This window comes from Chanodichthys erythropterus, chromosome 14 (genome assembly GCF_024489055.1).
Source record: "Chanodichthys erythropterus isolate Z2021 chromosome 14, ASM2448905v1, whole genome shotgun sequence".
NCBI lineage: Eukaryota > Metazoa > Chordata > Actinopteri > Cypriniformes > Xenocyprididae > Chanodichthys > Chanodichthys erythropterus.
In genome coordinates, this window is record NC_090234.1 from 43,747,358 (window position 1) to 43,891,536 (window position 144,179).

Sequence of the window (144,179 nt, forward strand, 5' to 3'; positions counted from 1 at the left end):
ATGATATTTTTACTGATATTTGTAAACTGTCTTTCTAAATGTTTCGTTAGCATGTTGCTAATGTACTGTTAAATGTGGTTAAAGTTACCATCGTTTATTATTGTATTCACGGAGACAAGAGCCGTCGCTATTTTCATTTTTAAACACTTGCAGTCTGTATAATTCATAAACACAACTTCATTCTTTATAAATCTCTCCAACAGTGTAGCATTAGCCCGTTAGCCACGGAGCACTATCAAACTCATTCAGAATCAAATGTAAACATCCAAATAAATACTTTACTCACATAATCCAATGTATGCATGCAGCATGCATGACAAACACTTTGTAAAGATCCATTTTGAGGGTTATATTAGCTGTGTGAACTTTATGCAATGATAGAGTCAAGAGCTCGGGAGGGGGCGGAGAGCGTGAGCAATTAAAGGGGCCGCAGCCTGAATTGGCGCATTTAATTATGCCCCAAAATAGGCCGTTCAAAAAATTAATAAAAAAAAATCTATGGGGTATTTTGAGCTGAAACTTCACAGACACATTCAGGGGACACCTTACTTATATTACATCTTGTAAAAAAAAAAAAAAAACATTCGATGGCACCTTTAACATTCTATTAATTCGATACATTTACTTCATAGCCATCAGTCTTTGATATATCCATTCTGCTCTCTGTTTGCTCTGTTGTCTGTGTTTCTTTGTCACAAACACCCCAGATAGCATGTAGTAATCGGCTCAGATTCGGCATCGGCACATGTTAACCAGGCCGATTGTGGCCCGCAGCTTACTCTAGCACATTTATATTTGTTACAGCTGTAAAGCACTGGGCCGATTCAATTTTTAATATTCCTTATTACGTTTAGTGTTAGTTGTTTGCAATTACATGCAATTTACTGTTATTATTACTGTAGTAAAAAATTATATGATCAAGAAGTCATGGCACCATGTTTTTCCTTTACTTTAACTCATCAAAATAGTTTAACCAATATCAAAATACAACTAAATTTTTTAAATCAGCTTAATATAATTTGATATAAGTGAACTTAATAAAAATGAGATGAAATTACTCGCACAACCAATTTGATTATACTTACAAAAAGCTTTTGACCGTGTATATAACTGTAAATACATGCAACGTGTAACAAGGACACATTAAAATAAAGTTCATTAAAAATGCAGATTTTTTCCCCAAGATTATTACTGGATGCTTCTCACATCTGAAGTAATAAGACAATAAAGCATAATATAGTTTGAAACATTTAATATCACTAGCTATTTTTAAAATACAGCAGTATACGGTACAAGCTAATACTGAACAGTTCTAAACATAGCCTCTCTCTCAAAGAAATAAAGTATAAAATGCACCCAAGAAGCAATTTCTTTCCCTGTTGCTTGCCTTTCATTTCTTTTGCAGTAATGTGTTACTGGATTGTGCAGTTTGTGTTGTGGTATCTTGGCCTTGGCATTAATCTCCAGGCCTGACAAACAGCAAATCAGCAGTCCGAAACATGGTGAACAGAACATCCCTCTGTCCAATCCCAATCGCTCCATTCCTGCGTGGATAACTCAGACGTGCAGACCAGACAGGCATCTGTACCGCATGCATCAGCACGAGCACAGCAACAGGAAAATGTTAGCTTACAAACAAACACAAAAATACTCACAATGAGTCATTCCAGATTTGTAAAACTGTTTATTCAGCAAGCTAAAATAACTTAACACCTACATGGTCTGGTCCCTGCGGATTAGGGGAAATTCTTTAGGCTTTTCAGCCACTGGAAATGATACATCCACCAGATTTTTCAGCAGATGTTATACATTACACAAGTCACCTCGATAAATAATAAAGATTACTGTGAGATATTTCAAACAGACAGTCTGAAGATCCTTAAACATGAAGGATCAACCTTTGCCATCTTGCATTAAAGTGGTGGTAAGCAACACTGACAGATAGAACGGAGCACAATATGCTGAGAGTCAGCTGATTTATGGCAGAAAAACATGGAGAAGAACAATGAGTTGTGGAGGCTCATGGGTGAGTTGTCGGCACTGAAGTAGATGTAACTCTCTGTTGGGGTAGCGCGGGCAGCTGGGTCAGCGCCGAGGGCCGGAGTCAAGAAGATCTTTTGCTTCATTGATCTTGGCTGCCAAATATGGGGATCCACCTGCAGGAGAAGCAGCAGTTTTATTTCAGCATGTCCATTTTTTTGTCTCCACTTCCTCCTCTTATTCTTTTAAAATGTAAAATGCCCTTTTCCCCATGTAACCTCTCTTTCCAGTTACTTTCTGGACCATTTCTACACTCAGGAAAAAAGGTACAAAATCTGTCATTGTTGCGGTACCCCTTCAAAAGGTACACATTTGTACCTTATTTACCCCTAAAAGTGTACATATTAGTAAATGGTAGTATTTTTTGAAAGGGTAACAGTAAATACAGTAAAAACATCAATATTTAGCCAACAATAACTGTTTTCTATTTTAATATATTATAAAATGTAATTCCTGTAATGCAAAGCTGAATTTTCAGCATCATTACTCCAGTCTTCAGTCACATGATCCTTCAGAAATCATTCTAATATGCTGATTTGCAGCACAATAAACATTTCTTATTATCATCAATGTTGAAAACAATTGTTCTAACTAATATTTTTCAAGATTAGAAAGTTGAAAAGAACAGCATTTATTCTTCACTTTCACTTTTGATCAATTTAACATGTCCTTGCTGAATAAAAGTATTAATTTCTTAAAAAAAAAAAAAAAAAAAAAAAAAAATATATATATATATATATATATATATATATATATATCATTGACCACATTTTTGAAAAGTAGTATACATAACACCCACTTTTGCAATCCAATCAGTTTGGAATGGATACAATTTGGTACCAGCTTACATTACTTTCCCATTAAATATATCCCGTTTCACTCAGAAACATCATTACAGAAGTCAAATGGGTCGCAAACAGTGTTTTACATTGACTTTAAAATCACTTTGAAACTAAATGGAGCAACATAATTAATTTGCTACCCCGAGTCCACAGGCATAATCTTGATTTCTGCAGCCCGCCTTACAGCTCTACATCCGCAAGCTTTGAAGAAAATAAATCTCTTTGCCTCCAATCACTTTCAGCCCACGTCCATGGCGTCTGATGGGAGCGTGTGGCTGAGGGGGGGGGAAATGTGCTATGGCTGGCAGCATGTGATGAGGCACACCTGGTGCCTGCTGCGCCCCATCATGCTGCTATAAATTTCTACTCCATCTTTCCTTAAGTAAACCTGATTCCATGAGTGCGTGTGTGAGGTGCCCTGCAGGTCCAGAACACAGTCACAAAGTCATGGCAGATTTTACCTGATGACAGCTAAACCCTCGCTTCTGTACCAATCATTTCACCCTCGCTGCGTAATGAGCACATTCACAACCCCTTATGCATGTTAATTTACTTCCTGTGAACTAATGTTTTGTAAAATAAAATTCGCAGCCACTGTTATATATATATGCATACATACTGTATGTACATATGTACATAAATTATTTAAAATTGAAACAATAAACAGCTGCCAAAACATTTAAGGCCTCGATATACTTCAAACGAAATCAAAGAACGAACTGATGTTACATCATTTCGAACAAAATCAGGCCAAAATGAAGTTCGTTTTGGGAGTTTGAAATGGCTTGCCAAAGCGAACTCTTAGGAAAAGTCTGTTCCAGCTGCAAAACACCATCGTACTACCACGATAACATAATAGAAGGTGTGCGCTGAGGCTTCGCCTTCTTTCAAGTGGAAATCTTATCCGATTCATTTGGCCTGTTCACTCCGTGGAGATCAGACGTCCCCGAGTAAATACATGAACACGCTGGAGATCTGCATTATAGTAGAAAATTAAGTTGTTCTTCTGATGAAACGAGACTATGTCATTGTTTTTCACGTTTAATGCTTGATTTTAGTGCTATATAAATAAATGTGACTGGACTCCAAGAGTACCGAAATGCAGAGCTCGTGCAATGTTGTTATGATGATCAGATGCTTTTCTTATGCTTTTCTTATTTTTTTTTATTTTTTATTTTTTAAATGCTTGGTGTTTTCTCAATTTTGTTCTGTGTTTATTTGAGATGAAAGCATGTGGCACATATTTACATATCCATCTGTCACTCTCAACAGTGTGGGCGGCGTCAGATGTTCGATAACAGTATACTGCTGTTCACGTATTTCAAACTTCATCACAAAACGAAGAACAAAAAACTTCTCCGCAAGTATATCGGGGCTTTCAGTACTATCGCTTGTGTATAATCTAAGTGCTACCACATTTTGGATTATTCATTTTGGCTATAAATGATCTACAAATAAAAATAATTGATTAAATAAAAATTGAGATGTTTGATCAACCTTGATGTGGGTTTTTGTTTAAATTTTGTGCTCATTCACCACCTTCACTTTATTTTTTGCGAAACATTATTTTGCTTTGCTTCAGCTATGATAAAGAGATATCCAGAGACATAAAAGATACATGTACTGCATGCTTGTGCATTTTGTGGGCGGAGCAATGAAGGGAGGGGTGTGTTTGATTGGGTGTTTCTCAGATATAACTTACTGCAACTTTAAGTGAATTAATATTCTTCTATACTCCCCTTCTGCCACAGATTATTACAGCATCATGAATTAAATGTTTTATAACAATAATGATTATATTAAAATAAATTCTTGTCATTTGGTGAATTTTGACAACTTAAAAATACTGTATGCATTTTTTCACTGTACTAAAGCACAAAAATACCATAAGTTTGCAGAGATTTAGTTCACATTATTGTAACAAAACAATGTAACAGTCAGTTATTTTACACTGAAATGTGCATTCCGTGTCGGACTGTCTGTTTTTGTTTTGGCGTGCGTGATCCCGCCTACTGCCAATAATACTTCGACACCCCAGGTTGCCAGTTGGCAAAAAACACAGCGTACTGTAGCCATGGAAGCCAGCAAACAATTTAGGTTAGAGATCTCAGATTCTACCCAACCTAAAGCCTCAGCATCCATCTAAAAAGCTCAATGTCCAGAAGCCCGGAAACACACCAAGCCGACGATCGGCCGTTGGGCAGTTTTTGTTCGTCTGCCGGCTAAGTTTTCTCAGTGTGTTCTGAACAGTCAGCTGAAGTTGGTCTTTGTCGGGGTTTTTTTCGTAAGATTCGACATGCTGAATCGCCGTCGGAGCTCATCGGTCCGTCGGGCCATCTGATCATTCTGATTGGCTGTTCAGCTACTGCCATCTGCTGGTACGGAATGGCATTTCATCTCACGCAGGCGCAGAACGGACGTGCTACTTGGCCATAGGGTGTCGAGCGTTGGTTTGGTGTGTCAGGGCAACTTTGAATCCAGACGCTGCGGACGTGAGCCAACCCCCGCAGTTTGCTTTCGTCGCCACTAGTTCATCGGCGTCGGCTTGGTGTGTTCTGGGCTTTACAGTGTAAGGCCTGTTGCCTTCCATTGACAACTGCGCTTGCTCCTGTTGCGTGTCCTCAAACTGGCAACCAGCGTGAGCGTCGAGTCTGAAGAGGAGGGAGCAGGAGAAACAACCCTATCCAATATTTTGAATATGGCCTGCTGTACCCATTTCATACACTAGCTGTGCCTGTCAATATTACATACTGCACCTTTAAATTGCTAATTGACTATTCATGGATCCAAGGTCACTGGAAGGGTCACCTGTGAACTAGAGAATTAATGCTGAATGACTGACTGACAAAATAATAATAATGATCATCTCGTCATGGGGGACAGACACTGGCCTAACATGACAGATTGATGTTTTTAACCCTTTAGGGGTTAAGAAGGCATTTTTAATGATTTCATGTCTAAGTGACATACTTAAAAGTAAGGGCTTATAACTCTACACACACACACAGAAAAAGGTAGCATGAAGTACATAGTCTCATTTAAGACCTTTAAAAATTTGAAGAAAATATGTTTGGAGGCTCTTATGTACCAACACTACTTCAAGAAAAGGTGATGCAATTTATTGATTTATTTTGTTATTATTCATGCTTGACATGATGACTATTAGAAAGCATATGTGACCAGTCATAAAATCAAGTTCGAGCTTGATCACAATCATGTCAACTACATCTAGGCCAAATTTGGTGTTGATATCTCAAAGCAATCAAAAGTTATGGCATTTGGAACCATGGTAGCCTTTGTATCAAAAGTCTAAAAAACCTCTCCAAATAAGTGATAAATGTTTTACTGAACATAAGAGCTACTTACATGTGTAAATCCCACAATAAAAAAATAAAAAGAATAAGCAACAACAACCACTAAGATCCTGGTTGATGATCGATGATTACTGGTAAAGTAATAGCTGTCAATCTGAGCGATCAGTCCAATCCAAGCGCGCTTCAGCTTTAAAACAGTGGGCGATTGAACATATTCAGTAACCAATGAAGCTGAAACGTTAATAAAGCGTTGAAACAGCAAGTGAACAGAAGAGAATATGAAAATAAGGGTCCACATAACAGAACATAAACCTGACAATAAGATCGTAGGGCTATTGTTATATGTATAACAGCTAGTTCTGATCCAATATTTAAAAAATTAAAAGCATGTTTTAAGAGTTGGTTCTATTGATTATATTCACGGTAAAGCCAAGATTCTAAGCTTTAAAATGACACCTATTTTGTGTTGGTCAAGCAAGAGTATATGAAGTAAAGTGATGATAACATGATGATAACTTTGCAGCGCCCCCTGTCAGGCCAGTACTGGCGCTTCGTGTTTAAGGGGTTAAATGAGAAAATATAAACAATACATTGGTTTAAATGTTTGTAAAGCTCACTGGTTAAACTGTGTAAGAAAAAATAGTAAGGAGAGAACAAAATGGGATAAAGAAATGAAATCACATGGACCCCAATGTCCCCAAAGTAAAAAAAAAAAAGAAAAAAGAAAAAAGAAATATATTTCCAAATATAAAGTAAAAAAAAAAAAAAAAAACCTAATAAAATGTACTAAATAATATGAAAACATTTTAGGACCCTGCTGAAAATAGAAATAAAAATACAAAATTAATTAAATACAAAAATAATATTTTTTAGTAGATATATTTTATTTAAGGATGTCTTAAGTCATATGGTTGTTTGTTAAAATATATTGTACAACAGATGTAAAATAATGTAAAAAAATATATATATCTTGATCCTACAAAAGTCTTCTTTTAATCAATGAATTCATTATTTATTTATTTATTTTTCATTGGGGTCCATGTGACCAGATTTCGTGAGATTCAGGGAACAGCAGTGACAACAACAATGACCTTGGTCTGGCTGAAGGACTCACAAGGATTTACATAAAGCCGCCCTTCTCCTAGATCCTGAAAGCATCCATCGTGTGCTCTCCCTCTCTCTCACACACACACACACACACACACACACACACACACACACACACACACACACACACACACACACACACACACACACACACACACACACACACACACACACACAGTGTCTCTGCCTGCCCACTTGCACAAGACTATCATGATAAGCAACAATAACAAATGGGAAAACACACAGGAGAGTGAACAGGTAGCAGGGAGCAGGGCCTGAGGAGGCTGCTAATCTGTCTGTGTGTCAGAGAGGAAGTGGAGCCGAGCGCTCACCAGCCTGCAGTGATGCACTTAATTACACTTTTTATTTTCTGGCAATATCATTTTGCCCAGTACATTTCCTATAGACATTGTCAACAGACATATTTCACAAGAGAAAAACTTTGCAATAGTTTTTAGAGACTTGAATGGACAGTATTCGCTAGAAATGTTTGATCAAATCCAAGTGTCTATTTCAATCAATCAATTAATTAAATCACCAAAACTTTTCACATTAAAATGTTTAATTAAAAATTGGGTTGTCAAACATAACGGTACTAGTCGGTACTTAAATGAATAGTTCAACCAAAAATGAAAATTATCCCACAATTTACTCACCCTCAGGCTATCCTAGGTGTATATGACATTCTTCCTTTTGCTGAACACAATTAGAGTTATATTAAATAATATCTTGCATTTTCCAAGCTTTATAATGGCATTGAATAGTTTTTGAACAGCAAATCCATCCATCATAAATCTCCAGTAGGTTAATAAATGCCTTCTGAAGCAAAGCAATGGGTTTGTGTAAGAAAAAGATTCATATTTAAAATTTTATAAACTATAACCACTGGCTTCCAGCAACGGCTGTATGCCGAGCGTTCACGAGAGAGACGAGATCTTGCAGAGGGGTGACCTCTGACCTGACGTATGTATAGGGAAGAGTAGAGGATAGAGGAAAAAACAAAACGCCGGTCACAAATTAGAAGTCTAAATCGAAAGATTTTAAATGAAAAATGTCAGAGGAGTTAGATAAATGAAAAAGGAGCGGCGTTCAGCATTCTTAACATTGGGTCAGAGGTCACCCTTCTGCCGGAATTCGACTCTCTCTTGGTCGTTTCCGGACGCCAGTGAAACTTTATAGTTTATAAAGCCATAATATGGATATTTTTCTTACAAAACCCCAACGCTTCGTTTCAGAAGGCATGTATTTACCCACTGGAGTCGTATGGATTACTTTTATGATAGATAGTTGCACTTTTTGGAACTTCAAAAACTCAGGCTCTATTCAATGCCATTACAAATCTTGGAAGATCCAGGATATTATTTAATGTAACTCCGATTGATTAGATTTAGAAATAAGCTGAAAGAAGAAAGTCATATACACCTAGGATGGCTTGAGGGTGAGTAAATCATCTGATAATTTTCATTTTTCTTAAAAAAAAGAAAAAGAAAAGTACTGGGTATATTCAGTACCTGCAGATAGACGCTTCTTTCAAACGGCCTCATTCCTGTTCGTTTGAGAGCTCTCTGAGTGTCAAAGGTTTCTATTTACAGTGTGTTTTTACAAGCGTTAAGCATTGTAGCCAATCACAAACACATCTGTTGAGCGTGTGAATGCAATGGCCTATCACAGGTGGCAGTCAGTAAGTTGGTCAGAATCTGCTCAACACTGCTGAAAACAGTTTTTGTTTTGTTCAAAGTGAATCTCACGAATCTTTTAGTTTTTAGTTTAGTTTTTCATGCTGCTAAGTACATTGTAATGTTTTTGGATTGACAACAGTATTTAAATGTACGCTATGATTGACAGTGATAACCAATGGACAAGACAAAATGAGACAACATTTTAAAGCACTTAATTCAACAGATTTTGCTCTGGTACCGAAATTGGTACAGACACCTGCAAAAGTTTACTAGTATTGGTAAAAACTACTGAAATTTTGGTACCGTCACAACCCTATTTACAAATATATGGAAGTAAACATATATTTGTATAAAAGTATGCTGCTTCTTTATACATTTATTGTATTGGTGCATATACATTTTTGTGAACAATTCAACATCAATCTAATTTTTTGTAACCAGATTTTTATTCTCGACATATTTTTAAGGTTGAAATGACGGTTCCTCTTTTTAAGCTCTTTAGAACAGTCAGAACAAAGCACACAAGTCACATGTCAGCATCTTTTCAGGCTGAACATAATAACCTGAAAAACAATTCTTTGATTGCTTTTCCTTTTTTAGTTTGCTTCCGCTTTTATTTCCGTTTCTGTTAGATGAGTTAAGACATGTATGACGGTTTCTCAATGTCCCCATTTGCTCATAGCTAGCAAACTAATGAAAGCCAATTCAACAATCATTCCATGCCATTACCCTGACCGCTCAAAGTTAATCATCTCATTACGACCTAAAGAGCGGATACCGGAGCGAATAACGTCGATCCTAATGTCACTGTGAAACCTTGCCATAGGGGCTTAAACTCACAAAAGGGCTACACGCAAGATGAACACAGAACTATAGAAAAGCGCTCAATCTCAGTTGGGTTACAGACTCTTTTCTGACTTGAATTGTGTGTGATGTCAAGGTGAGATGTGCATGTATAGACCCATATTGATAACTCGCCAGTCAACTGAGTTCCTCAGAAACCAATAATACAAGGACCTTGACTGAAAACGTCTATTGAATTAGAAACAACAGATGAGTGGAAGAAGGGAATAACAAGTTTCAGCAATAACCTGGTGCTGCTGGTCAGAAACTGTCATGTATGGCTCTGCAGATGGACTTTGAAAATCAGAAATTAACAGAACAGAACGCAACGCGACACCACTTGAAATTTCAGCTTGGAAAAACTTGGAGATATTTCGAGAGGTGGATGTACAAGTACGTTGTTAGAATCAAATGCCGGCACCCAGTCAGATGTACAGTAAATAAAATGCTACATTAAATTGCTACATTACATCATAAATGATCCTCAGTTGATAATGGCACTCCTGCAGAACAGATTCTAGTGTCGCACAGCATACTCCACTCTCTCAGAGACGTCTTTGTTGACAATGAAACACCTGCTACACATATTTAATGGTTGCTTTCCTCATAGGAGCATTGAGTAACAGAACACCTTTGTGTTCAGCAAGTCTGAAATATAATCACTGAGAGTAGGACTATCACACATCCAACTTTGAATAGAATGTAGCATAAAGGTGTGATCCCAGTGAAATTTCGCCAAGCAAATAGGTCTACTGTCTATTGTCAATAATGTAGCAATGTACAGGCCTGTTACAATCATGAATTTTGTGCTGACCATTAATTGTCATACAAATAATTGTGATTAATGATTTAATTCTGTTTTTGTTCATGTCACTTACAGTGTAAGCCTAATACTATATTTTTCATTTTTATTTGAAATCATATAATAAAATAGGCTCATATGATTAACTTTATTGTTGTGAAATTTAATTTTATATAATGAATTATAATATAATATAATGAATTATAATATAATATAATGAATTATAATATAATATAATGAATTATAATGAATTATAATATAATATAATGAATTATAATATAATATAATGAATTATAATATAATATAATGAATTATAATATAATATAATGAATTATAATATAATATAATGAATTATAATATAATATAATGAATTATAATATAATATAATATAATATAATATAATATAATACATTCCGGTTAAACCCACAAACCTTAATTTTGTATAAATGAAGACCTTTGACTATATTTGTGTAACTTACAGTGGGTACGGAAAGTATTCATTCTTGAATTTTTCACTCTGTTATATTGCAGCCATTTGCTAAAATCATTTAAGTTCATTTTATTGACTCATTAATGTACACACAGCACCCCATATTGACAGAAAAAAACAGAATTGTTGACATTTTTGCAGATTTATTAAAAAAGAAAAACTGAAATAGCACATGGTCCTAAGTATTCAGACCCTTTGCTGTGACACTCATATATTTAAATCTGGTCCATTTCTTCTGATCATCCTTGAGATGGTTCCACACCTTCATTTGACTCCAGCTGTGTTTGATTATACTGATTGGACTTGATTAGGAAAGCCACACACCTGTCTATATAAGACCTTACAGCTCACAGTGCATGTCAGAGCAAATGAGAAACATGAGGTCAAAGGAACTGCCTGAAGAGCTCAGAGACAGAATTGTGGCAAGGCACAGATCTGGCTAAGGTTACAAAAACATTTCTGCTGCACTTAAGGTTCCTAAGAGCACAGTGGCCTCCATAATCCTTAAATGGAAGACGTTTGGGACGACCAGAACCCTTCCTAGAGCTGGCCGTCCGGCCAAACTGAGCTACCGGGGGAGAAGAGCCTTGGTGAGAGAGGTAAAGAAGAACCCAAAGATCACTGTGGCTGAGCTCCAGAGATGCAGTCGGGAGATGGGAGAAAGTTGTATATAGTCAACCATCACTGCAGCCCTCCACCAGTCGGTGCTTTATGCGACGGAAGCCTCTCCTCAGTGCAAGACACATGAAAGCCCGCATGGAGTTTGCCAAGATGGTGAGAAGTAAGATTCTCTGGACTGATGAGACCAAGATAGAACTTTTTGGCCTTAATTCTAAGCAGTATGTGTGGAGAAAACCAGGCACTGCTCATCACCTGTCCAATACAGTCCCAACAGTGAAGCATGGTGGTGGCAGCATCATGCTGTGGGGGTGTTTTTCAGCTGCAGGGACAGGACGACTGGTTGCAATCGAGGGAAAGATGAATGCGGCCAAGTACAGGGATATCCTGGACGAAAACCATCTCCAGAGTGCTCAGGACCTCAGACTGGGCCAAAGATTTACCTTCAAACAAGACAATGACCCTAAGCACACAGCTAACATTACGAAGGAGTGGCTTCACAACAACTCCGTGACTGTTCTTGAATGGTCCAGCCAGAGCCTTGACTTAAACCCAATTGAGCATCTCTGGAGAGACCTAAAAATGGCTGTCCACCAACGTTTACCATCCAACCTGACAGAACTGGAGAGGATCTGCAAGGAGGAACTGGAGAGGATCCCCAAATCCAGGTGTGAAAAACTTGTTGCATCTTTTCCAAAAATACTCATGGCTGTATTAGATCAAAAGGGTGCTTCTACTAAATACTGAGCAGAAAGGGTCTGAATACTTAGGACCATGTGATATTGCAGTTTTTCTTTTTTAATAAATCTGCAAACATGTCAACAATTCTGTTTTTCTGTCAATATGGGGTGCTGTGTGTACATTAATGAGGAAAAAAATGAACTTAAATGATTTTAGCAAATGGCTGCAATTTAACAAAAAGTGAAAAATTTAAGGGGGTCTGAATACTTTCCGTACCCACTGTATATCAGTGTTTATTCGCAAGTCAAGTCACATTTATACTGTATATAGTGCTCAGTGTAAATGAGTACACCCCCTTTGAAAAGTAACATTTTAAACAATATCTCAAATACAAAAACAATTTCCAAAATGTTGACAAGACTAAGTTTAATATATCTGTTTAACTTATAACATGAAAGTAAGGTTAATAATATAACTTAGATTACACATTTTTCAGTTTTACTCAAATTAGGGTAATGCAAAAATGAGTACACCCCACACCAAAAACTACTACATCTAGTACTTTGTATGCCCTCCATGATTTTTAATTACAGCACCAAGTCTTCTAGGCATGGAATTAACAAGTTGGCTACATTTTGCAACATCTATCTTTTCCATTCTTCAAGAATGACCTCTTTTAGAGACTGGATGCTGGATGGAGAGTGATGCTCAACTTGTCTCTTCAGAATTCCCCATAGGTGTTTGGTTCAGATCAGGAGCCACTGAATCACTTTCACCCTGTTCTTCTTCAGAAATCCAACAGTGGCCTTAGATGTTTGTTCAGGATCATTGTCATGTTGGAAAGGTGCACAACGATCAAGGGCACGGAGTGATGGTAGCATCTTCTATTTCAGTATAGAGCAGTACATCTGTGAATTCATGATGCCATCAATGAAATGCAGCTCCCCGACACCAGCAGCACTCGTGCAGCCCCACATAAGGACACTGCCACCACCATCTTTCACTGTACGCACCATGCATCTTTGTATTCCTCACCTTTGCGACGACATCAGTTCCAAAAACATTTATCTTGGTCTCATCGCTCCAGAGTATAGAGTCCCAGTATCTTCATCTTTGTCAGCATGAACCCTGGCAAACTCTAGGCTGGCTTTTTTTTGTGCCTGGGCTTTAGGAGAGGCTTCTTTTGCATGCCATTCTTTGTGTACGCTGTATAAGACTCATACTTGAAACCGTTGAGAAATTTGTATTGGAAAAATTGTTTGCCCTCATGTGAAATGACCAGATTTTGCCCATGAAAATTTGCCAAATAATGGTAAATGTGACCATACCTTAAAGGGTTAGTTCACCCAAAAATGAAATTTCTATCATTAATTACTCACCCTCTCATGTCTTCCCAAACCTGTAAGACCTTCATTCATCTTCGGAACACAAATTACGATATTTTTGATGAAATCTGAGGGTATCTGAACCACACATAGGCAGCAATATAATTGCCCCTTTTGACGTCAAAAAAAGATACTAAAGACGGCATTCGAACGTAGAACACAAAAGCCTGCACTGCATTCACTACGTCAACTGAGTATGACAACAGTTCAAATTGCCAAATAAAGTCATTATTTTTGTCTTGTAATTGCGGAAAAAAAGTATTCTTGTTGCTTCATAACATTAAAGGGATAGTTCACCCAAAAATGAAAATTTGATGTTTATCTGCTTACCCCCAGCGCATCCAAGATGTAGGCGACTTTGTTTCTTCAGTAGAACACAAATGATGATTTTTAACTCCAACCGCTGCCGTCTGTCAGTCAAATAATGCAAGTGAATGGGAACTTCTACTATAAGAGTAAATAAAACTTGCATAGACAAGTCCAAATGAAACCCTGCGGCTCGTGGCGACACATTGATGTCCGAAACGAAACGATCGGTTTGTGCGAGAAACTGAACAGTAGTTCGCGCATATACTTCAATGAGTGCTAGACATCACTGCCAGTGTCGGAGCGCGATCAGACCTCACTAAACGAGTGCTGAACGCAGGTGGACTTAGTGGTGTATTGGAGGTAAAAAAAAAATCATATAAATACTGTTCGGTTTCTCGCACAAACCGATCGTTTCGTGTCTTAGGATATCAATGTGTCGTCACGAGTCGCAGGGTTTCAATTGGTCTTGTCTATGCAAGTTTTATTTACTCTATTAGTAAATTAGAAGTATATCAGAAGTTCCCATTCACTCGCATTATTTGACTGACAGACGGCAGCGGTTGGAGTTAAAAATCATCATTTGTGTTCTACTGAAGAAACAAAGTCACCTACATCTTGGATGCGCTGGGGGTAAGCAGATAAACATCAAATTTTATTTTCTGTGTGAACTATCCCTTTAAGGTTGAACCACTGCAGTCACATGGACTATTTTAACAATGTCTTTACTGCCTTTCTGGACCTCTGGATTCAGCGTAAGCGTTTTGAAGAATGCGGAAATGAAAAGTACGTTCAAGGCGATATTTTGTTTCGCTAGATAAGACCCTTATTCCTCGTCTGGTATTGTTTAAAGCCCTTTGAAGCTGCACTGAAACTGCAATTTGGACCTTCAACCTGTTGGTAGCCACTGAAGTCCACTATAAGGAGAATAATCCTGGAATGTTTTCATAAAAAACCTTCATTTCTTTTCGACTGACGAAAGAAAGACATGAACATCTTGGATGACATGGGGGTGAGTAAATTTATCAGGAAAAGTGTATTTAACAGTGGACTAATCCTTTAACCTTTTTAAAAAAGGGTGAGTCTGTTAAGGTACATTACACAACAATGATGTAATAAAAACAAAAAGCTGATCCATTGTGTTTTTTGCGTACATACGTCAACATTGTCAAAACAATCCCTGTTCACACAGATCTGCAAAAACGACTAAAAACACTGTATTATGCTGTCAGGCCACTTTGTAAAGAAACACTATACGCGTCTATAGACTGAACACGTAATACGCATGCGCATTACATCACCGTTTTCGCAAATTTGTGTTTTTGTAGTTTACACGGAGACGATAGCAGTATCATTTTCAAAAGTTTGCATTTTCAGGCCCCCAAAAAGCTGTTGTTGTATAAAAGAATAGCCAAAATGCATTAAAAGTTTCTGTTTTTAGAAATAATAGTCTTATTCCAGCTTCCTGTTTCAATAAGAAACACATAAATGCCACAGAAAAGCAAACTGCATTCATCAAGCCATTTCATGGGGTCTTTAATACTTCAGCCCCCTCCACTAGCATAACACACAAAATGGGCACTTGCACACCATTATTATCAGCACTGTAGTAAAGGATTTCTTAGCAACGCTGGAGGATGGGACAAATCTGGCACACTTTCTCTTCTGGATGTCCTCCCTACAGTCAGAGGCCTTATCGCTCCACTACAGATAGCATCACAGAAACCATCGCTTATTTCACTGAGAGTATTAGTGGTCTAGAGGAGCAAACAAGGGCTGACACACAAACACAAACACACACACATACAAACATATATAAACAGCAGCTCTGAGTGCTGTGAGAAATGCAACTGAAAGAGGAAAAAAACAGAGAAAGGCAAGGTGAGGCCATTAACCTTGAACAGAAAAACAGGGCGAGTACAGTGACCAAGGAAAAATAAAGACTCCTGCTCAGTGTTTATTAGGTGAGACCCTGCACTTAAAAAGACCACTGCAAAAAAACAATTCGCTAGACAGAGATTTATAACCTGTTTCGCACAGATCAGAGTGAACAAATCCTTATCAGACCTAAATACATTGGTACCTGTGCATTATCACTACTGTGTGATACAAAAAGTGATATGAAAATTATTTTGCTTGTGATGTACTACACAATATTTTTTACATTTTTTTTATAATTTTATAGTATATTGTGCTCACCATGACAGTATTTATGTAATCAATAATACAGTAAAAACAATAATATTTTGAAATATTACAATTTCAAAATAACTGTTTTCTATTGTAATATATCTCAAAATGCTATTTGCTCCTTTGATGGTACAGCTGAACTTTCAGCATCATTACTCCAGTCTTCAGCGTCACATGATCCTTCAGAAATCTTTCTACTATGCTGATTCACAGCTCAGAAAAACATTACCATGTAACATTATCATGAGTGTTGAAAACAGCTGCTTATTTTTCTGGAAACTATGATACATTTTTTTTTTCAGGATTCTCTAATGAAGTTCAAAAGAAGAGTATTTATTTGAAACAGAATTTTACTGTCACTTCTGATTCATTTATTTGCATCTTTGCTGAATAACAGTATTCAGGGGGAAAAAAACTGGATAAAAACATCTGCTAAATACAAAAAATTACTTTATTATTCAACCATTAAGAATGTGTCATTAGTTTTACATTTACTTGCTCGTCTCAAGCATCAAAATGTATTCATTGTCTCTGATTTAAACTCCAGCTGCAACAATGATATTTTACATTACATTATATAGTTATGAAGACTGATCCATTACCATGAATCAGTAAAAACTAAAAGCTGAATGATTTGAATTGATTAAAAGTTAACGATTAATTTGCAGCATCATTCAACAATGTCTTTGCCTGGCATTTTTTAAAGGTTTTATTAAAAATATGTCACAATGTATTGTGATTTATGGGTGAATATGAATGCAAATGATTCAATATCATTCCTCCTTTAGAGAAGGACAGATTGCAAAAACATGCCTTGATTATTTTCAATATATTTTCACAGTATTTTAATTTTTCCATTAAACATTTTGAATCTACGTTACTTGGCAAATGATCGTTTGAAGTGATGGTTCGCCTGATTTGTGTCCTGCTTTGTGTGGCTCTGTCTTAAATTACAGCAAGTCAGCATTGCAGGGATGTAAGCCCTCTTTAAAAAGTGTGTTATGACAAATGACAAATGCCGTTCAAATCAATAATGTAATCAACACCTGTCTCTGCTCAGACAATACCTGCAGCTACGGCTGCATGTGGAGAGCTGAGTCAGAATTACTGATTAAAACACAACCATCCCAACATGTCAACATGAACTACTGACCTTTATCTGGATGATTTAGGACCATGATCCTTCTGTGTGCTTCCCGTACCTTTGACTTAGCACTGGTTGGACTGTGCAAACAAGAAAACAGAACATTTAGAAAAGGAAGACACCACCATCTAGTGGTCACAGTGTGAACTGCTGTATGAAACTAATTACAGGCCTCCAGTCCAGACTTGATTTTTTGCACTAATCATCAACATGTGTGGTCTGTCTCCATCACTGCACACATCAACTGGAAATACTCAATCTGTACATCCCCTGAAATTCCCCAATTTAGTGGACAAAACAGGCAACAGAACTGAAAACAAATAAGGTATCGAAAAGCATTTGACAAAATGACCCAAAAAAAGCAACTGGCAATTTTTTAATTCAATTTAAAATGTGCGTCTAAAATGATTTAACGTACTATATTTTAACTATATTTTAAAACACGACAATGTATTTTTCAATTTAAAAATTATTATCAAATAATTAATATATTAAAACTACATGATGGTTTTTATCTCCATCTATTGAAATCCTTTGTTTTTCTAGTGGTCCTAGATACTAATGAGACTTACTTAAAATCACAGTTTCTTTACAATTTGTGTGACATATTCAAGCGCATTTATTCAAAAAAAAAAAAATCTGTATTTATTAAATCGATTAAATCTTTTAATCTATGTGAATCATTGAATAATGGTTATTAGTTATTTGGTTTCACACTGTATCCTTAATTTCTTTCCAGCATGCAGTTTTCAGGGTTTTGATCCGAGTCATATTTAAACAGCCAGAAGTGATGATTAAAAGCTACATTAATGCTTACACAACAAGCGTTCAGTCCTACCAACTCTTCTCTCAAGTCTCAAATCATATGCAGGAGTGGGCGTCTGAGAGGGGCCAGAGCAACTAATTAAAACACTGTGCGGAGCGGATGCTTCCAGAATGCGATGACGAATCTGTCAGGCAAAACTGCATTTGTCGGAAGAGTCAGTATCTCCAGCAGATATGTGTGGCAGTCGAGAGACTAAACTGAGCGCTCAAACTCATTTAAAGTCAGAATAGCAATGAATGTAAGGAAGATCAAAGAAAACATGAACATGACTGGGATAAAAAATCAAAAAAAAAAAAAAAAAAAACTGTTCTTTACACGTTACATTTAGTTAGTGTAGAAATAACTGTAAATTATGCACAATTAAATGCAGCTAATCCTAAATCAAACCCTAACCCTATAGTAAGTACATGTTGTAGAAACAAGCTGCATATATTTGATCAAAAATACAGTAAAAACAGTAATATTGTATAAACTATACATAATATTTAGTGAAATATTACATATTTTGTGTTGTAACATATAGTGCTGTCAAATTGAATAATCACAAATTAATCACATCTAACAAGTGGATGGATGGATGGATGGATGGATGGATGGATGGATGGATGGATGGATGGATGGATGGATGGATGGATGGATGGATGGATGGATGGATGGATGGATGGATGGATGGATGGATGGATGGATGGATGGATGGATGGATGGAATACTTCCACTATACAAATACTTGAATTGAATAAATAAATCATAATTTATTCCTGTGATGCAAAGCTGAATTTTCAGCATCATTTACTCCAGTATCACATGATCCTTCAGAAATCATTCTAATACGCTAATTTGCTGCTCAAAAAATGTTTCCTATCATCTTCACTGTTGTGCGGCTTAATATTTTTGTTGCTTACAGAAAGAGCATGAATTTAAAACTTTTGTAACATTAAACGTCTTTACTGTCACATTTATTTAATGCATCCTTACTTAAAAGTATTAATTTCTTTTTAACAAACTGACCTGAAACTTTTGAACAGTAGTATGTGGATGAACAAAAATGTCAAAATGTTCATTTTTTTAGGTGAACTATGCCTTTAAATAGAACAAATGATCTTACAAATTAGCTGAATTCATCATAGGTGTAGAGAGATCAAAGTATATCAGGGCAAACAGTATAACATTACTGGACTCAGTTATTTCAGCTGTGAGTGACAGACACCAAAGTAAAGCTGAAGACGGATGTGAAAAGAATAATAAAAACTATTAACCCGAATCTGTACCGTTTTATGAGCATGAATGCGGTTGACCGAGTTCATATTGGTCACATCCAAGAAATATTGGATAAAGTCTGGTTCAGTTCTATGAAAACATTAGTCCAGTTTGACTGACAACACAAAGAAAAAAAGCCACATGGCAATGACGCAAGCTACGCCACACAGGATGTGATGCTTGCACGGTGTGAGTCACACCTGGTGTGGGACCCTGTGAACTTGTGTTGAAGTAAGGGAAATTTTTAGAGAAATATACCCTCCTAGGATGAGGAGGGTGGTCCACCAAAAAGCAGATCACAAATTAAAAAGAGACACAGCTGAGAATTTTTCCCATTAGATGTTACAGGATCAAAGCTGTGACGACAGGAGATGACGACCGACTTCAAACCAAAAGAATTGCCCCCAGACTTAACCGCAAGCTCTTCTGGGAAGTTTAGTGATGCAGTGTGTGTATATACTGTAAAACACCTTTGTTTTCTTCCATGACAACTCATAATGAGAGAATTCAGCAAGAGGAATTGCAGTGATTTAGGGCTTTGTTTAGCCCACGGCCCACAATTACCTGATCCCGAGAATAAGGCTGGCTTCCCGTCTGGTCATCTTCTGCTCAAATCCACCTTTGTAATATGCAGAAAATGACTAGGAAAGAAAAGAAAATGTTGAAAACAATGGTCCAGATTCAAAGGTAAGCCCTATCAACAGCATATCTGTTGATTACTAGAAAAAAAATACATCTTCCTCAGTTTTTAAACTGTTAGAAGGGAAATACACCAGGTCAGGCAGTTAACATACACAGTTTTTTTAAGTGTCACACAATACTTCAAACATTACTGACATGAAATTAGGATGATAGAATCGCTTGTAAAGTTATAGCCAATGTTTCAATTTGGTTGATACACACAATGAGATAGGATGATGGCATCTGTAAAGCACAGACATTACGTCGATTATCCGTAATCAGAAGTTCATTCACCCAGCAAAGTGGTCCCAGCTGAAAACGATTTCACCAACTATACAGAACAAATTATAAACAGGGTTTAAATGAATAACTCCTCTGAGTGCTTTAAGAAAAATATAAGCTTCACATTTCTGTTTTTTATTTCTGTAGTAATCAACATTATGCCTAAAAGGCTATAAATAGTATTGTACTGAACCCATAATACACAATACAAGATGACATGCATAATCAATATAGATGGCAACTAAGTTGCTTTGGCTCAGCTAAAAGCCCCATGATCAGCACTTTTACCTTATTATGTGAAAGTGGAGAATTTAAGGATTTGAGAAGATTGACCCCATAATTATCCAAATTCCAAAACTAAAGATGTGTTCACGCCAGAATTACCATAATCACTGACTTGAAAAGCGCTCGCGTCCTCGATGAACTCGTAATTCCAATTCGCAAACTCAGATTTTTTCTGAGAGTCTCCACTTGTTCTGCATGATTGCTGCAACATTAGCCGCAAACTCTCAAAATGGCTGCGGCTTAAGGGTTAAAATGTACTACAATGCGGTTATTTCATTATATTTTTGATATATTTTACTTTAATTTTTGTTAATGTCATTATAACGCAATAATCTGAAAGTATACAAAAGATAGTTTACTATAGATAGCACTGAATGTACAACAAAATAAACATTAAAATATATGTATATTAATAAGACATTTGTATTACTTGTTATATTATGGTTCTGTCAATTACTCAAATTACACAGATTCATTTGTATTGCCATAGAATTATATATAACATCCTAGGTTGTCATCTAGTAACAACAGTAACTATGACATAGCGTGAACGCATCAAACAGTCTAAGATCAAGTGTTAAGATCATGAAGGCCAAGTTTTATATGAGCTTCAGGTGTTTGGAAGAAGGTTTTTTGCTGAGATTTTGTTACAGTACAGACCTCATGAGAACCATGTTTATATTTCCATTTTCTTCATAGAATTTCAACTGTGGGACTTTCAAACATTAGGGCAGGGCAGTGCTTCCCACGGGTTTGAAATATACTTGCGGTCCTAGCCGGGCGAAAAATCCTCCTATTACCCACGGCACAAAAATGTTCTACTACATGTGACAAACAAATAATGTGTGATTTTTAACAGTATTTTTATTTATTGAAATTAATTTTAATTACATGGCATAACACATTTAATTAGATACTAATATTATGCATGATTATGCATTGTAAATTATGCAAAATTATAGCGTTTAAATGGTTCACCTTTTCCTATGTTCTCCTTGCTGTCATATAGTATCTCTCAGTGAATGGGACACAGATTTTACTAGTAAAATGTATAAAATGAATAATATATGTCAAATAATGTTCTTAGTCTTTTCTTCCTGTGGGGGAGAATACAATAATTTAATATGAATTAAATGGAAATCAAATTAAATACAATTTATTGTGTAACCAAAATACCAATAATGCCCAAAAGAAAAAGAAAAAAACTTAGCGTGTGACTTTTAATTATAAACAAGCCCGAAATACACCGGGACTCTTATTTTGAAATGTCTGTACTATTGCAGGCTGGTCCTTCAGATTCTTACAATCGTCTAAAACATTTTATATAAAGGCCATGAAGTAGACTTTGTAATAATTCATCAACTTGAGTTCATTAGCAATCGCATGGCATAAATCTGTGCTTTTCATTGATCGAGAATCACTTTGAAGCAGTCTGAAGCGCTGTTGCGCGAGCTTGTAGAACGTGCAACAGTGCCCCCTTGTGACTTTGCAAAATGCAGCGCCCGTTTGAATGTTAGGGGGAGTTAACAGTTCTGACACACACATAACGAGCAGGTATGAAACGACTAGTTAATCGATCGCGGATGGTTTCATTATCTTGCGCGGATATAAAAGTATAAGAGGATAAAAATAATAAAAGCAAAAATGTGTCTTCAAATATACTTGGGCGGCCGTTATTATACGTGGGCGGCCCGCCCAAGTAAAGTCTATGTGTGGGAAGCACTGCAGGGGTTCCCAACTACATTCCTGGAGGCCCCCCAACACTGCATGTTTTCCATGTCTCCTTTATCAAACACACCTGATTCAGATCATCAGCTCATTAGTAAAGACTCCAAGTCAGACAGAGGAGAGATACAAAATATGCAGTGTTTGGGGGCCTTCAGGAACAAGGTTGGGAACCACTGCATTAGGGCTTTTCACACTTGAAATATTTAACCCTGCATCATTCTAAACCCCGGATAAAGGAATTCTGGGTTATCCCACTTCACGTTTCACACGGCTCATAATTGACCCGGGGTTAACAATTAATCTGCGATGAGAATACTTTTTCTGTACATCAGAATAAGAATGGCATCTACGCTAATATCAGTCTCTCTGCTTATCTTGAGGTTTGCCAGGTGCTGGATCCAGGCCATATCCAGATCAGATGGAGAACCTGTGTCTGGACCTGACTACAACGTAGCCCAGGAGACAATAGGCCTACAGATCCAGTTCTGGCTGCATCTATAATTCAGATTTTTAAATCTCCGTATCCGCCTACATACATTTATATATAATCTATTTTTAATCTCTATAATAAAATGTATAATTCAGATTTTGATCTCCATATCCATTTACATATATTATATATATCTTCCAAGGGGTTTTTTCCCTCCTAGGACTTTTTTCCCAGTGTTAGCACGCTGGGTTTTTCTCCTAGGGGGTTTTTTCCACCCCTGGGAGTCAGCCGACATTGGCTTAATGTAGCACCATCTTGTATATGTAACATATTACCACGCTTGCTTGTACAGCTTATTTTTAACCACTTCTCTTTTTTTCTGTGCTTCTAATATGTAAAGCTGCTTTGAAACAATTACCAATTGTAAAAAGTGCTATATGAATAAATTTGACTTGACTTGTGCAAAAACGTTTTTATTGTTGAATAAAGTTGTTATATTGGTTTCATTTTTGGGCACAAAAAGTATTCTTGTCGCTTTGTATTAATTAAGGTTGAATCACTGCAGTCACGTCGACTGTTTTAACAATGTCTTTAGTACCTTTCTGGAACTTGACAGTGGCGGTTAAATTGCTGTCTACTGAGGAGTCAGAGAGCTCTTGGATTTCATCAAAAATATCTTAATTTGTGTTCCAAAGATGAACGAAGGTCTTACAGGTTTGGAACGACATGAAAGTGAGTAATTAATGACAGAATTTTCATTTTTGGGCAAACTAACCCTTTAAGCATTAAAATAGGTTTGTATGAGAAACAGACCAAAAAAGTCAGTGTGTTGTTTTGTAATTTTTGGACCTTAACAGTTCTGATGACATAAACTGTGGTTGAACAGGCTTTGAAGAGCTTTGAAACGATTCTTCAAAAATGTCAAATTTTGTGTTCTATGGCAAAAATAACAGCACACAGGTTTGGAAGTCATGTACTGATTGATGTTGAGTAAACGATAACAGAATTTTCATTGTTTTTTACTGAACTATCTCTTTAATAAAGATGCCGTAACAGAATACATGGCTCCTTCAGATATTGTGCATACTGCAGGATTTCGGGCAGAGTTCACAACTGAGTAAAAACATATGTATGTTTACAGGGCGAGGGAGGCCAGAATGTTCAGTCCAATCTCAGCCCACAACATGTCACTTAATCACACTCATCCGTTATGTGATTCACAGAAAAATTAAATCATTGGATTAATGAATGTAATAATGATCTATTACAAGAGTGCTCAGTTGTGAATCTGCGAAAGCCACTGAGATTATTGAAGTTTCAGAGCGTACACAGGTGTGCAGGTTGAGTCAAAGCACTGGGAACCAGCCCCAACCACACATGCCAAGAGATTAAGAAGAACCTGGACAAATCAGGTTTACAGACCCCATCAAAAACCAAACGCACAGCGTGAACTATGGCCAGGGCCAGAAAGACGCGATGAATCAGTCCTTCGCCCTACAGCGAGAGGTTTAGCTTGCCAACAACAACGCAAGCAAACAAGCACCTCAAGATGTGGAAATGAACATGGAAATATCCAAATTTCATTCCCACAAATCATCACTTTCAGAAGCAGAATCTGTTTAAAAAATGAATATGTTATGCTGGATCTTTTCAAATGGGAATACTGATTCATAGGGTGTTAGAGAGCAATCCCACAACAAAATCATTTGCTTATGTAGGCTAAAAAAAATTGTTGGGTTTTTTTTCTGACACTTACCGTAGTGGGCAACTTCTTGGCAGCTTCCGTGATAACCTGTCCCAGAGGCCTCCATAAATGGAAAGCATATCGACCTAAAAACGAATGTAATAATGGAAAAAAAGGGGTTGATGGGTTTAAAGTATGCCACTTGATAGTGCACAATTTACAGAGTTAATTTCCAGGGTTAACAAAGTTGGTTTAAGGGTGAAACCAAGGACAAAACCACATTTTAATCTTATTCAATATGTGTTAAAGGTGAAGACGCCTTTCAACTTCCCTTGGTATTTACTTGGTCAGGGTGCTGGTGAACTGCCAGCGGTTGTGGTTCAACTGTGAAGCAACACACTGCAAGTGCACAGCACTCAATGAAATTAACATGTAATGCCTCTGAACATCCAGCATTCAATAAAAAGCTGAGAAAGGCCGTTAAGCGGCTCATTTAATGCAACCAAATAGTAGGTGAAGAATTCAGAAAATCATTAAAGTAATACATTATGGGAACATTTTGGGATTTTCATTTCATCAAATTCTGAGGAGTGTACTTTTGAGAGGAAAACGTTATTTTGCTTCTCAGCAAAAAGCGTTTGAGGCTCCCTTCGCTGTAATCCAAAGCCCTGCCTCTGAGCGAATCAGACCACACACCGCCTCAGCTTTTGGCAGAAGCGCTGCCCCCTCGATGTACTGAAATGGGAATTAGCCCCCTTCCTCAAAGCGACCACAAGTGCTATTCCATCCTGACCTCACACAGCCATGGGTGGAAGACTTGGCGACTAACAATGATTAACTACCAAGCAGCAGTAGGGAGAGACACCTGCCAGAAAAGAATCAAACGTAAACAGGCTGATGACAAAGTCGCTTTAATTATTTGGCGTTTTTGAGACCTCTAATGCTAGAGGCCACATTGACCTCATTAACCAGGGTGAGCTTCATCTGGGGGCTTGAACAAACACTCACAGTAAGAGCGGCTTAACCATCTCCCTCATCAACGCCGCCATCATCTCGAGTGCTTCCAATCCTTTAGAATCACATCATAAATATCTGTGGGCAGTTTTAACATACACAAGGAAAGTTTAGCTAAATATTTTAAGAGGACAAAAGAGGAAAAAACTTTTATTACATTATACAATGGCTACTCTATCCCACTGTGAACCACAACATGAGGGATTTTAGCTTGCAAACATCCTGCCTAGAAACATACTCTGCGCCAGAACGCAAACACAAAACCTTCGCCAGCAAGGCGATCCAAGAGTGCTGATATTTAGTCCAACAGCACTGAAACTTTTCGCTGTTTGGTAGCACTCTGTCTGTGTTTGCGCATTCCAGATGGATTGTCAAACTGTGTATTAGTGGTGGAAAGTTTTCACTGATTTATTCAAGCACATTGATTCATTCATGATCGAAACAAGTGACTGTCTTTTTGAGTTAATCATTGAATCATTCGCTCAACTGATTTGCTCAAACACACTGAATAAAATTATAATTTCATATTTACGGACAGGAGAACTTATGAAAAATGTCTGCCTAATTAACACAAATTAACCAGTTGTGTATATGTGTATTTGCATTTTTATACAGAGAAATCTTGCAGCTATGAAACAACTTTTCTTACTTTTTCACTGCCATATTGCGCCAGAACGCCCACCACACACCAGCTTATTGGTGGAGAGGACATGGAGTGATGAAGCTAATCAGTAGTATATATGGGGATAATTAGGAGGCCATGATGATGGACAGAGGCCAATGGGCAAATCTGGCCAGGATGCGGTGTTAAACCACTACTCTTTTTCTGAAGGACATCCTGGGATTTTTTTTTATGACCACAGAGCGTCAGGACCTTGGGTAAACGTCTCATCTGAAGGACTGCTTTTTGACAGTATAATGTCCCAATCACTATACTGGGGGCGTTAGGACCCACATAGACCACAGGATGAGCACCCCCTGTTGGCCTCACTAACACCTCTTCCAGCAGCAACCTAGTTTTCCCAAGAGGTCTCCTATCCACGTACTGACCAGGCTCAACCCTGCTTAGCTTCAGTGGGCAACCAGTCTTGGGCTACTGGATGATATGTCTGCTGGAGTATACTGTTTCAGTTGTTCCTCTTTTTTCTTTTTTTCTTTTTCTTTTTGTAAATTTAAAAATAAATTTTAGTATGAAGGTTATTGGTGAATCCTGATATATGTATATATGTGTTTACATAATTCGCACTCAAATTTCTCAATGTCTTTGTGAGGGAGTCATTGAATCATTCACTCAACTCATTCGTTCAAGCACACCGATTCGTTCAGGATCAAAGCAAGTGACAAAAAGCTAAAAAATGCTGCCTCCATGGGCAGCATACAGATGTAGGAAGGAAACAATGTATGTCTGAATTTAATGATCTTGTCACATCCTTTCTACCGAGACTCTGATCTGATCCGCTAAAATATCCCCGGCTCATATTTGACTATATGTTCTTTTAACTTATCAAGACCTCTAAGCATCTGTAGCCTTTTGGGTGATTTATGCACATTTGTATGAGCAGACTGTTCACATGATGTAGGCAAAAGTTTTGTATTGTTTACACAACGGATGCACATTCTCATCTTTTTTATTTTATTATTATCATGGTGGGCTGCATGTCTGTTTTTCTTAAGTGCATCAACTCAGAATGCCTAATGTTGATTTGATTGCTCGTGTTACGTGAGAAAATAAATATTTTTTTCTACCTGATGTTGATTTAATGCGGGTCACGGTTTCTAACGGGTCAGGTCAGGTACGGAATGAAATTAGTGCTGCTGTCGGATAACGGGTCGGGTGTTCTGTTAAGTACTGCGGGTGCGGGTTTAACAAAAAGGACCTGTGCAGGACTCTGGCAGCCACTATCTTTGAGTAAGTAATTAAATAATTTACTCAACTAATTTTTTAAAGGGCCAGTTCACATGTTTTTCCATTCCACTGCGCAAGTTTTCCATTGTTTTTTCAATGTAAATGCGCTAGATGGACATGCTCACGTGCTCACATCTCGCTATTTTGCAGCGTCTTGTGCATGACGTGGCATTCTAAAAATGCGGCACTTAAGTTAAAATAATGAGACTCCGCGTCTTGCATTTTTAGCCGCAAAACCAGTGAGTGGCCTCTAATTTGTCATGTAGCTAATGCTGTCAACAGCTTGAAAATACTTATTGCAGTCAATCCAGGCAATAAAATACAGCCAATCCAGTCTCCCCTGGAGTAATTTGAGGTTAAGTACTTCCTCAAAAGCACAATGGTAATCAATCATCAGTTTGAACCAGTTAACCTTTGGTTCCCAGCCCAGAGCTTTAACCACTAGGCCATACCACACATATTATATGAATGCATGTAGCTTCTGCATGTGACTATGCAACATGTGGTTTAATGACACAGGATTGGGAATCTCCAAATGGGTGCACACACTGGGATCATAGCGGTTATGCTCACCTGCAAACCCTGCTGCAGCAACCCCCAGTCCCACTGCCATCAGAGTGCCACCCTGAAACACACACAAACAAACATTTTATCACTATATAATTAAGAAACAAAAGGTCAGCATTGGTAGAGAAGCATTTTAAGTGTTGTCATATATTTATGTTGGCTACAGAGATTTTAAATTATGTCCACCAAAATCACCACAGACCATCAACCTGTTCTAAGACAGTAACTGACAAACCAAAATTCCCAAAATCCCATAGACTGAATGTTCAGAGTCTGACTCATGAATCATCATGACATTACATGATGATTCATAAATTCAAGCTGCAAACATTAAACAGCTAAAATGTACAAGCCCTTTAACCTTCATTCTTCTGACAATCTATCTAGCTATCTAACGCAATACATATCTGATGGATACCTATCTATGTATCTGTATATTTATCTATCTGACAGCTTATCTATCTATCTATCTGACAGTTTATCTATTGATCTGTCTTTGTCCATCTATCTGATGGAGATTTAAAGGGTTAGTTCACCCAAAAATGAAAATAATGTCATTTATTACTCACCCTCATGCCATCCCACACTCGTAAGACCTTCGTTGATCCATCAATGTACTAAAAACATGTTTAAATCAGTTCATGTGAGTACAGTGTTTCAATATTAATATTATAAAGTGACGAGAATATTTTTGGTTAGCCAAAAAAAAAACAAAAAAAAAAAACAACTTGTATAGTGATGGCCGATTTCAAAACACCGCTTCAGGAAGCTTCGGAGCACAAATGAATAAGCGTGTCAAATCAGCTGAATCAGTCACGTGATTTCAGCAGTTTGAAGGTTTGACACACGATCCGAACCACTGATTCGATACGCTGATTCATTATGCTCCCGAAGTTTCATGAAGCAGTGTTTTGAAATTGGCCATCACTATATAAATCGTTGTTTTTTTTTTCCCAAAAATATTCTCGTCACTTTATAATAGTAATATTGAACCACTGTACTCACATGAACTGATTTAAATATGTTTTTAGTACATTAATGGATCTTGAGAGAGGAAATTTCATTGCTGGCTATGAAGGCCTCACGGAGCCATCGGATTTCAACAAAAATATCTTAATTTGTGCTTCGAAGATGAACGAAGGTCTTTCGGGTGTGGAATGGCATGAGGGTGAGTAATAAATGACATTATTTTCATTTTTGGGTGAACTACCCCTTTAAACATTTTGAAAAGGTTGGCTTGACAAACTTAATGTTTAGTTAAGGATCTTCTTTTATTACTATATTTATTAAATCAACTTTTAGTGAGCCATAAAGTGTTTGTTAGATACTCACAAGAGCTGATGCATAAAAACTGAGAATGTTATTGAGTAATACGTCCTTCATGCTAATAATTTCCCACGTTACATCAACCGTTATTGAGCGATTTTCATTAATACATCAATTTGCAGTAAGCATTTATCAAATAAAATAACATTATTTGATAAGAAAAAACTAAAAGTCCTATGTAAATGCTTCAGATATGATCAGCAAGGTCAATAATATGATGAGCACAGATGAAACTCTTATGACACAGGTGGTTCAGACATTTCATAGTAAAACAGTGTAAATTCTCCAGACTCTCCAGAGCGACATTTACTCACAAGGCGTTTGTCAATATCTGTCTCACTCTGCACGTTAGATTTTGGTGTATATTCAGCATGTCTCATTATGTCCCCGTCCATTGCTACACCACTGGAGCTCGCCATGCTGGTGACTGACACAACTACGGAAACATCAGAGGGACAATCTTCATGCTGCTAAGCTAAGAGGTCTCGCGATTCCAAAACAGAAGTTTAAAAACAATTATAAAATATATTTATGTCATAAACTTCCAAACCATAATGTAAACCCTAAGCATTTTATTTATTTATCATGGTTTTAAAAAGGTTGCATGCATTATGTCGCATATAGTGGTGCTTAGCGGGGAATCCCACACAGAGACTTGCCAATACTGCCACCAGTCTGCTCTGCCACTGCCAGTGATCAGCTGCTGTAGTTTATGCAATAGTCAACAGGCACGGAACAGAACATAGTAGCATGAATCAATATACATATCAAAATCGTAATAACGCAAGAAGCGGCGGATATAGAGGAAATACAATAAATCAAAGAAGCAATATGACGGACAGCGAGCAAACGAATGAAAATGAATGTGAGAAGAACTCACCTGGTAACGTTACGCAAAACCCTCAGAATCAGCCAACACAGTGAGTACAACTAAAGCGTTTAGGCCTGTTAGACAAGTGAAATGTCTTTAAAGTTTACGTTTGATGCTTTTTTTTTAAATATATATATATATATATATATATATATATATATATATATATATATATATATATATATATATATATATATAGGATATATGAATGTATACAATGATAATAATATATGTAGGCTATAAAAAAATAAACATTTTACTTTTAAAACACATTTACGTTTTAAAATGTATCGTTATTTCGATGTGTTTGAGGGCATTCTGGGGATTAAATTGTATATTTATTTGCATAGCTTCTTCTCTGTTTATGATCAGCAACCACATTGGTTTCAGTTTCGTTTCCGTCTAAACAGTCAGGAGAAACGAAACTTTCAGAATTCCGGTACGAGTATTTACATGGCAGGTGAGACTGAAATAGGCTTATTGTCCACAAAGGGAAGTTTGTCTGATAGCCTACTAGCACACGAACATTTTTCTATGTATTATCGAATACATTCAAATCGTTAGTAGGCTATAAACAGAAATAGTATAGGCCTATAACACTAAAAATACAATAAAATAAATTGTTAATTTTATTATAAAACAATACCTATTAATATAACCTTTAAAAATAGGCTACAGCAACCATCTGGTTGACAGTACATGTCAACAATGTATATATAATAAAACACACGTTTGTAAATAAATCTTTGTCATCATGTCATGTCGGCCATCATTAGAAGTTGAACACCTGTTTATAGCCCGTATAAAACACTACTGCAAATGAAGTACATCTGAAATAGTTTCTTAAGTTCTAGAGAAATGTTCAATCCCTTCATTTACACTGAACACATTAAATGTTATGTTCTTTGTATGTTTTACCTGGTCATTTTGAGTAAAGAAGCAATACTGTAACTGACATGATATCACAAGACAAACATCAAATAAAAACAATGCAACCATAATTACTCATTCCCCAGGGCATTCTGGGAAGAGAGTGAACTACAATAAATAATAATTTATCGTAAAACGTCTAAAAATCTAGGTGACAACTTTCATTAATAAATCATTAACAAACATTATATAATGCTTAACTGAGTATTAGCTTATATATTTACATAAATATGAGATAATATGCTTAATATTTACTTATTAAACATTATCTAATGATTAATAGATAATTATTTAATGTACATTAAAATGCTTTCAAATGTCAGTAAAGTGTAAATTCATGGATTTTAAAAAATCTACAAATGATTTTAACAGAAATTATGCAATGATTAAAAGCTTATTTGTTAATGTACTTTTGAATGCTAACAAATGTCAATAAACTTCAGTTCATATACTATTACCTAATGCCCTTTTTTACATTTACAAATGGCTTAATAAGTAATTTTAAGCACTTCACAAACTATTCATGTTTACATTCATTAACTCATAACAACAGACTGTAAAGGTGACTTTTTTGGTCTTTGTTTTGTAGACTTTTATTTACACATATTAACAAATATTAAAGTGCCCCTATTATGCCTTTTTCAAGGTTCCTAATATTGTTTTGGGAGTCTCCTACAACAGATTTATATGCATGCAAGGTCAAAAAAACACTTTCATTTTCTCATAATATACATTTAATTTCACCTGAGTTTTCAATCTTTTGTAAACGACTAGTTTGAAGCAGTTCAGAGAATCCGTCTCTCTAAACCCCTCCTTTCCGTGAGCCTATGTATATTATGAGAAAACGAAAGTGTTTTTTGACCTTGCATGCATTTAAACCTGTTCTAGGAGACTCCCAAAACAATATTAGGACCCTGAAAAAGGCATAATAGGGGAACTTTAAAACTTTGCAGAATGTTTTCATTCACTTAGAGCTATGCTACACACTACATGAAAGGTAATTTTCAAAAATCCATAATAGTGGCACTTTAACATTTACTAATCATTAGTACCTTTATAAACAGCCATATTGATGTCCCAAATGCCCTGAATTCACCATATTCACACATTTCTACAAATTAATTATTAATTATTTGTTCATGTTTTTGCAGGACCCAATCTAAAGTTGAAAATATTCATCATTTGTAAATATGCAATATCATAAACATTTACTAATCATTTACAACCCGAATTCCGGAAATGTTGGGACATTAAAATTAGAATAAAATGAAAACTAAAAGACTTTCAAATCACATGAGCCAATATTTTATTCACAATAGAACATAAGCCGCGTTTCCACCAAAATTACCTGGAACAATTTGTCCCGGGAACTTTTTTCCCAGGAACTCCTCCCCCCCACTCCACTGTTGATTTGAATAGCAACAACTCTTACACTATGCACCGCAACAGACTTTAAAAAAACGATGGTTGAAATAAAATGCTGCGTGGAGTTAACCAATCAAAATGCTGCGTGAACTCAACCAATCAGCATGTTCAGCATGTCCCACCCCCGAAAGTTCCAGAACTTTGAAAAAGTACTACCTAGCGAGCAGGTACTTTCAGAGAGGGAATTTTTTACCCGGAACTTCATTTAGACCCTGGTTCCTGCGGTTGAAACACACCGAGTAGTTCCTGGGTAAAATTCCTGCGGTGGAAACGTGGCTATAGCAAACATAGCAAACGTTTAAACTGAGAAATTTTACAATTTTATGCACAAAATGAGCTAATTTCAAATTTGATGCATGCTACAGATCTCAAAAAAGTTGGGACGGGGGCATGTTTACCATGGTGTAGCATCTCCTCTTCTTTTCAAAACAGTTTGAAGACGTCTGGTCATCGAGGTTATGAGTTTCTGGAGTTTTGGTGTTGAAATGTGGCCCCATTCTTGCCTGATATAGGTTTCCAGCTGCTGAAGAGTTTGTGGTTGTCTTTGATGCATTTTTCATTTAATGATGCACCAAATGTTCTCTATAGTTGAAAGATCTGGACTGCAGGCAGGCCAATTCAGCACTCAGACTCTTCTACGATGAAGCCATGCTGTTGTAATAGTTGCAGTATGTGATTTTGCATTGTCCTGCTGAAATTCACAAGGCCTTTCCTGAAATAGATGTCATCTGGAGGGGAGCATATGTTGCTCTAAAACCTTTATATACCTTTCAGCATTCATAGTGCCTTCCAAAACATGCCAGCTGCCCATACCGTATGCACTTATGCACCCCCATACCATCAGAGATGCTGAACGCTGATAACACGCTGGAAGGTCTCCCTCCTCTTTAGCCCGGAGGACGCGGCGTCTGTGATTTCCATCAAGATTGTCAAATTTGGACTTGTCTGACCATAGAACACTTTTCCACTTTGAAACTGTCCATTTAAATAAGCCTTGGCCCACAGGACACCACTGCGTTTCTGGACCATGTTCACATACTGTATGGCTTCCTTTTTGCATAGAGCTTTAGTTGGCATCTGCAGATGGCACGGTGAATTGTGGTTACCGACAGTGGTTTCTGGAAGTATTCCTGGGCCCATTTAGTAATGTCATTGACACAATCATGCCGATGAGTGATGCAGTGCTGTCTGAGAGCCCAAAGACCACGTGCATCCAATAAAGTTCTTCAGCCTTGTCCCTTACCCACAGAGATTTCTCTAGTTTCTCTGAATCTTTTGATGATGTTATGGACCGTAGATGATGAGATTTACAAAGCCTTTGCAATTTGACGTTGAGGAACATTGTTTTCCACAATCTTTTCACATGCTCTTTCACAGATTGGAAGATTGGCATCAAATTTGAAATTAGCTTATTTAGTGGATAAAAGTGTAAACTTTCTCAGTTTGTTATGTTATCTATGTTCTATTGTGAATAAAATATTGGCTCATGTGATTTGATAGTCTTTTAGTTTTCATTTTATTTCCAGAATTTGTGTAGTATCTTTATGGCCACTTTTAGCTGCTATAACTATGTTTGTGTAAAGGGTGGTTAATTAAGTTTTGCTAAATACTAGCCAAATGCTTGCTAAAGACGTAACACAATCTGTATTTTGAATCGTACATTAACAGGAGAAAACAAATCAAATTTTCAAGAAAATACCTTATTAAAACAATGTAATATAAACAGATTAAACTGTGTTACCTTATAGTAATCAATTGGACCATTGTACATTTCTGAGTTCTTAACCAACCCTTAACCTACCCATACCACCAATCCTGTCCCTAACCTTACCCGCATCATACCTCAATGGCAGAAAATGTGTTGTGCATTAAGAGCTATTAATCAGTGTATAACATGTTTAAATAATTCGTAATTTTCATGATCAATACTGAACTGTTGCCTGAACTGAAGTACTCTTCTCGCTATTTCTGTTTGTGTTGTGATCATTTACTTGATTATTGATTTATCTAACATCATCATCATAATTCTAACCTTTTCATTTATACCACATGAATCATTTTATATGTCATCATGCAGCACATTTGGGGTCATTTGTGATGTCAGGGGATCAGCTATGATACAGATGTGTTTTTAATTTGATTTTGACAGCTGCATTATTTGGGGTGGGAGTACTGTGTCACATTCAGATATGATGGGGATAGAGGGGGAGTTCCCCAAAGTTGTTTGTGAAAAATTTTGACGTTACGTAAGAAAAGATGACTTGTGCCCCACCTTGGTTTTGAGACATTTCTGGCACATGAGACAGCTGATAAGTTCATACCACAGATGGAGACAGTCAAAAACCAAATGAACCTATGCATGCCATTGCCCACACAGTGCTGATGGATTCACCAGGATACCACCAAATGAATCAAGACGGAGCAAACTGCAGAGGAGTAAGTCATGACATTTTGTATTTTCCATCTTCATGTGATCCAGATGTTTCTCTAATTGTTACCATCAGGTGCAATTTTAGCATGTTTGTTTGTGACTGCAAAGGAAGACAAACGTTGCCTTTGTTAATGAAGTTAAATATTATCTTAAGCCTGGAATACATACTACACAACTAATAAAATTTGAACAGATTTTAAAACACTAGTCATCGTACATTTGGTGACTTTGTAAATGGTTACAGAGAAAACCGGGCATCATATGCTAACCCTGCTCCTGCACTATCCTGCGAAGTTTATAGGTGCGTTTCACACCATGTCGTAATTACTGTAATTACAAGATTTTAACTTGTAAAAAGTGTTCACGTCCTCGTCAAACTCAAAATTACTACCTTTAAACTGGAGTTTTTTTTTCTTTCTTTCTTTTTTTGAGAGCTTTTGTTCCAATTTGTACCTGTCCGCTGCAGATGAATTTGTTGCCATAGAAATGCAAAAATTCCCAACTTTAAATAAATAATCATACAGGATGTTTGCAATGTAAGAATGTACAGGGAGACTTCATATATAAAACACTGACTCGTTAATGTTTTCACATTAAAATCAGATGGTTTCCCATTAAATTAGGATGTGTAACCAATTTTGTTACATTATTTTTCTCTTATCACTGTAAAGCTGCTTTGAAACAATCTACATTGTAAAAAGCCCTATATAAATAAAGGTGACTTGACTTGACTTGTGGGAATACCAATATGGCGGCAGCTTCATTCATGAATCATGAGCAATCCAGTCATATATAAATGGTCCGAGGACGTGAACAGCTCTGAGTAGAACCAAAGTCCCTTTCAAGGAAAGTCTGTTCACTCGGCAGCCATATTTGCAACGCCTCTAGGCAGCTATTTCGGGCATCCAAGACCAAGTCCTATCTATTTGAATGGGGGAATCCTGACATCTTAAAAACTGCTTGGTGAACTCACAATTAAATAACATATTTCAAATCAGCAACAAAATCTGACATAAACTGTGCAATAAATGTTGTATCAAAAATGTTCAAATAGTGTTTAAAAAAAGTTTACTTTTCAGGCTAGACGAGCCAATGCGCATGTGCAGTCCTAAGCGCTAGTATCAGGCTTCTATGGGTATCGGAGCTTCTAACGGCAGCTGCAGTGACACGATGACTTTACCAGTCGATGATTGGCTCTTTTACTTAGATGGCGGGACGTATTCCACCATATTGCGCATTGCAGTTCAGTTCATAAGTAATAGAAGTGAACAATCTTTCTATTTCTCTTTGGTAGAACGTTATATGTTGTCATCTCGAAAATTACAGTAATTATGACATGGTGTGAACATAGCATATTTCCAACCTGCTTCAGCACACCTGCCTGTGGTTTTTCAAGTGATCCTGAAAAATCGTGATTAGCTGGTCCAGGTGTGTTTTATTAGGGTTGGAGCTGAACTCTGCTAGACAGTTGGTCCCCAGGAGCAGGGTTGAAGACCTCTGCACTAATACTGCACTAATGGCTAAGGTTCACACACTACCAGACTTTTTAGGTTGATCTGAAACATGCGCCTCATTGCTAAGAGATGTGTACAAAATCGTCCAACTATGAATTCACAAAATCTGCAGATTGTCTCTGACTTTTGGCGACTGCAAATCGGGGCAAACATATGGACAAAATTTGTGTAGTAGTGTATTTCAGATTTTATTTTTGTTTGTAGAACATAGTCTTTTATTAGAATGCACCATTTACACTTTCAGTTGCCAGCCCTGAGTTTCAGCCAGCTGTCAGACCATCCCATTTGGGTTTAGAAATGAAAAGCTCTTCTCTTTCTCTCGCTGCAGTTGCACAGAAAGAAGAGGAGGATCTGAGGAAATGGAAGGAAGAGAATCGTCCTGGTCCTATTCACCTACCTCCAGCGCAACTTGGTAATGTGAAGATGAAATATATGGAAGTCTTGATCTAAAACACAAAAGACCAAAGGAAAAGAAGTTCTAAAGCTGCAAATATTCTTTTACAGGTGGTGCAGTATCATTGGAAGAAGTTAGACAGAGACAGCAGATGGAAGCACGCCAGTCAAAGCTGAAAAAAAAGGTTTAGAAGTACCTGTTTAAAATATCTGATTTATTTCCTAAACACTTGTGGTGTTTTGCATACTTACACACTACATTTTCATATCTCCACAGCTCATGAAAGAGGAAATGGATAGAAAAAAGAGACAGGCAGATGAGGAGGAGATTGAGAAGATGAAGGCCATACAGCGAGAGAAGGTACTGCCCAACAAATTGTTTACATCTGATTTTTTACAGCATTTCTGTAGGGCATTCTGTTACTCTCATGCATCTGCAAAACTTCATGTGGTCATCTGGCTTATGTTTGGAGTCAGTGCTTTTTTTTATGATGCCTTTGTAATTCAGACTTTATAACTCCAGATGTCACTGCAGGCAACATACAAGTTATCATATTCTCTGCAATTAAAGGAGATATTAGACCTCAGACTTCAGCTGCTGCATGAGCTTTGTGTGATTGACGAGTCTTAATTATTCCAGCAACCACAGACACCAAAGTTCATTCGCTAAAACATGTGCCGGTCCCCGCTTGGCAGTTCTCGTAGTGTAATAATGGTTTACTTTAGGGATCTCGGGATTGTAGATAAGCTTGGAATACTGGAATGCTGGAAATGAAAAACAGTTTAAAAAAAAAACAAAAAAAAACAGTTTTTAATTAGATTAGATTTAACTTTATTGTCATTGTGGAAAATACAAATACAGAGCCAATGAAATGCAGTAAGAATGGTATTGAAGGCTATTGTCCAACTGTGGTATAAATACTGAATGATCATTACACTGCAAAAAAGTCATGGTGTTTAAATGGCTGTAAAAAAAAAAAAAAGAAACAAAAATGTTTTCATGCATTTTTTGGACAGCACAGAAGAATCACAGAATATAGAAACATCAAAATGAAAAAAATATCTGCTGCACTAGCTTCACCAAATAGAATTGCAAAAATACTGATTGTATTCAAACAGGTTTCTCAAACACTCCCTCTGTCTGTAATTTGTTGGTAAGAACTGATAGTTCTGTCCTAAACTCACACCATTGGATAAGCCAACCTTTTTACTGTATGTCCAGCTGGTCAGAATAATCTTCTGGACAATCAACCTATAAATGGCTTGCTTATGGTTCATTTTGCATATTAAGCTGAATAGACACTGTAAGTACTTTTACATCTAAACATCTTTATTGCATTGTAGGCCAATAAGCTAAAGATGAGGACAAAGCAAGAAGAGGAACAGAGACAGGAGCGGTATCAGCACGACAAGCAAAAGTATGTTAACATTATTCCAGATTTCTTATGCCAGATTTAAAGTGTGATTTGTTTAAAGGAGGAAGAAGGATGTTAAGCTGCTCTATTGGCCATTATCCAAAAACAATAAACCTGAATGCACAAGTTTACCCTTGGCCCATGTTCTGTAGAAAATATGCCTTTTGTTTAGAGATCCTGTCAAGAGATGATTGAAAGCAAATGCAAGGAATTCTGCAAGTTAATGAAACAGATATAAGCCACTGTTGGCAGTGAAACTTTTGTCATCAGTTACTCAAATGACAAACCCATATGATTTTACAGTGAAAGCATTTTTTACCAGTCTGGCCTCCATTCCAGAGGCTATTAAGCTCCAAACTGGCCAAAAAAAATCACAATAATGCATCATTTCTGCAGCAGTCCATATGAATTCTGCACTATATTCCAAGTTTTCTCAAAATATACAGTAGCTTTGTTTGAAAACCAACCCAAAATTTAAGTTGTTATTCGTTTCCTCTTGCTTTTTTTTTTGCTTTTAAATCTCATTGATGCAGTTTTAATATGTGTATATTCAAATGTGGCACATTGAAATTGGTTACAAAAAGTATCTTGGTCTTGTTAGACATCAATGCTGCCATTGACACCATATGCCATGGGCTGCACAGCTGGCTTGGTCTTTCCGGGATGGTATTCGATTGCCCAGTGCATTAGTCTGGGAAATCATAAATCTGATACCATGCCAGCTTGACAGGGTGTTCCTCAGGGTTCAGTAGTGGACCCAAATCTATTTAGCATATATGCTTCAATTTGGTCAGATTATTAGGATGTATGGCCTTGAGTATTACTGCTATACTGATGATATTCAAATTTACATCACCACTGGCCCTGATGTCGACAGCATGTTAGCTGTTTTGAGTGAGTGCCAGAAGAAATCAGAATCTGGATGCAGCATAACTTGCTGAAACTGAATGGCTCTAAAACTGAGCTTATGCCGTTTGGTACGATGGCGGCTAAATTAATTATATTTAAATTAACTGAATTATTTTTAACACATTAAACATCAAATATTATTTTGCAGGCCTAGTTTATATGCAAATGTGAATGAGATTTGCGAGCATCCAACGGTCCAAAACAGTCGATAAATAACTTAAATTTCAGTCTTTTCCTCAAATGAATATATAGTTCAGAATTCAGTGCACTTTTTTTTTCATTTTTGGAAGAAAGAAAGTTATATGGGTTTGGAACAACATCAGGATGAGTAAATGACGACAGAATTTTTGGACGAACCATCCCTGTAATCACAATTATGTCTTTTCCTCCTGCAGGAAAACCGAGGAGTTTCTTCAAAGATTTGAGAGGTCCAGCAGTACCGTTTCTATGGCATCAAGCAATACCATACCAGCATCATCCTGGGTAAGACAGAGGCCAAAAATGCACTGTATGCTCCATAGGCCTGTGTTCAAGCCTCTTGTGCATAACTGTGGTGCTGAGGTTAGAGCCTGAGGCACTGGAATAATTCACACCAATTGATTTGTCTTTGATACATGTTTTTTAAGTAAACAGTCCTCACTCGAGAGCTTTCATTGACGTTGGACTGTAGCAAAGAGTAGGCCTGTTGCAAAGGTCCCCCAATTATCTCCTTATTAGCCTCACGCCGGAGAGGGCTATCTGAGTCCACCATAAAGCTTTCTCAGTTCGAAATGCGCAAGTGCTGCTTCTGAATGGTGAGGCAAGCAGAGTTCAGGGGACTTCCCAGAGTTCGCAGCGAGCACGCCACACAAAAGGCAGAGATGGGTCTGTGAGAATTCAACAAAAAGAAAGACTGGTGTGGAATAACCTGTATTGTTTGAGTGAAAGTACCTGGAAAGGAGCCAGAGTCTCAGCCAATGACAAAAGCAATCTAACAGGATGCTTTCGAGGTGTTAATTACTGCTAACCACCATGATTTCACTTGAATTTTAAACAGCTTCGGTATGAATCAGTATCCTCTTGTGTTAACCAAACACTGAGATATAGATCATGCTTTGCTTTTTTAAGCAAACTTTGTTACAAATGTCTGTTTAATGATCGTTGCAGGATCATTAAAGGTGCAACATGTAAGAATTTTGCAGTAAAATATACAAAAACCACTATCCCAGTGTTATATATTTTGTTCACTTGAGTACTTACAATATCCCAGATGTTTCCAACTATTTGTAAATCGTGAGAAAATTGCAATTGTAACCAAGGCTCCGGGACGTGTGAGGAGTCAGCTGTCAATTATGTCATACCCGCGTTACCCTCGGTTTCCGGTTTTATTTTGTAGAAACCATGGAAACACCAAAGAAGACAACTAATCGTTGTTATATAGCTCAACACGTTTAGTCTTATTATTTACATCTAATTTTCTTGATTTGTTTGCGAGTACCCCATGCCTCAGAGAAAAACACTATTTTGTGATGTAGCTAACATAGCATAATCAGATGCAGCTTTATTTTTAGTAACAGTAATACAGCATTTTCTCAGCATCATACAATATGTTTTAAAATTAATTGCATGCCATTCATCAACACAATTTAATATGATATTCTAAAATCTTACTGCAGTGTGCAACAGTGTCTCACAGCAGCCGCCGAGCGAATGCACAGATTATTACGATTATTTCAACACTATCAAATGTATCTAATATGATAAACAGAGCTGTGTTACCTCATACTCATGACCGGAAAAGCGGAAGCGCCGCCGGCGACTGTGGCATAATAAAAGTCCCGCTGCTCGTGAGGCGTGTGTTGTGCAATCGCTCCAGCGGCCTCATTCAGCTCCACAACACTCGGTCCTGCTCTGCTTCATACTACAGTAATAATCGCATTCATGAACACGATTTCTTCCCGAGTCCTATCCCAATTCTATCCCACCACCGTTGAGGTGAAGACCACATGTCCCAAGATTCCGCGCTCAAACTTGGCATCATCAAGCTATGCCTTTGTTTTGAATAGGCCTCTAGCAGACAGAAAATATTACATAGTGCACCTTTAAGAGTACATTTCAAAAACTACAATAACTTTTCTATTTTAATATATTGTAACCTTTTAATTTTTATTCCTGTAATGCAAAGCTGAATTTTCAGCATCATTACTCCAGTCTTCAGTGTCACATGATCCTTCATTAATCATTCTAATATGCTGATTGTTACTCAAGATACATTTCTTATTATTGTCCATGATGAAAACTGTTATGCTGCTTCATATTTTTCAGTACATCTCTCTCAACCAATCAAATATTAGGAGTTATTACATCAAACATTTAAATGTTGCACACATTTTCTGCAGCAAGCTGGTCTATTAGCAGCGCACATTGATGTTAAAATTTAATTTTCACACTTCCTCCCCAGCTCCACCTGTCTAGATCTGCTATAGATACAGCTCTCTGATGTCTTTTGTGGCAAATATTTTTGATATATTTAAATGAAATCTCTATTGGTTTTTTGGGTGTTTACTTCACGTTCATTGTTTTCAGAGCTAATTTTATATATTTATTTATTTTTTTTCACAAAGCATGACAAATACTGCACATTCACAACACTCACCTTTGAGACAGTCATTGTGCTGTATTGACAGTACTGAGATCACTACAAAGGCCTAGAATTTGATGTAATGAAATATATCAAATGTTAGGTAACAGATCAAATGGAGGAGTTTGCTGCAGGAGTATTTCTATCACATTCAGTGGCAATTTGCCGAGCCCTGGTTAATTTCTGACCGTGACTGGTGGGGCTGGGCTGACCATAAGAGGTTTGAGGGCTGCCTCTTATGTTGTAGAAACCACTAAAACTGGCATCTGACAGCACTGTTAAAAAACGACAACGTCTCATGTCAAGCAAAGAATGTTTTGTTGTGCGGCTTTCAAAACCCGTCTGAAATTGTTCCCTGTTTGAGACTTTCGAGGACTTCCCTCTAGATGACTAATGGGGAAAATCCCTCTAATAGACAGATCGTGCATTAGAACAGCAGGGCCGTGGTACACAACACATGCAACAGCATTCTGTGCAGAGCTCTGGCTCTCTCGGCTTACCGGGAGAGGAGGCCGTTCGATTGTGCTTTCTCTTGCTCTATTGACTTAAGTGGCTGGATGGCCTCCAGGCCAAGTAATGAAACGCTCCAACCTAAATGTCGTAGGCCTGCCGATCAAAGTGTTTGTGGAAAGACGGGTTCTTGATGTGGTTTTGTGGCCACCGAGAATTGTTATGCTTTCAGTGATGCTTCCACAAGACAGATTAATCTCCACCATATCCTCTGTTTGTGCAAAAGATCCTTTGTATTGGCTTCCCAGGATGCCAGGCCCAGGTCGTCCCACCTATTCCCCTTACTCTCTAGCCATTCCAAACAGAGCAGCCCCTGCCTGCTGTCCCCAGGCCGTCTGACCAAACACACAATGGATCTCTTCAACTTCCAGGCTCTCTGCTTGCCCCTCCTTACAGCATCTTTCTGAACAGGGCCATGAGAAACTTAAAGTAACATCACAGCTAACACCCATTTCAGAGCCCAGTTTTGTGCTGAAATGTGTGATGGGCTCTCCCTCGGGGGTAGTACTGTATGGACAATGGCTGGGGTCCAGTATGGTTTTGTTCATGGATGGGTCACAATGATTGACTTGCAGAATAAAGTCTGGTCCTCATTGCAGCTTATACTGGCTAAGAACCACCTACTTTGATAGGAAGAGACCACCTGACTGACATCCACAATGACCAACCGCAGTTTTGTTTTTACTTGCTTTTTACGGCCTAGATATCTGAAATAAAGCATACCACAATAATAGGCCACTGTGGGAAAATTAATTGAAACAGTTCTCATGAACAGGTGTACAGAAAATATATATGCAGTACATATATGTATGTATATATGTACACTGCCCTCCAAACACCCTTGGCAAAGTGTGGTTTTGGATGATATCAGCATAAATCCTTATAATTTTTTGGTGCAAATACATTAGAGTAACTTGACATTATCATTGAAGACCAGCAATAATAATTTTCATTTTGATTACATAATAATGGAAATATATACACGTCAAAGTCAGACATGCCCCTTTGCCAGCTGTAATGCTGGTTACTGGTTTAAACTTGGCCCAGGTATGTAAAAGATTTTTGGGTCAGAACACCTTAATAGCTTCAACAGTTGATTGCCAATTAAGTTTAGAATACAATGAACCAATTAGAACTTGTATTTCTATGTATAAACTGTTTATGTAATAAAATATGTTTTCATAGTTTGTGTTATCCCTTATCAGTGCAAAATTATCACAAATTAATAAGGATTCATGCCAATATTGTCCAAAATCCCACTTTTCTAGGGTGTTTCCAAACTTTTGGAGGGCAGTGTATATTTACAGACATACAGTACACATACATATGCAGGAACTGCAGGAAGACCTTGAAGCTTCTTTTTTGTTGACAGCAGATTTCTAAATCATTTCTATTGGCTTTATGCCGAACGTCACAAACAGGAAAACAGGTCCTCTTGTCATCGGCAGTACAAACTGACGATGATATCTATGGACTTTTAAAGGGTTAGTTTGGCCAAAAATGAAAATTCTGTCATTTATCATTCACCCTCATGCCGTTCCACACCCTTAAGACCTTTGTTAACCTTCGGAATGCAAATTAAGATATTTTTGTTGAAATCCGATGGCTCCGTGAGGCCTGCATAGGGAGCAATGGTATTTCCTCTCTCAAGATCCATTAAAGGGATAGTTCACCCAAAAATGAAAATTTGATGTTTATCTGCTTACCCCCAGTGCATCTAAGATGTAGGTGACTTTTTTTCTTCAGTCGAACGCAAATTATGATTTTTAACTGCAACCGCTGCCGTCTGTCAGTCAAATAATAGCAGTAGATGGGAACTTCAACTATAACAGTAAATAAAACTTGCTTAGACAAATCAAAATTAAAACCTGCAGCTCGTGACGACACATTAATATCCTAAGACATGAAACGATCGGTTTGTGCGAGAAACCGAACATTATTTATATGATTTTTACCTCTAATACACCACTATGTCCAACTCCGTTCAGCTTCCTGTTAGTGAGGTCAAAAAACGCGTTCTGGTGACAGAAGTGATGTCTCGCCCATTTACTTCAATGAGCGCGAGACATCACTTCCGTTGTCAGAGCGCGATCAGACCTCACAAGCCGGAAGCTGAACGAAGTTGGACATAGTGGTGTATTAGAGGTAAAAAATTATATAAATACTGTTCGGTTTCTCGCACAAACCGATCGTTTCGTGTCTTAGGACATCAATGTGCCGTCACGAGCCGCAGGGTTTAATTTGGATTTGTCTATGGAAGTTTTTTCGACTCTTATTGTTCAAGTTCCCAATCACTGCTATTATTTGACTGACAGACGGCAGCGGTTGCAGTTAAAAATCATAATTTGCGTTCGACTGAAGAAAAAAAGACATCTACATCTTGGATGCCCTGGGGGTAAGCAGATAAACATCAAATTTTCATTTTTGGGTGAACTATCCCTTTAATGTACTAAAAACATATTTAAATCAGTTCATGTGAGTACAGTGGTTCAATATTAATATTGTAAAGCGACGAGAATATTTTTGGCGTGCCAAAAAAAACAAAATAATGACTTATATAGTGATAGCCGATTTCGATTTCGATTTCTGCTTCAGGAAGCTTCGGAGCATAATGAATCAGTGTATCGAATCAGCGGTTCGGAGCGCCAAAGTCACCTGATTTCAGGAGTTTGACACGTGATCCGAATCATGATTCGACACATAAGAATCATAACACTCCGAAGCTTCCTGAAGCAGTGTTTTGAAATCGGCCATCACTATATAAGTCGTTATGTGCTTTTGAAATAAAATGCCTTGCCTTGCCTTAAATCACATCCCTAATATAAGTGCTTACATATATCACAGAACTTCAGAACTTAAAGGGTTAGTTCACCCAAAAATCAAAATTCTGTCATTAAGTATTTACCCTCATGTCGTTCCACACCCGTAAGACCTTCGTTTATCTTCAGAACACAAATTAAGATATGAAATTTGAGAGGTATATGACTCGTCCATCAACAGCAATTTAACCGACACTTTCAAGGTCTAGAAAGGTACGAAAGACATTGTTAAAACCATCAACGTGACTGCAGTGGTTCAACCTTAATTTTATAAAGTGACGAGAATATTTTTGTGCGCAAAAACAAAACAAACATAACGACTTTATTCAACAGTCTCTTCCATGTCATCCTTACGTAGTTGCCGAAGTAAGCACAGTGAAGGCTTCCGTGTTTATGTCCGAATGCCGGCTGTATGAGAATGACACAGAAGAGAAGATATTGTTGAATAAAATCATTATTTTTGTTTTGTTTTTGTGCACAAAAATTTTTCTCGTCACTTCATAAAATTAAAGTTGTACCACTGCAGTCACGTCAACGGTTTTAACAATGTCTTTAGTACCTTTCTGGATCTTGAAAGTGAAAGTGTTAAATTGCTGTCTCTAGAGAATATACCTCTCGGATTTCATCAAAAATATCTTAATTTATGTTCCAAAGATGAAAGTCTTACGGGTGTGGAAGGATATGAAGGTGAGTAATTAATGAAAGAAATTTCATTTTTGGGTGAACTAACCCTTCAATAATTCAGGAAATACAGTTATGCATGTTGATAACTAGTTTACCTGCCTGCCTCAAACTAAACTTTGATGTCTTTAACCTTGCAAATTTTGTCAAGTCCATTGTCCATTGACGCGTAAAAGCTTGCAATTATTGTGTGTGGTCCACAAACATGGTCCACAAACATGCAAATGGGCATATTTAGCCATTGCATCAAAGTTTTTGAGCACCTGCCATAAGCATTGCATTTTTAAGATAGCGTGGAACAAATAAGTTATTGAACACAAAAACTCATCCTATGTGAACAGCATCTAAGTACCAAATAAGTAAGTTCAACATGAAACAAGCCTAATTATTCAGGGCGTTCAGGAAACTCAGCATAGTCAATTTTTAAAAAAAAAATAAATATTTTTGCACATTCCTAGTTTTCATTGCGTGGCCACTGTTTCTTCACAGGGTAAATTTCATGAGTACAGGGATTCCAGAAGAGAGGAGGAGAACGCAGTCCTGCTTAAGATGAAAGAGGAGCAGAGGAGAAAGGTACAGAATAAAGGAAGTGAAACAGATGGCCTGAACATATGAGCATCACCTCCACTTTTGCTTCATAGGAACACCACAGCTGGGCTTTGCCAAGAAAAAGAACTAACTCTGCCTAGCATATGCTATTGATTACCATGTTCTAGGTTATAGGAGGTATTCATGGATGAAGTAGTGTAGGTGTTTTCCAGCTGGCTGTATAGTGGTATTTCTGTGGCTTTGAATGTCGGTCAAACACAAACTTAACTTAACTGATATGCATCAAGTACAATAGGTCAGTCTGACCTATCATGTTGATATTGTTGTTTATTCATGCAAATGTGTAATTAAATTATTACAGCCACATATCTTGAATCCCTTTACATAAGTAGAGGAGACATTTCTGTTAGAGATGAAATTTTTATTAACTTACTACTGTTTTTTACAGACAGACATTTTGGAGGAAAAACAAAAACAACAGGAGGAGGACAGGAAGAGACGGGCTGAAGCTGACCATCGGCGGTATGGGCGCCTAATCATGACAAACCGCTTAAAAAACCATGACTGTCAGAATTAATAAAGGACTCTGAGACCACTAGTGAAAATGCTTATATTATGCATTTTTATAATTTGATGCCATTTTTTCATTACAAATTATATTGTCAACATTGCGATTTGAATGAATGAAAGTTGAATTGGAAAAATATCATGAATGTTTTAGTATTTTGGTTGCTTTAAGGACTCCACAATGACTGCATGAACTGTATCGTTTGAGTAAAACCTGATGATCAGGTTCTCCAGCATGATTTTAGATGATTCAGAGAGCATCTTTATATAAATAGCTACTTTTGTGTTTCATGGGAGAATTCATACAGGTTTCAAAATACATTTTGAAACCTATATAAAGTATGAAACACAACTTGAATACACAATTGGAGATAAATAAATACATTTTAGCATACTTTAAAAACGTATTATGGAAATAATTATCATGTATAGCTGTAATGTAATGCGCACGACAGGAGAATCCAAGAAACAAAACAACTTGTAACAAAACTCTTTTGTAAAAGATTACAGGAATAAGCTAAATAACACAACCACGTTAAACATTGACGACACGGTACAAAAAAAATAGACAGAACTCAAGGTTTAAATAAACAGGGAGAGTAATCAATGGAAGTATGAACAGGTGAAGGAATTACTTAACAACCAGGGAAACTAACAATGACCGGGAACTCAAGCAAAACAGAACATAGCAATGACTGAAAATGAAATCAAAACAGAAGTGTGAACAGAATTGTGAACTGGATGTAATGTTTTCAAGGACTTAATTGCATGTTAATTGTGTTTTATAGTTTAAATTTATATGAAATGCAATTAGATTAACTACAGTGTCCTTTTGACCCACTTAAGTAGGAGTTATAAGTACATCTTTATTCCCCAGTTTCACAGACAAGGCTTAAAGGGTTAGTTCACCCAAAAATTATAATTCTGTCATTAATTACTCAGCCTCATGTCGTTCCACACCCATAAGACCTTTGTTCATCTTGCCAAAAAAAAAAAATGTACTCAACAATATCTAGTGATGCTTTACGAATCTTTTGTTTCGAATCAGTATTTCGGAGCATGTATCAAACTGCCAAAGTCACGCCCCCCAGTGGTGAACCATTGAAATTTCGAAACAATTATGATGTAACGAAGACTCATTTACTGAAATCATGTGACTTTGGTAGTTTGATACACACTCTGAACCACTGATTCGAAACAAAACATTCGTAACGCTTCGAAGCTTCATGAAGCGGTGTTTTGAAATTGCCCATCACTAGATATTGTTGAATAAAGTCGTTATTTTGTTTTTTTGGCACACAAAAAGTATTATCGTCGCTTCATAACATTAGGGTTGAACCACTGTATTCACATGAACTGTTTTAAATATGTCTTTAGTAGCTTTCTGGGCATCTGAAAGTGTTTATTATATCTTGCTGGCAATGGAGGCCTCACTGAGCCATCGTATTTTATCAAAAATATCTTAATTTGTGTTCCGAAGATGAACGAGGGTCTTACGGGTGGGTAATTAATGACAAATTTTTCATTTTTGGGTGAATTAAGCCTTTAATCTAGTCTCAGACTAAAATCCATGTTTGAGCTGTTTTAACTGAAAGTAACTTGTACCGACATATCTTAAAATATGTCAGTGACATTGTTTTGTCTCAAGATAAAACAATGACACTGACATATTTTAAGACAAGTCAGGGCAAGTTGCTTTTAGTATATCTAATAACACGCTACAGTTAAAATTATAATTAAGCACTTTATGTCTTCTTTAGCATATTAGTCAACACATCAGAATAAGTGTACTTTAAAGCACAACAAAATATTAAAACATGATGTAAAATGTACTTTAAAGTAAAACCTAATTTTAAGAAACATTGTCATGAAAGTTTACACTCTTTAAGGTCACTTAAGTGGCTTTTATTTCCTTAATTTTATATTCTGAATATTTGAAGTACACTACCAGTGCTCATTCAGTAAAATTAAGCACACTTCTTTTTCACAATGGTAGAAACCTAGAAATTCCATAACAGTTCTAATGTAAAATTTTCCAAAATCATAAAATGTTTCTTTTACTTACAGATTCATTTGTGATTTCAACATGGTCTCTGTTAAAGCCCCACTGTTCTAATGAAGTAGGAGTATTCCATTGCTCGGAACAAGTTTTGAAATGTTCCGATGATGTTTTGCTTTCTTCAGGGTGAACTCGGCCTTCCTAGACCGTCTGGAGGCGAGAAATTCAGGTAGAATGTCTGAACCCGTGACCCAAACCCCTGAAAGCAGTAATGTCTGGCTGGATGATGATGACAAACCACAGGATACAGCCTTATCCACAGCACCAAACCCATCACAGGTCCATACAGACATTGCAGAGGAGGATGGTGAGTCTTAAACAAGATTTATATGCATCCGCCATGGCACTGTGTGTGTTTAGGTCTGTTTCATTTCACAGCACTTCTGGAAACGTCTCCATTTCGAACTCCCGAGTCTCAAAGCTTCCACGTGTGTGTGATATTAAACAGATCTCTCACCTCCATTGCTGGACAGCATAGCGTATTGTGTAAATAAAAAAATGTCCCAGCACTCTTGACATGTGATACTTTTAGATGTCCTTGTATATACAGACTTATGAGAGATTAAAGAGATTAAAGGGATAGTTTACCCAAAAATGAAAATTCTGTTCATCATTTTCTCACCCTCAAGTTGTTCCAAACCTGAAAAAAAGTCTCTGTTCTGCTGTACACAAAGGAAGATATTTGGAAAAATGTTTATTACCAAGCAGATCTCACCCTCCATTGACTACCATAGTATTTTTAATTTTTTTTCTACTATGGTAGTCAATGGTGGGCGAGATCTGTTTGGTTATAAACATTCTTCCAAATATCTTACTGTAAAGTAAACTCCTCTGGCCTTGGAGAAGCTTGAATCATTGGCATGCCTGTCTGACAACAGACTAATTTATGCCTGCAACTGCTGTAAAAACCCTGGTTAGCTCTTCGAGATCCAGTCTGGCAGCATTGTCATTACTTGGAAATGTGCCATGCTGTCTTAAGACTTACACTGCTCTAGTGTGGGTTAAAGAAATAGTTCATCTAAAACTGAAAATCAGTCAGTATTTACACACCCTCATGTGTGTTATTTTTCTGCAGAACAGAAAAAAGCGACTCTTCATGCTGCTCTTTTCCATAAAAAGACAGTTCATACAGCATGTCTGTCAAGCTCCAAAAAGGATGCGTCCTTAAAGGATTAGTTCACTTTCAAATAAAATTTTCCTGATAATTTACTCACACCCATGTCATCCAAGATGTTCATGTCTTTCTTTCTTCAGCTTCGAAGAGCTTTAAACGATAACAGATGAGGAACAAGGGTCTTATCTAGCGAAATCTTTTCTTTTTTTTCTAGGCTTGATTGTGTTTTGGGGGCACAGTTTAACATGTCTTAATGCGTCGTTTTTTTTTTTTTTTTTAATGCTGTATTTTTCATATATTTTAGCTTTATTCTACACCTCTGTTTCCACTGTCATATGAACGGCTCGTTTGACTTCCTGCTTCTATGAAGCCACTCCCTCTGAAATACGCAATGTGCTCAGATTGGTTAGCAGGTTGGTAGCTGGCCCTGTGTATCATGATTCGCTGAAGCGTCCGGAAACGCCACGGCCCTTACCATTCGTAGTTAGCGCTTCAGAGGAAATGTAAATAATAGCGCCTATATTGCTGTATCAAATTGAGCCAAATCAGACCCAGATGAAGAGGGTAAAGCAGAACCTCTCCAATCGCGCCTTTTAAAGGACGTTTATGAATGGTATTTCATTTTGTATTTGTCAAAGTGTTTAGATAAGCTGTCACTGCTGTTTGTTAGCTTTCAATATACAGTTTTATCCTGATTAAAGCTTTACTGTAACCGAATACATGACTGAGTAGTCGCATTTTTGTAAAGGTAGCATTTAATTTATAGCAAGAACAAATGTTTGTCTATGAACAAAGATGTTTGTTGGTGTTTGTTGCACTAGAACGTAGCTAACTGGCTAGCAGAAACGAGTTTCTCTTTGTATATGTCCTTGATGCATTAAAAATAGTAACAGAACTATAACATTATGTTTAAAAGACATGTACAAACAATAAAATGTACTTACAGTTTGAAGCCAATAAACAGCAGCTTCTGTTGTTAAAGTGGGAACTGCTTCATCTTTCAGTAATAGCCTTTGTGCAAATCCAGCATTAAACTCGTGTAAATTCTGGAAGCTGTCTTTAGTGCTGCATCCAGTGTAGAAAATATCACAGATTATAATTGGTTTCTATTATCTTTTGACGCGTCGCGTCGCGCAGCTCAGTGTTTATGTTAATAGCAAGGGTTTATGATGTCACCAACCCGGGAAGAAGCTTATTATAGTCCAAACCGGCCATTTTTGTAGGCAATAAACTGCCATAACTTTAAAAGATAATATCTCTGTTTGCATTGAACTTTCAGCAATGTAACTTTGCAGATACTGTTTATGCTCAAGCAGCAACATTACACACTAACTAAAGTTAACAAAGTGAAATCACATTGAACCACCCCTTTAAACTGTAATTAAATTATATATAGAAAGCGATCAAAATATGCTCCCTTTACAATCGCTGGAGCTGTCAATCAAACAGCAAGAGTGTTCTGGGGCCTCATTCATAAAGCATGCGTACGCACAGATTTGATTTATAAAATAGTCTTTGACGTGGAAAACGCGTGGTACGCACTTTTCTTTGTCAGATTACTGCAGGTTTTTGGAAATCTAAGATATTCTTGCAGCTCGCTATTCTAAATTAAAGGATTAAAGAGAGGCGTACGCTCGTTTTCTGTGTGTACATTCATTCTACGAATAACATGTACGCACATCTAAGAAATGATCGTAAGATCAAATTTAGGACGGTTTCTGCGCAACATTTTATAAATGAGGTCCCTGGACTCTCACCAAAACTCCTGCTAGAATCAATGAATCTCTTATTTACATTGTGTTTGCTCTGTTAGATATAGTGAAAACATCCATCACTGTGCAGAAATCGAGTTACAATTGATTTCTGCATTCATGCACTCAACATATCTCTGATCTAAATATAGTGCCACAATCTAAATACAATGTTATAATCAACAATTTTCATGATTAGTAAACCTTGAGAATTGTAATTAGTAAAAACGTGCTAAAAGTTTTCAAGAGAGTTCCACATGTAATACTTAACTATGTTTACACTGAAGTCTCACAGCAGACACGCCCCTTAAAACAGAGTGTTCAAATAGGAAAAATGCCTTTTATTAAATTATAACAATTTTTGATGTAAAAATCATACTTACATTATAAGTGCATCCCAGGAAACATTATACAATTATGCAGTTCATGACCCCTTTAAATAAATGACTATTAATGCATCTGTTCAGACGGCGATAAACATTTGCATGCCGTCATTGTGACAGATTTTTTGGACAGGGGTATAATCACTTTTCCATTGAAACCTGGCCAGCCAACAGGATTTGTGCTTTTGATAACCAAGTTATTCCACTTTTACAAAAGTGCAATTTACTGTCAAAGAATGAATCGCATGCAAAAATCTGACAGAATTTTTGTGCCAAACATTTATGTTGGCGTGAATAGGCCTTTATAGTAACTAAAATTGATGGTGCTTTTATGGTGAATTTTTTTCTTTTTTCTTTTTTTAGTATTGAAAAAGAGCTGTGTGACGATTTTGCTAAATTTCTTCTGTGTTCCATTGAGAAAAATAGCAGTAAATAATGAGAGTTTACATTTCTTCTTAGATGGATTGATCATTTGAAAACCAAAAATTATAAATACAATCTTACACTAAATCTGCTTCAAATCTGAGAATGACAGTGTATGAAAAACTATTGTTTATTCTATTCTGACAAACAGGCATGGAACTTGTATGATTCACACATAATGTTTCAGCCTCCTAAGTGGGTTTTGGAAATGACGTATGGTCCGACTATTGAGCCTGAATCTAGCTCCATATGTGGAGTTCTTCACCTTTTTTTGCCAAGAGGTGTGACTGTAATGGCCAGCTTTCCCATCTGCAGAGCCTATGTGATGGTGTGGGACTAATGTGCCATTCGCATTTAAACCGTCTGTATATATCTTCTCAGATGCCTAATGATACATTATGTTTGTGTGTTCAGCATCACTTACGTCTGAATCACGGCAAGGACCAAAGGTTGTATCCTCAGCTGAGGTTTGGGGTCAGCCAGGTCTTCTGATTCTCAAACTCACACCTCTGTCTCTGATTACCAGAAACATTAGATGTGTTTGTCTCCGAACCAAGAGAGTCTCAGAATGACCTTTCGTCTGGCTGCGGTTCGGCTTACTCACGGTAGAGATAGGACCTGCCCTGGCTAATGATGCTTCCATGAGCACAGTTCTCAGGCTGAAGGATGAGTTGCTAAGCGTTCTCTGTTTAACACTCTGAGGTCTGACGGTATCGCCGGCGATACCACCGTGTTTTTTTTCTTATCAGTGTGAAAGAGACTCAAAATACTCCGTCACTGTTGCACATACAATTAAGAGTTATACACCATTTTAATCTGTGGAATATCTTCTTTTATTTGTGTACACTCAGAGTAAAAACAGAATGTTGTGCTTTTTGTAAAATAAAGAAAACTAACATGATGCGTGATCTCTCATCTCCCTCTGAACGAACTCCAATCTGATAGTTCTCAGAAAATGAACTGTAACTTAGTGAATACTAATGACAAAAAAATAACACTTATGTCTAAAAAAACTTTAAGATGTCAGGTTTTAAATCATGTAAGTCAAATCGAAAACAAACCTTCTGTGTTTATGTAATCTGTATGAAAAATGAGCCATGTCAGAAATCCGTGTTTCAGCTCATTATCCGCTAATGCGGCCACGCCCACGGAGCCAGCGCTATTCAGACGCAAATTCAGTCAATACATGCATTCGTCATCTCAATCGTGTATTTATTGTCTTGAAAAGTGTTTATCTGGATGTAAAAGCCATGGTTAGCGATCTCTAGAAGACATGCAGTTAGTTCCTGTTTACTTTTCTTCTACAGACGAATTTTAGATGAGTTTTTGTTTCTTTAGCGCCCTCCTGCTGCTGTATGAATTGGAAACTCCATTCATGGAATAGCCTCTTCTTCTTTTAGATGAATTTGTGGACTAAAAATGCCCAGAGCGCCCTCCGACTTCAAGGATGAATTGAAAACACCAGCGCTCATAGTAAAGACAATGAATATTAAATAAATATAACTCCTCAGTATAGAAAATTGACATAAGCATATGAGAATCCAATATTTCTCCAAATGTGCATGCTTTTAAACTAAAAGCCTATATTCAGACTCTTTGCATCACAGAAATACATTATATTTTAAAGTATAATATAAAACCATTACTTTATATTGTAATAATATTTTTCTGTATGTTTCATATATCATAATGAGCTTGAGACATCACAGAAGGTTTTTTTCACAGCCTACCTGACTGAAATGCCTCATTAATATGCAAGTCATTTCAGCTCATTACTATCCAATTCTTTTGTCTTCTCAGGTGAGAATGGCCCATTTTCAGTGGTGATTCACGCCTCCTCGCATACTGTATTTCTTGGCAAAAAGTGTCTTACAAAAACTAAATCAATATATTGTTTTATATGAAGGAGTAACCAGCATAATTTTTTCATAATTCTGAAGCAAAAACTCTAGTCTACAACCTCCAATACCCTAAAGTCTTATGAACACAGATTTACTATACTTTTTTTGGCCTTATTTCAGTGACTTAAGTTTTTTGTTTTTTCAATAACCACGCATAAATGTTATTCCTTCAAAAACACAAACATGTACATACATGTTCCTCACATATTATTGTAGCCTAGTTTGTGCTAAATACAGTGTACTGACACTTTTTCTATTAATATGTTTATGAACAACTGAAAAAAGCACAAATGTCAGGGCATGTCAAAACTTCTCCAGGCCCCAAATCAGCCTCAGACTCCAGAGGGTTAACCACACCACTGAATCCAGCTACACCAAGTTCAAGCTGTATATTTACTGCAAAATTTTCTTTCTCGGTATTTGTCTTATTTTCCAGTAGGAAATATCTAAACATTCTTAAATCAAGATACGTTTACATGAGATGCTAAATGACCTAAGATATTAAGTTTTGTTTTATGACAAATGAATCAAAATTCTGTTCACACATAGTTTAGTTATGGGAGTGACAAACTATAACCGAACTCAAATCAATCAGAAAACCTGCGTTGTGTGAACGGAACTGGACAGCTCTGTCACGTCATACAGTGAGAGAGAACTGCTCTGCGCAGCACAAACCTGTGTCTACCGCATGTTGGGGATTTTTGTGTGTGGTTTTACTTTCAGTAATTTACAGCAACGGAGAGATGAGCTGTGTATCATTAAAAGGTTTTAGATCCGGTCACTGCTGTCCACCGGTGCTGCTCCCAGCAGTTTTGAGTTCTACATGCGACTCAAATGCCCCGCTCTCCACCATATATAAAAGCTGCTATCAGTTAATGAAGATTTGATGGATGAGCTTTATGGACGTCGCCATCTTTGATATTCCTTCGGTCACTGTCGCTATGGTTACTGGTAAGCGAATACAGGCTTGATTCCCGTTGCTGTTTGAACGAGACATTTCATGACTCAAACATGTAAGTAAATTCAGTTGTCAATCCCAAAAACTGACAGTGTGAATGTACTGTAGCTTGTGTGTGTGACAAGCTTATTCTGCTGCCGTGTGAACGTAGCCTTTGTCTTACCCCATTGGCAGATATTTCTTATTTTAAGCTTCCTTTTTCTTCAGACAGCATGACTTAATATCTTAGTAATTTTAGCAGTGTACTTAAAGATGAAGTGTATTATTTCTGCACATCCAACATCACTGAATTTAACTGGAAAAATAATGACTTCCATTTTCCGAACAACTCCACCCATAAATCAACCTACGAATAGATTACTTAAAGTTGACTCTTCATATTAAACTCGGATAAAAAATACACACTTTACCTTCAATTAAGTTCCTGTAGCTCAACTGGTAAAGCAAGGCATTAGTTCAAGTAAAAGCCTATAGCGTTAAAATGTATGCATTCATCTGAGCGTCTGCCAACGGCATTGAACGCCACTTATTCTGTCGGTTTCAAATTAGTTTTCTACCATCCTTTCACAGTTTTCCCAATTTAATAGATTTTCTGTTGCATTATGTGGGGCCTTTGTGTCCAATCACGGCCTTCCTATATATCCGGCATTCCTGGGATCTGTGTGTATGGGACATTTGTCTGCCATAGTGCTAGTTTTGTCCATTAGTGTGTGGTTTAGTGTGGGATCAAGATGCTGTTGTTTGCGGAACAGGCTGGCAGAAGCACTGCGGTGGAGACGAGTTCTCCCACCCTGTCTGTCCTGCTCCATGAACCAGATGAACCAGCAGGGAGGTCAATCTTGCACTGCGTAGCTGCATATTATTGGAGAGATGTGTGCCTTCGAGACTCAGGATCTGAAGTCTCCAGGAACAAGTGACCATGTTGCTCATAATTTTTTGGCAGCCTCGCACTTGTTCTTAGCCTGGTGTGCATGGAAATGCCAACCTAGAGTGATTCTGCATTAATGCTAGGAATATTAGCTAAACTACTGTACATTTACAGTTTGTTTGTGTTTTTCTTGTAGATTCTGACCTTATGTGGAACCTGGTGAAACTTCAGAATAGGTTTCCATACTATGAAAGAGATATGCTGGAAGACATCGTGAAAGAGTGTAATGGTGATTACCAGCGAGCATATGACCTGCTAAATGTGTAAATAAACACTTGTGGTGTGTGGTGCTGAATGATAGCTGAAAATTTGGCTGTTATTTACACACCCAAATGTTGTTTTGTGAGTAAATAATGTTTTTTTGTGTGAACTGTCCATTTAATTATTGAAGGCGCTAGGCATAAACAAAACATTCTAGTGTCCTTTGAACTGAAACAAAAACTTCTTTTTTAGTTCGTGCAGTTATTTTTGTTCTGACATAAAATGGATTGACACTAAGCCACAGAGAAAAGAAATCAAAACAATAAATCAAGATTTGAGTCTGCTGTGGGAACGTTTATGGGTCCCATGAGTACAGTTCACAGACTAAATGATGTAAATGATGTGCATTCACAAAATCCAAAGGCTAATTTATAATGAGGTATAGGACTAGAGGAATTCTAAACTCATCCACAATAGGGATGGACAGTGAAAAACCAAACCATCATACAGATCATTAGTTTCCTGATTGCTGTATAGGCTCCTGCTAGATCTCTACATGAATTTAAAAAGGCTGCCTCTGTTTATGTGAAATAGTGCACAACAGTCGCAACATAGAGGAATTGATTTACTTATAAACCATTAAAGACAAACCTACTGTGAGCTACAAGGCTGTTAATCAATGGAATATTCTTTTGTTGAAGCCATCAGCCCACATTATTTCAATGTATTTTTAAAGGTGCCCTAGAATTAAAAGTTGAATTTATCTTGGCATAGTTAAATAACAAGAGTTCAGTACATGGAAATGGCATACAGTGAGTCTCAAACACCTTCTTATATAAATCTCATTTGTTTGAAAGACCTCTGAAGAACAGGCGAATCTCAACATAACACCGACTGTTACGTAACAGTCGGGATCATTAATATGTACGCCCCCAATATTTGCATATGCCAGCTCATGTTCAAGGCATTAGACAAGGGCAGTCAGTATTAACGTCTGGATCTGTGCACAGCTGAATCATCAGACTAGGTAAGCAAGCAAGAACAATAGTGAAAAATGGCAGATGGAGCAATAATAACTGACATGATCCATGATATCATAATATTTGTAGTGATATTTGTAAATTGCCTTTCGTTAGCATGTTGCTAATGTACTGTTAAATGTGGTTAAAGTTACCATTGTTTATTCACGGAGACAAGATTGTCGTTATTTTCATTTTTTAAACACTTGCAGTCTGTATAATTCATAAACACAACTTCATTCTTTATAAATCTCTCCAACAGTGTGTAATGTTAGCTTTAGCCACAGAGCACTATCAAACTCATTCAGAATCAAATGTAAACATCCAAATAAATACCATACTTATGCGATTAGACATGCTGCATGACGAACACTTTGTAAAGATCCATTTTGAGGGTTGTATTAGCTGTGTGAACTTTGTTTATGCTGGTTAAGGCAAGTGCGAGCTCCGGGGGAGGGGAGCACGGGATTTAAAGGGGCCGTGCAGCCTGAATCGGCGCATAATAGGCAAAATAGGCAGTTAAAAAAATTAATTAAAAAATCTATGGTGTATTTTGAGCTGAAACTTCGCAGACACATTCAGTGGACACCTTAGACTTATATTACATCTTTTAAAAAGACGTTCTACGGCACCTTTAAAATAATCATGTTTAACAGTTAAATTCCTGGTGAAAAACTATATTACTTATGATTTTGTAGTTATACAGTCCATGAGAAGGCCACAGAAAAAGTGAACAGGCACTGTTGCACTCTATTCAACAGATTTAATCATGAGGTCATGGAAGGAACATTTTATGAAATGTGTCCTGCTTTAAACATTAAGATTTTAAATGATATATAAGATAAATAATGTGTTTAATTGTTAATAAATTGTGTTTGTGTCATGGGAACCGGCATGGGCTCCAACATGTAACGCAGTTGTGCGTCAGTCGAGTTTGTCAGTTTTCTCCTGTCATTTTCTGTACTCTCCTATCTCAATAAAGACAAAAACTCAAAAAATCTATCTTTAAAAAACTGTTTGTGTCATCTTTATTATTATTATTATTATTATTATCCTCAATTTTAATGTTTTAGAATTAATTGATATATTTCACAATTTGTTTATTTATTAATAAAAGCTGTGATGTAATCAGAAAGGCAACAGGGTTGATGGTAACAGGGTTGACAGTTTTACATTTGAATTTCACAACAACAAAATGCTATCTTCTATGTATGTTGTGCACATATTTGCTTATGTATTGTACAGTAGCAAGGAGAAGTTGAAAACAAGAGTGGAATCAGATTCAAAATGTGTCCAAATGAAGAAAAAGAAAGAAAAAAAAATGTGGTGATGTGTTTAGAAAAGTGCCTAAACTAACACACAGTAAATGTTATTCATTGTTAGAGTCAATTTACATATATGTAGCCTATATGAAGGACACATTACTATTTCGTGGAGTTCAGAGTCAAATGTGGCCAACATTTAGCTGAACATCTGCTTTTACATCCCATGGCACCTTTTTCTTGATCTTCAAAAGGTCTTTACCCTGCTTAAAAACTAAATAATGTGGTAAATTCTGTGTGATTATAGCAATAACATAGCTACCTTGTGTTTTTGTTGAGCCACGATCAGTCGTGGTCCTGCACAGGAACAGATTCTCATGTAAATGTGCTCGTTTCCTGTGACAGCTTCCCTGTCTTTTGATGAGCACTTTTTTTGTGAGTGTGTTTTCCTGTGTGTGGGGTGGAGAGGTAGTTGTGGAAAGAGCGGTTCCCAAGGTAACCCAAACTCAAAGGAAACTGTGTTGTTTCTGACACACGATACAAAGAAACATTTCCGAGAGGTGTTGTTCTGGGTCAATGAAACTAAAACGGATCATGCTACAATGTCATATCGCACAACTCTGTTGACCCACAAATCAGAACTACTGGTAGGTCTGCAAGACCCTGATTACCTCAGCAGCATTCTGGGGGATTTCCTGTGGGTGGTTCCCCATCAGAATTAGGTCACAGCATTACCCATATCACCCAAGAATTCTGGGGGAAAAATAATAAAATCTACAGACAGCAATAAACCACAGCATACACCCAGCAGATCTGGGGTCCATTATCCATTGGTGTCGAAAAGACAAATATATTGATTCTCTATGAAATTACCCCTTTTGTTTTTCTCTTTGACCATTTTCCAAGCATTGTGAGGTTTCAGTTCAAGACTCATGTGAGTTGCCCTTTCACACTTTTATTATTCCAAGGTCTTGTCTGAGAGAATGATTCATGAAATGCAGCCTAGCTGTATAGAAAAATAAAACAGGCGAGATCGCACAGGCCTGAAGCGATTGCGCCTGCAAAAGATTTTATCGCTAGGGACCATGTCAGTTTTCCATTAAGACGGTACATACAGTGTAAAACATTTGCTTGTGTGCTGACTGAAATATTAGCCATCTCGTCTGTTAGAAGGGGAAGAGGAGGATACGTTGGGACAGAAGAGGACCTCAGAGTGAACTAGGAAAACATGCCACTCGCAGGGCTGTAACATGTAGAGATCTCCACAGTCAACCACAACTGAGTCAGTGCTTCCTGGGGAAAATGGGCTCCACGAGACAGGCTATTGAGGCACGCCTTGGCTGCTGGCTGACAGCGCCGACAATCCTCACTCGCTCTCACACGCGCAGACATAAACAAACAAATAAACTAGTTACAGCACAAAAATATTTACATACACTACAGTTCCACAGAGAATTAGGAGCCTTTGAAATAGTTGCTCCAATACGGTATGATTACGCATTGGGAAATCATGCCAAAGAGTGATTAATTTTATATGAGTGATGGTAGATACGTTTGTAATACAAAGCACTATGTAGTTGACAATGAATAGACAGCCTGCTATTTTGCTGAAGTGATTTATTATAGAGATGCAAAATCATATATGGAACTGTTTGTGGTTTAGCTCCATTTTCCCCCAAAAAATAATTCATCTGAAGCAGGAACACTCCCTAAACAAACAGCTTTAACCAGCCTAGAAGGTAGCAGGGTTGACAGTTTTATGGTCTAACTTGACATTATATGCATTGTGCTCAAGGTCATGATACTATAATGAAAGAGAATTATTTTAATCTTGACATTTCTACAAATATCCATTTTTCAATTATTGATGGTTTACTAAATTAATTCATGGTAACAAGGTTGACATTTTATATAGATGGCATGCTGTTGTGCCAAACACTGTGGAAATTTGTCTTGTCTAATAGTTGTTTGTTAAAAAGACACAAATTATATATATAAAACTGCTTGTGGTTAAAGTCCAACAGAGGAGGGTGGGTGGGGGCTTGACTCAGTAGGACACGGAGCTGGAAGAATCGACAACTACAGAGGAGGTAGGAGCCAGGAAGTAACCCCCAGCAGGAGCAACAGGATGCAGGCTCACAACTGAGTCAAAGGAGGGAAGAGCCTTGGTGGAGATGCCAGGTGGAATCAGGGAGATGACTGCCTGAGGCGGAGCTGATAGAGGTGGAGACTGGGCAACACCGAAGGACCAGAAGGCCAAGATGGAGCCGCAGTGACAAGCCTCCGAGGTGGAGCCAGGGTGCCGGAGGACTGAGGCAGAGCTGGTGCGAAGGAGGACTGAGGCGGAGCCAGAGGGAAGAAGGAGCCTGACTGAGCTGGAGGGGTGGAGGGATGAAGCAAAGCTGACGGCACAGAAGTCCGTAGCATATAGGCAGAGTGACGACTGACCAAGGCAGAGTCGGAGGGATGAGGGAACCCAGAGGAGTCATAATGATGATGTAGCTGAGGGAGGGAGGAGCAAACTGGTTAACAGGCCGAAGTGGATTGACGGGCTTGGAGGTTTGAGGTGGAGCTAAGGATGTCGACACACCAGGGTGAAGCAGGCGAACAGGAAGGTGTATCCAAGCTGCTAGGTGGAATTGAAGGGCTGAATAGAGGCAGTGGAGACAGGGCTAAAGAACTATGTAACACAGGCAAAGGGTTATGTGATGGCCTCCTTGGACATGTCAGGACAGGAAGAGAGTTCAAAAACTGCCTCCTTGGCCAAGGCATGACAGGCAGAGAGTTCAGAAATGGTCTCCTTAGCCGGTATGGGACAGGCAGAGGAGGTGGGAGTTGGGACGATGGGTGGGAGCATCATACACACAGATTTGGTACAGAATGATAAAACAGGCTTAGTGCTGGACTTGTAACTGACCTTTTTGCATTCCTCAACTCGCTCATTAGGGTTTGTGGGGAAAGGATAAAGGGTTTGGCTCACATACCTGGTCAGACTTATTGACAGGCTTGGGCTCCAGGACAACTATGGCCTCATGAGTTAGCTCCGTGAAGGAAATGAGGGCTGACTCATGCACCTGTTCAGACTCTGCGGTGGGCTCTGGCAAAAAAAAATCCTTGCTGGGCTTCGGCAGTGTTGTCTTGGCAGGCTCCGGCACTGGTGGCCTTGATATTGTGCTCCGCTGGGCGCATGCCTGCGGGTGCAGCATGCATGCATGGACTGTGGGATCTTGCTCTTAATAATCCTTCTTGCTCTCGCCAGTGGTGAAGGGGGATCCACACTGAAAAGGAGAACCCTGTCCACTTACTCAATGAATGTCACTCGAGCTCCATCTCCGGGCAGGCACACTTTCATCTTCACGTTGAGTCTTGCCAGAAAAACACACTCAGGCTGGAGTCATCAAAATCATGAGAAGTCACAGGTCTAGGAAGTCCTACTTACATTTAAAAGTGTAATCCAGCATTTTCTATTAAAAAAATTGTCAGTGGATCACAGTGAATCCACCACAGTGGATACGCCAGGCTGCAAAGGATTCATCTGCTCTATCCTTCACGGCCCGGGAAACGAAGCAGGTCGCATTCGAAGGACCTTTGGAATTGGGACAGCTTTCGTTGTGCCACTATGAATGCAGCTTTCGAAGGATGCAGCCTTTGAAATGGGACATATCTTATAGACTATATGGATCTGACTATATGAGACTATAGTTTGAATTAATCCTTTTTCTTTGAATGACACATTGGCATTATAGTGCAGAATGGTTCTTTCTGCATTATCCTGAACATTGCATTACAATGTAGTTTCATGTGTTATTGAACACTGTCATTGAATAAATGTCACATCCTTTTCATTTTCACAACAAAAAGTTATTCACATAAAAATCAGTCTACGGGCTTTCATTTTCATGGTTTAGATCGTTTTTTCTCCAAAAGTAATTTATCTAAATATACTTTACTTCCTGCTGGAAATGAGTGTAAACCAGCCTTTGATGGTTGTATGTCTTGACCAGTGCCCAAACACCTTATAAAACCAAGCTGTATAGCTCTCTTACTGTACTGTATTTCAAGTTGTTTTGACTGTGTTTATTAAGACATTTTAGAAAAGACATCTGAGACAAAAGATCATACTTAAATAAGACATGACTTAGAACTGCATTAAGTCTCCTGAACTATGAAAGAACAACCTCTAAGCAATAAAACTGCCAAAGTAGTTGACGATGAAAACTCTAGGAAGCAGCATCAACAGTGATGATATGACAGATTATATTCCAAATGTTTAAGCCGTCATGAGGGTGTGAAGCCAAAATACAGCATACTGGTCGGAAATCTGTCACCATGTTGGCCTAACTGTCATGAAACAGCTTGAGGAAAGACTGAGTAGCGATGAGTCCTCTGTACTCCACTACGATGATGTTCTTCTGTCCTGACAGGACCTTAAGAGAGAGATAGACCAGGGCGCTGACGCCACTCATAGTCCTCACAGCCCATGTGATTTAACACTCTAATTATGGCCAATATTGTTTTGCTGGAGCGTTTTTTATCTTGACCGTTTCCCCGCTGAGGCTTGGCCCTTTTCCAACCTTAAGTCACTCTACATGGAACCTGCACAGCTGCAAGACTAGCAAAATATTTGCTTTCTCTGGTCTGGCACTGGCACAAAACCCAAAACTATAGCAAAAGCAATTGCTCTGCTTGCTTACAAACTCTCTGCTAATACCCACAGATTGGCGTTCTGACAGCCCACTCTGGAAAAAACATCCTCCTCCGACTCTCTCTGGCTTCTCACGGGTAACACAAGATCTGAGCCACACCATGCCCCGATGAACTTCCTCTGCCCCAGGCCTGCATGTCACTCGAACTTGTCTGACCTCCTCTGCCACTAGATTTGAGGCGACATTCACTCCTCCCACCCATGGAGAGGCACCCCATGCTGAAAACCACCAACACGCTGTTCTGTGGCAACTCTTTTGGGGGCAGAACAAACTGCTTGCCACTTAATTAAAGGCCACAACAAAGCTGAAGATGAAGCAACAACAGAAGAGTGGCCGTCTGTGATTTTGGTGGATGATGTGTCGGAGAATATTTGTTTTGTTTGGGAAAATAACATCCAGGTCATGGAAGAATGTCAGGGAAAATTCATTCAAAAGGAATGAGCCATGATTATTCATTTGTTGAGGACATTTCTGCACTCATTTAAGCAATTCGGTTTTAACAAATGCATACCACTTTGTGATTAAAAATGCATGCGTTATATTCATTTTTCAGTCAGTGTAATAATTTAGTGCCAAAACTAGACCAGTTTCTTCTTTTCTGTATTAGAGGTGCTTTCTAAGGTTTTCTATTTGGATACATTTTTAAATGTAGACTAATTTATTCCTGTGATGCAAAGCTGAATTTTTAGCATCATTACTCCAGTCTTCAGTGTCACATGATCCTTTAGAAATCATTCTAATATGCTGATTTGCTGCTCAAGAAACATTATTATGAAAGTTGAAAACAGTCGTGCTGCTTTATATTTTTGTGGAAACCAAGATACATTTTTTTTTAGGATTCGTTGATGAATAGAAAGTAAATCTTGTGTAACATTGTAAACATGCTTTCTATTATTTTTGATTTTATTTGTCCTTGCTGAACAAATTTCTTTAAAAAAATATCCCAAACTTTTGGACAGCAGTGAACTTTTTCTTTCTGGAACACATTGTTCTCTATATGACTTTAGAATATGTGTGTAGATTATCATAAATAAATATTGCTCCAAAACACGTAGGTTGCTACGATTGTTGTAGCTGAGATGAAAATAATACACATACTAACTTGAACCCAAAAACAGAGGTCTCTACGGTTTTCCGAAAACATTCCACCAAATAAACTCAGTGACTTAATTTAGAAGTTGCACAGGACAAAGCCCTGACCATGCTGTGGTCTTCTGTCTCAGTAAAATCCTCAATGATGCATCTAAAATCCCAACAGTATCCCAGTTTATTCATAGTGTAATCAGTTCAGGAGCCAAGGGGAGGCCTTTGACCAGCAGACAGTCAGGCCTCTTTCACAACACTGAGTCTGAGTATTGCTAGCTATTGCGTAAAACCCAATTTCAAGCAATTGTGGTATTCTACCAGAGAAGGTCTCTAAAGACCGAAATGGTCCAACTCTACTGTACAAAGAAAACAATATTTTTCCACTGAACAGCCACCATTAATTTAATATAACCCTAAAGTATAGCACAATAATGGCCATATATATCTTTCAGCAGTGCAACAAAAATTAACTATACTGTCTGCAAATCTTATCTTAAAATACATAAAGTAAAGGTTGAATAAACTTGAAATAAAAAGGTACTTTTGTCCTAGAAGGATCTGAACTCGTTTCAGGGAGATAGTTGCCCAAAATCAGTCAAATCTAAACAAATCGACCTCTTTTATGCGTCATTCGGCACACCCACGCAAGCACTCGCTAGGGGTCAAACTGGCAAGTCTAATGTTTTATTTTCATATGGAGACCGTGTAGATCTGATCTAGTTGAACAGTACACTACACCGGCAAGAATGACATTAATTGGGTGGAGACTTTGGTGGTATATAAACAGATATAGTATCCAATGCAGTGTATTCTGATGTTTAGAAATTAATCATGGTTTTGTTTGTTAGGTTGGTAGAAAATGAAAATCAACTATCAGCTGTTGTCAAGGAGAACTTTTGTGTATTTAAATGTGGAAACAGCATTAAAATAAACAGTTTTTAGGCAGTACCAGGCAAGACCTGATTACACGTATCAGGTTACCTTTAAAGCATACCAGTGGTTTCTGTATAATGTTCAATGACGCAAAGTTTTTTTGCTGTGATCTATTACGTTTTTAAAAACACCTTCAACTAATTAATAAAATACACCTTTTCAAACATGTTTTCAATCCCTAAATTAAAAAATCATTTTTAGATTTTGTGAGGATTAAATTAAAATATCTAAGTGGTGTAACTGAGATGGTAAAGTCTCATTTTAAAGCTGAAGTCTATTTAAATTTAAAATTGTATTTATTCTCAATTTTTTTTATTTATTACTAATCACTTCACTGCCATTCTCTAATTCACTCTCATGGCCTCATGGGATAGTAAAATGTCCTATTTGCCTACTCTTTTATGAGTACTGTGAATTCGGACATGCCCCTGCGGGGCCCATGCTGGTTTTTTGCGGGCACAGTGGGCTAGGGCCAGCCCACGCCAAAACTAAACAGGCCCAATGCGGGCTTGCCCAGGCGAGGCCCACAGCTTTGGGCTCACTGCGGGCTCTCCGTGAGCAGCCCACACAGTGTGGGCCAGCCCGTTCGGGCCCAGAGCACCTGTTGTACCTTTGCAGGTTTCGCAGCCCTCTTTCTTTTCCCATGCTCTGTTTGGCTGTATTTTTATACAGCTTTTTCTGTTTTCTAAAATGACATACAAATGTATTTAAAATGATAAAAATTAATACAATAACAAAACAGTTGGATGATAAAACGGTCTATTGACTTGGCAGTAAAGTAAAATCTCCTTATTTAATAAGCTAAAATCACTGTCATATGACCAGCAGCAGAACATTAAATGCTAACAGATCTGTCTAGATCTCAGCATCTTTACTTATTACAATCCAGTTTGACTATTTCTTTCATAAAAAACTTGTAGATGTTGATTTTTTTATTGAAAATAGTACATTTTAAATTAAAGTCACCATTATGGAGGTGAGTGTTAGCTTTAGTTGGACTCTTGACCCTTGACTTCTTAACTTTAATGTTTCTCTGGCTGCTGTAACTGTGTGTTATAGAAGCACATTTGTTTTATCAATAATTACAAGAGAAATTCTGGTTAGTTGAAATTGATTACTTATTGATGATTCAGTCATCATGTAGTGGTCAGATTCAAAGAGATTTACATTTTACAGAGTATTATTTAGGAATTATTTAATCAGAATCAGAATGAGCTTTATTCTCCAGGTGTGCACAAACACACAAGGAATTTGTTGTGGTTCAGATTCAGCAGGATGAATATATATATATATATATATATATATATATATATATATATATATATATATATATATATATATATATATATATATATATATATATATATATATATTCTGGAGATAGCCTTGGAGAAAAACTGTTCTTATGCCTAGATGTTCTAGTGCACAGAGATCTGTAACGTCTGCCTGAGGGCAGAAGTGCAAACAGCTTGTGTCCAGGGTTAGAGGGGTCTGTGATGATGTTACCTGCCCGTTTCTTCACTCTGGCGTTGTACAAGTCCTGAAGGTCGGGCAGGTGCACACCAATTATCCTTTCAGCTGTCCTAACAATCCGTTGCAGTCTTCTTATATCTGATTTGCTGGCTGACCAAAACCAAACAGTTATAGAAGTGCACAGAACTGACTCAATAACAGCTGAGTAAAACTGTGTCAGCAGCACCAGTGGCAGGTTGATCTTCCTCAGCTGGTGAAGGAAGTACAGTCTCTGCTGAGACTTTTTCGCAGTGGTGTCAATGTACTTGTCCCACTTCAGGTCCTGAGAGATGGTGGTGCCCAGGAACCTGAATGACTCCACTGCCTCCACAGTGCTGTTTTTGATGCTGAGTGGGGGAAGTGCAGGGGGGTTTCTCCTGAAGTCCACGATCATCTCCACTGTCTTAAGCGTGTTGAGCTCCAGGTTGTTAAGACTGCACCAGACAGACAGCTGTTCAACCTCCAGTCTGTAAGCAGACTTGTCTCTGTCCCGGATGAGGTCGATGACTGTGGTTTCGTCTGCGAACTTCAGGAGCTTGACAGAGGGGTCTTTAGAGGTGCAGTCATTGGTGTAGAGGGAGAAGAGCAGTGGGGAGAGCACACAACCCTGAGGAGCTCCAGTGCTGATGGTGAGGTTCCTGGATGTGAGTTTTCCCAGCCTCACTAGCTGCTGCCTGCCTGTCAGGAAGCTGATGGAGGTGGGTACAGAGAGCTGGGTCAGTTTATTCAGGAGGGTATCTGGGATTATGGTGTTGAAAGCCGAACTGAAATCCACAAACAGGATCCTTGCATAAGTTCCTGGTTCGTCCAGATGTTGTAGGATATAATGCAGTCCCATATTGACTGCATCATCCACAGACCTGTTTGCTCAATAAGCAAACTGCAGGGGGTCCAGCAGGGGTCCAGTGATGTCCAGTCTCTCAAATTACTTCATGACCATAGACGTCAAATCAACAGGTCTGTAGTCATTTAGTCCTGTGATTTTTGGTTTCTTGGGTACATGGATGATGGTGGAGCGTTTGAAGCAGGAGGGGACTTCACACAGCTCTGTTGAAGATCAGTGTGAAGATGGATGACAGCTGGACAGCACAGGCTTTGAGACAGGCTAGTGAAACACTGTCTGGACCTTTGGCTTTCCTTATTTTCTGTTTCCTGAAGACTCTGCATACATCCCTCTCACTGATCTGAAGTGCAGGTTGAGAAGCAGGAGGGAGGAGGGTGTTGATGGCTGTGTGGTGAGCCTGTCAGAGTGGGTGTGGGGTGTGAGACCAGGCTTTTCAAACCTGCAGTAAAATGTATTGAGCTCGCTGGCCAAATGTTGGTTCTCCACAGTGCAGGGGGATGGGGTCTTGTAACTGGTGATGGTTTTCAGGCCCTTCCAATGGCAGATGTTCCTGCCAGTCATTAACCATTTATTTCTTTAATGATCATTAACTGTTATTTTCATTAATGATAAGCGTGTGGCACCCTGTGCTGCCAGATTTATTGTTGTAGATTAATAGTGCAGTGCCCGTGCAGGGCCAGTGCTAAGGGGCCAACGTTTTGCCAATGAGAAAATTCTCAGGGGCCCTACGCTGGCAGCCCGCTAAGTGGGCTCGTAAAGGCCCAGTGCAGTGTTGTTTGCAGGGACTACTTTTGTCACATAGGCTACAGTTTTTTGCCTACTATATTGTAGGGAAGTATGCGAGTAGTGTATGTGTACCTGGACAAGAGCTGTTTTAAATGAAAAGGGTGGTCACACAAAATATTGTTTTGATTTAGTTAATATAAGTTAATTGATAAATAAAATCTATTTATAACAGTATTTTTAAAAACATCCTCACTTTACAGCAATTTTTACACAAGTGCCTAAAACTCTTTACAGTACTGTATCTTTGCAGGCAGGTTTCTTCAAGCATCTCGAGACACGGCCACAGTTCTCCTGGATTTACTTTGTCTCAGTTTCATCTGTTTCTTCATGTAATCACAGACAGACTCGATGATGGTGAGATCAGATCACTGTGTGGAGCACCGGCTATTGTCAGACTTCTTGTGTATTCAAAAATCTCACTGGATTATTACAATTAGTGGCAAAATGAATGTTTGGAAATGTGAACGGATATTTCCTATTGACACACTACAGCAAAAGATATAAATAACTGGCTTAAAACCTTTTTTCGGGGGTGAAAATACTGACTTGCCTAAGACTTTTGCACAGTACTGTATATATATATATATATATATATATATATATATATATATATATATATATATATATATATATGGGCAGCAGTAGTACTTTTATGATGCCATAGAAATATACAGAGCTACCACCAAAAGAGTTCAAACACAAAATTCTAAAGATATTTGAGGATGCCTGTTCTATATGATTGAACATCTAAAACAAAAATAATCACTGAACCAATAAAATGAGTTTAGAACATGGCTATCTGTTTGCCCAGCCAATTGACCCTTCGCCAGGAGTTTGATTGACAGGTGATCTAACCAATCATAACACCAAATCCACCATTTTGTCCGACAAAGCTATCAGGGGAGTTAGCAGATTAACGTAGGTGGACTGGAACTTGAAAAATGGTGTGTAGTGACGTCTTTGAAACAACATTCCTTATGATGTTCATTCATGTTTATTTGATGCTATAAATGAACTAGAGGAAGAGATGATCGGTTCACGAGCCGCTTGAACTGAGACACTACAGCGATCTGTCACGACACATTAAAGAGTCAGAAAACGGTATTTATTGTTTACATTTCTTTAAAAATTTTAAATCTGAGACTTTGTTTCATATCAAAAGTAACCTGCTCTGTCTTGCCTGTCGATGTGTTGTCAGTGTCCTCTTTGCTCTGTGATGTATTTTTGATCACGTGAGAACATTATGTGTGGCAAGAGATCGGCATGGCTTTGTCGGACATAGCAACAGTAACTAAAGGGGGCGGGTCTTTGCGAACGGTCAATTGTAGACAGAGCAAGTGTTCAGAATTATTTTTAGGTTTAAACATAAAAGTTACATTTTATCCTTAGAACTTACATTCAGCATGATTATCATAGTCAACCATTTACCAGAAAGACCATGCCAGTCAACCAACTAGACCAGTACCAAACTAGCCTGGACCCTCATGACAATTCATGCCGATTTACAATGGTCTCTCTAGCAGGGAGGTTTGTGTCTTTTCAAATAAATCGAGCCGCCTCCATAGTGTCTGATGCATGGTGCCATATGAAATTAGTGATGTCTGGACAAGAAGACATTGTTGAAATCAATTAGAGAGTTTAGTTAACCATACCCAAACCATCAGAGGAGCCGCCAACTGATCTAATATGAGAGACTCTCTTGGACTTCAGCAGCAGGCACCAAAACCTGACCAGTGTTTAGCCTTGTGCCCTCCACACTGTGATTTGCTGAATCATAAAGGACTGGGAGACGGGACCACCGGTGTGATATAACCCAACTCCTGTTTAAATGCATATACTCCTGTTTACTCTTGCATAGTTAGGACTGAGACTTCTCATATGCCTGAAACTTAAGTGACTTGTTTCTAGAGTGCCCACTGGAAAATTGTTTTGAGAATAGAGAGCTTCATTATGCTTCTGGGGTCTCTGAAAGTCTCCTGTCAGATGTTTTTAATGTGATATGAGGACATAGCAAACCAAACTGGGACATAACAAACCAAGATCAAGCGATGTTGATTCCAAAGTGTCTGCTGCAGTGAGATAGCTTCTGTGGTTACCTCTCTAAATTCGTCTGGAATACTTCTTCCAAACAAGAAAATTTTGTCATCATTTACTAACCCTCATCTTGTAATGGCTCCATATTATCTTCTTTCTTCAGTGAAACACAAAAGATGTTAGGCAGAATGTGAATGCTGTTCTTTTTTGAAGTTTTGTTGCCAATTTTTTTTCCCCCTATGCTTATTAGCTTCAGGTCATCTGTATGCTAGTGTAATTCTACATATTAAAAAGGGATATGCATATTTAAAATCTTTATATTCCAGGAAAACAAACTCAGAAGAAAATATGACTCACAATGCACTGAAGAAATTTGTCCAATTAAATTATATCGAAAAAAGCATGTCCTCTTCTCCCTATATTGTAAATACCACCAGCCTCTAATTAAAGCTGCATCTGAAGTCACTTGTTCACTCACTCATTCACAACCCACAGCAGTGAACAACAGTGTGCTACAGTTTCAGAATAGCACAGAGCAGATTATATGCATGATTCAGCCAGCTTTCCCCCGATATTGTGCTGCTGAATCTAAATCAATAGGCTTAATATTTTTATTGCAACTAAAGCTGTCAAGTCCGGCTTTGCCTATCGGCTATAGACTGTTATAGGGATGACATATTTTTGTTGGCCAAAACCGTTAGCATCACACTTTTTGAAGGTAAAAAGCCAAAGTTTGGCTTCAGTTGAACTACACTACAGTCACATGATTTTAATGTCACCACCGCAAACCTTCTGATAACTCTTTCAATCTTTATTTAAAATGTACAAGTTGGAAAGGTTTTAGTTTAATAGTTTGTAGGTGTTTGCCTACTCTGACGGATGAAGTTTAACCCTCTGCGGTCTGAGGCTGATTTGAAGTCCTGTAGTAGTTTTGACATCCCCTGACATTTGTGCTTTTTTCATTGCTTATAAACATATTAATGACAAAAGTCTCATTACACTGTATTCAGCACAAACTAGGCTACAGTAATATGTGAGCAATGTAAAAAAAAAAAAAAAAAAAAAAAAAGGAAGTCACTGAAATAAGTTTCAACACATACTAAAATCATTGTGTTTCATCGTTTTGAGTTGTATGAACACTTCTTTAAATTTAGACAAACTTAAGTTAAGTGAAACTGGGCTGGGATTTATATTTCCCATCATGCTTTGCCCATGGCACTTGAAAGGGAGAGTAAATGCTAAAATTAAGTGTTATATAATGTTTTTTTTTTCACAAAATTAATGGTAAGGAAGATTTAGCAGTAATTAGTGTTTTGTTATGCTAATTTAGAAGAGTTTCTGTTAATGTGGGATTTTGGTTTCTTGGTAAGTTCATGTGTCCAAAAAGCATCTTCACCTTACTTAAAACATTATGTTGGATCAACTTAAATAGTTGCATTCATGTTGACAATTATTAAGCTCAAGTTACTTAGAAATGCGTTTTATTGTGGCAAAAAAACGTCTACACCTTATTTAAAACATTATGTTGGATCAACTTAAATAGTTGCATTCATGTTGACAATTATTAAGTTCATGTTACTTAGAAATGTGTTTTTATTGTGGCAAAAAAAAAATGTCTTCACCTTACTTAAAACATTATGTTGGATCAACTGAAAATATTGCTTTGAATTAATGTAATTCTCCCAATTTGCTTAAGTTAAACATTCTAGTGGAAAACGTTAACATTTGTATTATTTTTTGTTGTTGTTGTTGTTGTTGTTGTTGAACCAATGTTTTATTTTTTAGTGTACCTGGCATTTGGTCCTAGTTCAATACAAAGTTTAGCCATTTAGCTGCCTGATAGCAAATGTTTTTCAAGACACATTTTACTGAGTTGTTGTTGTTGATTATTTTTTATTGTAGAATAAAACATGATAACCACAGACCTTATTTCTGCCATTTAAAAGATTAGTTCACTTTCAAATGAAAATTACCCCAAGCTTTATTAATCACCCTCATGCCATCCTAGGTGTGTGTGGCTTTCTTCTTTCTGATTAATAAATATCCTGATGTATCCAAGCTTTATAATGGCAGTGAGCAATACCAATGACTATGAGCTGAAGAAAGTGCTTCCATCCACCATAAATGTACTTCACATGGTTCCAGGGGGTTAATAAAGGCCTTCTGAAGAGAAGCGAAGAAAGTGTAAAACTCTCGCAGTTCAAAAAGCTTACGCTATGTCCTACGACTTCCCTATTCAACTTACAGAAAAAGCTTTACTGATGCGATGCCATTTTACACTTTCTTCGTAAGTTGAATATGGAAGGCGGTCTGGCGGAAGCTAGATATTTTACTTCAGAACTTGTTAAATATGGATATTGTTTTACACAAACATATCGCTTCACTTCAGAAGGACTTTATTAACCCCCCGGAGCCGTGTGGAGTACGTTTATGATGGATGGAAGCACTTTCTTCAGCTCATACTTGTTGATCCCACTCACTGCCATTATAAAGCTTGGATGCATCAGGATATTTATTAATATATCTCCTGTTGTGTTCATCAGAAAGAAGAGAGTCATATACACCTAAGATGGCTTGAGGGTGAGTAAAGCTTGGGGTAGTTTTCATTTGAAAGTGAACTAATCGGTCCCACTTTATATTAGGTGGCCTTAACTACTATGTACTTTCATCAAAAATAAGTACAGTGTACTTATTGTGTTCATATTGTATTGCAAAACACTTTTTCTGCTATTGAGGTGGGATACAGGTAAGGTTAGGGGCAGGTTTGGTGGTATGGGTAGGTTTAAGGGTGTATATATATATATATATATATATCAAGCCACTTCAGTGAGAATTTACTTAAAACTCCAAAATAGGTGAACCAATCATTTAATTTATTGACATCATGATGAATTATTTCAGGAATGACCATTGTCACTCAGATTACCATGTTCTTTCAGATATTTTTCCAGATGTTTTTTTTTTCCAGACTGTAACTTTGAATGGTGTAAAAATGTTGTTTATCAACAGAGAAACAATATGTGTAATAATTGTTTGGAACTATGTTTATTAGGTGATGGAAATCCTGTTTTAATATGCATCAGTCTTGTAAAACAACAAGCTATTCCCATGGGAAATTATATAATTATGTCCACACTCAGTGGTCACATAGACTAATTCCTGCCCTGACGTTCCATAACAAACAAGCTGCTGGGAGGAGAGGGACATTCATTACACGCAACAGATGTTTTACTTTAATTCATAAAACATTCATTATTCATTCACATTATTCATCTGTCGTGATGAAGAGCTGTCTGGTATTTAGACGTCTGCTTAATGACAGTGTAACATGTCTGTAAACAGTTCCATAACATCTGAATTACAGCTGTCTATCACTCATTTTGAATTATAGGCAGAAGAGCATCCAGTTAACCTGAGAGTAAAGCAAGCCAATCACTCCCACAGTGGAAAGAATGACGGCTGGGTTGAAAGACACATGGCTAAATGAATGCCTCCTTCAGCACAGTCCTGTTCAAGCGTGAGTGTGTGTGAGCATTAGTGCATGTGGGTGGAGGTTTGATAGGTGGAATTAAGAACATTCCCATGACCTTACCGTTCCGAGCATCCTGTAGTGTTTGCTCTAGGATTTCAAGGGCTGTGCTGTGGTCTGCGTGTGTAAAATCCCTGAGGAAACTTGGCATGCTTTGAAGTGCTTTGGCCATGCTTCCTTTATTTGATGTCAAGTGAGAAAATGCTGATTAGCCGTTTATAAAGTTGTGTTTGCGATAACCGCAGATGCACATGAACAGGTTTCATGCTGCTTACTGAAAATGTTTTTAAGATATGTTTTCTTTCGCTATAAAACAATGTGAAGGGTATGTATCTAGAAGATTCTTACATCTGTTTTCCCTTTTTAAAGGGGAGTGTTTGAAATGTGTTCATGATCATTTTTTGTAATCCCTTTTGGAGCTTTGAGTAGCACAAAAATAACATGTTTTTTTCTGTACTCCGGGAACTTTGATGCAGTCTGTCTACATCTATGTCTGATCTACATCATGCAATATAGCAAACCAAAAGTATATTTTCACACCGGTATGATATCCATGTTTAAACCAATATTACTGCTGGTTGGACACTAGGTTTTGCTATTGGGTAAGTTTTCAAATTGCCTTATAAGATAACTCAATATTTAATCTCAATATTTATTTATTGCCAAATTCTCAGTATTTAATCATAGCCTCATTACCATTTAGGAATTTTTGCAGGTGAAATCCAGTCATTTCAATAGGAATGCAATTGGGAATTTCTTGTTTCCCCACACAAATTTCAAGTTTTCATGCCACACTACTGACAATATGGACATTTTTGCATGCAGAATTTCGCTAATGTGAACGCGCATTCATATTTAGCTTGCATCTTTGAAAATTCACCACATTTGCATCTGATTTTGCTGGCCTTTGTTGACAATCTCCATTAACTGTCGGTGAGTGTAAAATCAGGGCTAAAATAATTTAGTGTAAAAGCGGCATAAAGGTGCAGTCATATTTGCTGTTGCTTGCCAAACACATTAATTTCATTAGAAATCTTCACAGTCTGGAGTTTTGTGTGACAACGTGAAAGTAAAAAAGTTCCCCATGTAGATTTCACTCGCATTCAAGTTGGTCATGCATATTCGCCACCCTTTTTGTTATAGGAACTGTTGTTGTCAAGTTGGCTTCATTCATGATATTCCCCCTTAAAACGGTATAAAATTTTATACCGGTATCTTCCCCTGGCAAACCTACTGTACAAATAACTTACATAAGGTGTCAAATTATACATACGACTCTCTCAAATTGGATTCTGTTTGGACGGTCACAGAATTTTGTGGTCAAATGTTTGTATATAATTACCATTAAATCCAATAATTGACCCATTGTAAGGGAACAGATATCCTACTAGCTACATGTGTCTCATGCACTACATGTTAAATTTGATCAGGAGCTACTACACACACGAGATGGTTTCTCCATTAGATTTTCAACTTAACACTAATATTAGTACGTCAGACCAGTGAAATGAAGACAAAACATGTCTCATTTAAGGGAAACCGATCAGCTATCAGGAAGACCCTCATCCTAACTGAATGAAGTATTATGTCTTGCGGTGTAGTTTGACCGAAAGACTCAAAACAAGTCGTAATTTCTCCAAAACAATAACACTCCCATGACATCATGGCTTCATTACAATCAAACCCAAACCTAATTTCCATTCCTTCCTGCTTGTTTAACTCATAAGTTCCATTTTCATAGACGAGAATATTTAAATTTACACTGGCATTAAGTGTTACAACACTGCAAGTTGTGCAAATTGAGTGAGCTGGACAGTGTTTGCATGTTTGAATCTCGCACGAGTATGGCTCCTGTTATGGAGTTCATTATCCAGCTTTTGTAATGGCAAACAGATGCTTCTGTTCGCCGCCTTGTATAGCATACATCATAATGATACCAAATCGATATTACTCCAGCTAACCACAGAGACATATTCTCAACTTCCTCTCTGAGACTTGCATTCTCCTTTTGCAATGTCTGCAAGCAAATTGGTTCAGTGCAAGATTGTTTTGATGGCACGTTCATTAAAAGATTTTACCAAGGATTTTTCTAACAGATTTTTCCAGAGTTTGCAGAATATATGCTTATCCCTACGTATACACAAACACGTCTGTGTTTTGTAAAAGGGAAATATTTATATGTGGTCCAGCTGAATGCTCATCATTTGCGAGTTAAACCGCTATGATGAGGAAAAATGTTAGGGGAAGTTGTTTTTCCAGTTTTTCCCCTGTTCAAGAAGAGTTTACCAAAATGAATATTTTATTTTACAGCCAAGTTTCTATAAACAAAAGCAAATTTAAACCTTGATTTTGCCATTGCAAATACAATCATAGTTTTTATTGATTTTTTCATAGATCATCCTACTCTATGAAAGTGAAGTGAAAACTTAAACATCAAGATTCTAATTTAAAGGGTGGCTCTAACATATGGTTATGGGTCGCAACTACTGTAAACCCTTAAGGCATTGGGGAAAGAGGATAAGTATTATTTTCTTTCACTAAAGCAAAGAATTATTCCATTGTTTAGGGCATATTGAAATAATCTGCCACTTAGACTGAAAAACATGGTTTTCTGAGACGGATGACAGTTTTACAGTCATCAGGCTGCTCTCTGAGCATATGAATGCTAAGGAGAGCAGCTTTTTCAGCAAAACTCCACATCAATACTCATTATGTCTGTAACGTTCACTGGCAATAATCTTGTTGTTGGAAAGCGTTTCAATTTCAGTCTGCTTCTCTGATGAATACTTGTACATTTGTGAATTTTAAACAGCTTTGGTACACATGCAATGCTAAAAATGTTGTTTTTTTTTTTTGTAAAACAAATGCTGAAAACCACTACAAGTCAGCATCTACTGAGCACAGTATGTATCATATGTTTTTTTCCTGTGTAATAGTTGTGCAATGCATTTTATGTGGTACCTGTATATCAAATGTGTTACTTTACACACAGGTCTGTCACCACCTTACTGCTGCTCAGGAGGAGGCCAAATCTTCCACAACAATAAGGTAATAAGAGCGAAACTTAAAAGTGTGTCTCGCTGTTTATAGAGATGCTGCATCTTATCATACACAGGTTTCCAAATGCTGGTCTGACATTTAAAGAGATAACATCAAACCTGACATGCAAAATGCACTTAGTCACGAAATTCATTCTGCCCTAGTTAAATTAAAGAGGAGAAAAGGTCACAAGTGAGGACATGGTCGTACTTCTATAAAACTGTACGCATTAACATTAGTTAAAATGAACTAACAATCAACACTGTATTTGTCACAGGTGGTTGCAGAAACGAGAGGCAGGATCTAATATAGCGGTCATTTATTTAACTTCACAAATAACATAAAAGAAAAACAGGAACACTGAATAAACACAGGAGAATGAGATAAATGCAACCAACGTATCACTGACTAGGATGAACAGAAAATGAGGGCTATTTAAACACAGAATCAACTAATTAACTGGACCAGAAACAGGTATGTACTAATCAGGAACCATGGAAGCAAACAAGCAAAGGGAACAGAACCAAACCAAAACACAATGAACCAAACATACTTCTGACATAACACCCCCCTCCCCCTACCAGAAGATGCGTCCTTGTGCTAACTAAATAAAGTCCAACAGAGGAGGGGGGGCTCTGGAGGAGGACAAGAAGTTGGAGACAGGCAGAAACTTGGAGGAGCTGGCAGATAGAGGGATCACGACAGTGATGAGATAGGAAGGAGCCAGGGAGGAAGTGATGGTGGGAGCATACAGGTGACCCAAAATGCTGCCAGGACAAGGCCCACGGCAGAACCGATGGTGGGAGGAATCCAGGCACACCTGAGGAGACAGAGAGATGGAGCCGCAGCAACAAGCATCGGAGGTGCAGCCTGCGTGCCAGAGGACTGAGGCAGAGCCTATGGGACTGAAGACCCAGAGGGAAGGCGGAGCCTGACGGAGCCGAAGGGTTGGAGAGACGAAGCACAGCTACAAGCCTGGAAGTCCGTGGTGAAGGCAGAGCAACGACTGACCAATTCGGAGCTGGAGAGATGAGGGAGCCAAGTTGCAGCCGACTGGCCAACAGGCCAAGATGGAGTGAAGGGCTCAGTGGCTGGAAACAGGGCCAGGGGATTCCCTTGCCAAGGTAGAGCTGGAGACCAGAAGACACAAGGCAGATCTGATTTGCAGGGCGAAGCCAATAGAGGAGGAGCCAAGGGACTGAAGGGATCCAGAGGAGGTGGGGCAGAAGGACTGGCTGGGTTATGTAGAGGAGGTAAGAGAGGGAGGCTGGGTGGGACCATCATCAACGAAGGAGACTTGGAGCTGGGCAGGACCAGCGGAGATGCAGAAAAGGCCAGTGAGAATTGGCATGCAGAATTTGCATACTACTCCCCGACATAAAAGAAGGTGGCTTGCTCCACTAATTCAAGTTTGTGCTGAGGAGCTGAGAGCATGTCCCATTCATTCAGAAGGCAGGGGGCACACAATGTCTCGAAAGTTACAACAGTAGCCAAGACATTCCCTATCTGTCAGTCATTTTGACGTTCCGTCAATGGACTGACACTAGGGGTCCCCCTTGGAAAACACCACAACAGTTGAACCATGTTACAAGGTTCTAGCGATGCAGATGTTGGCAAGCCCCCACGTGCCGGTTAACAAGTACACCCACAACATCGTAACCTACCCAATGCCCCACGTAAGCCGTGTAATCCTTAATACTAAACTGGGACAAGTCTTTTGACCTTCAGTGTCAGACCCTACTATTCCACTTCTCCATTCCAATTCGTCTGAATACTGATCCCCTACACCTGTGGCTGATTAACCAGGACCTGTACTTGAGTTAAAGCATTAGTTCACTTTGAAATGAAAATTAGCCCAAGCTTTAGGCTACACCCACATGAAGCCAGAGCTTTCCCTATCCAAACTTTTTTATTTCCTCGTCTCAAGAAATATCTGTGACTCAAAACGATGTATCAGATCAGTATGTGGTGCTGTAATTCTGCCACAGGGATACACTAAAAATGGAGAATAAGACTTGCACATAAAGCTTACGCGCTGTATACAAACTTTAGTAAAGCTTAGAAATAAAGCTTTATTTTAATAAATGTAATAGGCTCAGTAGCTTCTGCAGCACGAACACAAGCACTATTGTTGTTGTTGTTTTGTGCTGTTAGCGGTGTCTGACTAGGGTCGACACGTGGGGTAATGAAATCATCGTTTCACAAAATATACGAATTGGCTGTACACATGAAAACGCAAGGGCGTCATTTTCAGATTTATCCACTCTGGGACCCAGTTTCAAAAAATAGTGGTTTCACCTTCTGAAAATGCCGGATCCGTCTGGACAAAACGCCTATATGATACAATACGAAATTTTTACGTATACAGCCTCACTCACCCTCAACCCATCCATGGTGTATATGACTTTCTTCTTTCTGATGAACATAATCACAGAAATATTAATGAATATCCTGACGCATCTGAGCTTTATAATGACAGTCACTGGGTTCAATGAGTATGAGCTGAAGAAAGTGCTTCCATCCATATCCACCCATCATAAATATGTGCTCCACACAGCTCTGTAGGGTTAATAAAGGCCTTCTGAAGCAAAACTATGCATTTGTGTAAAAAAAATATCCATATATAACAAGTTATGAAGTAAAATATCTCGCTTCTGCACGAGTGTAAACTGGCGTTACATCAGAACTGCAGCGGCTTTCTACTCCAATGCATGTTGTTATTTGAGATGCAACCACAGGGTTTCACCACGGATAGAGCTAAAATTGCATCATCATTTCTCTGCTCTTTGACCGTGCGCTCCAGTGGACCAAAACTATCAGGGAGCAAGCTGGACCAGTCACTCAGACTTTGGATGCACTTCTTACACGCTTCAAAGAGGTATTTGATTAAACTGCCACCTCACTCTCTGTGTATGATCAGTTATTTTGTGTTAAGCAGGGAACATACTCTGTGTCTAAGTATGCTGATAAATTTCGGACCCTCACCACTGCAAGCGGATGGAATAAACCTGCACTTATCATAGCCAACTGACAGGGTTTATCACCATCGCTACATTTGCAACTTGCCATTTATACAACAGCTGTGGCCTGGAAAATATCATCCAACAATCTATTTGTGTGGCCCAGCGCTTAACTGCATGGCATGTGATCTGGAACTACCTGCCCTCCTACCTGCAGTCTCAACACCAGCACAACATCCTCCAGCACCAGTCATCGAACCTATGCAAATAGACTGTTTTCATCTATCTCCTGCAGAGAGAAAATGATGCATCCAACTTCACTTATGTCTCTACTGTGAAGCAGACGGACAACTAATGTTTGAATGCCCCCATTAAACCACCTTGTCCAGCAATGAGTAGTGTGACCATACAACCTAAAGTTACCTCCCTACTGCATATTTCTGTGTCAGTGATGTCTGCTTAACACTTTGTTTTAGCCAAGGTCCTTATCGGGCTCCACAGGAAACTTCATCTCCAGAAACTTCATCAACAGTTTCGGCATCCTGCAAATCCCTTGCCAGAAGATGAATGTTCACCCTATCCTGGGGAAACCACCATCATTACTCACTGCACTCCATATCTTACTCTTCACATTGGTGCCATTATGAAAAGATCTCCTGGTTGGTGCTGGATGGATCAACATCTGACATCATCTTGGGACGCCTCTGGCTAAAACGTCATAACCATCTATCTCCTTGACCTCTGGTGACATTCTCTCCTGGAATGACAACTGATTTGATACCTGCTTACAACTTCCCTCTCGACCCATTTCAACTGTTAAACCATCTCCTCCAAGCAACCACCATCGAGAGACCCAAAGGACAGCACCAAGTTGAAATCCCAGAGGAGTATGGGGCATTCCAAGATGTTTTCAGTAAGCAACTGGCTACCCATTTAACACCTCACATGCCATGGGACCATGCTATTGAGTTGCTGCCTGGCGTCACCCTGCCTAAGTGAAGAGTGCACCCATTATCCATTCCCGAACAAAAGGCCATGGAGGAGTATGTAGAAGAGGCTCTTTGCCAGGATTACATTCGCCCTTCCTTGTGAAGACATCACCTGCTGCTTCCAGCTTTTTCTTTGTGCCCAAGAAGGACGGAGGCTTGCAGCTGCATATCTCGCTCAAGATGCTGAGAGGTGCTTCCATTTTCACCAAGTTGGACCTGCACAGTGTGTATAACCTCATCCGGATATGGAGGGCAGATGAATGGAAGACTGCCTTTATCACACCATCGGGGCACTATGAATATCAGGTCATGCCGCATAGACTAGTCAATTCACCCTCTGTATTCCAGGCCTTCATGGATGAGGTGTTCCAGGAGTACCTGCATCGTTGATCATTTAAATTTGGCGACATCCTGATTTACTCCAGGAATGAGGCAGACCATTGGCTCCACATTGTCACAAACCACCGTAACCTTGAATACCTCAGAGAAGCCAAAAGCTTGAATCCTTGTCAGGCCAGATGGGCTCTATTCTTTATTTTCCAATTTAACTTCACAGTAACTTATTGTCCTAAAACAAAGAATCAAAAGGCTAATGCACTTTCCCAAATCCATGCCCCTGACCAACTGTCTACAACCAACTATCAGAGCCCTTTCTCCCTCCAACTGCCATTGTCAGTCCCATCAAATGGGCCCTAAATTACCAAATCGCAGAAGTTACTCACACCAAACCTGCTCCGCCGGGAGGTCCTGAGAGATGAACCTATGTTCCATTGTCTCTGTGACTGTCCGTCATGGACTCTTCCTTAGAGACTGGACATCCAGGCAGCCAACAAAACCGCTTGCTCCTCCGCAAGCGTTATTGGTGGCCTGGCATGTCCCAGGAAGTAACCCGCTTTGTCCAAGGATGTTCCACCTGCGCCATCTCCAAGGTACCACGCCATCTTCCTCAAGGGAAACTGCATCTGCTGCCCATTAATCACTGACCCTGGTCACACATAGGAGTGAACTTCTTCTCAGATCTGCCCACCTCTGATTCATTCACCTGTATCCTTGTGGTCATAGACCATTTCTCTAAAGCCTGTCACCTTATTCCATTAATTGGACTGCGGAAGCCCTACTAAATCAGGTGTTCTGTAACTATAGTTTACCTGAAGAGATCTTTCAGACCGTGAACCTCAGTTTGTCTTGAGTTTGGAAGGCTTTCTTCTGCTTCCTAGGTGTGTCTGTGAGTTTAATATCTGTCTACTATCCTCAATCGAATGGATAGATGGAGAGGAAGAAGTGGCAGCTGTCAACCACTGGTTCCTGGAAAGCGAGAGGGTCTGGGTCTTAGTACACATCTATCTGCAGAGGGCAGTTAGATGGCACAAGAGCCAGGCTTGTTGCACAGAACAGTAACACCCACCTACCTCCCTGGTCAGAAGGTCTGGCTCTCCACCAGGGACATACACATCCGGCAACCCTGCCACAAGCTGAGTCCCCGATACATTGGGCCATTCACGATTCAAAGGTAGATCAGTCCCATAATCATCAGACAATACTAATCCACCTCTCTGTTCTAATTTCCATGAATATTGATTCCTTACACTTGTGGCTGATTGAACAGGACCTGCATAAAAGCCCATACTCACCTTCAATAAGCTGTCTGGTCTCATCTCTCACACAAGTGCAACACTCAGCTGACTCCCACTAATGGCTCTTTATCATCATCATCGTCTTCGATCTGTCTTCATCTTCATCTTCGTCAGTTCTACTCTATCCTGAATTACAGAAAGACTGTTGTACTCAAGTTAAGTCATTTAAGTGCCTGCTGACACTCTATGCTATTCTCAGTAATAAATCCTTGAGAACAATCTGTTCTTCTGTGTCTTTTGACACTACTACTTATCAACTTTATAAACTTTCTGATAAAGTTAAACAAAACAGCATTAATTCTTAACTCACAGACACTGATTTGATTGGAATACATTGGAATACATAATAGCCAGTCGGAGTGTCACATATAGTGTAGTCCCTCAAGTTCAATATTTTTAACGTATCCAAAAATCAGATCCTAAAATTTTGCATCCACAAACAGTCCCCACACAGTCTGAGCACGGTCCAGAGCCCTTGAGCACGGTCCAGAGTCTTCTCCAGTATCAGCTCCAGTCTATGAGCCCACTTCAGAGTTCTCTTCAGCCCATGAACTCACTTCAGCTGCAGAGCTCAGCCCAGAGCTTGTTCCAGTTCCAGAGCCCAGCCCGATGTCCTCTCCAGCCCAAGAGCCTATAGCTTCTCCCAAGAGTTTTTTTATTATTATTTTTTTTTATTATTATTCAAAATCTTGGCTATACGTCTACAGTCATCATGGCCAGGCCAAAGGTCAAGGCACAGAGGCCAATCCTATATGGTCCCCAGAGCTGCCTACGCCACCATGGTCCTCCTGAGCTGCCTGTGCTGCCCTGTTCCCCTGAGCTGTTGGCTCTGCCCTGGTCCCCTGAGCTCTTTCTGTTCTGTTTATGTCTGAGTTTTCTTTATTAATCTTCTAGGTTGTTAATTAGTTCAGTCATCCTTGTTTTCCACCTGTTTGTCTCCTAGGTTACAGATTTAATCAGAGTCCTTAGTTCAGGTGTGTCTTATTAAATAGTCTTGTTTGCTCTGTTTCCTATGTATATAAGCCCTCAGTTTCTGTCTGTTCTTTCTCTAGCTTTGTTTAATGTCTAGTGTGATGTGGTATGTTTCTCCTTGTTGTTTCACCAGTTTATTGTTTGAATTATTCTATTATCAGTCTCCAGAAGATATCTAAAGTAAAATACACTGAGTGATTAAAACATTTAATACAAAATTACATTAATATAAAGTAAATACATTTAATACAGCTTTGTTACCGTTTCACTATGGTTGATGCGCTGAGCAGCCATATTGGATTCTGAAGTTTAGGTTGCTGCGCTTCCCCCAAGTTTCCCATTCACAACTTGAAAAGTTCCTACTGGGAACTAGGATATTCCCACTTCTGAGGACAAATGGAACACACCATTAAGCTGTGCATGCGAATAATCTATGATGGAAACCAATGTGCACGTGCAGTCCTAAGCACAAGTCTCAGGTTTCTATGGGAACCAGAGCTTCTAACTGCAGCTGCAGTGACAAAATGAGTTTACCAATCAGCAACTGGCTCTTTTATTTAGAAAGTAGGACATACTCTGCCATATTGCATGTTGCAGTTTGTCTTATTCATAAGTAATGGGAGTGCACCATCTTAGTATATTTGAAGTCTTTTTGTGTGACATGACATCATATCACAACCGTTGCAGTGTCCATAGAAATTTTGCATGCTCTAAGTCTAGTGTGACCGTGGCTTCAAATGTAGTAATTATCAGCATTCTCACGAGTAACTCATTAAATTTGCGAATTTAACTTCTGAGCAAAATTGAAACATCGCATAAAACATCTGAAAATAAAACAGTGTTTCCATTCCATGTGTACAAGAGAACAAAATCAAAAACTTCCTGTGTAACTGGCACAAATGTTTTTTATAAAATTGGAAGGGTAACACTTTACAATAAGGTTCATTAGTTAACATTAGTTAACTTGAACTAATAATGGAACAAACGGAATGCAAACAAAGGCTAAACACTAGACAGGGCAGAACACTCAACAAGGCAGAAACAATACTCAGCAGCTTTAATAAAGAGTCACCCTGCGTTCCAATGTCCATACTATCCATCCTAAATAGTATGTGAGATTAAAATAAGTGTGTCCCAAAGCATAGTATGTTGAAAAGAGTATGCCAAAAGACGAGGATTCAGTTCAGAACTACAAACACGAGTAAAAAGTGTTAAAAAACTACAAAACATGGCGGATATACGCGATCGACGCTGAGAGATTTGAGTGACTAATGGTGCGTTCAAGTCATGTCGGAAAGATCGTATTTACGAGCAGAACTGACATGAATGCCACCACAATGTCGTAAATACCAGTGGGAAGCTCGTAATTTTCTTTAAGCTCCGATCTGTACGAGTTGGGGGCGTGTCAGTCAGAAACATGGCGAAATACCACAATATTACAGGTATTTAGCATTGAATTGTCAGGCTTTTCTATTTACAACAAAGTAAGCTGATTCCCAGCAAAAAAATACAATAGCATCACAATATAAAAATGTAATATGCAACAATAAAGTTTACAACAGCTTCATACATGAATTAAAAAACATAAAAAAGCAACATACAACTAATGTACATTATTTGCTCTACATTTTCTAGAAGCAGAAGTGTTGTTATTTTGTGTAATTAATTTAGAGAAGGCACACCGCCATCATACTCCGACGAAAGTGACTTGAACGCACCTACCGTCGTACACACGATTTCCCACCTCGTAAATACGAACTTCCCAGGAAGACTTGAACGCACCATAATAATCAGTTTAACCTGATAGAAAATATATATTTAATGTTACCCGTGTTATTTTTCATCTGCAAATACCAATGTTGACTTTTATAAAGATCCGAATGGCCATTAACTTTTAAATGCATCATTATGCATTAATATGAGGAGAGTTCTCCACATGAAAGACCCGCGACTGCAGATCAACGTTGCTGTATTTCTCTCCGATACGGTAAATTAACTAAATGAAATGTGGAGGATGTAAGATGATTGACAGGCCAGTTTACGGTGACAGGATGCGACAGAGAGAAAAGACGCGATTGTATGACGTGATAGTATGTCCCAAAGCTTGTCTACTCTTTTGCTACACACTCAAAAGTAAGTACTTTTTGTTCACAGAAAGAGTACATACTTTTAGGGCATAGTATAAGTAGGCGAATTGGAACGCAGCATTACTGATGGAAAACAGGTGTGAGTGCATGATTGGTTCCTAGATGGGGAATTGTGGGAAATAGAGTCCATATGATAAAACTGAACACAGACCCAGGGCACATGTGACAAAATGACTGAGCCTTGATAAGTAGAACATGGAAGTAGTTGTTCAAGTAGTCCATTGCTTGTCACTGCATTGCATCTGGTGGGACATGGTGATACTGCACTGACATAATTTAACTGGATTAAATATTTTGACCGTTGCGATCCCAATCAGATTAATTTATTTCAGCTGGACAATGATACCTTTTTATTCTGGAGCTGTTATTAAAATTATTTGCCACTTATCACTGTAAAGCTGCTTTGACACAATCTACATTGTAAAAAGCACTATATAAATAAAGGTGACTTGACTTGACAACTATAGATTTGGATCAGCACAATCTTTTCTGAGTTTTATGTAAATTACACTAATACTGAGGTTTTATAGAGTGGTCTACAAAATAATTACTTCCTTTACCATACTGCCATACAGAAAACAGAACACAGCAGAAATGAATAAATTAAAAACATGGTTTGACTTAAATAAATTATCAATAAATTTAGATAAAACCAAATTTATGCTGTTTGGAAATCGTAAAATTGATACACATTTAAAAATAATTATTAATAATGTTGAAATAGATAGAGTATATGAAAATAAATTTTTGGGTGTGATTCTGGATCACAAAATCTGCTGGAAACCCCACATTAAATATGTCAGAGCAAAAGTACCACGGAGTATTGGAGTAATGGGGAAAGCAAGGCATGTGTTGAATGAGAAAGCACTTTATATTTTGTATTGCTCACTTGTTTTGCCGTACTTGAATTATTGTGTTGAAGTGTGGGGCAACACCTACAAAACCACCTTACAAACATTAAGCACAATAAAAAAAAGAGCAATTAGGATAGTAAACAAAGTAGGATATTATGAACATACTAATTTACTGTTAGTAACAAGTAATCTATAAAGCAAAAAATAAACTGCTGCCTGAAAACTTACAACAACTGTTTATAGAGAGAGAGGGGGGTTATAATTTGAGAGGGGCTTTAAATTTGAAACAGCAGAATGCTCGAACAAAGCTCAAAAGTATGTGCATTTCAATTTATGGGGTGATCTTGTGGAATAGTATGAATAATTATATCAAGGAAAGTGTAAATATCTTGCAATTTAAAAAAAAGGTATAAGACATTTATTTTTGATAAGTACAGTGAGATAACTTAGCTTTTGTCAATGTTGCATGAATTTTGTTTTGGTTTGTTCTTCCTTATATTAATTGTTACATATGGTAGGTTGGTATCTTTGTGTTAGTTAAAATGATATGTTGGATTTATCTGGTTTAATTGGGATTTGGATTTAAAGTACTTGGGTAGGATTTAATAAGCCTATGGCTTCTACCTATCCCTTTTCGAACAGATTGAGTACTATGTTGAAAAAATTGTGTTTATTACGTTATTCATTATTTACTTATTATTTATATATGTTTTTTTTTTCCTCAATATAGATTTTGTTAAAATTGTTTTTTATTATACATATATATATTTTTCTTTCTTTTTCCTTTTATTTAAAAAAAAAAAAAAAAAACTTCGAAATAAAGATTACAAACAAAAAAATTGATTTTGTATCAATGTTTATGCTCTGTTTTTTCTTTCTTTCTTTCTTTCTTTCTTTCTTTCTTTCTTTCTTTCTTTCTTTCTTTCTTTCTTTCTTTCTTTCTTTTTTTCTTTCTTTCTTTCTGTCTTCAGATCATTTCAGCTTCAGCTGGTACTGATTATCCTGTTGTCTCATAAAGCATGATAATAAGTGTGTATTTTTGTCTAATTTTAGCTCTTTGCATCACCAAGCTACACTACACTACTAGCGTATCTACAGAGGCTCCAGCCTGACGTTTAGCGAAAGACCACGTCATTTCAACATGGCGAAATACATATATAATTAAATATATATAATTAATAAGTAATTATTTAAAATATAATTAAAACACTATTTATAAACTGAGAATGCTTATAGAAATTAGTACAGTCTACACAATTCAGATTACTTCACAAAAACACTATTTGTGTAAGACTTTTTAAATTATCACCAAACTACTATTGCACCCTTAATTTATGCAGTTTGATTTAGTCATAATAAATAACATTTTAGAATAAACAAAGTTACCACATGAAACACTTTGTAGGTTACCTGACAAATCATTTACAGTGTGGCTGTCTGTTGAGTGGGTTTATGACCATGACTGTGTGTGTGAGTGTTTGTGTACATCATGTTCCTGGTAATGTTTGCACGTGTTTCGTCAGTGCTGATCCACTCTTACATCTACAATATTTATCTGTAGTTTTGCACATGGTCAGTGGAAGGGGAAGCGTCAGAAAATCTTTAACCAGTGCATAGCCCAAGTTTGTGGTGAGCTCGTACGTAAGCAAGTAACCAAATGGGCATGTTTTATGCAGCTGAGCATCATTCCCTCCTGTCCTCTTCTGATGATAGTGGGGAGAGAAATCAGGACCATATGAATGACATTCCACCTCGTCTTCAGTCTGGGTGTGTTGCCGGTGGTTTGGGAAGTCTGGAGGCTTTACCGATTTAAGTCTATATTTCACATGTCCTGGCTCGACCCTGACTGAGTCATTTCATTTAAAAAGAGACAGGAGTTCATGAATTGGAAAATAAATTACGCAGATCACTCAAGCACAAATAAAGGCATAAACAATGTGATTTCTGTGATTTCTTTTTAATATATTCACATGCTCATAGGTGTGTTTTGTAGAATGAAATTTTGTCACTCTTTTTTTTCATATTACGTGATTTTAAATGGTTGTTTAACTCATTTGTCATGATATGGCTTAAACAGAAACAAAGGACGAGGGACAAACAAATGGTAAGTTTACAGAAAACAAAACAATGCAGGTGAGCGTGTGTGTTGTCATATGTGATGATGGATTAAAAATGCGCTGGCTCCTTTAGGAACAGCAGCGACTCGATGATGAAGTCATTGTTGCAAATCAGTTCAAAGGGGAAATATTAATGATTATTCATAACTTATAATGATTATTAATTATGAATATCAGATTAACTTGATGTAGCTATATTAAAATGACAATAAATCAATCAGTTCATTCTGTGAACACTCAGTATTGATTATTTATTAATTCTAAGAGAAGGGTATTTTTCATGGCCATAGAAAAATAATTCTTTCTTAGCATTTACAGCACTTACAGCTGGAAGCAAGCTATAAATCATTTAAGAGGGCAGAGTGTCAGAACCAAATATGTATTGTGCACAAGTTTTATTAATTAAATCACGAACATATAGCTAAACTAACAAACACATACATACACCCAAGTCACACGTACATGGATAAAATGAGGAATGATAGAGTGAGACTGAAAGTGGGAAACAGGAGGAGCTATGGAGAAGAGTCAAAAACCAGGAAAGAATCATCAGTATTCATTACAAAGCTTACTTACAAGGTTCACAACATTAGGCCAGCAGCACCCCGCAGCTGCAGTGTCATCAGAGTAGGCAAGAGAGAGGGAGGAGCATTGTGTGCTGGCTTTTAAGGTCCAGGAGAAGTCCCACCTCCCAGGGTGGACCTGACCAATGAGGAAAGAGGAATTTCCGAGAGGTAAATTTCTCTATGAAGGGGTTTTACAAGCCTTTGCCTGTCTACCAGGGTATCTGCATATGTAACTAGCTGAGTTGTTAAAGAAGAAACTATTAAAGATTCTTGTAATACTGAAATCAATAGGTATCAATATATCATATACACAATCATTTAAATCGTCAAAATACAAACTCGTAGACACCAAACTCGATATAGGTCACTTTACGTTAGCCATTGGTTAATGTAAAATATATGCATTACAAAAGAATACCATACACAAGACGCTGCACAAAACAGTCATAAACATAAAACCAATGTCCTGGGATGCATGGTCATTTATAGATCAGTTAATCTATAAATTAATGCAGTAAAGTCTGTTTTGAGGGTTTTCTATGGGTCTCTTATTTGTCTCTGCTTTTCAATGTGGCCACATACTTCGGGGCAATAAACTAAGATTATTTGTTAAATATGACAAATAATTGTGTCTGATTTGTCTCTGTCATTACATCATCAGTGTTAGACAGATTCAGTCTGCTGCACTGGAGATAGCTGTCCTTTATTATTATTTATTTATTATGGTTGTATCTTAAACAATCTGCTACATTTCTGGTCTTCTGGGGGTTATTGTTGTATGTAATCAGTCAACATCCTCTAAACACTCAAAGACCTCAAGTGTTAGTCCTGCTGTTGCTTTAGCCTTTGCTAAAGCTGAAGAAGCCAAAGCTAAAGTTAAATACACAGAGAAGGAAATGTACCGAAGGTGGCAGTGAAACCCACCATTCTGTCTTGCACCCCAAAACTGTCGATAGGTCTGCTAAAGGTCACACTACCACTAAAAGAATATGGCGGGGAAAAGACAGATTCTTCTGGGGGCTGTTACAATACAGAAGGGACGGAGACAAGAGTTAACACGCAGGGTTGTTTATTGACACCAGTGGAGATAAACAGCAGTGCAGGTGAGTGAAACTTTGAGCAGTGATGATAAATGGAGTGATAAGTAGCGATACTGTCCTTTGATGGTTGCAGAAGTGGAGAGCTTGGGAGACGCTGGAGGAACTGGATGCTGGAGATGGAGAACACTCACGCACAGACAGGGACTCACATGAGGAGAACAGGAGACGCTGGAGACAGGTGAGTAGATCGCTTGGAGTCCTTAAGGTAAGCATACAGGTAAGTCTAGATGCAAACAAGACCGGACGAAGATTGTGTGTGAGTGCTGATGCTGTGCTGATGAGGTGCAGGTTCAGGTGATCAGTACTCCGGTGACTGGGTGCGCTGTGATTGGTCGGCGGTGGAGCAGACGACGCGGATGGACAGTTGAATGAAGCATTTGAGGCCGATGGAGTCCTAGTATGCAGCGAGATGCAACCGCACCCTGAGCTCCAAACCTTGCCGGTAGGTGGTGATGAGCACCTGCTAGTTCCAGCCACTTGACGCCGCTAGCATTCTAAATTGCAAAGCATATTCGTTGACAGACATAGAACCTTGTTTTAAACAGTAGAGTTTCTCACCAATAGATGAATCTGAGACTGGTTTGCCGAAAACTTCCCGGAAGTGAGTGACGAAGGAGGTATAGGACTGAACCACAGGACTTTTTTGTGACCAGAGGGAGTCTGCCCATTGCAGAGCTTTGCCTTGAAGTTTAGAGATGATGAACGCTATTTTTGAGGTGTCATTGGGATAGAGGTGCGGTTGCATCTCCAGGACCAGCACACATTGCAGGAGGAAGCCGCTGCAATCCTCTGCCGATCCTGAGTAGGGTGCTGGTTTGACCATGGGACTGGCGTGAACAGTGGCAGAAGAAGTGAAAGTGAAGTGCAGGTGCCGGTGAAGGTGGACGAGGAGTGAGTGCTCTTGGAATGGGTCCGAATGGCTCATACTGGTGTCAGGCGGTTTTGGTCCGGTCTTCTGTTACAGTAGAGAAGGGATGGGGACAAGAGTTAACACGCAGGGTTGTTCATTGACACCAGTAGAGATAAACAGCAGTGCAGGTGAGTGAAACTTTGAGCAGTGATGATAAATGGAGTGATAAGTAGTGATATTGTCCTTTGATGGTTGCAGAAGTGGAGAGGCACATGGCATGAGGGCACATGGGTTTCAAATGGCCTTCATTGATGGTCAAGTCATTCATTCTCTACCTACCTTAATAGAGTGTGACAACATTCCAGATGATCGCTCCGAGATACCCACCCCGCAAGTTGCTCTTCACCATCCACATCTGAAGGGTATTGCAGGACAGATCCCAGAAACTGACACGGAAGCTCCAATCATGCTGTTGGGAAAAGACATCATAAAGTAAATAGAGGCAAATACCAATGCTCATCTTGCTGCTTAACTGGTGGGGCTACCACTCTTTAAATGACAGACTATTGAAAGGCCCAGATCTCAACAACAGACTCCTGGGTGTGCTCTTGTGCTTTAGAAAGGAAGCTGTAGCTATCAATGTGGATATATAACAGATGTTTCATTGTTTCTGAGTCAAGCCAGCGGATGAAGGTTTATATCTTCGGTAACAGTCCTTCTCCTGCCGTAGTGCTTTATGGCCTTAGACAAACAGTGAAAGAGGCTGAGGCTGAGGCAGAGTTTGTCATGACCGAGTCACGTGACTGGGATGTGCTTTTGCCTCTTGAGAAGCCAGGACCTTGGCAACAATGGAAAGACTCCCCTCAAGAGCTTCAACATCTCCAGGTCTCTAGGCATTATACTAAAGATTCCCTTTCAGAAGCTTCTCAAAGAGAGCTTTGCATCTTTGTAGATGCCTCTGTTTTAGCTATTGCTGCTGTAGCTTATCTTAGAAGTTTGAGTCCTGATTGGAGCTGCAAGACAAGCTTTTTCTTGGGTAAAGCCAAGCTTGCCCCCCCCCCCCTCTGGAAGCTTACCATCCCACGCCTCGAGCTCTGTAGTGCAGTGTCAGAGCTTATTATCCCTCGCCTCAAGCTCTGTAGTGCAGTGTTGTCCGTGCAGATGGCTGAACTTATAATGTCTGAGATATTGAGTTTAACAGTGTAAACTTCTTTTCAGACAGCAAAGTTGTCCTTGGTTACATCCATAATGAGAAACAAAGATTCCATGTTTTTGTGAACAATCGCGTTCTAAGAATAAGAAGCAGCACACACCCACAACAATTGCATTAAGTGCCAAGTGACCACAATCCAGCAGACCACACCACAAGATCTGTACCTGCAGCCTATCTGAAACATACAACATAGCTTACCGGTTCACCATTGTTGTCCTGTCCGAATCAGATATACCTCACCTCAGGCTCGTTTTACCTTGTTGATCCAACAGCAGATGTAGAAGTCTGTCCTGAGGTAGCAACATTCATTACCAAAACGAAACACAGTCAGCTGAGCTCAGAATGTTTCAAACATTTCTCCAACTGGAAAATACTTCTCCGGGCCATGGCATGTCTAATGCACATCATACAGAATTATAAAAGAGAACCAGCCAATGATGCAGGAAATTGTAAAGGATGGCATCACTGTTCTAAACCATATAGTGTGAGTGAATTGAGTAAAGCTAAAATCATCAGCATCAGTCATGCTGTGCAAAAAGAAGCTTACACAAAGGAGTTCCGATGCATCGATGATATCAAGAATATCTCAAAGAACAGTCCTCTCTTTACACTAAATTCTCTCATAGATGAGAATAGACTTATGAGAGTTCGGGAAGTGTCTCAAACAAATGTTGGATTTAACGAGAGCAATCCCATCATTATTCCACAATGACAACACATTGCAACCTTGATAGTAAGACATTATCATAAGCAATCTCAACATCAAGGGAGACTGGATTGGAATAACTCTGAAGATCTTGGGCTCAATGATGCCGCAGCTGGGACCATCCAGAATCACTCATGAGGTTCTCACACCATTCATGGCAGAGGTGATGGCTGTTATAAATTCCAGACCTTTGGTGCCACAATTATGTATGGCGAGTTTGACTGTGCCGACCTCACCGAAAACAGTGGAAACAGGTCCAAAATAGCATCTACCTTCTGGGACAGGTGGCAGAAGCAATATCTCTCCACACTGCAACCTAGAAAGAAGTGGCAATCAAAAAGGCAAGATGTCACAAAGGGCAGAATAGTTCTCATGAGAGACAGTGTAACGAATGTAGCGGTTATTAATCAATTTATGGATTAAATATGAATATAATAATTCATAAGATTATGAATAAATTATGATTCATATATCGACCCAACAGGGAATTAAACATATATTGTGAATCAATTACAACGAATTATAATCAATTACATATATGATTAGTTCTGGTTTAATAATTATTTAGAGAAACTGTTCGTTTGTCCAGCAAACTAAGTCCCTCACAGAATATTATAAACAGAGTTATTCTCTGGCCATGAACATAACTTGCTGTTATAGCATCAAAGCATAAAGCGATCGAAAAACGTTAAAGTGACTTGGTTTTCAGCTGAAAGAACAAACAGAACAATCGAGCGTGAATAACGTTTTAATATATGCAAACTACGAATACAGAGGTTATACATCTAAATATATATATATACAAGAATATACACACCTATGTACAAGAGTGGAAGTAGAGAAGGAAAGAGAGAAGGCAAGTAGCAAACTCACAACCAGTCCTAAGCCAGCACGGAAATCAGTTTCATCATCTAAGATTGAGAAACGGCAGTATACTTGCATTGGTTGTGTGTGTCGAATTTCAGGTTAGCGCTGGTGCAGTTTGTTGGCTTCCTCCGTTCCGCGGGAAGGTTCGAACTGAGGACTTGAGAGTGAGTTTCGCTGGAAGATGGCGGTCCCGAAGCTGAGCGCGATGGCAGCGCGTGGTCACCGGAGATGTCCGGGAAAAACATGCACGAGATGCTCGTGAGACTTTTGGGAGAGAACACACAAGAAATTGTGCGTCTTTGCTTTTATGACAGATAAGCCGACACACCTCCTTGAGGTGGGGTAGCCAATAACATGGGTGCAAAGTTGGCGGGAAAGCTTTCTCTTTGTTTGGCCTCACGACTTAATCTGCATGATTTATGACTCTCAGATCAGATCTCCAAATGGAGTGCGTTCTTCAAAGTATCATTAAACACATAGAAAAATGCATTTGTCAGCTGTGTGACATATCTCAGTGAATAGCTCGTGTCCAGAGCTTTACGGAGAGATCAAACTTGGTACATCAGAAATGCCTATAAAAGAAGTTATGGTTTACAGACATAAGTCTATCATTAAAATGCACACTAGCACAAATACACTCATTTAAACACTAGGAAACATGCATAGGCTTCAAAATACTGGATGGATATATGTTGGCATAATTGTATCTTACATATACAGTCAAAAATGTATGTTTGTGTGTTTCTGTATGCGTCTGTGTGTGTGTTTTGTGTGTGTGCCCGTGTGGGTGGGTGTTGGAATGTGGATCTGGTCAGTCTCCTTTTGAAGTCACCAAAGTGAGGAAGTTGCAGTTTTCTGTTTGCCCTCACAGGTCCACAAACCTGCCGAAAGTCACAGTCGTCCGGAGCCGAGTTAGTGATTAACAAACAAAGTTCATCAGGTTAAAAGCATTCTGAAAACTCCAGAGTTTATTGACTCTGAACGGATCCATCCAGACGTCACAACAGCCAGTCCAAACATAACCGGTGGCCTCTGGGGTGTATCACTAGAGCAAAGATGAAAGAGTTCAAAAGGTGGAGATCAAGGTTGTGGACAAGGAAGGGTCAAAATTGTTCATCAGACCTTTAGCTGAAATAGTGATGCTCAGTTCCTCAGACTAATTCAGAAACAGACAGAGAATTTCTTCCATTGTTATTAATAGTAGGTTTGGTATCTTGCGATACCAGATGGGGAGTGTGTTGTCATATGTGATGTTGGATTAAAGTTTCACTGGCTCCTTTAAGAGCAGCAGTGACTCGATGATGATGTCTTCAATGTTAGACCCTTTCAGTCAAAGCCACGGAAAGGCAAGCCTGTAACCTTTAGCCAAAAAAGCGTAATGACTAATGCTAACGCTCTGGCTCTGGTGGTACGGGAGGTATGCATAGGCCATATGCAGTTAAGTTTTGAACAGTGGGCACCGATGTCACTGCCATTACACGATAGGCTGAGAGGTGCCACACGTGATTAAGTTAGCCGTTACACTTTCTCCAATGATAAGAGATACAGACCCTTTCATCTCCCTATAATATACAATCTCTGTTTCAGTCTGCTGCATGGGAGTCTTTTATTGTGGTTGTATCTTAAACCATCTGCTACATTTCTGGTCTTCTGGGAGTTATTGTTGGTATTTAAATTTATGTTAAGATGTGATTCAACTATATTTGATTGTATTTTGTGTTTAGTGCAAGATTTAATTCACATCCATATACTGATGTGTATTGTGCATTTACTATGCAATGACTATCACACACGTTTTGTCTATGTTGCAATTACTTATTGTTAACCACTCATGTAGATGTATGTAGTGAACAGCACAATCCAGGGCCCAGTTTATGGCCGGGCCCCTCTCTGTCCGTAACAGCGGACAAAGGTTTGCTACATTTTGATTGGATCTTGGTGGACTAACACAAACAAACTGTCCAACGCCATCAGATAAAGATGTAAGGACGACATCCAGACACCTCTGAGAGGGCAAGAAGAAGACCTCTTGTACCAAGCCTGGGAAGGACAGGACTTCTTATTGGTCCACAAGCAGTTTCAGCCCTTCACCCATCTGGAGACTACTTTCTAAGGTTGGCCACAGACCGACATAAAAATTCCTTGGGACCTTAGCAGCAATGGGTGAAACAAAGAGAGATCACAAAGATCCATCCAAATCCATTCAAAACTATGTTTGAAAACCTTAGAACTGATGCAGACTACATATCCACTTCATACTTATTCACAGAAATAAGTATTCTCAGTGACAGCTATTTGTAGTCCAACATCTGAAACAAATTCAGCTGTTAACGTACAATTGAATGAATGCATGACAGTTCAATCTTTTTAAAGATACTGTAAAGACTTCCAACTTTGTGCTTTATGCAAATGAGTTCCACAGCCATCCTCTGATGCCAGCAGCCAATCACAGCACAGGAATGGAGAAGCACCAAATTGCAATCTCCTCTTCATCGGAAAGGGATAATGGTACCCTTTCAACAGACACTCCTTTTTCTGAGTCCCGGCTTGCGAAGCTGAGACACAACAGATACACCGTTCTGAGTCTCCCATTTGGTGAGACACAACAGATATACTGTTCTGAGTCTGTCCTGTATGGGGATATACATTAACAGATACAACACCATTCTGAGCCTCTGGTCTATTCAGAGAAACAACAACAGATCCCATGATCTGTTGAGTCTACAGCAACAGAGCACGACCACATTCTAAGCCTCCAGCTTTTGAGGAAAGAGAGATTAACAAACACTACATTCAGAGTTTCTGTTCAGTGAGACAGTAACGACATCTGCAACAAGGTTAAGCTCAGGAGAGCAAACCTTCAATCCAAGGTACCTTCGTCTGCATGTTCCAGATTGTTAAGGACCTTCTGCACCTATGCCAGGGCCTCATCTGCGTGTTCCAGATTTTAGGATCCTTTGGTGCTCCAGGAGATCAGAATCCTGCAGAGCTTTGTGTTCAAGACTGTTGAAACAGATTCAGGAGCGGGCTCGTGGGCACGGAGCTTGGTTGGAGCCGACAGGGCACGGAACTTGGGTGGCACCAGGAGGGCAAGGAGCTCGGGTGGCGCCGGCAGGGCAAGAAGCTCGGGTGGCGCCGGCAGGGCAAGGAGCTCGGGTGGCGCCGACAGGTCAAGTAGCTCGGGTGGCGCCGGCAGGGCAAGAAGCTTGGGTGCGGAGTCTGGAGATGACTCGGCGAAGACTGGAACAGGCTCGCCGAAGATTGGAGTGGCCATCTTGTCCGTAGACACAGGAGGAGCGGCCATCTTGTCCGTAGACACTGGCGTAATGACCATCTTATCCGTAGAAACTGGCGGAGCGGCCATCTTGTTTGTAGACACAGGCGGAGCAGCCAGACGTGAAGTGACTCTGGGCGATCAGCTGTGGCTTGACTTGGCTCACGAAGATCATCGGTGGCTTGACTTGGCTCATGAAGATCAACTGTGACTCGACTTTGTGTTGTTGTTGTGGCCGCCATTTTGTGAGCGTTCTCTATAGCGGCAGCCATTACATGAGGAGATGAGGTGTTGCGTTCCTCCGCGACACCCACAGTAAAAACTGAACCAACTGTGAGCAGGTCAAAGTCTAAAAATTCCATGAGCGACCCTCTGGGACAATTAGTGACTAAATAGTCCTTTAGTGGTTAATTTAATCCATAACCAAAGAAAAAATCAATGAGAGCACAGTCAGGCAGGTCAGATAAATAAGCAATATCAAGAAACTTCTGAATATGTGCCTCAAGGGTACAATTACCTTGACGAAGGCGGACGAGACGTATTGTTGGGTCCATGCTGAGGCTGGAAACGCTCGTAGAAGCTGCTGGATCTTGGTATGGCGAAGTCTTCTGTAATGAAACGGGTCTCAGGCAGGGATCCAATTGCAAGCTTTATTATAAAAGAGCGTGGTCATACAGGCAGGGTCAAACAGGGGCAGACAGGAACAGCAAGGGACAGGCAGAATCATGGTCAGGACACAGGCAGTAGATCGGGACAGGCAGATATCGTTCACAGTCCAAGTAACAACAAACAGTCCAAAGTTATGCAGCAGAGAATCGTAAACGGGCAACAGACAGGATCGGTAACAGACAAAGGCAGACAGGATAATAACGCTCGGAATCGCAACACAGGTTAACAAGACTTCGCAATGAGGTGGTGTGTGAGTGAGTCTTAAATAGTCCAGACAATGTGCTTCAGCTGTATGTGGCAATAGATGATTGGTGTGGAATGTGTGCATGTGACTGGCAGGGAGGATTATGGGAAATTAAGTCCAGGAACTGACAGTAATCGTGACAATGACACTGTTAAATCCTTTGGTCAATGAAAATATAAATAACAATAATCTTAAAAGAATGTTCTGGAATTAATGCAAATTAACCTTAGGTGACATCATTTGTGACATGATTTTTGATTATCTCTTTTTGACTCATCTCTTTAAAAAAAAAAAAAAGCAGTAGAAAACAAGGTTATGGTGAGGTACCCATTTTTGGAGGACTTAAAAGCAGAAATGCAAAGCCTGTGATTTCCCATTAACATTATTTTTTCTATTCAAATGTGTATTATTTGGGCTGTTTAAATAGTCATTTTTACATTCATTTTATTGGTTATGGTTAACGACATTATGGATATAACTTTACACTGAAAACCAAGAGTTCTTTTTTTTTTTTTTTTTTTACATTAAAATCACATATTGTTTGTCTTGTAGGTAATACTATTTAAACAGTTTTTTAATGTTTATGAATTGGCCTCATTCACTTCAACCAAGATTTTTGTTTGCTTTTTAAAGAAAAACATAAGGACTAAAAAAAAGTACCCAGGTTACATGCTTCCAGAAATGAATGCTACAGCCAAGCAGCTACCACTGAGATGAATGGGAATGCTAAAGGACAGCTCTCTCCAGGTATTACAGAACTCTATAGTTTAATCAGTGTTCACATCTACTTAAACAAGCTCGTTTGAGATCTACAGAAATGGCTGGTTAGACTGAACATTTTTCAATCCATATATAAACTGATGACCTCAGAAACACAGCGACTTTTTTAAAGGTATGTAATCTCATCACAAAGGGTTAAGATCACTTCATATGAGTCAGCAGGGTATTCCCTATTCTCAACCTCAACCCTTCCTGTTTGGTGCTCAAATTGTGTTTTTTCATCTGATAACAGAGGTCATAACAGCTCCGTCTTTTTAAATATAACATGTGTAGGACATATTTGCCTCTGTTTTTTTTTTTTTTTTTTTTTTTTTTTTAATTCCTTTAAATTTGCCATACTATAATAATTAAAACACTCATAATTTCCTTTCTATATACAATTTTAATATTGCCTGCATTAAAGTCAGCATGAAATGAAAATTCACCCTATCTACTTGCTAAATTCATGTCATTGATATTACTGTGAACAAATTTATGCATGTTTCTTTCTTTGTTTAATGTTTTGACCTTGTAACGTTTAATCATATCATAACTGAAACTTCCAGTGAAATGACAGACTTCTCTTTCTTGATGCATGCAGGACTTCTCCAATCATTGAGTCCACTTAAACCCACCCCTTTATTACAGTCTACAAGCTCACATTTAGGTCTGCCTCCATCCAGTCAGCAACCAATGCATAGAAACATTTTTTCTTTATCAATAATTCGTTATTATTACTACTATTTTTTCATCATGACTTTAAACATTGTGACTAAGTAGTACTTGTATGTTCTGCTTTGATCAAATGTGGTAACTGGCATGAACACATGTGCATGGTCATGTGACTGGGTCATCTGCAGTGGCCACTGTCTCCTCTGATAAATTTGGACATTGATTGGAATTGTGCTGTCCAAGGTCCTGAAATTTGTGGAAACACAAACGGACATCAGCAGGGGGCATTTTTTTGTATTGATGCTTATTTGAGAAATATCTTTTATTCGCTTATATATGTTATTTATTTGTGCAGTAGGTTGTAATGGGTTTAGCCATTTTCATTTTTGCTAATGATGTCAATAGCCAACTATCACATATCTTGTAGTTCTCCAAACATAGTTTAACATCAGCATAGCTGTGTATTGTTACCATGTTAAAGATGTTAATATTCAGTCTGTCTTGTCAAAGGGCTATGTAGACCGTGCCAACCAGTAAAAACAACTGGTGAAGCTTAGTCAGCAAAGGAAGAATGCGTGAGCGTGCAAATTGCTAAGCAACTTTAATGTGCATAACAAAGCTCCCAGCTGCTCCATAAATCTAACCTTGAAGCTATTTCCCTCTCACCACAGAATCCCATTAAATGAGGCACTCGGAGTTATAGCTAATCTAATAATATATCAATGCCTGTGATATATGCTTACAAAAGCACAATTAGGTCACAAAACGTTTCATTCCACATCAAGCCCATTACCTTTCACACCGGGTTGCTAACATCTGACGGCCACAGAAATGTGTTATGGTGAAGTATGTGCCGTATAGACTGAGCTGTAAATGGACCGACATTCACACATATGGCTGCATGAGAAGATAATGGATAGACTATTCAACTGTCTTGAAACAAAAACTTTAAACAATCAGTTCAGCTGCAATGCTACGTTTTTGTCTTTGAAAACCAGTAACCCGAAACCTTTATTTTTACACATGCAAACAATAAAGTCTAAAAAGAAAGAAAAAAAGAAAAGACAAAAACAAAACAAAACCCAATTCCAGTGAAGCAGAGCCCACATGTTATATAGGAGACATAAAGCCAGTATGTGTGCGCATTGCGCAGTACAGTTGGCAAGCATCCTGACATTTTTATGGTACCCCATGTGTGCCAAGAAAGTATTGAGAAATGTAATTGCTCCAAAAAATGAAACTTTTAGAGACAGAGCAAAGTTTGCTGTGCTAGCATTCAAAATGAAACCGGGTCTGTAGTATAATTAGGAGAAAAAAACTCTTGAAAAAATGTTGGTTCAAATATATATAGATTTTTTTATTGTTTTATTAAATGTTAAAATATTAAAATAAAAATACCTATGAATCAAAAAATATTTGAATAAAAAAAATTGAAAAATGTTATTTGTGTACATTTATATTCAAAGTGCAAAGACATTTTTTTTCTATTTTATTGCCATTACATTATTATAACTATTATTTTAGAAAAGAGTATTTTTGGTTTCACTTTATTTTACACTTTGTCATTGTTACACTTACTGTAGTAATAACTACAAATTATGCATAATTACATGCAACTAACCCTAAACCAAATCTAATCCTAACTCTATAATAAGTACATGAAGTTAATTATTATTACTCAATACTTAAATGTATAATTACACTGTAACATGGACACCTTTAAAAAAAAAAAAAAAAAGCATAACAGAATGTTTTTCAAAACATCTTATCCTTTTCTCCTTTTATTTAGACTTCTTTATTTGTAATTTGTTTCTTCTTTTTTTTAAACAATTGCAATATTGTGGTCAAACTTCATATGTGGCCATTTCCATCACACTTGGATTTTCAGAGACCACAGTGCTTTTAATGGCTGGCTGTGTTGAGTGACAAGCACTATAGCGCATTTGTGAGTTCCTCTCAAATGAATCTGCTAACTTGAGAAATACACAATGGGACACTGTTTTGTTTTGGTTCTCCTGCTTTTATTCTCTCAGCAACTAAGTCCAAGCAAAATTATGGTCCAAATATCTGCAGTGAATTAGAGGCTAAAACAACCGCCACTAACGTGTGGATATTATTTTAAGGATGACCATGTTCCCACCCCACAGCCAGTGTAATTCACCCATTTGCTTGACAATACCACAAGAAAAGGAAAGACCAAACATTTACTTTTAGCTGTCACATATAGAGAGGAGCCAGTTAACGCTGGGAACTGCCTGTACTTTTTCTTTGTCAAGGTAATATGAAAATAGACTTGACACATACAGTATGTAAACTATGAATGCTTGGGCGTCAGGAGGTGGAAACATGGAACCGCATGGAAAACATGGTAAATATGGCATATTATCAAATGAAGCATTTTCATTAAAGAATTAGTATTTTATTTAGAAAAGTATCTTTATTAGGCAGAATAGTATAAATAAACATTATAAAACAGAACTTTTGCTAACATATGAAAAAACAAAACAAAAATCTTAGACTTTAACAGTTTTAGGTTTGCTTTGGGTTTGGAACAATATATTCTGCTGTCCATAAACATTTGCACACAGAATTGTCAAATTAATTATACTTAAATACAAAGTTTCCTAGTGAGAAACCAATCCATTTAAGCTTTAAACAGGAGCCCTGTGCCTGGGACAAAAGCGCATGAATAACAGACCTAAAGTCAATGCCCTTCGTCCAAAACCTCTTGAAGAATGGATTAAAGGCAATTATATACACTGTACAAAACTGTACAACAGACAGAACATTTTACAAACATTCCATCATTATTGAAAATAAATAAATACACTTAGTGCATTAAAAACGAAATTAAATTAGAGTGTACCAAACTCAGTTTGGTTCTGCACATCGCTTCTCAAAGACAGTCCAGCTGCCTTGATTTTTGTTGAATGTTTGTATACGTTTTGTTCAAGAAATTTTAACGCTATTTAAAAATATCATCTGAGAGGAAGCACTAAACATCCAACAGTGAAATTCATCAATCAGTAAAGCATCAGTACATATTCTTGATGAGACAGGCAGTACTTGTTCACCAGTTTGGCACAATTCAAATTTCCTTGACATCCTTGACATCGAGTTCAATCAATTATTCTTTCAGTGATCTGAAAGAAACCTTCCCATAGGCTGTAGCTCATTTTAACATTGTGCTAGAAACATTTCATGGTATTTGGACAGTTTTGTTCTTACATTTTGATTCAATCAATGTGATGATGATGAAAAGTTTAATGTAAAATCTCTTAAACTAGCGATGCACTGATATGTCGTCTTTTATTACACTCTTAAGGCTGTTCCCTTTTGGTATACTCACCGTAAAACAAAATGTCACAACGGCTAAAGCCGCAAATGTGATATTGCTTTTATAAAACACTTCAATGAACAAGAAGTTCGTATTGTGTATATTACATTTTGAACTAAATTTGATCACTTAGTTCGTATGTTTGTCCTCTGTTGTGGAGGTCGCAGCAGACTACTGCGATTTGGCGTACTTTACTGGGACTGTCCAGCATCATTCCACCGCTGCGATTCTTTGCATGGTTGTGGGTATTGGAGCATTTTAAGAGCATGAGTACCAACATTGGACTGATACCTATTGCCAGTATCGGTACGACTGAGAAGTGTTAATGTGCCCTTAAAAGTCTTCTATATTGAACAAAAATTCAAAAGTCAGTGATCAAAAACAAGTGCTCAGTGGTTCATAATCACTTTAAAATAGTTCGTAAGGTTGCAAAATGTGCACGTTCAGTAGCAAAAAAGATGCAAGTCAATCGCTTATCTTAAAAGTACCAAAATATGTCCCTTCAGCTGCAGGGTCCAGCAGCCATGCGTTGGATACGTTGACAAAAACACCATCTGCCTTAGTCAACTGGACACCTCTGCCCTGCTCCACGCAGTACATGTTGTAATTCGCAATGTTCCACTGCAGTGTGCCGCCACTTTTTGTAAGGACAACAGGCTTGATTACAGACTGCGTGTGCTTCTCATGGAAAATGTATTGAAACAGCTGTAAATTGCTGACGTCCTCTTTGTCCCTGTCGTGTACCTCAGCATACCGAAAGCAGGTCTTGGCGTATACGTAGTAATAGCCAGGCTCATCCACTAAAATTCGCCCTTCACGGTATTTCATCTTCTTCAAATTCGACCCATGAAAATCTTCCCAGAGGATCATGGTTAAATCATTTCGATCTTCTGCAAAAGCACCAGTAACATGGTATTAATATGGATATCAATTTTTTTAAGTCACAAGTGTCTAAAATTTCAGGAAACATTTCTGACAACCATGTCGTGTGATTCTGAAATAAACAGCTTATGCTTACTGGTAGAAAAGTTTGTGGGCGTCTTGATAGGAAGGTGAGCAGATGGCATGCGTGTATCCTTTTTTTGTCGACATCTTTCCTTCTTCTCCTTAAAACTTTTGATTGGATCGGCTATTAAAGTTTCACTGTGCATTTCCTGAGAAAGAACAACCAAACACATTAATGACTTACTGAAAACATCAATCACAAAGCAGATTCTTATGATCATGCAGACTCCAATAAGAAACCAAATGTACAGAATAAAGGTCCATTCACACCAAGGACGATAATGATAACAATAAAGATATAATTCTGAAAAATGATTCTAAATATTAAAGAATAGCAGAGTCCACACCACAGCTATAATGATAATGGCATGAAACAACTATATAATTGGAATCACTTTCAGTGTAATTTTTTTCCAGCTGATGAACCACAGCCAATCAGAATCCACCCTGCTTTAAATAGCTCAAGCATTTAAAGTGGTAGAAAATAAAATAGCAGAGCACTCAGAATAAACAGAACGTTATCGTGTGTTGATGTGAATGTTAATGTAGTTACCGTTATTGCTTTCTTTATAGTTATCGTTCTTGGTGTGAACATGCCATAAGCATTAGATATTTGATGTTTATTGTAGATAGTTAATGTAGAGTTATGAGGAGTAGGATTTTGGACCAATGATATGTCAGAGAGGCTAGATCTACAGTAGCTTGAGTAGCTTGAAGTGGAATACATTCCTCATATATAGGACACATTAACCCTCTACTATACAGCATTTTTTTAACAGCTCATTTTATTCTTGCTCATTCAAAGAAGAAAAAGGAAACACACTGTTGTGACCACATGTTTCCTTTTTTTCAAGCAGCAGAATTCAGAATATTGGTTACATTTGCTACATTTCTCGAACTGGATCTCATGTCTCTGACAGTATGTGCTTTGTTACCAAAAGTTACCTAAAAACATTTCTGTCACTAGCTCCACTAAATAAAACTGCAAAAGTTATGACAGGTTTCCAGAACCTCCATTTGTTGAACAAACAGATAGTTATGCTCTCAAAGTCATTGTAGCATTGGGCTGGTTGAGATGAATATTGTTTGCATCGGCCTAAAAAGTCCTTAAGGCAGTGCTTCTCAACCCAAAAGTGGATTTCGAGACCGTTTTGAGTGGGTTGTGGAGAGTGTAGCTAAAAATGCAAGACTTATTTTGAAAGACATGTGTGAAAGCTGTTGACTCTTCTGTCAAAAGCAGTTTAAAGGTACGTTCACGCCATATTGTTATTAGTATAGTAAAACCGTTCATGTCCTTGTAGAGTTCATAAATACAGCTTGTAAGATGGGAATTTTTGGAGAGCTACTACTTGTATCACGTGACCGTTGCACCACCTGACCACTGCAGATTCATTTAGTGATAGTGTTGCCATAGAAACCCATAATTCCCAGTCCGAGGACGTGAATAGCTCCAAATATAACATCACGTGTTGTCATCTCGAGACTTCGGTAATTATAACATGGAATCAATATAGCATAAGTAAACAGTACCTTTGAAAAATGAACTTTACTGTCCTGTCAGACGTTAGTATGTGCAAATGCGAGGCGCACACTGTATATCATTTCACTATATGTAAAGAGTCAAAGAAATCATGAGCGTTGCAACATTGTAGTTTTGTTGTCAATTATTAAGTCATGAAAACTACCAAAAAGTACCAATAAACTATGCAACTGGTACATAGTGTGTTAGCTGGGAAGGATTTACATGCAAGTATGATGCTCATTCTATTCATCAGGATCAGTGTCAATATGTTTTATTAACAATTCATGTTAGTATTGTGTATTTATCATGGTGACTGAACCTTAATCCTGAATCCAAAATACCACTATTTTCCACTTTGTGTTATTTTCTATATTTTTGATGACTGTGGTGGCTCACACCAACTTACTAACTTTATTCTATTAAAAAAAACTAGTTTGGGACTGCTATTTAATAACCTCACCTTCAGTGTTAGTGATATTCTTATAATTAATGTGTATGTTTAGTAAAGTGAAATGGTATTTGTGCATGTGAAAACCGTATGTTTGTTCATCTTCGGAAAACTCTTTTTAACAAAACATTAAATGTGAACTCACGTTGGAGATTACGTGATTAACCTCATAAAACTGAGGTTAAATCACTGAAGTCACATGGATTACTTTAATGATGTCTTTACTACCTTTCTGGGGCTTGTAGTTGCCTAGGGTTTCAATGGAGGGACAGAAAGCGCTCATATTTCATTAAAAAGATCTTCATTTGTGTTCTGAAGATGAACAAAAGTCTTACAGGTTTGGAACGACATGAGGGTGAGCTTTGGGTGAACTAACCTTTACCATTTTCATGGGTAAAATACAGTTATTTCAAAAGTAATCCACATGATCAGGGTTTTGCATGAGAGTTCCTCGACGCAAATTTTGCATTAGGTTCAGTAAAGCTCTTTCTGATTCTGATTCTGGTTATGTGAATTCTCCAAGCTGACCTACAGAAAGCTGCTTGGTTAGAAACTAACTTCTTTGTGAGTTGCGTTTCATGCATCACACTGACTACGCTACTGATAATGGACAATGTATGCTCTTGAAATTTCCCTAATGTGACCTTTACTCGGATAGGAAGGATGTGGTAGAAGAAACTGTTTTAAACATACAATATATGTGATCATATATGTGTATATCATATATGTCTTCATATATGTGCACCGTGCATGATAGGTAATGGCAATAAAATAAAATCAAATAAAAAAATATGAATATGCAGAGGAGACCAGGATGCAAGAACACTACCAACATAACAGGTAATAATTCTGTTGTGCGGTTTCCTCTTTGCAGTTTCACTTGCTCAGGTATGAAGGAAATGTTCTCTATGCCTCAAGTGTTTTAAAAAAAAAAAATAAATAAAATAAATTCAAATTGCAAGGTGTCTTTAAAATGAAGCCAACAATCCAGCAAATCCAGCGATTCAGGAAAACACTGAATAGAATACATTTGAATAACTTTAACTGTGTGAAATCTAGTCTGATTTGTGGGTATATGGGAATATGTCATCATTTTAAGTATCATACCACAAAGAGATTTATATAAGTGGTAGTAAATTAAGGCCCAAGTAAAAGCTATATTTATGAAATATGATCTAAATATCTAAATATTAGGCATTTTGTCCAAGACTAGCATCAAATAACAAACAAACACAATAATTAGGCCTTTCAAGTACCGAGTTTTGGTTTTTGTTCCATGCTCTGACCTTCTTAAGAACTTTGGTACACCGCAAACAAAGTAGGCCAGTATAAACACGCTCTCGAACTAAATAGCATTTGAGCAGCATTAAAAAAGCCAAGATAAAACATATATTTAAACACGTAATAAGTTGTCCCAGGCTAATGATAAAAACAGTATACTTCTCATGACCTGGCAAAGCAAGCCAGAAAAATGCTTCATAAAGCGCTGAAGATCTTGAATAGAAATTTTATATAGCATTATAACCATAATACAACAAGCATTCACAAAAGTGTGTAAATACATTTATGTACTAAAGTCAACACAGTTAATTTATCCACTGATCTCTCATCACAGTTTCTGATATTAATTGTGGCAAATCCATAATCCTAAACCGCAACCAAAATGTCTTCAAATTCCACTCTGTGCACAGGCGAACAGGAGAACAGCATCCACTCGGACCATATATAGATGTTTAAGCAGGTCATTTGTAATTATGTTGCCTGTAGCCACGAGACATGGTTAAATATCCAAACTGAGTTCCTGACAAAGAAAATTTCCTGGGATTTTGGCCTGAACTTTTCACGAGCGACTACACCATCACGATTAAGGAAATGTTTTACAGCAACTGTGGTATTTTGTGGTGTGTTTATCCTTGTCTGTAAACAAACTAATTTTTTGCAAAATACCAATGCAGAACTTATGTTTAACAATGAAATTGGCACAATTAATGCAAGAAGCACATTCTATCAGTTCAATAAATACTATTTACTGGTCATAGTTTTGGAATGTCTTTGTGCTGCTAATAGGAGGAAATGCTATGCTATATGAGCATGTGAAATGCCTACAATGCTAAGAATGAATGTCAAATTAGCCCAAAGGACTTTTTAGTAGAATCCGCCTCTTGGAGGGTGCAGGTGATTAGTTGGTTCCCCATCGGGAAATCGTTTTATTCACTTTGTGTAAAAGTGTAGACAACTTAAATGAAGCAATATTCAGAATCGGGTGCATTAAAAAAAAAAAAAAAATAAAAAAAAAATATATGAAATAAATCATTTTATATACAATTTAATAACATAGTTTTATATATGCATGGGGTGTTCAGAGTTTCCAGTGTTGACAGCTCCATAAAATAGCCTAATGGAAGCACTGTAGATTTGCTGTACTATACTAAAAATACACAAATAACTTCAATTTCTGAACAAATAAAGCAGTAATTGATGTTATAAATACAGCAATCCAGCATCCTCAAATGAGGACCCACTGCCCGCACTCCTGTTAATGGCTCGGTTGCAGACTATTTAAAAATGTTAAATAGCTACACAAATAATGTGTTACAACTGCCATCACACCCCATCCCATCACCTCCCGAAATAATTCTGAGTGTCAACTATGTTGAGTATCATTGAACAGCAACTATCAGCTCAAAACAACCTCAAAAAGCATATAAAATGTCTAAACACTAAGAGTCAGGGTTAGGATCAAATGAGATTTAAGGTGTAATCATTGCATTTCATTTCTTTCAAAAGATTCCAAAGCTCAAACTGTGTTGTCTAAAATGAGGAAAAGAATGTTTCTGTAAACTGATGCGGTTTCTGAGTCTGAGCCAAAGCACACAAACATCAGAAAAACTCATCTTTTGAAGTTTATTAGCTCACCTCATTAGGACTCTGCTGGGCTGAAGCAAGGTCAACCTGTAAAAAACAACAAACATAATTCAGTTACACAAATGCATCCAGCTGGACAGGTACCATTGTCCTCTCTACGTGCTTTTAATGAACTAACAGGAAAGCAGCATTATTCTTATAGAGGCATTTAACTGTGCTTGACATGCCCAAAGAACAAAAGTGATGAAAGAATTACTTTATCCAATTAAGTGTGAGCTAATACAAAGTTCTGTCATGAGAATCTAGATGGCGCAGGCTGTTAGGTCCTCAAAGGGTTAGGTTCACCCCAAAATGAAATTTCTGTCATTAAGTACTCACCCTTGTGTCATTCAAAACCCTTAAGACACTTTCCAGGGTCTACGTCAGAACACCAGCTCAGTATTGGCCGACGCCGTTCACGTGACCAGCACGACGTATGCGTGTGATGCTGACGCAGGAGCCGGCCAATAATGAGCCAGCGTTCTGACATATAACCAGGAAGTGTTGCAACGTAAATAGAGTAATAGAATGTCAGGGGAGAAACTAATGTATTGAATAAAGTCATTATTCTTGTTTTGTTTTTGCACACAAAAAGTATTCTCGTCGCTTCCTAACAAGCATAACCACTAACCACTTGACTATTTTATTGATGTTTTTAGTATATTTCTGTACATTGAATGAGGTAATTTCGTTCTCTGGAGGATTTCATAAAAAATATCTTAATTTGTGTTCTAAAGATGAACAAAGCTCTTACGGGTCTGGAACGACATGAGGGTGAGTAATTAATGACAGAATTTTCATTTTTAGGTGAACCAACCCCTTTAACTCAATCTGATTGCAATCACTTCATTCTCTATTGGGCACAGCTGATTGGTTCCTGCAGTATCAGTAGCCAATGAGCTCGCTGCTCAACCTTCATACACTCGGTCAGCATTTGCTGTAGCAGTTGCAGCGCGCTTTCAGAAACCCTCCACCTTCCCCAGCTCTGTAGATCTGCTACGGGTAATTCATGTACACTATATTGTACAGCAGCAGCATGTCTTACTTGCTCACAGCAGCGTGTTGTGTATGTATTGGCAGTAGTAAGTCGTGTACTTGATCTGCAGTAGCAGAAGCAATAACAGCAGCAGCATAGCAGATCTATTCCACCAAGACCAAACATATCAACATTGTTATATTCATTACCCTGCCAAACACTCCGAGAGTTGTCATGACAGAAATGTGTAAAACATCCTGGTTATTCTCTCCAGCTATGTCCTTTGACAGGGGCGGTAAAACAGAATAAGATTATCAAATGGGGTTTAAATGAGCTGCATATATACCTACATTATTATAGCTATAAATGATGGAAAAGCAGCAGGCCCACATATAATCTGCACCTGCAGAACACTGCAGACAATTCCAGACTTCTGCAAAATTGGAATGCTTGCCATTCATAAAATTCCACTAATCTACCAGTACTGGTGCTTTTGTTTATTGCCTGTTTTGACTTTTTTTTTTTTTAAACTACAAAGCCCTATTCGGACGGGATTAGATTTACATTGAGAGGTGGGGTAAAGTAATTATTACCAGAGCTTCTCAGATATTTTAGTCCCATCCGAATATGCCATCTCAATAATCATTATGGACAATGCCGGCAAAGATTACGGCAATTTTTACCTTCTGTAAGATCAGGAAAAATTACCTCAGGTAATGCTAATCCTGTGCGAATAGACCAGCTGTAAATACGTACATAAATATTCCATCATTTCCTGTTTAAAAGTAATTTTCCGTGTTTTTTTTTTTTTTTTTTTAGTATGGAGGCGCTTGAAGAAGCATTCAGTTGTGTTCCTAGTGGCGGGACAAGTCTGTAGCAAACCTAAAGTGTTTTTTTTGTTCATGTTGTGTGTTTGTACACGTGATATCAGGAAGCATCGTAATACACCTGACAACAGGTAGGTGACAGCGGTGTATAAATCAAGTCACCCCTCCAAGTTCTGGTCGTTTTACTGAGCTTTCTTATCCCGTGCGAATTGGCCATTATTTTACAGACGTCCTGTGGTAAAATTACATTACTACATCTAACTAATCCTGTCCAAATAGGGCTCTCAGATCACACATTTTACAATAAGTAAAAATAATTAAATGTAAAAAATAAGTAAAATCTATTGCTAACAATCTTTCAAAATAAGTTCAGAAAATGTGAAACCGTATTTGCATTTGAGTTTAGTGAAGAAGGAAGAACTCTGAAGTATTTTCTCCCTCAATATCCTCAAGCACAAACAAGTTTTTACTGCGATTTCTGCACTGGCCACATTTCTGGAAGTGATTTCACAGATCCTGGGCTATGATTAACAGTTCATAAGGTAAAACTAGAGCGTAGAGAACCCACCTTAAACTAGGAAGGGTGCAGGTTCTCAGTCAGGAAGTAATATGATACACTGCAAAATTCTTGACAAAAAAAAATCGTAAAAGTTCTGTAACTGCAAGTAACAACAGTTTGTGATGCAGTGTGTGATGTTATTCCTCTCCTTTGATAAACTGAACTGCATTTGAAATTCATGGACCATAAAAGTAATGAGAAGCATTTCATTATCATTTATGGTTTGGTTCAGTTGAGGATTGTCCCCGCATCCATTTCTGAGGTAAACATGAACCATACGCCAAACACAACTGAAATTCAAATTTTTCCCTGCCTTGCATCTGTTTCTTTGGCCCTCCACCAGTGCACAAGAAGCCTCCGACATACACCACTGTGTTTGGGCCAAAGCCTCATAAAACAAGATGTCATAATATTCTCCACAGCATTCACACTACAGGAGAGAGATCTGGGCATGACAACATGTGAGAGCTGTTTCTCAGCATCCCATTCGTGTTGCAGCTCTGCCAAACATTTAAGCAGACCACCAGATGAGCAAATCAAGTCAGAGGGAATGTTTTGGAGAACCAGGGTAAAAGTGCAAATCTGACATGACCAGCGAAAAACATTCCAAAAAAAAAAAAAAAAAAAGAAAGAAAAAAAGAAAAGGGAAAAATAAGTCCTTTGTAGACACTATTACCCGTCCAAAGTGCCGACTTTTTGAATTCCAGGAAATTATGTTCAATGCCCTTTAAAAGTATCTCAGGATGCAGTTCATAAAGTTGGTTAAGTAAATGTTTGTCTTGGGTATAAGCAGATCTGAAAACTTGACAAAGAACCTTTGGTTCGTTCAACATGTATCATAGCACTACCTATATTTCCCATTCATCCATTTGCGCTATTGTATAGTAATATTACAAACTTTAATATTTTTCTAAAATATCTGAAAAAAGAATGAGCAGACATGTCCAACTTTTTGACTGGCACTGTATGTCTTTGTATCACTTGTGGGAGACCCTCAACAATATTTGGTCAATGTCTGTTTCTCCAGATTTCAGGAAAATGCGGAAAAAGGGAAACCAGTGCTGGAGCAACAACACATTCATGAAAAACAGCATTGCCAAAAACCAACATTTCCTGCATCAGCAATTGGTTTAGACCGATACAGCTATCCCAGAACAAACCTAGAGTACAAAACTAAACTAAATATTTACTAACCAGCAAATTTAACGACAATGACGTGCATGTGCGCGTCCATTCAGAGTAAATACTGTGAGATCTACAAACAAAACTTTCTCTCATACATTATGATCATTATATTTTTGAGGTGATATTAGTAGCAGTAATGTCTCACTAATTAAGTGAAGTATAAAAAAACCCTTAACACTTCAAAGTGTCGCGTGCAGTGACACAGATTCAAATTCCCAAGAAATATAGGCTTTTTTATTTTATTTTATTTTTAAATAAACCAATTAAACCAACATTAATCACTGAAAACTACAGCTTTTTTTTTTTATCAAATGTCAAAAGCCATCAGTTGGAGCGACTTAAATGATGACAGAGTTCAGAGACCTGTTGAAGGCGACTCAACTAGACGGACCAAATTCATACTTTTTTTATTTTATTTTTTTTAAGTCACACACTTTTACTTCCAACAGTCGTGCAGCGTGTAAAATATAGAAACAATTCTTTTGATAGTTACGTTCAAACCCCACTTGGTACACAAAGCACTGAGTGGGCACAAGACGCTTCTGCGAACGAGCGCGCGCTCCTGATGTTCAAACGCGCTTAAACAGAAGAGGCGCGTTTCACACTCTGAAGCGTCCTGCAACGCTTGACATTCAGAGTTCACAACAGGTTAAACAGAACCTGGCCTCAAAACTGCTGAAACGCATGTAAAACCTCAAGATTCATCCATTAAAACTGTGATAATTGCAGTAAAACTGTTTACTGAAAGAGTTCATGAAGTAGAGGTAATAGTTTTCTTACCTCACGGAGATAACCGGTTAAGTGCAACAAAATCGCCACACTCGACGCGACCTGCAGCAGTCCCATGACAGCGAGGGTGCCGAATATGAGCGCTCTGTGCGTGGAGCCCGTGTGCGGAGCGCGCGCCGGAGCCTCTTCCATATCGATATGATTCCGCAGGTACGCGCGATAATCATTAGCTGCCATGAGCGCTCGATCGCGGCACAAATCCTCTCTCAGTGGGAGGACTCGAGAAATGATCAACGATTCATATAAACATGGGGGTGGGCAATGCAGTTGGCTTCGGAGACAGCCAATCAGATAATAGACAAAGATGATCTCGCTTTTTCAGGCGTCTTTTTTTTCTTTCCTTCACTTCTTTTTGCATGAGTTCAGTCAAGAGCAGGTTGGTGGAGTAATTCTATCTAAACAGATTTACTATAGGAGGACTACACTAACTTTGAGATTCTGGTCATGTGACCTTACTTTCTATTTATAAATGTTTTGAATAAAATCAAGGCATTTGTGGTTATTGATTTTCTTTCTCGGCACAAAATGCAAGGTATGCAAACCGTAATGAGATTAAACTGATAGCTTCCTAAAACCAATAAGATTAACATGACAAGTGAGTAATAATAAACCACTTGTACTTTAAACCCACTGTAATAGCTCTGTGTTTTTATAAGAGCCATTACTTCCTGGAGTGATGTAATATTGTTGGCTTCTGTCTGTTGTAATACTGAGACCACACAAGAGTGTGGCAGTGTCAAAAAAAAACTAGTGCTGCATACCTAGACAGCATTTTTGGATTTCATGGCAAGTGATCTGCCTACCTAGACAGCACTTTTTGGGCATCATGTCAGCTGCCTATCTAGACAACCATTTTAGGCATCATATACAGTGAGTTGCTCACATAAACATCAGTTTTGGACATCATAGTGAGCTGCCTACCTAGACATTGGCATGATGTTTAGGCATCATGCTGAGTAAGCGGTTTACCAGGTCAACAGTTTTGAGCATCATCCCTAGTGAGCTGCCTTCCTACACAGATTTTTTGGGAATAATGTCTATAGTGGGCACTACCTAGAGAGCATTTTGGATGTCATACCTATTGAGCTGCCCAAGTAGACAGACAAAAATAAATAAATAATCCAAAATGGCTGGATAACACTACATAATGTTTGCTTAGATTTTTGCCCTGATTTGCAGTCTGGACGAGTTGAAAATAGTTGCGTGAAATCTGCGCCAGTCTGCAGATTTTGGGCAATCGGACTTGACAGAATTCACAGAAAATAGCGTAGTGTAAGATAGGCACAGTCTCCGATGGTTGTGCGTGATCCTCAGTGGTTTAGTGTATGAAGTCGGGAAGTGTATGATGCCTAGTGTTTAAAAACTGTTCAGATTTTAAAAGTCGTGTAGTGTACTCCAGTCTTAAAATTTAGTTCACCCAAAAATGAAATTTCTGTCATTAATTACTCACCCTCATGTCGTTCATCTTCAGAACCCAAATTAAGATATTTTTGATGAAATCCAAGAGTTTTTTTTAATCTCTCTTAGAAAGCAATGAAATTAACACATTCAAGGTCCAGAAAAGTAGTAAAGACAACTCTAAAATAGTCAATGTGACTACAGTGGTTCAACCTTAATGTTATGAAGCGACGAGGATACTTTTTGTGCGCAAAAAAAACAACAACACGCATGCGTCGTGCTGCTCACGTGAACTGCGTCTGCCTATACTGAGTTGGCGTTTGGATGTAAACATGGAAGTGGTGCACTGCGTCAACTGCGTAGAAGACTGACAGGGTAGAGAAGAAATTGTTGAATGAAGTTGTTATTTTTTTGTTTTGTTTTTGCGCACAAAAACTATTCTTTTCATTTCATAACATTAAGGTCACATGGACTATTTTGTCGAGGTCTTTACTACTTCTCTGGACCTTGAATGTGGTAATTTCGTTGCTTTCTATGGGAGATAAAAAAAAAACTCTTGGATTTCATCAAAAATATCTTAATTTGTGTTGCGAAGATGAACGAAAGTGGGTTTGGAACAACATGAGGGTGAGTAATTAATGACAGAAATGTCATTTTTGAGTGAACTAACCCTGTAAGAAGGCAGCTCTCTAGCTTTTGAGACTCCAGTGAGAAGTACATCAGTGCTGCTAAAACAAACATTTTGGCTCCTACACAATCTATAACAACTCACAATGAATTTAGTATTTACAGTCCAAAAACAGATTTTCCAAATAACGCCCACTTTTCAGATCAGCATCCATGATATTCTTGAAGAAAATCAATGAGTCACTGAGTGTTTATCTGAACTTATAAACACTGAAATTCCTCTTGTTATTGCCAAGCTAAAGCCATGTAAAAAAAAAAAAAAAAAAAGAACAGAGCTTTGTAAACGAGTGTACCTTTTGATGCTCTCAAGCACTTACAAATCCCAGCAGAGAAACCTGTTTTAAAGCAGTTATTTTAGACAGCTGCAGAGAAAAAGCGAGTTTGCAGAAGAGAATTGATGAATGTCAACAGAGTTCATGTGCTTGGCTTTCCCCCATTCACTCAGCTAGCCTCCAGCGCTGAAAGCTTGTAATGCTTCACCATTATATCAGCTTTTTTTCAGAACCACAATTATTACTTTGGTTGCAAATACACCACGCTGGAGTTTGTGTGACTTCTGCGTAACTCGTGTCCGTTCGCAGTGTTTTGGCAATCCGCATTCCTGCGGATGACGATCAGGTCACCTGCATTCCCCTTCCGAAATCAGGGCAAGGCCAGAAAAGCTCGAGCACACTCCATAACCTTATGAACTTGGCTGCCCCCGCAGGGACCGCCATCCCGCAGCACGCCACGTTCGCTCGAGAGTCATTAATATACCGTGAGAACCCTTGTTTTGCCGTGGGTTTCTCGTGCCTTCAGCTATTTTCCACAGAATGCAGGCGCTGCGGCAGGAAGGTTTGGGTGGTATTTATACCCTTTTGTTTTGCCATGTGAGCTGTTCTTGCCCAAGCCAGAAGGTAGTTGAATACGCCGAACCCAGCACTCCATCAGAATATGACAGACAGCCAAAACCAGGCAGTGTTGAGAGCAAAGCAGCCGAAACCACTGGCAGGCACTTTCCTCAGTGCTGAGCAGGCCCCGGGAGCTTATTATTAGCTCTCCTGTAAGCGTGGTACTGTACACACAGGATGAGCAAGAGCACCAAGCCAGAATCCTTCCCATGTTTCGCAGACTGTGGAGTCACCGTGAGGATGTTTTTTTCTGGCTGCAGACTCCATGTGGCTATGTTCAAGTGTCTCAGGCCGACTGCTTTTTTTTTGCATAACCTTCACCATATTTCAGCACTCAAGGAGAGGCAGGAAGTTCGATTTGAAATATTAGCATCACCGCAGAGCCTCGCTCATGGGAGTTTGAAGCCCATGGAAATTTTCATTGTCCTTTTAGCCTGTAAGATTACATATGCATAGCTCTCACGGTGCTTAACAACAGAGAAAACAGCAACGCGGTCATTGCTCATATTAATCTGCGATCAGCGTCAGGCCTGCATACGCACAGAATTAAGAAGCCGCCACGTTCCAGACTGCAGAAATGGGACATGAAAGAGTGCAGTGTTGTCCTTTCCATTCTCCGCCACATCCTGTGTGGTAAGTCATCCCAGAGCACACAAAGAACACCCGCCTCTTCCTTCTCTCTCCTTCCTCACTCTCTTTTATACACCATAACACAAGAGGTCTTGAGAAGGACACTTAAGCTCTACTCTATGTCTCGGTCTTTGCATTGGTATAACGGAGATTATTGCGCAACAACCTACATAGCTACAAATAATTGTGGTACACCCACATGAACCTTCACATGCATGCGGCACACAAACGTGCCATGCTCCATTCTGACTGACTGGCTTTGTGCAGGATTTACCGGTTTTGAACAGTTTTTCAGGGAATTTGAAATCGGATGTCGAAATCGAAGTCTCCATGCGGCTACAATAAGGATTTGCCAACATTTATGGATTTGAGTCTTTAAAAATAGATTCGCTTGGAGATTGGTCCCCTTACATGTCGGTCAGACGGCCACTTCCTGTCTAAGTGGGCTGTTCTTGGCCTACTAAAGTGCAAAGTGGACTAGACATTATGTTGGTAATAAAAAAATGTGGCTACTCGAAGTCAAGGGGGAATGTGGTTTTGACCAAGCACTGATTTCAAAACATCACATGCAAAATAAATGTGCCAAAAATATTCAGGCTTAATGCATATATTCAGTTTAGGTTTAGAAGTAATTGTTGGAATACAATGCAGATTATTAGAGTAAGCATCAATGGTTTGCCAGACAAAGACTGGTGTGATGCCAGAGAAATCACAACTTCTCTAAACTCAATCTTGGGATTATTATGTCTGATTGATTCTATTATTTCTAGGAACTGTTACGAAACTTACGATATGCCAGCCAGCATGCACTGTGATCATCAGGTTTACCATTCTGGAGGGGGGAAATGGCCAGCATATCCTCTTATTTTGATATGCGATCTATTGTTATGGTTTGTAGAAAGCAGCTCCTAAGAAATCTTGGCTTTAAAATAGTGCAAGAGCTTTCAATGATCTGGCATGGTCACAGTCCACATTATATTGTTCAGTGAGCATTGGGACAAAATCCAATAGTTCATAATTTTGGAAAATATATGGACCATATAACAAACCGCTGGAAGGAAACATTGAATAAAATGAAATTTGATCGTATCAGATATCACATACTTGCTCTGTTTCAAATCTTACTGAGTTGCCGACAGAGGCAGCATTTCAAGGCGTCATAGGCATGCTTCGACGCTAAAGCCCAAAGTATACTTTCCCTTGTCGATGTTTTGCTCCGGTTCACAGCCAGTCCGCATGACATCATTTTCTGTCATCACAGTTCGCGGATGTCCGCACACATGGTGCGCATGCAGTCCGTTTCCACATGGACAACAGTACGTGTGAGTGATTGAGTGTTTGAAAAAGAAAAGTCCACTAAATATTTCTATAAATAATGTTTTGTTTTGTATTGCACATGGATCTGTCACTTCTGAGGTTTCACGACTTAGAAGGCAGCTGGCTCTGTAGACAGCAGACAGCGCTAATATAAATTCAGGTGGTGCTTGCTGTATCACCATGGGGCGATGATTTTAAGATGAACAGTGCGGAATAGAGCAGTGGTAGACCATTACAGCTAAACCGTCAGTTAGAGGCTGCCCAGTCTCTCATTATCCCAAGATAAATTGCAACTGGCTCCTCAGTGAGTGCACAGCCGCATCTCGAGACCGAAACATGCAGCATGTCACCAGTTTAGCATTGCCTCCCTGCCTTTTCCTGCACTCCCCACAAACAGCTTCCTGCTTGTTTTTCCGTTAGTTAAGGCCTAATTCAAGTAGCCACAGCGCTGCCCATTTAAGCCGCTGACAGTTTTTCCCAGCCCGTGTCTCTAGAGCTTTCCAGCTGGCAAAGAGTTCCTGCCCTACTGACCAGCGTGAAGATGGTACAACTTGCGGCTGCCGTATAATGTGTCGATGGTTATTTACTCAAATTTTTGAAGACATGATTCATACATGGTGATTAAGAACGACTCCCCATTTATTTGAAATTCCCCCCAAACTAATCCCGTTACCATGTCAATATGGAGGTACTTGTTCTTTGGAATTACGACTGGGACGACTACAGGAAAGTTGATGTCATGGAAGGGGATAGACGATTGTTTTTCATATTATGACATGTATGAGTCAGGAATGACTTCGTCAGGAGACAGGAAGCATCAATATCAAAGGACTGATATTATGATATGTCAGAATGATGTAAGTCCGGTGTCTACGACAAGGTTTGCCTCGTCTCACCCACGTGATTAATGTGTTTTCAGTCACTTGAATAAAAACATGTTCAACCATGGGAAACACTGAGTCCTCTCTACAGCAGCAAGGGGTCACTTTCTCATGTAAAGCCCCAGTAAACACTGATATTTTGAAATGACTCAGCTGCTCCTTGAGTGAATGAGGGGTCTTGAAGACCTCTTGAAGCTGATGCTCTCCCACCGTGGGATGATTCCATGGTAAACAGGGCAAACATTGCTAGCTCAGGGCTGTGGGAGAGCCCTCTACCACCCACCCGAGAGTTCTGTTTCAGCCCACAAACACAACTGAAACCACTGCCATGTGCGTCGTCGTGTTGTCTGAGACGTCCTGGTTACAGCCACTTGATACTCCTTGCTGTGAGGTAAAACAATGGCCTGTGGTCACGAATGGAAATGAACTGCTAATAGATTCAGAGAGATTGGCACCGGGTGTTAGCTTACTGCCGTCCTGCCGAGTCGCTGACTCCCGCCCGCTCCTTTCATGAAAGGTGCTGGGTGACGACCATATCGTGATGGTCAAATGTCATCTGGTTCATGTTCTGAGAGGCTGAATCAAATCGGGTGGTTGTTGGAATCTCTTCAAGACATTGCTATCTATCTTTCCCATCAACCTTTAACTAATATTTTCCAAGTCAGTGCCACTGCACTGACTTGACCTTATTGACCGGATTTCTTGTGGCAGCTATTGTATTGATGTCGAAATGAAATGTAGTGTGCGATGAGAAATAACTTTTATGACTGTTTATACCCTTTATGAGTGGAGGAAATGAATCTGAAAGACTTTCTACACCCAGCTGTCATCAGAATTTCGGCGATAAATCACGGCAGTTTGACCGTCGCATTGGACCACGTGCTAATTATTGCGAGTCAGCGCATAGCCAAATGTGATTTGTCAAAATCCATTAAGAAAACATACATCTGGTGCTGCTGGTGATGCAAACTGAGCACGTTCCAAATGTGTGTGGTTAAGCGAAGTATTATTTTGAACAAAACAATCATTAAGTCTCATTTATTGGGGAGACAAAATAGAAAGCAGTAAGAATGAGGTATAGGTGGAGATTATTTACCATATGTCATAAATGTCAGAGCTGCTTCTCCTCCACAAAGGATTCACCCAGCAACACAGCCATTGTGTTCGGGTTGGGAAGGAAGTGATATCATAGCCTGAATCATGGCAGACCCAAAGGGGGGATTCCAGTCTAAGACTAAGCCTCTGATGTCAGACCACACCAGTTGGGACGTGAGGCCAACCTAATAAAGTCAATGGGTCTCTGCTTGGGTTGGCTGAGCGCTGCTTTGAGCCACCTTGTGTAATGGTGCGAGGGCTGGGTGGGGATGACAGCACAGAGGGCTTTCATCAGTGTGTTAATGGGCGATTCATTGAATCTGCTCTATTGTAAGACTTGCTGCCATTTTGCATTCTTCTGCCAGCATGTCATTACAAAGCCTGAAATTACTGTGAACCTCATTTCTGCCTAACAAACATCAAATCTGTTGTTTCAGCTCCGGAGGATAGCACATTTTTCCAGCTTTAGTTACAGTAAGGAGTGGCGGTACTGGGTGAAAAACAATACTTGACAGCTTTTGCTTAAAGGGATATTATCATATTTCTTTTTTCCCTCTAGAGGTCAGCTTATAATGTTAGAAAAGTGTTTTTCTGTGTTTTTCCAGAAATTTTCCTCCCTCTCACTGACCCTAAGTATTAAATGGTTATTTTGTGCTGCTACTTTGCAAATGTGAGCCTGGACCACAAAACCAGTCATAAGGGTCAATTTTTGAAATTGAGATTTATGCATCATCTGAAAGCTGAATGAATAAGATTTACATATATGTATGGTTTGTTAAGATAGGACGATATAAGATAAGATACAACTATTTGAAAATCTGGAATCTGACTGTGCAAAAAAATAAAATAAATAAAATAAAATAAATAAATAAATATTGAGAAAATCACCTTTAAAGTTGTCCAAATGAAGTCCTTACCAATGCATATCAACTTACAAAAATATATATATTTTTTATATATTTAGGGTAGGCAATTTACAAAATATCTTAATGGAACATGATCTTAACTTAATATCCTAATGATTTTTTGACATTAAAAAAAAATCATGTATCATTGACTATTGCTACAAATATACCTGTGCGACTTATGACTGGTTTTGTGGTCACAAATGTCTTCACATAGGGACTGAAATACAACACTACTTGCAAGCTGTGGCTCACAGGTTTGAAAACTTTTAATCAAATAAAAAAAAAATCTGCACCATAATGAGCTGCTCAATCTCTTAAGATCAAGGTTTGACATAAATGTTCTCTCATTTTACTCTTAATTCTAGATCTTAGAAATATTAACATCTATCCTGTGATAGAGGATAGATGCTAATATTCTATCCTACTTCCTCTGTATTATATCACTGTGACAGAATGAGCTGAGTTTCCGAACACAGAATAGGTGTCATTAAGTGTGTTTTCATGCACTTTTAAAGGGTTAGTTCACCCCAAAATGAAAATTCTGTCATTAATTACTCATCCTTATATCATTCCAAACCCGTAAAAATTTTGTTCATCTTTGGAACACAAATCACATTTTTAATGAAATCTTAGAGCTTTCTGTCCCTCCATTGACAGCCTTCACAACTTCCACTTTCAAGCCCCAGAAAAATAGTAAAGACATCATTAAATTAATCCAGTGGTTTAACCTCTATTTTATAAGGTGCCGAGAGTGCTTTGTTTGCAAAAAAAACAAAAAAAACAAACAAACACTATTAATCTCTATTGTGTTCACGTAACGCCTGCTTTCATGTCAACACATCACTCATCATGGTGCTCTCGTGAACGTCTGTTGGAGATTAATATTTTGTAAATAAAGTGGTAATGTTTTTTTTTTTTTTTTTTTTGCAAACAAAGCACATCACGTCGTGCAGAACCTGATTTTGCTGAGTTCAACAAGTTCCTGGGTCAACATTTTTGTTGATTCTGGAACAACATTCAAATCAATCAAATCAATCAGATTTGAGGGACAAGTTTACAGATTATGTCAAGTTTAGGCTTAAAATCATGAATTGGTGCTTCTACATCAGTGTTATTCATCTATCATTTCCTTCTGATTTTTGGGATAACTTATGGGTACGGTTAGGTTTAGGGATAGGAATAGGGTTAAGACTAAATTTTCAGACTGGAATGCTGTTCCAGGATCAACAAAATATGTTGACCCAGGAACGCATCTAACTCAGCAAAATCAGGACGTGCCGCACGTCGCTTCATGAAATTGAGGTTAAACAACTGGAACCACATGGACTTTAATGTCTTTACTACCTTTCTGGGGCTTGAAAGTGGTAGTTATATAGGCTGTCAATAAACCTCTCAGATTTCATCAAAAAGGTCTTCATTTGTGATCCGAAGATGAACAAAAGTCTTACAGGTTTGGAACGACATGAGGGGTACAGAATGACAGAATTTTCATTTTTGGGTGAACCAACTTCAGTCAGTCTAAAATGAATGCTTATGTCAGACAGAAATAGTCCCAGTCTATTAACATAACTAGCAACTGGCTTCATCCAGCAAGTATACATGTTAATTGCATTTCAATTAAGCATTGTGCCTTTTATACTCGGATGGAGTAGCTCGACTACGCAATAGTCCACTGTAGCTCGATAACTGCAAAAGCAAACACATTTATTGAACTGTTAAGGGCCATTCACACAGAACGTGTTTTTGCATTCCACTGTGCAAGTTTTCCATTGTTCTTTGATGTAAAAATGCACTGGACAGACACGTTTGACTGTTGCATTCATGCCTTGCAATTTTTCTTCAACGTCTTGCACATGACACAGCATTCTAAAAATGAAATGCATCAGCATTCAAATACTCAAGTTGCATCTCACGTTTTTAAATGCAAAATTGTGATTGGACCCTGAGGTCCAAAGAATACTTTTTTTGTCTGTGTTCCGCTCCGATCTTGTGCACAACGTAATTTTCACTCCAGTAATGTCTGTACATGCTAATCAAGAAAAATGGGATTCCTTGTTACACAAGTCCTTTCATGTGAAAAAGAAATAAGCACACATCACGATTCAAATGGAAAAGCTTTATTACCCACAGCTTTTTTACAGTGTACAGGTGTAGTGCATTAAGCTTTAACGTGTAAACTACTCAGCAACTTCACTGGGGGGACAAGTAGTGTATTCACCATCGCAACTTATACTTACATAAATTATTAAATATCTTATTTGGTAAGATTATACAAATGGGCAGGAAGAAAATAGAGAAGTCAGTGTGTATCATATGCCCACTACACTATGAGACAGAATGGAGAAACGCTGCACAAGTAACAAAATATTCATCTGTTTAGTATGGCGTGTACTTTGCATTATACATGTAGCCTTACATAACAAAATAGCAATAGATCATTTGTGAAAGATAGGAATGTACACAAAAATAAGGTGAATAAGAACACAAGAACAGAACATCTACAGCATTAATGTTTACAATTACTGCAAGAACACGGATGCATGTACAATCCCACTAAAAATGAGGCAGCGCTGATGGTCACGGCGTACTTCTGCCAACTTCTTTTCAAATCAAGCTTCAATGTTCATATACAATATTTAAATTCTTTTGCCTCTCCCACATTATGGTTTAAGTGATACTGCTATTATATGAAAATGTCCAACTCGACAGCATATGGCAGGTTTTTTTTAATAACATTTGAAAAGAATGAACAAATACTGTGTAAGTGCAGATCCAAACATATTTGGCAGCGCTGATGTTATAACAGCATGAATACAGAAATGCATTTTTTTTTCTTTCATTGTAATAGGTAGTGAGCATAAATGGTGTCAGCCAGATTTAAACCATGCACAAGATAATGAATCAGCACTGAGGGGTATATCATGCACACGTAAAGAGAAATACATGAAGCATGGGCTGAAAGCGCGTCATGCGTGTTATTATCAAAGACATGAAAGAAACAACCAACAACTGTTACAACTCTGGTTGCCTCCATATTGTTTCGCTTCTCATCAAATCACACTGTAACAGTATCTCAGAAGACAAATCTAAGAAGGATCATGTTAATAAAACTGAAAGGAACAGGTCACCCAAACTTCTGTCATTATTTACTCACGGCAATTGTCGTTCGAAACTACGGAGCCCTGCACATGACGTGGCCACCATTAAATAATTTGCTTTTAGATATATCATGGCCATGAATTAAGAACTCGTTCACATTTATTTATTTATTTTTGTGCTTGCAATGGACAGGGCAGTAGAGATTGACAGGAAAGTACAGGCTGGCGAGAGGCGAATGGGATCGGCAAAGGATTTAGAGTCTGGATTCGAACACGGGTCGCCGGAAGCGCACTAACCACTAGGCCATAGGTGCCAGACCCCACGATTAATTAATTCACTCCCTTGTTTTAGTAAATCGTGGCCACATTGAACTAATTTGTTCCTTTGTTTGGATTTATCTATTAAGGGAACGAATAAGTTAAACGTGCTGACATATTATTAGTAAGTTATGGAAACTAATTGTTGGCCATAATGTACATATTTTTTCCAGCATGTCATGTGCGGGGTTCCATATCAAATCCATATGATGTTTTATTTTTCAGTGGAACGCAAAAGCAGAATTTTTGAGGAATCTCAATATATCTCTATACTATACAACATTACGTCATATTGAACAACAACAACAAAAAAAACGTGTGTGGAATATTCCAAGATTTATGAAGCCATATGATTTTTTTTTTTTTTTTTTTTTTTTTTTTTACCAATATATCACATGTATCATCCACTCTGCTAAAGCTCATCTACATTTCATACATTCAAAAATGGTCTTGTGATTGTGTAATAACTGAACATAATACACAATTATTTAAATTCTTGGATGCAAATGTGGGCTAGATACTATTGTACAAATACTTAACATTAAGAATACTGCTCACAAGTCATTTTTTATTGGCCTTTTTGGAGCTTGGCAGTTTGTATGCAAATAGCTGTGGTAAGATTCTTCCAAAATGTATGTGTTCCAAAAAAAAAAAAAAGAAGCAACATATAGATTTAGACTGACATGACTGAAATGAGTAGAAAATGACGTTTTCCTTCAAGCACAAACCGCAGAGTGAAGATACTTTTTCATACAGGTCCCTTGAGGCATAATAAGTTACACATGCCAAACACCTACTAACAGTTGGCAATCTATCGTTTATGCATTGCTATAATAAAGATTGTTTTTTGAGGTCTAAACAAAGATATAGGGAAAGGCCTGTCTGACCGTTCCTCAGTAAAGTGCAAAATTCTGTGTAGTGCACACTAAAGGGCAGGCAGTGAGTAAGAAGGTCCACGTAGAGGAGGTGACTAGTTCAGATATACTCACTGCAGATGTGATTTAGTAATGCACTACAAGTGCGTCACAGTAACCTCCAATGAGTGGACAACGCCAGGAGGAATTTAGAGAAAAGTCCCCTGTAGAGAACGTTCAATAATTTTAAAAGCTTACCTCGAGTTTCCTCTTTTGGCAAAGGGCGTTAACTTTTTAGCAGCTTTTTAAAGTAGGCTTAAAAGTGTATTTGTGTTTTTCTGTAAGTTGGCAACACAAATCCATCCATTCTTTAGTGATCCAAAACATTTTCGATTCTTTATGGGCATTGGATCACGTGGAGTCTTAATTACAGCCTCTGGTGTAAACAATTCAGTTCAATTTTATCTTCTAGAAAAGCATATTTACAGGTATACACCTATTCATTTTAATCCAATACGAATGTACATAGCTAAAGAATTTTTATCATCCAGAAATGACTGGAAACATGTCACAACAGGGGAATGTAAAAGTTACTACTTATTGACGTATTCATTCAACAGAAACTATCTAGTGTCTAATTACCAACGAAATGATATTTTTAGACTGTTATGACTGCCAAGTGTTGTTGCCAACAAATGTGCTATACAGGGTAAATATAATTAGGTAATTGTTCTAATTACCTTAGACTGTGATTCTCTTATGAGTTATGTATCATGGAACACCTTCCGGTGACCTGAAGCTCTGCTGGATCGCATGGCTGATCCCTTCGACAAGTGCAAACATCACCGTAAAGGAGAGGTATGGAAATGACATAAGCTTTCCTGCAGCCATGGGGATCCCCTAACAAGAAACCAACTCATAAAACCAATCTATTTTTTGTGTTGTGGCAGGGCGTGTATGCTAGACTCAGTCATTGCGCGCCAAACGTGTGATATGCAGTCTAATCTTAAAGAAAACAACGTGACAACAAAAAGAGAGGTGAAAGCAAGCAAAAGGGACTCTCGGTCACGGCATGCAACACACACACACACACACACACTTGAACGAACGGCTCTTAGATTACTTCAGCTGTTTCTATGGCGCCCCCTGGGTGGCCACTGGTGCACAAGCAATACACAACACAAACACATTCCACTGGCTATGCCTCTAAGTTTGGCAGATACATTGCAGATCACTGTAAAGTGACAGGAAACTTCATCTTTAATGGCTGACGGCTGTCAGTGTGTGATAGTAATTTACGCTTGTTCTAGAAGCCACTGGAAGAGGCTCTTGTGGCCGCGCCTTGTGTCGCCAGCCTCGGGCTCTTCCTCGGTGCGACACTCTTCGAAGTATCTCAGCAGAGCCTGCAGGAGGTCGGCGACCCTGAACTCTCTCTCCCTCAGCCTCTGGGCCACAGCCGGCAGCTGGAGTCAGAGAAAAACACACATGAAATGAAGCTTAACTTTTGGATCGGAATCATCCTGATAGATTGTTAGAGTTGGGTGATAAAACATTAAAGTCTAATTAACGTAATGCTTTTTGATGATACTCTGGATATTTATGCATTTGAATATTTTAACTGAATCTATTTACTCAATTTGCATCATCACTCAAAAATGTTCACTGAAGACTTTATTAGAAAGAAACAAAAATATAAAATATCATTTAAAGTTTATATTCTGTGATATTAGCCAATTATATTTTATTATTTTATAAACTAATGCACTACCATTTAAAAGTTTGGGGTCAGTATGATTCTTCTTTGAAAGAAATGAATTCTTTTATTCAGCCAAGACGCATTAAATCGATCTATAAAGTTGCAAAATATTTCCATTTCCATAATGAGAAGAAATGTTTCTTGAGCAGAAAATCAGCACATTAGATGCGACTGAAGACTGGAGTAATGATGCTGGAAATTCAGCTTTGCCATCAAAGGAATACATTACATTTTAAAATATATTCAAATAGAAAACAGCTATTTTAAAGTACAATAGTATTAGTGTTTTTTTACTGTATTTTTTTGCGCATAGAGGCTTCTTTCAAAAACAATAAAAAAAATCTTACCAACCCCAAACTATTATGGTACTGTATACTGTTGCATTATGGTATTAAAATTCTATTAAACCTATATTTAATGTACTCATACTCTTAAGATATGAGACAAAAAGAGCTCAACAATGATATTCACAGCTTTGCTTAATTTTATATTGCCAGAAAATCACTGCAAATACTGAGTATTAAAGGGTTAGTTCACCCAAAAATGATTCAATATTTTTGATTCAATTCGATGGCTCAGTGAGGCCTCCATTGCCAGCAAGATAGATAATTAACACTTTCAGATGCCCAGAAAGCTACTAATGACGTATTTAAAACAGTTTATGTCGCTACAGTGGTTCAACCTTAATGTTATGAAGCGACGAGAATACTTTTTGTGCGCCAAAAAAACAAAATAATGATTTTATTCAACAATATCTAGTGATGGACGATTTCAAAACACTGCTTCATGAATCTTTTGTTTCGAATCAGTGGCTCAGAGTGTGAAAGTCACGTGATTTCAGTAAACAAGGCTTCGTTACGTCATTATGTTTCAAATTTTCAGTGTTTCACCACTGGGGGGAGTGACTTTGGCAGTTTGATAAATGCTCTGAATCACTGATTCGAAACAAAAGATTCGTAAAGCTTCGAAGCTTCATGAAGCAGTGTTTTGAAATCACCCATCACTAGATATTGTTGAATAAAGTCGTTATTTTGTTTTTTTGGCACAAAAAATATTCTCGGCGCTTCATAACATTAAGGTTGAACCACTGTAGTCACAAGAACTGATTTAAATATGTCTTTTCTGGGCATCTGAATGTGTTAATTATCTTGCTAGCAATGGAGGCCACACTGAGCCATCTGATTTCATCAAAAATATCTTAATTTGTGCTCCGAAGATGACTGAAGGTCTAAAGGGTGTGGAACGATATAAGGGTGAGTAATTAATAACAGAATTTTCAGTTTTGGGTGAACTAACCCTTTAAATATCGCTCTCCTAGGCCTCAATGAAATTAAAGAAACCTAAGGAAACTTTATTGAATTGACCTAAACGGTTAACTAGTAACTGATAACTTACAATATATAGTTCATAACTATGGTCATGCTTAGGCTACTTTCAGAGTGCAGGCAAAAAAAGTGTCCCAAATCGGATTTTTTTTTGCTCATATATGACTCAGATTTGTTTTGATTTGTCATAGTGTGAACCACATGGAATCTGATATTTTTTATTCTGATTTGGGCCACTAGCCACAAGTCGGATGTTTTGCAATGCGACCTCAGTCTGAACAGTCACATCGGAATTCATGTGACTTTAACGTCACTCTAGATTCATCACAGTTCACGCTGATAGGAGTCACTCCAAACATTTTATATACCAGTAGTTCTTTGGTCACTCAGTGAATATGGAAGACGGCAGCGAAGTTAGTCAGTGTAGGATTGGTGAGCTGTTATACTGATAAGTATTATGGTGACATTTCTATACAAGCAAAACTTAAGGAAAAACTGTACGAAAAAAACTTTGCCCTTTCTCCTTATCCTCTATATCACCTGCACTCAAATTCACTGGCTTCCGTGGCTCATACTTATCTCCTTATAAACTAATGCATAAATGCTCACTTTTGTAACCTCCGTGTTTACTTTCGTATAACAGCATGTCTTAATTATTGTTCTGTTGCACAAACGGTTAGTTCAGGATTGTGACCTGTTCACACTCAAACCTGATATTGGCCACATTTAAAAAAATAATGTGAACAGCCAAAAAAAAAAAAAAAAAACGATCTGAGCAATAAATCACAATTGAGGTTTGCAGTGTGAACGTAGTCTAAAACCTTATTCAGACTGTCAGTCCAAATCTGATTGTTGTGCATATCCGATGGGAATCCGATCATATTGATAAATGTGAACGGCAAAAAAGAAAGAAAAATCACATGAATTGAATTTTTTACAAATCTGTTTTGAGCTCCATTCATATGTGGTTTAAAATTCTATTCAAATTGCATTTCTGGAAATCTGTTTCATTCTGAACGCTCTAATCCGATTTTGCATGGTTTATGTCACTTTCTCATGCCACGTAAAATGTAAACATGTCCGACATTCTTATAGGAAACATGCTGAACGTCACTGCAAAAACAAGGTTGTGTTGTTGAGCTGGTCGAGCAGAAAGTTACAATACAATGGAGACATATTTTGAGACGACAGCACGGATTACAGCTACGCATACCAGCCTTCTGCCGCTGCCTCGGAAGATGTAGTAGTCTAGCTCAGTGGCTACATATTGTCAAGTTGTAAATAAGAAAACATCCATATTGCAAACTCAACGTTTTTTGTTGTTGTTGTTTTTACAGTATGTCCAAACGTTCGCCTATCCTCCATCGACCTCAAATGTGGCTTATCATTTGAAACATGTAATTAGTGGCAACTTTACACGACAGCTCGCTCTAACGTTAAACTAGATAAATGTGCGCTATTATTAGACGCACATCCAAGTGTTCATGTGAAGTGTGGAAGTTAAAGCATGTTTACTGCAAGGCATGGAGGCGCCGGTGCAATCACTTGCATCTTTCCTGATAACAGCAGAAACAACTAAAAATACTCTGTCATTTTCAGTCATACAGATAAGAGTGAAACACCATTCAAAACTGTAAAGGGTCCTTTATTTACTTTTATCTGTGTAAACTCACAATAACAAGAAAACGTTGTGCCTTTGTAAAATAAAGAAAACAGGATGCGCTTTCTGCCGTCTCTGTGAACTTGAGCGCGTCAAAAAAATAAACCAAAACTCAATGTATAACATTATTCACAAATATTCACAGATTATGTAATCCGTATGAAACGTGCATATAAGCACGTCCAGTACTGCAGAGATGACGAGTCAGCACTGTTGACAAATGATTAGTCACCTTTCAAATAAAAATTTCCTGATAATTTACTCACCCCCATGACATCCAAGATGTTCATGTCCTTCTTTCTTCAGTTGAAAAGAAATTAAGGATTTGACTTGAAAAACATTACAGGATTATTCTCCTTAAAGTGGACTTCAATGGACCCCAAATGGTTGAAGGTCAAAATGACAGTTTCAGTGCAGCTTCAAAGGGCTTTAAGTGATCCCAGACGAGAAATAAGGGTCTTATCTAGAGATACCATCGCTCATTTTCTAAAAAAAAATAATTACAAATGTATATACATTTTAACAATAAATGCTCATCTTGAACTAGAATTCTGGCAGTGTAGACACTGCTAAGTGTATTACTGCCCTCCACAGGTCAAAGTTTGAACTAATTGTAATATACTTGCACTAGCATATTGTATATGACAATTTAGTTCAAACTTTGACCTGAGGAGAGCAGTGATACACTTAGCAGTGTCTACACTGCCGGAATTCAAATAGAGAAGAAGTTCAAGATGAGCATTTATTGTTAAAACGTATAAAATTAAAAAATTTTTTAGAAAATGAGAGATGGTTTCTCTAGATAAGACCCTTATTTCTCGTCTGGGATCACGTAGAATGCTTTGAAACTGCACTGAAACTAATTTTGACCTTCAACCATTTGGTGTCCATTGAAGTCCACTATATGGAGAAAAATCCTGGAATGTTTTCATCAAAAACCTTAATTCCTTTTCGACTGAAGAAAGAAGGACATGAACATCTTGGATGACATAAGATGACATCTTGGTAAATTATCAGGAAATTTTAATTTGAAAGTGTACTAATCCTTTAATCTCTGCAGCCAAAAACACAGAAAACTTTCAATAAATTATTAAAATGTTTCGACAGTCTCCTTGAATAATTATTAGTTTTGCCGGTATGCAGTGGCAAGCTTTATGCGTGTGCTTGAGCACCGATTAGGTTATGTATTATATATAGGCAATTAAAGGCTAATTATTATAATTTATAAGGCTTATTAATATACATGTGCGAAACCAATGCAGAACCCAAACTGAAACCAATACAGATATTCCGAAAAATTAAAAGGTTCCACAAGACGCACAAATCAGATCTGAACAGTTGCGATAAACAGTGAGGACAGTCAGTAATTTTGATCAGATTCCAAACGGATGCACAAATAATATAATATTAGTGTGAACATAGTCTGTGTTCTCACCTGCTGGAGCTCCTGGCCTGAGAAATGGCTAAGCTGCATTAAAGACAGATCAGTAATAGAGGCGGCGATCCACTGGAGCACAGCCGTCAGCTGGGGGTCCACAGCCCCACCCTGGACATCGGTACTGACCACCAGCAGGGCTCTTTCTGCCTGCCCATGTTCCCTCTCCACTCGCACCGCTCCTGCACATACATATAAAACACACACACGTTCAGCTCATACATACACACAAAAACCATCACACCAAAATAGTCTACTTCAGCAGACCAGTTTCCCACGCTCTCTGTTAACAAGGCCAGACACAGAACTCTGCTTGAGCTCATCTGTTGACCCACATGGAGCCGGTCTGACAGTTAGACTACTAGGAACGAGGATAAATAGTCTTGTGGCTTTGACAGGGGCGCGTTGAAGGTGCTTGGCCAAGTAAGACCACTTTAAATGAGTGGCAGCAAAATAAAAGGCTAAAATTAGTTTAACCCTCTGGAGTCTGAGGCTGATTTGGGGCCTGGAGAACTTTTGACATGCCCTGACATTTGTGCTTTTTTCAGTTGTTCATAAACATATTAATGGAAAAAGTGTCATTACACTGTATTCAGCACAAACTAGGCTACAATAATATGTGAGGAACATGTATGTACATGTTTGTGTTTTTGAAGGAATAACATTTATGCGTGGTTGTTGAAAAAACAAAAAACTTAAGTCACTGAAATAAGGCCAAAAAAAGTATAATAAATCTGTGTTCATAAGACTTTAGGGTATTGGAGGTTGTAGACTAGAGTTTTTGCTTCAAAATTATGTAAAAATTATGCTGCCTACTCCTTCATATAAAACAATATATTGATTTAGTTTTTGTAAGACACTTTTTGCCAAGAAACACAGTATGCGAGGAGGCGTGAATCACCACTGAAAATGGGCCATTCTCACCTGAGAAGACAAAAGAATTGGATAGTAATGAGCTGAAATGACTTGCATATTAATGAGGCATTTCAGTCAGGTAGGCTGTGAAAAAAAACCTTCTGTGATGTCTCAAGCTCATTATGATATATGAAACATACAGAAAAATATTATTACAATATAAAGTAATGGTTTTATATTATACTTTAAAATATAATGTATTTCTGTGATGCAAAGAGTCTGAATATAGGCTTTTAGTTTAAAAGCATGCACATTTGGAGAAATATTGGATTCTCATATGCTTATGTCAATTTTCTATACAGAGGAGTTATTTTTATTTAATATTCACTGTCATTACTATGAGCGCTGGTGTTTTCAATTCATCCTTGAAGTCGGAGGGCGCTCTGTGCATTTTAGTCCACAAATTCATCTAAAAGAAGAAGAGGCTATTCCATGAATGGAGTTTCCAATACATACAGCAGCAGGAGGGCGCTAAAGAAACAAAAACTCATCTAAACTTCATCTGTAGAAGACAAGTAAACAGGAAGTAACTGCATGTCTTCTAGAGATCGCTAACCATGACTTTTACATCCAGATAAACACTTTTCAAGACAATAAATACACGATTGAGATAATAAATGCATGTATTGACTGAATTAGCGTCTGAATAGCGCTGGCTCCGTGGGCGTGGCCGCATTAGCAGATAATGAGCTGAATCACGGATTTCTGACATGGCTCTCTTTTCATACAGATTACATAAACAAAGAAGGTTTGTTTTCGATTTGACTTACATGATTTAAAACCTGACATCTTAACGTTTTTTTAGACATAAGTGTAATTTTTTTGTCATTAGTATTCACTAAGTTACAGTTCATTTTCTGAGAACTATCAGATTGGAGTTCGTTCAGAGGGAGAGGAGAAATCACGCATCATGTTAGTTTTCTTTATTTTACAAAAAGCACAAAATTCTGTTTTTACTCTGAGTGTACACAAATGAAAGAAGATATTCCACAGATTAAAATGGTGTATAACTCTTAATTGTATGTGCAACATTGACGGAGTATTTTGAGTCTCTTTCACACTGATAAGAAAAAAACCACGGTGGTATCGCCGGCGATACCGTCAGACCTCAGAGTGTTAACAGTTGAGGTTTAACATCAGACCACAGAATAAACGCTAGCATTGGAGGAAAATACAAAGAAGAGATATAGTTTTCATTTACCGCCTGAATCCTCTTTGGCCTCCTTCTCTTCAGCGCAGTCACTGTAAGGTGAAAAATAGTACAGGTGTAAGAGAGTCTTACTGACAGAATAAAGGGAACGACACAATGAACCACATGCAAGAGAGAGTGACAGCAGCTCCCAGCATTCCCATTTCTCACATAAATATTTAGGCCATATTTATGACGTGCCCATGCTAACAGATATTGACGCAAACGTTTTTTTTTTTTTTTTTAAACTGATTTGGTGTGGGGCATTAAAGCAAAAAAAATTCTATCAATATTTTTCAGATTTGCATATTTACATAATCTGAGGAACCACATTTTCTACTGCTATTTAGCTAAATATTGCTTAATTTAATACTGGCAAATAAATCAGCAGTATATTATAAATATTTGTTATCCAGTTCTGATTTGGATGGACATTTTTCTAGCATAAGTTTAAATGAAATGAGCAAGAATAAACATTACAATGGCTTCTGATCTGAAGGCCTTTATCAGTTTCCACGAAAATCTTAAGCAACACATTCTGTTTTGACATCATAATAATAAGAAATGTTTCTTAAGCAGCAAATCAGTATATTAGAATTATTTCGTGTGACAGTGAAGACTGGAGTAATGATGCTGAAAATTCTGTTTGCTGGAATTATATTTTAAAACATTAAAATAGAAAGTACCTATTTTTTTATTGTTATAATATTTCACAGTATTACTGTTTTTATTGTATTTTAATCAAATGTTGGATTGGTGCACATAAATACTTCTTTCAAAAACAAAAAAATTATCAACACAAAACAGTAACTGTACTGTATACTGTTACATTATTAAATAAGAGATGGTATTAAAATTCTTTTAAATCTATTTCAATGTACTCATACAAGTCTTTAGAAAATGTAATAGCCAAACGTAAGGCACATTGTGATATTCAGAGTTTTGATTAATTAATATCGCCAGCAAAATCACTGCAAACATAATGAATATTAAATATGTCTCCAAGGTCTCAAGGAAAAACCTGAATTTGACTAAACTATAAACTATTTATAAATGATAACTTGCAATATTGCCAGATAAATCAGCAGTACATTATAAATATTTGTTGACCAGCTCTGATTTGTTTGAGCAGTTGTTGTTTTTTTTTTTAACAAGAAGTAAACAATCAAGATACAATATCCGTTTCTGATTGTAAATTGAAGGGATTATTTTTTCCCCAGATATGCTTTTCAGATGTTTTTTTTTTTTTTTTTTTGATGTATGATTTAATGATTTATAAAGTAATCTCTGTTACTTTTGTATGGAGTGAGCCACTTTGAACTCAAATGCACATGATTCATGTTGTGGACCTGAACTCTAATGAGAATTAGGGACTGGGAAATCCTTTTTTCACTCAAACAGGAAGCATGCAGTAAGGACAGATAGTTCATTCTTTAGTAAATACATCACAAAACACTTATGAAGTCAATGACCCAACCCCAACACTTCCTACACCCACAATTCTACCAGCATGAACACAAAGATTCAATTGACTAATTCCAACCACAGGATGGAGAACAACAATGGGAAGTTTTGTTTCTAATAGGTAATGTCAGACACGTTTTCAGCACTTGCTGATAAAGAGTTGCATGACATCATGCAATAATTAGAGCCGCACACACTGGCTATGCTACACCTCTTTCCATAGACCAACCTGTCTGATGGAGAGAAGGACAAATGTTCTTCATAAACCTCGCCTTCTAAACCCAGACTGCTCCAGCTACTGCTGTTTCCATTACTGCTGGGGGAGAGAAAAAGAGAAACACTACAAAATCATTTCTATGCAAAACTAGAAAACCTACCAGGAGCTTTGTGATATTTTTGATACATTTGATATTTGTTTTGATATTAATTTATTTGCTCTGAAAGGGTTTAAGGCAGTGGTTTCAAACTTATTTTTTTAAGTTTGCACAGTTTAGCTCCAACCAGCTCCAACTCACACCTGCTTGGAAGTTTCTAGTAATCCTGAAGACCTTGATTAGCTGGATCAGGTGTGTTTGATTAGGGTTGGAGCAAAACTGGCCCTCCAGGAATTGAGTTTGAGACCACTAGTTTAAAGGGTGGTTTTATTTTATTTTTTTTTAATTCAGAAGAACCAGAATTTCAACCAAACACCAATCGTAGCCATTAGTTTCAAAATGTTTCATGCAAGATATAAAACACAGCAGAAAGGGGTCCTTGATTATGATTTCACTTTTTAACTTTAGTTAGTGTGTAATGTTGCCGTTTGAGCATAGACAACATCTGCAAAGTTACGACACTCAAAGTTCAATGCAAAGGGAGATATTTTCATTTACAGAAATCGCTTTTTAAGGACTACAACAAAAGGCTCTTAGGGATTACAATGAGCTTCTTCCTGGGTTGGTAGCATCACAAACCCCAAAATTTGACCCAGAGAGAGTAGTTGTCATGTATAGGTATGAAACAGCTTCACAAACAGCTTCTTTTCAAATACATAGTATCATCATTTTTGTGTTACAATAATTCAGATTATCTGGGATTAAAGTTTATAGTTCAGATATAAACATTGATGTCTATGGCAGAGATCAAAATAGAGTAAATCAACTTTTGAAAGAAATTTGAGACTTCAAATAAAGATTGTATTAATTACAATGTTACACCAGTAGGTGGCAACAAGTGACTGTTAAAAAAAATTATTTGTCATTTAATCATTCATTCAAGAGATTTGTTCAAAAACGCTTATTCATCCAGTAATAAAACAAGTTAAGTCTTTATAAGTGAGTCATTGAATCATTCATTCAAACTAGACTGCAGTAATTAACATTTTGTCAGAACCTCTAGTAAATTACATGTTACTTTGTTTAGTCGACTATAAAGAATCGCGAACTCTATTTTAAAAACTAAAATCGTGACTCTCAATTTATCTAGAATCGTGCAGCTCTAGGTAGAACTGTAAATATAATCAAGGCATTTAACTGAAAGAACTTGCTACCATGCAGAGATGTGATGACAAGTTTTAAAGAGTCAATTCACTGTAACTGAAGCTCTAAATGTAGAAATTCTAAATATCTGTATTAACACTCATATTCATTAATACTCAGTCATGAGACAAGAAAGGAAAGAAATAATAGTCTAATCAAACATATATAGAAATGTTGCTTCATTTTTGTATCACCAGCAACATAAAAATATATATTACCCAACCCTAACAAAATTAACTAATTAATACAGTACTTGAGCACATGAAACTAAAAAAAGAAAACTGTTAACTGTCATCTATATTTGGACACACTGAGAATTTATGGAGTTTCTAGGTTACTCGAGAAACACTGCCTCAAGCTGACAACCACACCTTTCACAAATATTTTGATACCTTCATGGTATCTTGGGATGTTCAAAACAAAAATTGCTCATACATTCAAACTTTTAGTTTCTTGGGAGATATTAAAATGTTGATAGAAATTGCTTCTATTGAGACACTGCAGCCAAAAACAATACTCAACAATGCTTGCCTTTGAAAGACAATACAGTGTGCGTCAGCTGTCGTTTTGACGCCAAAGACACTTACATTTTTCTGAGAATGAAAAACAATATCCCTAAACGCTCATCTGGACAAGGCTTTAGGTGTTCCTAAGCAATTTTGGAAAATGGTGAGATAATCAGCAACTCTGGTTTCAAGTAAATTGTAAAATGGTTTGTGTATAAAAGAACAATAAACGTTCTTCAGCAATGAGTCATACAGTAGGTTCTTCTAGTCTAAACCTAAACTGATAAAACTCAGACTCAACATGCGAATATAGTCAAAATGTTTCAGCTGAAAACCAATCATGTCTGCAAATGGTTTGAAAAACACACCAAAAGACATCTATGCAACGTATGGAACATCTGACATTGACACTACTTTTCAAACACAGATCTCTCCTCTACATATTGCATTGAGGGTTTGCAATGGTTAGGTCACTACAAATGCAGTCCTTCCACTTTTAATTCACAAAATCATACTTTTCACAATGATTAGAACCACATGCTTGTGAAAGGTGCACAAGAAAAGAAAGTAAAGTGCTTTGAACTTGAGTGTGCTTTTAGTCGACCAGCAATGCTTCATTTAATGTTTAATTGAACTATTCTATAGCTTGTGTATTGCTTGTAAGTGTGGTGGGACTTGTTCACCTGTCACTTAGATGGTGAAAGCTGCTGCTCTCATCTGGGTGGTCTTCTTCAAAACTCAAATTGGACCAACTTCCAAGACTGTCATCACCAACACTCAAACTAAGCTGTTGACTCACTGTTGACTCCGTCACATTGACGCCATCCCTTCTAGGAGTACTGAAACACAGAAAATCATCAGGAAACACAAAAAAAGTTTAAGTGATAGAATGTGTGTATGACGGTGAAATCTGTGTCACTTTACCCAAAATTGACGGTTTGGCAGGCGTTGGACAATGCAGATGTCATAATCTCTGTGGTAAGACTTTCTGCAAAGCTTGCGCCATCATGACCAATCCCACTGTCTGCATTCAAGCTAGTGCAGCTCAGCTCCTTTTTGGCTTTCTCAATGACACTAGACACCATTTCTTCAGCAAAAGTAGCTCTCTTTTCCAAATCAATGTGAATTCTAGGAATTTCCAATCCAGTCACTGCATCGGATTCTTGTTGCCTTCTTTTCAGTCCCTGGAAACCACGACGACCATCTCTACTGCAAAACAGGCATTCTCGACCTTGGCAGTATCGGCAGGTTCCATATGCCTCAGCCAGCTTTTCTGTGAAGGAATTAGGTTCAAGTGCCCTCCTGTCCCCAGCTGCCTGAACACATGCCGGCCCCAGTGTCATTTCCAAAGTGTCATCAACAATTTTCCTGGCATAATGTTCAATCACTTGCATGACACTGCTGTTGCTTTTGCTATCATTCAAGCTGCTCATACTATGATACAGCCTGTTAGTTTCTGTATAAGTTAAAAGAGAACATGAAAATGTACTTTTGATGAGATTTTCGGGCATGTCCTCGACACTGGATTTCCTGTAGAGGCAAGAATCAGTGAGCGATTTAGGCAGTCGAACTGATGACATTCTCAGCTTTCTCGTAACGTCACATGTGATGTTGTAGGCGAGCGACTCTGCAAAGTTCACAAGTTCTACATATTCGTTACTGCTCATGTCTTGACCGTCTTGACAAGCACATGGCAGAGATTCACAAGAGGATCCATCTTTTCCATCAGTAAGTGCAGTGTGGGATGACTTGGATATGGGAATTTGAGAGACATCAGCACTACGATCATGGTGTAAACGCCTAGAGGAGTGTAGCCTCAAAGGAGATCTCTGCTTTATTTTTCGTGCCGCATGAGCCAGGCCAGATTTTATAGATCTATATGCCAAACGAGTGGCATACTGATCCAATATAAGCTCTCGGTTACCTCCCTCTTTCTTGAGCACCTTAATGAGGTATCCTGCATATTCGTCAGTGACACTTTCGCAACTTGGATACTCTGATGACATTCCACTTGCTTGGACGTCAGCAGACAATTGACAAGTCAAACTTCCCAAAAGGCCATCTCCACTCTGACACTTGTCAGTAGAGTTTATAGATCCTCTTTTTATCGTTTTGTGACGACAGTGGGTTGAACTCATCATCCTCTTGACATCGTTGATGACTTCTCCAGCCACTTCTCCAGCATATGTCCACAAAGAATTCAAAGTCTGTTCAGAAAACTGTGCACTATGCAAGGCAACACTGCCTTTTCTCTCTTCACCCACAGGCTTCTTCACATCTCCGAGACTTAGTGTGTCCATCTCAGTTGCCATGGAAACAATGTGGCACGCTAAACGTTCTGCATAATGGAGCGCACTCCTCTCGAACATTCTGCTCCTGACATTGGGACTCTGCTCTGACTGGCAGTTTTTAGTGTGTGGACCATCTTTCTGGTTCTCCTCGTCGTCTTCATTGCTGCCAGCTTCTTCAGAGAGAGACCTAATGAGTTTCAGCATGAAATCGGCCTTGTCTGTAACTGAACCAGCTTCTTTGGTGTCGGTGGCAGGCGGGTAATAAGGGGTGGGCGGAGGAGTCGCAGGAGAAAATTCTTTTGCAAGCGTACCTTTGAGCTTCTTCGAGAACTGTCTGATCTGTTTCTCACTGTACTGATCTAATGGCTGCTGAGGACTTGAGGGTGGAGTGCTAGGGATTTCAACTGATTTCGTTCCAGAGTTGCTGCTTGAAAAATCTTCTGCACCTACTTTTCTACCACCACAGGAGGCAACTTCAAAACTGGGTACTTCCAGCGTGTCCCTTCTCATGACAGAACGGACCTCTGGGGTGAGCTTGGATACTGGACATACACTTCTGGAGGATGTGTCACTAGAGCCCTTTGGCACCAAGTGAGAGGGAATCGGAGTGGAACCTCTCTGAGTCGACACATGTGATTTAACAATTCCATGGCTTGGAGTAGATATGCGAGCTGCTATTGTTTTGCTCAAAAAGTCTGCACAGTCCTCTACTTTCTTCTTTACTTTTGTAGAAGAATGCATTAGATCGAATGCCTCACCTACTATAGTGTCCACCATATTTCCAGAGAAGTTTTGAAAAGTCTTTCCAATCGAGGGCTTATCAGAATCACTTTCAGTGGACATGCTGTCGACAATTTCCTCACCACTGGCATCCTGGATTCTTGCAGGACCTGGCGATGATTCAGTCTGAGTTGCTGCAGACATATCTGAGGTTGATGATGCAACTTCCCCTTGGCAACAGATGGTTCTTTTAGGGCTGGTCTGACACACGTGACCAATACTGGGTTTATACTGAGAAGATTCATCTGAGTTGTGTACATGGGATATGACCTTGCCAGCCACAGGAACTGGAACACAACTGGCGATACCTGACACACAATACAAGGCTTTCTTCACTGTGCAACCAGGATCAGGCTCTTGATTTGCAGCCTCTGCGACGGCCTGAGATCCAAGATAGCTTGTTTGGGCACTGCAGGTTTTTGTGATGAGAGAACTATCTTCAGCACTCACATAGCAAATATTGTCTACTGACACACTGATAGCTGCCTGGGTAGTGAATGTCACATCAGCTTGTGACAGCTCTATAAAAGCCTCTTGGAGAACGGACTCCGACAGATCAGAGGCATAGGATGAAACCACTTCCTCATCTTGCTCAAACGACCAGTCACCTGGTGTGAGTGGCGTCGAGGGATGTGAAAACTGGCAAACCTCCATAATTCCTTCAAACACTAATTCCTCAGCAAGATCTGCAGCAAATCGTGTGACAGTGTTGTTGAAAATCTGCTTTTTCACAAACAGAAACTCTTTGAGGGCTCCAGAAATGGCTTCCCCTACTAAGAAACCAGCTAGACCATTTATGGCACGTTCTTTTAACACATATGCATGGCGCATACCTATCTCATGAAAGGCCATTTGAAATACTGAAGATGTCAGCCTTGCAGCCAAATGGCAAAGTGTAGTGGTACAGGAGGACACACCTTTCTGCAAGTCCCTTAAGGCACTTCCAAGGCTCATTTCGACTAAGTCTGTAGCAAACTTCTGAATCCCATCCTTAAGAGTCTGTGATTGGGATTTAGTGATGGTGACTGTCTCCTGGATGTCTGAAAGCTTCATTAGATGCCCATTAGTGTTTTTGAACTCCTTATGACACACACAGCTCAAGTTCTTATTAATGTTAAAATCAACAGGGGAGGAGTACCCACAGACCGATCCAAGGATTTCTTTTGACAGGTTGTTGGCAAAATCAGAGTATGTTTTGTACAGTGAGCAAAGGTCCTGTGGTTTACGTAATTCTGAGCCATCACCATCTGCCTTCCAAAAATACTCTAAGGACCCTCCTTCTCCCAGTGGGCTAAATGCAGATGAACGAACTGGACTGAAGAGCGGCCCACTTTCCTCGCAGGGAGTCCTCGCTGGCCGTGGGGAATCTGGTGCGTCAGAGTGAATACTGTACGGTGATCCTGGTTTAAGTGGAGTTGGTTTCTTGACATTGGCTGGAAGAGTCCTATGATCAAACTTGTGAGGATTCATTGCTGTGGTCGAGCACCCCCTTGATACAAATTTACATCCAGAGCTGTCAACATACTTTTCTGTCTGACCAGGGAGGGGCTGTTCTTTAAGGACCTTGATGTTGGAATCAGAGGACTGGTCTAGTTCATCAAACTGATCAAAGCTGTCAAAAAATTCACTGACTTCTGAGTCAGAGTCTTCTACTCCATCCTTTAGAATTGGGATCTGGGGAATGTCAAGTTTTGCTTTAAGACTCTTCTGATATCCAACTTCATCCAGGAATATAATAGGACTGGGACTTGAGCAGTCTGATTCATCTGACTCTGTGAGGGAAGTAGCACGTCCCTTTGGCAGACTGCTAAGTTCATATGGGATCTCTGAAATTTCGGGCCACGCTGTTGGCTTCAGGACAGTTTCTGATACTTTTGCAGCAGCCTTTCCCTTGCGCACTGACTTCCTGGGTATGGAACTTATAATAATACGAGATCCAGTTAAGTCTTTTAAATGAGTGTAAGGGACTGTCTGGGATGCCACGTCCCTTTGGTTCCTCTGACTATGGGCACCTGCAAGATCAGAGAACAGTTTGTAAGAACAGAATTGTTATTGACATAGGCAATTACTTAAGAAGTTTACTTAATCTAAAGGTCATAATAATCTAAAGGTCAAAGTCCTCTTTTAAAATGGGTTTTTAAATAAAAGCTTATTTTAATTTATTTATCATTCAAATGTTTGGGGTTGTTACAATGTTTTTAAAAGAAGTCTTTCAAATGCTCACCAAGCCTGTAGTACAGTAAAAACATTAATATTGTGACATATTATTTAGGGCTGTCAAACGATTAATCGTGATTAATCGCATACAAAATAAAAGTTTGAGTTTGCATAATATATGTGTGAGTAATGTGTGTAAATAAAATGTATATATAAATACACACAAATTCATGTATATATTTAAGAGAAATATGTTATTTATGTACAAAAAATTATTTATATATATAATAAAAATATAAATAAATACATATACTTGTAAATATTTCTCAAATATATACATGGATGTGTTTGTATTTATATATACATAATAATTACACACAGTACACCCACATATATTAGGCAAACTCAAACTTTTATTTTGTATGCGATTAATCGTTTGACAGCCCTAATATTATTGCAAATTTAAAATAAATGTTTTTTTTTTATTGCATAATTCTTCAGTGTCACATGATCCTTCAGAAAACATGCTGATTTGGTTCTCAAGAATCCTTATCAATGTTGAAAACAGTTTTTTTCTGGTTTCTTTGAAGGATAGAGAGTTCAAAACAACAGCATGTAGAAATATATCTCTTTACTTTTGTTTTTGATCAATTAAATGCATCCGTGCTGAATAAAAGTCTTCAATTTCTTTAAAAACATCTTATTGACCCTAAACTTTTGAACAGTGGCGCATTTAATAAAAAATAAATAAAAAAATCGAAAACCGAGCTTTTAGCTATTTTGAATGAGAAGCATGGATAGCTAGTGACCAAAATGCTTGTGAACAGCTCTGCTTTTAATTACCTGTATCCTCCTCTTCAAGATGTTCAAAAGCAGTAACAAAGTCCTCTTCAATAGAAGAGACAGACTGATTGGTGTCATCATCCTCAGCTTGACATGCTTCTGAAGTGCCTCTCTGCAGAACCTGTAACTCCAGGGCATACCTTATCCCAGCTGTGTATCGAGCCAACAACCCCAGCATGGTGCAAACACTAATCTGAGGAGTGGGGCTATGTCTCAATATACACAAGGCTCTCGAACAGGCCTGATGGTGAAAGAAAAAAAAATGAATAAAATGCCCTTACGTCATAATACATCATCAAGATAAATTGTTATGATAAACTTAATGTTAATGGAAGATAAACATAATTTACTTAAGTCTGCAAACTTTCAATTCCTGAACTGACATAATTTCTTGAGAAGTTACGATATTTAGACTTCTCACGGCACTCTTATTTTCCCTGACAAACGTGAAAGAAAACATGAAATCTCTTGTTATGTCTGAGAAACACTTGCGGTTTGACGAAATGTTCAGAGTACAAAACTTAATACCATGACTGCCTTCCACAAGGTTAGTTCTGTTTAGACCCAATTTCACACAAAACAATATCACAA

At 38.2% G+C, this 144,179-nt stretch overlaps 3 protein-coding genes across 6 annotated transcripts in view; 1 reads left to right on the forward strand and 2 right to left on the reverse strand.

Annotated features, from left to right (window-relative positions):
• Positions 1 to 1,380: 1,380 nt before the first annotated feature.
• On the reverse strand, positions 1,381 to 29,886 carry dnajc15 (DnaJ (Hsp40) homolog, subfamily C, member 15). Its single transcript, XM_067408729.1, has 6 exons — positions 29,742 to 29,886; positions 28,108 to 28,159; positions 24,687 to 24,760; positions 20,089 to 20,165; positions 17,451 to 17,521; positions 1,381 to 2,156 (listed from the first exon to the last, which is right to left on the reverse strand). Exons 1-6 carry the CDS (start codon positions 29,844 to 29,846, stop codon positions 2,086 to 2,088), a joined length of 450 nt encoding a protein of 149 aa, XP_067264830.1. The 5' UTR covers positions 29,847 to 29,886; the 3' UTR covers positions 1,381 to 2,085.
• Positions 29,887 to 30,024: 138 nt separating this feature from the next.
• On the forward strand, positions 30,025 to 58,832 carry epsti1 (epithelial stromal interaction 1). Its single transcript, XM_067408728.1, has 11 exons — positions 30,025 to 30,347; positions 35,031 to 35,089; positions 36,927 to 37,010; positions 37,103 to 37,176; positions 37,269 to 37,352; positions 38,336 to 38,409; positions 39,711 to 39,798; positions 46,435 to 46,518; positions 46,943 to 47,016; positions 49,246 to 49,427; positions 56,715 to 58,832. Exons 1-11 carry the CDS (start codon positions 30,178 to 30,180, stop codon positions 56,843 to 56,845), a joined length of 1,104 nt encoding a protein of 367 aa, XP_067264829.1. The 5' UTR covers positions 30,025 to 30,177; the 3' UTR covers positions 56,846 to 58,832.
• Positions 58,833 to 104,210: 45,378 nt separating this feature from the next.
• The window catches only part of akap11 (A kinase (PRKA) anchor protein 11), a 52,880-nt gene continuing 12,911 nt past the window's right edge, over positions 104,211 to 144,179 (reverse strand). Inside the window, exons 6-15 of one of the 4 annotated variants that reach the window (XM_067408801.1) lie at positions 143,589 to 143,829; positions 138,442 to 142,600; positions 138,201 to 138,356; positions 135,724 to 135,807; positions 134,043 to 134,083; positions 131,927 to 132,108; positions 127,050 to 127,213; positions 109,351 to 109,386; positions 104,478 to 104,613; positions 104,211 to 104,349 (exon numbers count right to left, since the gene is read on the reverse strand). In XM_067408801.1, the coding sequence (XP_067264902.1) occupies positions 104,592 to 104,613; positions 109,351 to 109,386; positions 127,050 to 127,213; positions 131,927 to 132,108; positions 134,043 to 134,083; positions 135,724 to 135,807; positions 138,201 to 138,356; positions 138,442 to 142,600; positions 143,589 to 143,829 (5,085 nt within the window). In that variant the 3' untranslated portion in view covers positions 104,211 to 104,349; positions 104,478 to 104,591. Of the gene's footprint in view, positions 104,350 to 104,477; positions 104,614 to 109,350; positions 109,387 to 127,049; positions 127,214 to 131,926; positions 132,109 to 134,042; positions 134,084 to 135,723; positions 135,835 to 138,200; positions 138,357 to 138,441; positions 142,601 to 143,588; positions 143,830 to 144,179 lie in introns of all 4 variants that reach the window. The other 3 variants (XM_067408800.1, XM_067408799.1, XM_067408802.1) reach the window with 3 other exon arrangements.

Coding starts and splice junctions, on each gene's coding strand:
- epsti1 (XM_067408728.1), top strand. CDS start 30,178: ATGAATCAATATACATATCAAAATCGTAATAACGCAAGAAGCGGCGGA. Junction 47,017..49,245: donor GCTGAAGCTGACCATCGGCG/GTATGGGCGCCT, acceptor TGCTTTCTTCAG/GGTGAACTCGGCCTTCCTAG. Junction 49,428..56,714: donor AGACATTGCAGAGGAGGATG/GTGAGTCTTAAA, acceptor TTTTTCTTGTAG/ATTCTGACCTTATGTGGAAC.
- dnajc15 (XM_067408729.1), bottom strand. CDS start 29,846: ATGGCGAGCTCCAGTGGTGTAGCAATGGACGGGGACATAATGAGACAT. Junction 24,761..28,107: donor TGCTGCAGCAGGGTTTGCAG/GTGAGCATAACC, acceptor ATTCGTTTTTAG/GTCGATATGCTTTCCATTTA. Junction 2,157..17,450: donor CCTAAATCATCCAGATAAAG/GTCAGTAGTTCA, acceptor CTTCTCCTGCAG/GTGGATCCCCATATTTGGCA.